The sequence below is a fragment of the Lynx canadensis genome, chromosome X, assembly GCF_007474595.2.
Source record: "Lynx canadensis isolate LIC74 chromosome X, mLynCan4.pri.v2, whole genome shotgun sequence".
NCBI classification, from domain to species: domain Eukaryota; kingdom Metazoa; phylum Chordata; class Mammalia; order Carnivora; family Felidae; genus Lynx; species Lynx canadensis.
In genome coordinates this window covers 56,554,221-56,676,116 of record NC_044321.2, presented here as the reverse complement: position 1 = coordinate 56,676,116, position 121,896 = coordinate 56,554,221, and the positions used below count along the sequence as shown (strand labels likewise).

General features: G+C 44.5%; 4 protein-coding genes across 15 annotated transcripts; 1 reads left to right on the top strand and 3 right to left on the bottom strand.

Annotated features, from left to right (window-relative positions):
* Nucleotides 1-838: 838 nt before the first annotated feature.
* ITGB1BP2 (integrin subunit beta 1 binding protein 2) lies at nucleotides 839-23,906 on the bottom strand. 8 transcript variants are annotated; one of them, XM_030305431.1, is made up of 12 exons: nucleotides 23,308-23,906; nucleotides 23,018-23,067; nucleotides 22,873-22,929; nucleotides 22,649-22,794; nucleotides 21,664-21,758; nucleotides 21,501-21,559; nucleotides 21,290-21,360; nucleotides 21,073-21,172; nucleotides 20,732-20,845; nucleotides 20,421-20,483; nucleotides 16,920-16,958; nucleotides 839-1,054 (listed from the first exon to the last, which is right to left on the bottom strand). In XM_030305431.1, exons 1-12 carry the CDS (start codon nucleotides 23,369-23,371, stop codon nucleotides 944-946), a joined length of 969 nt encoding a protein of 322 aa, XP_030161291.1. In that variant the 5' UTR covers nucleotides 23,372-23,906; the 3' UTR covers nucleotides 839-943. The 8 variants fall into 8 exon arrangements, with proteins under 8 accessions (XP_030161291.1, XP_030161293.1, XP_030161294.1 ...); XM_030305432.1 differs by lacking the exon at nucleotides 839-1,054 and adding an exon at nucleotides 12,569-15,545; XM_030305433.1 differs by lacking the exon at nucleotides 16,920-16,958.
* A 96-nt stretch (nucleotides 23,907-24,002) lies between these two features.
* NONO (non-POU domain containing octamer binding) lies at nucleotides 24,003-39,598 on the bottom strand. The gene is made up of 11 exons (XM_030305429.1): nucleotides 39,495-39,598; nucleotides 32,677-32,836; nucleotides 31,267-31,460; nucleotides 29,787-30,088; nucleotides 28,671-28,766; nucleotides 28,290-28,486; nucleotides 27,860-27,944; nucleotides 27,102-27,204; nucleotides 26,483-26,522; nucleotides 26,147-26,256; nucleotides 24,003-25,028 (listed from the first exon to the last, which is right to left on the bottom strand). Exons 2-11 carry the CDS (start codon nucleotides 32,825-32,827, stop codon nucleotides 24,894-24,896), a joined length of 1,413 nt encoding a protein of 470 aa, XP_030161289.1. The 5' UTR covers nucleotides 32,828-32,836; nucleotides 39,495-39,598; the 3' UTR covers nucleotides 24,003-24,893.
* A 15,579-nt stretch (nucleotides 39,599-55,177) lies between these two features.
* ZMYM3 (zinc finger MYM-type containing 3) lies at nucleotides 55,178-70,669 on the top strand. 3 transcript variants are annotated; one of them, XM_030305428.1, is made up of 25 exons: nucleotides 55,178-55,212; nucleotides 56,618-57,303; nucleotides 58,299-58,342; nucleotides 58,674-58,746; nucleotides 59,156-59,450; nucleotides 59,664-59,841; nucleotides 60,189-60,407; nucleotides 60,700-60,850; nucleotides 61,091-61,206; nucleotides 61,367-61,453; nucleotides 61,589-61,739; nucleotides 62,030-62,202; nucleotides 62,404-62,569; nucleotides 63,235-63,332; nucleotides 63,415-63,577; nucleotides 63,862-63,974; nucleotides 64,123-64,297; nucleotides 64,482-64,628; nucleotides 65,098-65,201; nucleotides 65,527-65,695; nucleotides 66,076-66,227; nucleotides 66,709-66,823; nucleotides 67,332-67,586; nucleotides 68,952-69,069; nucleotides 69,189-70,669. In XM_030305428.1, the coding sequence occupies exons 2-25, from the start codon at nucleotides 56,637-56,639 to the stop codon at nucleotides 69,379-69,381; spliced, it is 4,122 nt and encodes a 1,373-aa protein (XP_030161288.1). In that variant the 5' UTR covers nucleotides 55,178-55,212; nucleotides 56,618-56,636; the 3' UTR covers nucleotides 69,382-70,669. The 3 variants fall into 3 exon arrangements, with proteins under 3 accessions (XP_030161288.1, XP_032448015.1, XP_030161287.1); XM_032592124.1 differs by lacking the exon at nucleotides 55,178-55,212 and adding an exon at nucleotides 55,441-55,860 and having other exon boundaries at nucleotides 58,680-58,746; XM_030305427.2 differs by lacking the exon at nucleotides 55,178-55,212 and adding an exon at nucleotides 55,442-55,860.
* A 14,291-nt stretch (nucleotides 70,670-84,960) lies between these two features.
* On the bottom strand, nucleotides 84,961-92,594 carry GJB1 (gap junction protein beta 1). 3 transcript variants are annotated; one of them, XM_030306045.1, is made up of 2 exons: nucleotides 92,516-92,594; nucleotides 84,961-86,473 (listed from the first exon to the last, which is right to left on the bottom strand). In XM_030306045.1, the coding sequence occupies exon 2, from the start codon at nucleotides 86,455-86,457 to the stop codon at nucleotides 85,606-85,608; it is 852 nt and encodes a 283-aa protein (XP_030161905.1). In that variant the 5' UTR covers nucleotides 86,458-86,473; nucleotides 92,516-92,594; the 3' UTR covers nucleotides 84,961-85,605. The 3 variants fall into 3 exon arrangements, with proteins under 3 accessions (XP_030161905.1, XP_030161907.1, XP_030161906.1); XM_030306047.1 differs by lacking the exon at nucleotides 92,516-92,594 and adding an exon at nucleotides 90,204-92,455; XM_030306046.1 differs by lacking the exon at nucleotides 92,516-92,594 and adding an exon at nucleotides 86,867-87,170.
* Nucleotides 92,595-121,896: the final 29,302 nt, after the last annotated feature.

Sequence of the window (121,896 nt, the reverse complement as noted above, 5' to 3'; positions counted from 1 at the left end):
AAGGCCTGATTTTCTTAGTATACAAAAAGCTTTCCAAAGCAATAAGAAAAAGCAAAATGGAAAACTAGGCAAAGGACATGAGCAGCATACACACACACATTCACACACACACAAAGGAAAGACATGTGACTCTGAAGCATATTAGAAAGAAACTTAACCTTACTCCTGATAAAAAGATTGTGTTAAAAATACAATGAGATAACACTCTTTTCCTATAAAAATGGCGACACCAGAAATTTTGAGAATACATTGTTTTGGCAAGGGTGTAAAGATATAGACACTCTTGTATTTTGTTGTTGGAATTGTAAATTGGTGTAACTTTTGTAAGCCAACTTATCAAAAACTTTTAAAAGTACATTTGATTTTTTAAAATGTTTATTTTTTATTATTTATTTTTTAATGTTTATTATTTATTTATAGAGAATGAGCCGGGCAGGGAGCAGAGAAAGGGAGACAGAGGATCTGAAGCAAGCTCCATGCTGACAGGAGAGAGCTCAATGTGGGGCTCAAACTCACAAAATGTGAGATCATGACCTAAGCCAAAGTCCAACAATTAATGGACTGAGCCACCCGGGTGCACCAACATTTGACTTTTTAAAAACATGTTTGCTTATTTATTTATTTATTTTGAGAGAGAGAGAGAGAGAGAGAGAGAGAGAGCAGGAGAGGGGCAGAGAGAATCCCAAGCAGGCTCTGCACTATCAGCACGGAGTCCAATGCAGGTCTTGAACCCGTGACCCTAGCCGAAACCAAGACTCTGGCGCTTAACCAACTGAGCCACCCAGGCGCACCACATATGACTTTTTTATAGGTAACAGAAAACCCAACTACAATAGGCTCAAACAATAAAGCAGATTTATTGGTTCATATAAATGCAAATTCCAGGGGATCAGAGATCTTTGCAGTTGATTTAATTCCATGGATCAACAATATTACCAAGGACCTAATTTCTGTCAGATCTGTCTTCCAAAGTGTGAGCTTCATCATAAATTTCACTTCCTTCTTGGTAGCAAAAGGAATGCAGCATTTGCAGCTTCCCATCAGCCACACCACACTGTCCAAAAGAAGAGACAAAGCTGGCTTCTGTTCTCTCTCTCAGAAGATCAAAGAACAAAACCAAAACCAAAAACCTTCCACCAAATACTTCAACAAACATCCTCTAATATTTCATTAACTTGAATTGGGTCAGTGGCCCATTCCAGAACAATCCCCTTGACAGGACAAGGGTATGCATTCATTGGCTATAGCCTGGTTGCCTGAACCAATCACTGAGGCATGGGGGATGGGCTCACCCTGATTGGGTTACAAGAGTGGTACACCCCAGCCAGAAGCTGGGGGTGAGTTCAATACCACCCCTTCAAACTTTACCACTGGTAAACAATGGGGAAGATACAGAATGGATGTTGGGCAGGGAATCACATCAACCACTAACTAGTTTGATCCAGCAACCATACTTCTAGGAATTTATCCTATAAATGTACTGGCACATGTGTGCAAATAAGTATGTTCAAGGAGATTATAATAACAGGATATTGGAAATGACAAAAACGCCTGGGACTGGTCAGATCAATGATGAGGTAGCCACCAAAAAGAAAAGACAGCTATAAATGTTTTAATGACACAATCTCAAAGATATGTTAAGTGAAAAAAGCAGAGTGAATAGCCTGCTGCCATTTGTGAAAAAAAGGGAGAAGAGATGCATATATATATAGATACATTTTTTAAGGGGAAGAGGAAAGTAAACTTCCATTTTCATCAGTAAACCAGGCCAGATAGACAGAGATATCCAAACACATGTGCACGTGTGTGTGTGCGTGCACACACACACACACACCCATTTATACTTGCATATGCATGATTTGCATAGAATATATCTGAAAGATTCATGAGAAACTGACAATAGCAGTAATCTCTGGAAAGGGAACCAGGGGAACTAGGGACTAGAAGTAGGGGTAATGTGTAACTTTCATTGGGGTGCCTGGGTAGCTCAGTGGGTTAAGAGACCGACTCTTGATTTCCACTCAGGTCATGATCTTCTGGTTGTGAGATCAAGCCCTGTGCTGGGACCCGTGCTGTGAGCACAGAGCCTGCTTGGGATTCTCTCTCTCCCCCTTCTCTGCCCAACCCCCACTTGCATGCATGCTCTACCAAAGATAAATGTTAAAATATATATATAACTTTCATTGTATATCCTTTAATTATTTTATTTCTTTTTTTTAATGTTAATTTTTGAGGGGGGAGGGGCAGAAAGCGAGGGAGACACAGAATCAGAAGTAGGCTCCAGGCTCTGAGCTGTCAGCACAAAGCCCAACGCAGGGCTTGAATTCACAAACTGTGAGATCATGACCTGAGCCAAAGTCAGATGCTTAACTGACTGAGACACCCAGGTGCCCCTGTATATCCTTTCATATTGCTTGAATTTTCTTACCATGTGCATGTATTAATTACAGGTTTCTAATTTAATTTTAATTAATTAAAAACATGTATTAATTACAGGTTTCTATGTGTTACTTGTCATGTTGGCAAAGGTAAAAGTATTTAATAGTTGGCAAAGATGGGATGCCTAGGTGGTTCAGTCGGTGGCTCAGGTCTCACAGTTGATGGGTTCAAGACTTGCATCAGGCTCTGAGCTAACAGCTCAGAGCCTGGAGCCTGCTTCCGATTCTGTTTCTCCCTCTCTCTCTGCTCCTCCCCTGCTAACACTGTCTCTCTCTCTCTTTCTCAAAAATAAATAAAGATTTTAAAAAATTTAAAAAAAGAAGGCAGAATTCTACACAGCAATGAAAAAGAACTACTGATATATTCAACAAACATAGATGAAACTCACAGAAAATGAATAAAAGATGTCAGAGGCAAAAGAGTACATACCATTTATATGAAATTCAAGTACAGGCAAAACTAATCTATGACCATAGAAGTCAGAACTATTCTTGGGAATGGGTAATAACAAATAGGGAGCACAAGGAGCCAGCCTTCTGTGGTGCTGGAAATGTTTTGTATTTAGACTTGGGGGGAGATTACATAGATGTATACACATATAGAAAGATCTACTTAAGATTCATGCATTTTACTAGACAAGTTATACCTTATTACATGATAAAAAGGAACGAGGTAGATTATATAGTGATATGGAACAAATTTCAAGATATATTTTTAAGGGTGTGTGATTATATATATATATATATATATATATATATCATATCCATTCCATATACACATATATGGTGCACTGACAGTAAAGTAAACAATAAATAACCACAACTCTGCTGGGTAAGTGCTAGAAAAAACTTTTGTTCTAAAGTCCTCTGATTCCTGGTAGCCTACAGCCTACATTTAAAAGGCCTCATGCTGGTGCAGCAGCATGGCTCAGTCAGTTAAGCAGCTGACTCTTGATTTTGGCTCAGGTCATGATCTCTTGGTTCTTGGGATCGAGCCCCAAGTCCAGCTCTATGCTGACAGTGTGGAGCCTGCTTGGGATTCATTCTCGCTCTCTCTCTCTCTCTCCCTCTGTCTCTCTCTCTTTGTCTCTGCCCCTCTCCTCTCACATGCTCTCTCTCTCTCTCTCTCTCTTAATAAAGATGAAAAATAAATAAGTAAAAAATAAAATGCCCCATGCTTACAAGTGTCCAATTGGAGTTCAGATGAAGAACAGAGAAAACAGCGGAACGGCAGTATTTGAAGAAAAAAATAGCTGAGAATTGATGAATCAATCCAAGATTCACGAATTCCAAACAGGAAAAACACACAAACAAACAAAAAAACAAAGAAAAAAAATCCCCACTCAAACACATTGTAGTGAAACTTCAGAACATCAAAGAGAATATTTTAAAAGAAGCAAGAGGCTTGGTGTCTACCTATAAAAGTATACAACACTATACCTATGACATATTATTGTCCCCCAAAAGAGGAAAAAGTAAAACCTGAATCTAAATCTAATCAAGGCTTAGATCTAATCAATATTCAGGAAATAAAAAGAACAGGGAATAACACCACAGGGATGCAATCACTAAAATCCATTCTATGGGAAGCACTACAGGACGAACAACCCAGTTTCTTCCACAAATAAATCCCATGGGGGTAAAAAAAGGAGGGAAAGAAGGAAGGGGCATCTATAGATTAAGAAATTTAAGAAACAGGGGTACCTAGGTGGCTCAGGTGGTTGAGTGTCCAACTCTTTTTGTTTTAATTTTTTTTAATGTTTATTTATTTTTGAGAGAGATGTTTATTTTATTTTGAGAGAGAGAGTGCGAGCAGGGGAGGGACAAAGAGAGAGGGAGACACAGAATCTGAAGCAGGCTCCGGTCTCGGGGCTGTCAGCACAGAGCCCAACGCAAGGCTCGAACCCACAAACTGTGAGATCATGACCTGAGCTGAAGTCAGACGCTTAACTGACTGAGCCACACAGGTGCCCTGAGTGTCCAACTCTTGATTTCAGCACAGGTCATGATCCCAGGGTTGTGAGATAGAGCCCTGCATTGGACTCCATGCTCAGCATGGAGCCTGCTTAAGATTCTCTCCCTCTCCCTTTGCCCCTCTCCCCAACTTGCTCTCTCAAATTAAAAAAAAAAAAGAGCACCTGGGTAGCTCAGTAGGTTAAGCATTCCACTTCAGCTCAGGTCATGATCTTGCAGCCCATGAGTTCAAGCCCCATATCAGCTCTGCTGACAGCTTGGAGCCTGGAGCCTGCTTTGGATTCTGTCTCCCTCTCTCTCTGCCCCTCCCATCTTTCTCTCTCTCAAAAAATAAACAAACATCAAAAAATTTTTAAAAAGAGAGATTTAAGAAACATATCAACCGGGGCACCTGGGTGGCTCGGTCAGTTAGGCCTCCAACTTCGGCTCAGGTCATGATCTCGTGGTTTGTGAATTCAAGCTCCATATTGGGTTCACTGCTGTCAACACAGAGTCCGCTTCGGATCCTCTGTCTCCCTCTCTCTCTGTCCCACTCGCACTCTGTCTCCCTCAAAAATAAATAAAATATGGGCTCCTGGGTGGCTCAGTTGGCTAAGCGTCTGATTTTGGCTCAGGTCATGATATCGTAGTTCATGGGTTCAAACCCTGTGCGGGCTCTGTGCTGACACCTTAGGGCCTGAAGCCTGCTTCAGATTCTGTGTCTCCCTCTCTCTCTGCCAAAAAGAAATAAAACATTAAAAAATAAATAAATACAAGGGTGACTAGGTGGCCCAGTCAGTTAAGCCTCTGACTTTGGCTCAGGTCACGATCTCACGATTCATGGGTTTGAGTCCCATGTCGGGCTCTGTGCTGACAGCTTGGAGCCTGGGGCCTGCTTGGATTCTGTATCTCCCTCTCTCTGCTCCTCCCCAACTCATACTATGTCTCTGTCCCTCAAAAATACATAAACATTAAAAAAAATTTAAAAGAAAAGAAACATCAACCAATTGCAGTGTATAGTCCTTATTTGGATCCTGACAATCCTTGACAACAAACTAAACATATAAACGTTCATGAGACAACAAGGAAAATGTGAATAGTGACTGCACATGTGATGATATTAAAAGAATTGTTAATTTTCGTTATCAACAATAGCCAAACAATGGAAAGAGCCCAAATTTCCATACACTGATGAATGGATAAAGAAGATGTGGTATATATACACAATGGAGTATTACTCAGGCATCAAAAAGAATGAAGCTTGCCATTTGCAACAATGTGGATGGAACTAGAGTATATTGCGCTAAGTAAAATTAAGTCAGTCAGAGAAAGACAAATACTGTATGATTTCACTCATATGTGGAATTTAAGAAACAAAACAGATGAACATATGGGGGGGGGAGAAAAGAGAGAGGGAAATAAACCATAAGAGACTCAAAGATAGAGAAAAAACTGAGGGTTGATAGAGGGAGGTGGGTGAGGGATGGCCTAGATGGGTGATGGGTATTGAGGAGGGCACTTGTTATGATGAGCAATGTGTGTTATATGTAAGTGAGGAATCACTGAATTCTACTCCTGAAGCTAATATTGCACTGTGTGTTAACTATCTGGAATTTAAATAAAAATTTGAAAAGACAAAAACAAGAATTGTTAATTTTTTAGAGGTGGTGGTTTTATTGTAACGTTTAAGAAAGTCCTTATATTTTAGAGATACATATCAAAATATTTATGGATAAAATGAAATAATATGATGTATGATATTTGTTTCAGAATAATCTTGGTGGTGCAGATAGGAGAGCAAGGGTTAGGGGAATATAGATGAAACAAGACTGGCCATGAATCTGGGTGACAGGTACATGGGGATTTAGTATACTATTCTCTTTTACTCTTGTATGTTTGAAATATTCCATAATTAAAGTAGGAAAAAACAGAGCTAGAAAGATAGATTACCTACAATGAAACGACTGACAGCTGATTTACCAACAAAAAAGAAATCCGTGTTTAGAAAGTGTTTATAGTATGACACTCTTTGTGTAAAAAAATAACATCAACTTATATATTTTTTTGCATATATTCTTGTATTTGCATTGATTTATCTCTGGTAGTTCACATAAAAATTGTTAATAGGAATTACTTCTCAGTAAGGGAACTGGGAAACTGGGGAACAGAGATGGCAACTCTTCACATACCCTTTTGTACTATTTGAATTTTTTCGCTTGTGTTTGTAATACCTTAAAAATATTTTCTCAGTAGGCTAGGAACAGGAGAATTTATAACTTGATACAGACTATAGGTGACAACTAAAATCATCATACTCAATGGTGAGATATAAGGGGCATTCACCTTTAAGTCAGAACATATCAAGAATATTTTTTAATGTTTATTTATATATTTATAGAGAGAGTGCATGCGTGCACATGCAAGCAGGGGATGGGCAGAGAGGGAGAGAGAGAATCTTAAGCAGGTTCCACGCTGTCAGGGCAGAGCCTGACACAGGGTTCCATCTTGTGACTGTGAGATCATGACCTGACCTGAAATCAAGAATCAGATGTTTAATTGACTGAGGCACTCAGGTGCTTCCAAATCAGAACTATTCACTTGTTTTTACAAATACCATGCAACACTGCTCTGCAGGTTCTAGTGAAAACATTAAGACAAAAGAAGGTAAAAGTTATAAATATTGTAAAGGAAGAGTCATAAAATGTCCTTGCTTACATAGGATATATAATCTAAGAAAATCAACTGAGAATTAAAATTAAACAGGAAAAGAGTTTATTTTAAATCAATAACTTCTCTATATAAAACTGGTGTCTATAAAAATATCCAATTAGAAAATATAATGGGAAAGAAGATTCTATTCATAGTAGTGGGAAAAAATGACGGAAATAAATCCAACAAGAAGTGTGTAAAAGGGAGTGCCTGGCTGGCTCAGTTAGTAGAGCATGTGACTTCTAAAAAAAATTTTTTTTACGGGGCGCCTGGGTGGCTCAGTCGGTTGAGCACCCGACTTCGGCTTAGGTCATGATCTCACGGCTCATGAGGTTCAAGCCCCGCATCAGGCTCTGTGCTGACGGCTTGGAGCCTGCTTCAGATTCTGTGTCTCCCTCTCTCTCTGCCCCTACGCTGCTCGTGCTCTGTCTCTGTCTCTCAAAATAATTAAAAACATTAAATAAATTTAAAAAATTTTAACGTTTATTTGTTTTTGAGACAGAGAGAGACAGAGCACAAGCAGGGGAAGGACAGAAAGGGAGACACAGAATCCAAGGCAGGCTCCAGGCACTGAGCTGTCGCCACAGAGCTCGACGCGGGGCTCGGGCTCATAGACTGCAAGACCATGACCTGAGCCGAAGTCAGATGCTTAACCTACTGAGCCACCCAGGCACCCCAAGCATGTGACTCTTGATCTCGGGGTTATAAGTTCAAACCCCATGTTGGGTGCAGAGATTACTTAAAAATAAAATCATAAAACAAAGAAATGTACAAAACATTTACATGAGTAAAACTACAAAATATTGCTGAAGGCTATATGTATGAAGATATGAAAAATAGATAGACGTACAATATTCCTGAAAGACGTTTCAGAAGTGAAAAAAATTTCAAATAACTATCACTTTCTATAACAATCTCATTGGGGTTTGGGGGGATAGGGTGGGAATACCAGACAAGTTGGTTGTGAAGTTTATCTGGAAGAATAAAGTCAAAAACTTGTTAAAGATGGAAATAAGGGGGGGGGGAGGGGAAATAAGGGAAGGCTTGCCTACCAAATATCAAATTACTGTATAAAGTTGTGATATGCTTCAAGAATAGACAAACAGACTGAGGCGCCTGGGTGGCGCAGTCGGTTAAGCGTCCGACTTCAGCCAGGTCACGATCTCGCGGTCCGTGAGTTCGAGCCCCGCATCGGGCTCTGGGCTGATGGCTCAGAGCCTGGAGCCTGTTTCCGATTCTGTGTCTCCCTCTCTCTCTGCCCCTCGCCTGTTCATGCTCTGTCTCTCTCTGTCCCAAAAATAAAAAAAAAAAAACAAAAAACATTGAAAAAAAAAAAGAATAGACAAACAGATAAGTGGAACTGAATAGAGAGGCAGTTACGTGTGGGAATTTATTTATTTATTTTATTTTTTTAAGTAATCTCTACATCCAACGTGGGGCTCAAACTTAAAACCATGAGAGCAGGTCTCATGCTCCACTGACTGAACCAGCCAGGCACCCCTTATCTGGGAATTTAGTGTATGACAAAAATTGCATTTCAAAACCCTTCTGAGACACCACTATAAAAGTGGTACATAAAATATGTACAACCCAAAAGGACAAAAAGTTTCAGGTATTCTCTAGAGGCAGGAAAGCCATTTGAGAAATGGTACCCGAAACAGTAGCTAGGAAGAAATTCTGGTCTAGTGCAAAAAAGGATACAGATGAGAAGGGGCCATTTTGCCAGTAAAACTATGGAAAGGCTCCAGAATCTGAGACAACAAGGTACAGCAGAGGGTGAGCATGACATACAGGACTGAGAACTAAGTGTAATTAAAAGCCTGTACATGAATATTCAGTAAGACAAAAATGTTCACCCTTTCTTGTAATCAGAGGAAATGCAAAATAAAAATGAGATACCATCATTTGCACATCTGGTCGGTAAAAATGTTTTAATTGACAACAAAGTGTTGATGAAGGTACTGGGGAAACTAGTACCTCATAAACTGTTGGATGGCCATGTAAATTGGTACAGTCTTTGTGGAGGGAAATTTGAGCAGTATCTATTTACATACATACATACGTACATTTTCAGTAATCTCTATACCATTGCGGAGCTCGAACTCACAACCCTGAGATCAAGAGTAAAATGCTCTTCCGACCGAGCCAGCCAAGCATCCCTCTCTCTATTAACATTTTAGATGTATATGCCTTCTTTCCAGCAATCCCACTTCTAGGAATCTATCTTCAAGAAATATTAGCACAAATAATCAAATATACATGTAAAATGATTTTCATTGCTGCTTAATTTGTAATAACAAAAAATTGGAAACAACCTAAGTGTCCATCAGTAGTGGAACAGATAGATAAATTATGGCATATATGTAGAATCAAGTACTTTGCAACACAAAAAAGAATGTCAGCTATGTATACATATTGATATGAAAATATCTTCAAGGACTATAAAGTGGTATGTTTAATGATTAAGCAAGCTACAGAAAAATATTATAGAAGGATTCCAAATTGACCAAAAAGAAAAAAACAAGTTTCTCCATATGTATATAGATAGCTACTCATACTTTTACTATGTTCCTACATGTTATATGCCAATATGCTTGCAAATGCATTGAAAATATTTGAAAGGATATACACCAAACTAACACTGACTTCCTCTGAAGAATAAATTTAAGGATTCAAATATTTTATTCTCCATTTTATTCACTTTTGCTTTTTTTTAACGATGAAGGAAGCTCATTACCAGAAAGTTGAATATTTAATTGTCACATTGAAGATGGTTCTCAAATCTATTTTCAATGCTTTTTTCATGAATTCCAATTTTGCATTTACAATTAACTTTCTGCTAGCAATTCCACTCATGTTTTGCCATCATTTCAAATTCATATCTAAAATAAAGTTCATTATCAGGGCGTGTGGGTGGCTCAGCCAGTTAAGCAACCAACTTCAGCTCAGGTCATGATCTCACGGTTCGTGAGTTCAGGTTCATGAGTTCGGGACCCGCATCAGGTTCTGTGCTGACAGCTCAGAGCCTGGAGCCTGCTTCGTTTTCTATGTCTCCCTCTCTCTAAAATGAATAAAGAATTAAAAAAATAAAATAAAATTCATTATCAGACTATTTAACTATTAGTTCTAGTTCCTGCCTCTATTTTTGTTAAAAGCACTAGCTTCTACCTATTAATATTGAAGTATGCATCTTTTCCATTCCATCCCTTATCAGAAAAAAAAAATCACTAAGTCCAAGGTTTATTTCTTCATTTTTAAGAATATCTCATATGTCTTTTTCCTGTCTATTCTTTACCATTCTAATTCAGACCTTTCATTCAACAAATATTTATTGAGCATGTATTATATATGTGCTAGGCAGTTTTACGTTCGGGGAATAGTGAATAAATACAGAATTATATTCTGGTGAAAGAGAGAAATAATGTACAAATAAAAAGCCAATTATTCATTAACAGTGTTAACCTTTTTATAATGCTTATCCTATACCAGGCACTATACTAAGCTCTTTAGACATGTTAACTCATTTAATACTACTAATGACCTTATGATATAGGCACTGTTATTAATCCCATTTTATAGCTGGGGAAACTGAGGCACATAGCTCTTAAGTAGTCTAAGGTCATATAGCCAGTAAGTGGAGGAGTCAAGATTTGAACCCAGGCAGCCTGACCTTGGGTTCATCTCTTTGGTATGACTATAGGATAGACACGATGTCTGCGGTCTCTTTATGACCTTAGAAGCTGTTGATCCTTACTATTTATATCTATTTATCCAGGATTGCCAAAGTAATGTTCTGATTTTATTATTTCTTTTTATTCATTGGAATAGTTTTGTAAAAAGATACATCCCCCCATCTACTATTTTGTTAGTTCAGATTGGAAAGGCAGGATAAATGTTTGATTCTCTCTTTTTATTGATGAATTCTCTTTTTAAAAAAATGTTTTAAGTTTATTTGTTTATTTGAGAGACAGACAGACAGAAAATCCCAAGCAGGCTCCACGCTGTCAGCACTGAGCCCGATGCAGGGCTCAAACTCAAAACCGTGAGATCATGACCTGAGCCGAGATCAAGAGTCAGATGCTTAACCAACTGAGCCACCCAGGGGCCCCTATTGATGAATTTTCAAGATAATGAATTGGTTACCTATCATGAACTGAGACATGAATGACAGGAAGGAGCCAGTTATTCAAAAACCTGGAAGGAGACTATTCCAGGCAGGGGAATCAGATATTACAGAGGCACTGAAGAAGGAGTGAGCTATTTAAGTTCAAGTAACACATTACTTTCACTCCTACCTGTGGAACTATTTTGTTACAGACTGAATATGTCCCCCTAAAATTCATATGTTGAAATCTTATTCCCCAGTATGATGGTATTAGGAGATAGGGCCTTTGGAAGGTAATTAGGATTAGATGAGGTCATGAATAAGGTAAGATTAGTACCCTTATAAGAGTCATGGGAGAGCTTGCTTCCTCTCTCTGCTCTCCACCTGGTAAAGGGCCCTCATCAGAATTCAACTGTTTTGGCACCCTGATCTCAGATTTCCAGCCTCCACAACTGTGAGAAATGAATTTCCGTTGTTTATAAACTACCTGGTCTATAATACTTTGTTACAGCAGCCTGAACTAAGACATATCTCTTAAATCTATGACTCTCTCCTCCATTCTTATGACCACACCCACTTAAGTCTGGGGTCTTATCTTTCTCCCCTGGACCACTGCCAATGATCTTCAATTAGTTTCACGGTCTCCAAATATCTCTTCTACCCTACTCAACTCTTTACTCATCAAAAGTTTTCAATTCAGTGTATCATTATTTTTAGTGATAATGCATCTATAATTTTATAACAGATTTCACTGGCAGATAGGATTCATTTAGTGGAGGGAAGTGTTTGCTGGAAAATACTACTTGGACACCAACGAATACAGGCTTTGTAGTCAAGACCTAGATTTGAGTCCCAGGCTCTGACTCTTGATAGCTGTGTGACCTAGGGAAATTTATGTAACCTCCCTGAACCACAATTTCTTCATGTATTATGAAAATGATAATTATCATGCTTTTAGGGGCACCATGCTTTTAGGTGGTTCAGTTGGTTAGCATGTGAGTCTTGATTTTGGCTCAGGTCATGATCCCTGGGTTGTGGGATGGAGCCATACATCAGTCTCCATGCTAAGCTTGGAGCCTACTTAAGATTCTCTCTCCCTCTCCCTCTGCCCTTCACCCCCACTCTGTCTCTCTCTAAAATAATAATAATAAGGGGCGCCTGGGTGGCTCAGTCAGTTAAGCATCCGACTTCGGCTCGGGTCATGATATTGTGGTTCGGGAGTTCAAGCCCTGCGTCAGGCTCTGTGCTGACAGCTTGGAGCCTGGAGCCTGCTTCGGATTCTGTGTCTCCCTCTCTCTCTGCTCCTCCCCTGCTCGTGCTCTGTCTCTCTCTCACTCAAAAATGAATAAACACTTAAAAATAATGATGATGCTTTGAATATACTGTTGTGAGAATTAAATAATATATATTATCATTTGAGATACATGTGTATAATATACAGAGAAACAAAAAAGATAAAAGAATAGACAGATTATTATTACAGTGCTTAGATCACAGTAAAGGCTCAATAAAGAGTAGTTTCTTTAATTTTTTGTTACCCCTTCCACCATGCCTCTTGCAGAAGCTCCAATTTCAGTGATGAATTCCACCTGCTTAAAAACCCAGTCATTTGCGAAGAGCTGTTCTAGAACCATTTGAGAATATCCAAAACTTAAGGACCCCACTGGAGTCCTAGAAGAGGAGCTTGATACCATGCCCCTCTAGCTTAAAACAGTCCCTTTGACAAGCCTATCTAGGAACCAGTGAGGCCCTTGGTTAATCAATGATATCTCACATTGATGTAACACTTTTCCAAACAACTTTTAGGTCTCTGATCTCTTCATCTCTAACCTCAGTGGGACCCTTACATACTTTACCTCTCACTTCATCCAGATCAGTAATTAATTATCTCCCAGTTACACCAGATTCAGTGTTTTGGTCTCTGGGATCCCTGCTTCCACTGTCCCCTCTCTCCCTTTCTGCTCTCCAAATCCCAGGATACTGCTACAGGGAGAACCAAGCAGACCAATATAACTTCATGCTGTCCAATTTCAACTTGGCCCTTGCAGCTCTTTTATTCGTTTCATACATTCCCTGGTACTCTCCCCACAGAGGCTGTTTCAGACCTTCCTCATTCTCCTCAATCTCCCTGCTTCTACTTCCACAGAATTCATAGTAGACAATTTCATCAGATTACCTGGCACACTTGCAACAGATCAGTAAATTCTTTCTCCCTTCCAGGCCTGTCCTCTAGCCATCCAGTTCTCCTTCTTGGAAAAGCAATCAATATTCTTGATCTCTTATTTAAACTTTCAGAGATATTTTATGACTCTACAAGCAAAAATATGGAAAACAGAGAACTTTCACTGTTCATTAAAGATAAATAGGATTTGGATACATGGAGAGAAAGGAGGTAATATTCTAAGCAGAGGAAACATCCAGGGCAAAAGCACAGAGGTGGGAATGAATGAATAAGTTATATTTAGAAAACAGGGTATATAGCAAGTAGAGTAATCCCCTGAGAAATAATCCCAACTGCTGCCTCAAGTACTACCTCTCCTTTCCTAGTTCTGACTTCAGCCTGATCACTGCTTCTTTGCCTGTTCTGCTCCACATACCAACAGAGTGGAAATCTGACACTCCATGGCCCCTCACTCATCCTCTCTTGCCTGGATCTCAGTTACTATTTATTGAGCTCTGACCCCAACCATCTGTTTCAGTGCTGCTAAAGAGTCCTAGCTCTTTTCTGAGTCACTTGCCAAGCCAAACACCTTCCGCTTCTTTGGTCACATGGACAATTTCCCCACCCTACTGAAAATAGGACAATGAATATAGAAGATGCATTGTATAGACATTGATTTTGCCAATATACACAACAGAGGTCAATGAAATATGTTAGACTATACAGCAGAGATGCAATCAGCAAAACTCAGACTGTGTGAAGCTCTACTGAAAAATGATCTGAGTTCCTCAATAAAAAATTGTAAGGAAAAAAAATAGATGAAAAGGAACCTTTAGTTTAAAAGTGACATACGGGGTGCCTGGCTGGCTCAGTGGCTGGAGCATGCAACTATTGATCTCTGGATCGTGAGTTCAAGCCCCATGTTGGGCATAGAGCTTACTTAAAAAATAAATAAAATAAAATAAGATAAAATAAAATGAACAAATAATACATATCCACCAATCACAATGTGTGGACTTTATTTGGATATTGAATCAAATAAAAAACCTGTAAAAATTCCTTAGATATTTATGAAACTATTGGAAATTTAAATACTGATTGGTAATAAATGATATTAAGGGAATATTGTGCTTATTTATGTGTGCTAATGTTATTACAACTATGGTTTTTTCTTTTAAAAAGGATCCTTACCTTTTAAAGAAACATACTGAAATCTTTAGGTATGGAATATCATGTCTGGGATATGCTTCAAAATGATGGGGAAAGGAGGAAATGATGAAACAAGTGCATGGAGTTGATACTAGTTGAAGCTGAGTGTTTGGTAAATTGGGATTCATTATAATATTCTGTCTACTTTTGTACATGTCATAAATTCTCTATAAAGAAGCTTTAAAACAATGTTATTGAATTGTCAAGCATCTTGTGAAAGTGTGTATATGAGTCTAAAGGAGTGGAACAGGAGGAGCTGGAATTTGAGAAGAGGAAGGTCTGTTAAGATCCTCTGTGGGATGAGTGCCAGGGAACGTAGGAGACAAATAAAAGGGTTGCTGAGCAGTTTCCAGGGCCAAGTTGAAATTGGACAGCATGAATTTATATTGGTCTGCTTGGTTCTCCCGCTAGCAATGTTGTGGAACTTTGTGAGCAGAAAGGGAGAAAGAGGACAGTGGAGGCAGGAATCCCCAAAATAGTAACACTGAATCTGGTAAATACATTGGAAAAGTGTTGCATCAACATGAGATAGCACTGATCAAAGGCCTCACTGCTTCCTCGATAGGCTTGTCAAAGGGACTCTGCCAGGCTAGAGGGGCATGGTGTCATGTTCCTCTTCTAAGGCTTCTTTTTTCAGACCCCAGTTGGTCCTTATGTTTTGGATGTTCTCAAATGGCTCTATGACAGCTCTTAGCAATGACTGAGGTTTTAATTAGTAGCTATGTTACTTCCAAAGCATGCAATTTCCTTCCCTGAGTGTTGCTTTCCTCATTTATAAAAATTTGGGATAATACCTACCTCACAAGGCAGGTGTGAAGATTAAGTAAAATAATGTGGGTAGAAGTGGTGAGCACCGTGGCATTCTATACATGAGACTTTATTCCATCAGCAGGTGAATACAATCTCCCTTAATCCTGGAGCTGATGCAATGGTATGTTAAATATGTTATCACTTTGTAGACCAGCAAGACCTGTCAAGAAAATCCTATTTTCTTATTGAAACGTTATAAAATTGGATATTGGAGATGTGTCCCTCCTCTCCAAGAGAAAAAAAAAAACACCCCAACTTTCCTAATAGTCTGAAGTGAAAGCTTTTAGTAGAGAGAGGAATAATAGTAGTACTAATAATAGCAAACAGTTATATAGTGCTTACTATATATGTCAGGCGCTATACTAAATATGTGTTAGCTATTATTTTTTCTAAGTTCATTAACTTATTTTGTGAGAGAGCACGCACGTGCACACACAGCAGGGGAGGGGCAGAGAGAGAGAGAGAGAGAATTGTGTCAGCTATTACTACTATAATATACAAATCTGGATCTCAAAGGAAAGATAAGGCCTAAAGATAAAAATGTGTGAGTCATCTACATGTGGGTGGTATTTGAAGTCATGGGCATAATTGAGAGTGTCTAGAAGAGTCATATATAAGAAGATAGGAAGATCAGGACTAAGTCCTGAGGAACTTCATCATTCAATAGCCAGGTAGAAAAGGAAGAACCCTGCAAAGGAGACTGAAAGGAATGGCCAGAGAAGTAGGAGGACAACCAAGAGGAGTGATGGGTCATAGAAGTCAATGTATTAAAAGTATTTTATGGAAGAAACCATCATGAGTGTCAATTTTGCTTGTGAGATCAAGTAAGACAAGGACTAAAAGCATCCATTAGATTTAGTGACTTGATGGCCAAAAGTGACCTTATCACCACAGACTGAGCGGGTTGAAAGTCAGATAGAGTGTGTTTTGATGGTATCAGGAAGGAGGAAATAGAAAATCAATAGTTATTTCAAGAAGTTTGCTTATAAAGGAGAGAATAGAGTTAAGTAGCAGTTGGAAAGGGTTGTGTAGTCAAGGAAAATTGTTTTTATAAAATTGGAGAGACCCGAGCATGTTTAGATGTCAATGAAAATATCCAATGAAAGGGAAAGCTTGAACAAACAGGAGAGAGAAAGGATAATTAATAGTGTAAAGTTTCTGGGAAGGCATGAGGGAATAGGATACAAAGCACAATGGGAAGAAATGAGAAAGTGTAAAGGAGGTAAGGAGAGGATTCGTGCTAATGTGAACGAATATGTACATCTGACGGTGAGAAGTGGGGGAGTAAATGAGGTAATGCAAGCAAAGCACTTAACACAGTGCCTGGCAGGTTAGTTTGTATGAGAAGAGGGATCTATGGTTATTGCTGTTGTTATTACCATTAATGTTATGTACCTGCTTTACTGTCTTACATTTTAGGCTTTGGACTGCATAAGATGAGGAAGTACACTACTTTATTAATTCTGTGAACTTGAAATTTTATATATCAAGTTTATATACAACAAAGGTTACTTGAACTTTTTCATTTCCTCACCTTCATCCTCTCGAGGAATTCTGGGTAGTTGCTGGTCTCCTGATTGTGATAAGATAGAAAAAAGTTGTACATTTAAGGTTAGTGCACTTTATGCACTTTTCTATATGCATTCTACACCTCTAAAAGCTTTAAACGTCCACCAAAGCCCCTATTGATGTCAACTCATCTGTAGAAAAATAACATTAAAAGTAAACTGCCGCCAGGGTTGGAAAGGATCTGAAGGGCTTGAGTCAAGGGGGAAACTTTATTTGCACCTCAAATCCATAGAATGAGAGCAGAGAAATGAGCCAGATTTGTTGAATATCCTGGAGGTCCAGGAAGCCCCTTGACCTCTGATCAAACTTCTCTGTGAGGCAGAGATGCATTCTTTGGATACATTCCCCAGGATCCCTTAATCTTGCCTCAATCTCCAAATCCTCAGCCATGCTATCCTGTGATCCCTTACCTTTGCTGCCCACGTCCATTCTCTCACTCCCATCTTACCTCTAGCTCCCGACAAGACCTTATATTCCTTGAATCGGAACTGAGAGAAAATTGTGCTATGAAAAGAACTTGAGATCATTTTGAGGTTTGGCGAAGCTTCCTACTGAGGTTTCTTAGACTTTGAATCTCCCAGATTCCTGGCCACTCTGTTGAGGGAGTAAATCTCACTCAAGAAAAGGGAGACCCAAGAAAGAGATGATCACTCCTCTGATTAAAAATCTACATTAAAAAAGGGCCTACACTGCCTTTCTAACTCTGTTTTAAATAATGTTCAAAATCCTTCACCTAGAATTTTAGGCTCCTCCCAATCTAGCTACACTCAGCTAATTTTTTTGTCCCCTCCCTTAAACATACCCCCTGATACGTTAGCAGTGGTTACAAACAGCAAAGGGACTAAGCTTGGAGAGAGTTTACATACTACATACTTCTGCACTGAGCATTTTACAATGACAATGTATTACTTCTGGAATTTAAAATAAAACACCTTCCTGCCTCAGCTTGGCTCTCCCTACTCTGCCATATCCATCCAATTCTCATTCCTACAAGTTTCCATTAAAAATTTATTTCTTACCCGTTACATTCATGGTCGGTTGATTTTAAACTAGGGTACCAAGACAAGCCAATGGGGACAGAATAGCCTTCTCAACAAATGTTGCTGGGACAACTAGATATCCATATGCAAAAACAAACTTGGACCCCTACCTCATGCAACATACAAAAAACAACTCAAAATGGATCAAAGACCTAAATATAAGAGCTGAAAGTATAAAACTCTCAGTAGAAAACAGGAACAAATCTTCACAACCTTGGATTAAACAGTGGTTTTTTTGCCTAGGACATCAAAAACATAAGCAACTAAAGGAAAGATAAATTAGACTTCATAAAAATTAAAAATTTTTGTGTATCAAAGGACACCATCAAGGAAGTAGAAAGGCGAAACAGAATAGGAGAAAATATTTCCAAATCATCTACCCGACGAGACTTGTCTCTGGAATATATTTAAAAAATTCTCACAACTCAATAAAAAGACAACCCAGTTAACAAATGGGCAGAGGTTTGAATAGACATTTTTCCAAATAAGAACACAAATGGCCAATAAGCATATGAAAAGATGCTCAACATTATTAGCTATCAAGGAAATGCAGTTAAAACCACAATGAAATTCCACTTCACACCCACTAGGGATGGCCATAATAAAAAGTACAAATAGCAAGTGTTACTGAAGATGTGGAGAAACTGAAATGGTTTTACACTGCTGATGGGAATGTAAAATGGTACAACCTCTTTGGAAAACGGTCTGGCAGTTTCTCAAAAGGTTAAAGTTACCATTTGACCCATAAATTATACTCCCAGTTATACATCCAAGAGAAGTGAAGACGTAAGTCCACATAAAAACTTGTACATGAATGTTCATAGAAGCATTATTCATAATAATGGAAACAACCCAAACTTTACCTCAATTGATGAAACAAACATAATGTGATATATCCATACAGTGGAATATTATTCAGCCATAAAAAGGAATGGAGTTCTGATACATTTTATAACATGGATGAACTGTGAAAACATTACGCTAAGCAAAAGAAGCCTTTTGCAGAAGACCACGTATTGTAGGATTCCATTCATATAAAACATCCAGAACAAGTAAATCCAGAGGCAGAAAGTAGATTAGTGGTTGCCCACAGCCATGAGTTTGGGGGCGGGGGGGAACTGGTAGTGACTGCTAACACGTACAGGATTTCTTTTTGGAGTGATGAAAATTGGTTGTGGTTGCACAACTCTGAGCATACTAAAAAAAACACTGCATTTTACACTTTAATGGGTGAACTGTATGAAATGTGAATTGTTTCCCAATAAAGCTGTTAAAAAATGTTCTTCCACGGAGCTCTCCCTTTCTAATGCAGTCCACATTAATCGCTCTACTCTCAACTCCTCCAGCTCTTAATAATTGTACCATACAAGTTAACACTCAGCTAAACTACTTGATGTTTTTTAATATTTCATATAGATTAGCCTGTCGGCCAGACTATAATTTTCCTGAGAGGAGTAAACAAGCTTTCTGTTTCTCAGATAGCTCTAAACCACCTAACACACAACTGGGCATACAGTAAGTACTCAGTAGATTACCCGGTGATTATAAAGAACAGGTTGACTGTGCATGTGCTTGTTTTCACACACGTGTGTTAAACACACACAGAAGTTGGGGGGGGGGGGATGAATAAAATCTCAGGTAGTGAGGTGAGAGAACGACACTATGTGAAACTGCAGAATACGAGATTTATTTAAGGGAAAAAACAGCACGGTTTGGACACTTTTGTTCTCCCCTCCTTCAGCCTGCTGCTGCTCAATAACAACAGGACATGGCCAACCATATCCTGGTCTCTGAGATTCTAAGGGAACCACTGAGGTCCTATCTAGATAGTTGACTGGTGTCACTATTCCCCCATCGCTTCCTCCTCCTCCTCCTCCTCTGTCCAGCTCAGATCATCATCTGAATCCTCAGATTCTTCCTCATCCATCTCTAACCCAGTCCCTGCCTTAGCCTTCTCAGCTAGTGCATCAGGGTGCTCCAGCTGGGCCCAGGATCCTGGGTCAGCCTTGACCAAGGAGATTTCAACCCGAGATGGCATCAAGGAGACAGAGCTCTGCTCCACGTTTATGACCTGAGGAGGAGGAAAAGATAGAGGAACACAGAAGAAAGAGAAAATGAGGGTTTGTGGTCAGGGTGGGGTGGTGATGAATGATGAAGAAAAATAAACAAATGTAAGGTGTGGAAAACAAGACGGGGAGGAATAAAACAATACAGTAAGAAAGAGAGAAAAAGGAAAGAAACGGGAGAAGGGGGGGAGAAAAAAGGGAGGGAGAGGGGGAGAGTGAGAGAATATCAAAGCAAATGAAGAGAAAACCTCCACTTTCCCACTATAATTCCTTCCCTCAAGACACCCTCTATTCATTCCAATCTGGTCCTTCTTTTTACCCCATCTTCCTCCCCCTCCTGTGCCCCTTATCTTCACTTACCCCCCAGAGCTTCATCTGTGCTTGGAACACACGGTTACCATCAAAGACAATGTGGACATGAAGCTGAGAGAGAAGAATTACAGGGGTAGTAACAGTCTCAGAAGGTCAGAACAAGTTACTACAACAGAGAACCACGCCAGAGGTGTGATCCCTACATCAACAGGTCAGCCAGACAGCCCTGATCTACCAGCTCTACCTTCCTCTCAGGGAACTACGGAGCCCACATGTTAACTGCACACAGCAACTCTGCCTGTAAAATTGTAATAGCACCCAATCCACCAGCCTCCCATCCAGCATCAGACAGTCCTCACCTCAGTTTGACTGGCCTTCACCCAATTGAACGCAGGAAGTGGAATCTGGCCATACACAGTCACCACTACTAAGGAATCTGTCTGGTGCCAATCATGACGGCAAGATGCTGGCAGCTAAAGAGAAGATGTGAAATGTGGGTGGTAAGAATGAAGTCTTAACCCAAGAGGAGGTCTCAAGTGTGTCTAGAGAAGAGACACGGAATCCAAAAAGATTAATACTACTTCATATTGCAAAGCCTCTGGGCTGTTGAGGATAAGGAGAAGAATTTTACCTGGTATAGGAGGGAAAGTTATTTCTGGAATTTGGTTCTAATCAAAAGTTCGGGAAAGTTGGGACTTACCTGCTTCCCCCAGTCATGCCTACCAACTCTGCATCCTGGCTGTGCCAGGAATGCCCCAAAATCCAGGGTCTGGATGCCACAGCAGCTCCAGGACTTCATCCTGAGGTGGGAAGATAATTCAACTGAATCTCCTCCCTCTGCCATGAGCCCTAACTCCCACCTTATGATCAACATTGGGAGAAACCTGTCTCATAGGCCACCCAGTCCCCTCTCTCACCCCTCATGGAATCGAGGTGCTCCTGGGTGGTAGGTACATGGAGTAGCATCACTCTCAGGGCTTTGGTAAACCTAAGATGGATAAAGGAGAATCAAGAAAATAATTAGGTCATTCTAAAGTATACCCCACACAGCCTCATATCTATACCCAGTCATCCCAGGTACAGGATTTCTCGGCCACATGCTTGTGCCCCCTATAAGCTCTCACTCACAGCATCACATCCTGGATTCTGGCAGCTGGAACCACTCCGGATCAGACTACTGTCAAGTCCTGGGCAAGGGAAACAGAGTCAGAACCTATCCATTCCCTCCACCTAATTGCCACTTTCACTACATCCCAGTCTGCACAGCCTGTCCTACTAATGACCCACTTACCTGCTCCAGGTTCTTGGTCTAATTCCTTCTGTTCCAATGCCATTTCCAGGGCTTGGGATATATTTAGCGGAAGCAGCTTTGGAGGTAACTCTGACCTAGGGGTTATAGGTGGAGTGATTTAGTTCTGACCCATTAACTATGATCAACAGGTCCAACACTCCCACCAATGGTAATGGTGTCAAAGTCTGGTGAAAGTGGGGCAGGATTGGAAAAGTTGGGTAGCAACTCCATCGCCAGTTTTTTTTTTCTTTGTGTACATCCCAAGTCCCTGAACCTTGGGGAAATCCCTAGGGCTTTTCTTGCCCATCTACTCAGTTGCTTTAAAAACTTAACATTTCTCTGCAGAACTGTATCATATCCTCATCCTTCTCTAATTGTGGACCTAACATGACTTTCTTCTGTTGCTCATACTTCTTCCAGAAAACTATTCTCTGAAGCCTCATAGCTGCCAACACTACATCTTTTTCTTGATGTAAAACTCATTTCAAAGCTTTTTTCCAAGGGGCACCCTGGTGGCCCCATTGGTTAAGCGTCCAACTCTTGATTTTGGCTCAGGTCATAATCTCATGGTTCGTGAATTCGAGCCCCATGCTGGGCTCTGCGCTGACGGCATGGAGCCTGCTTGGGATTCTCTCTTTCTCCTCTCTCAAAATAAATAAATTTTAATTAAAAAAAAAGCTTTTTTTCCAAAAATAAAAATAAATCAAGTCATTCTCAACAATCCCCCTTGTATTATAACTAAGTATGTATTTGTGAGGGGCTAGCTACCCTGTTGATTCTAACTACCTATCCCATCAACCCATACCAAACTTAAAGCAAAGGACAGTACTCTGGACACAAATTTCCCCTTAAGATCTAAAATATACACAAAGCCCTGACACTTGGCCCTCCTCACATCCCTAGTCCCCAAACCCCAGTGACCCGTTAATCACTTCTAGGAAGCTCCAGAAATGTAGGAAAAACCCAGGGACCTCCTCCTCTTTACTTGGGCCTCTCCCGACGCAAAGTCTCTGCTGACTTTGGAATCGTATTCAGAGGTTTTTGTTCCTGAAGTGAACTGCTTGTGGCAGGCCCCTCAGGTTGAGGGGCCTCAGGGAGCTTCTCAGCACAGTGTGGTCCCACAGTACAGCCCTAGTATAGATAAGGAGAGAAGGATTAGGTATAGAATCCTTCTATTAGGGGCAGAATCCAAGGAAGTAAATAATTTACCTTGATGTTTAAGAACTCAGAGAAATCTGCAGTTCGCTTCCGGCAGCAGGACCAACCCTGATAACGAAAGACCCAGCGCAGCTCAGATTCCCGGGTAGATTTCCCTTGGGAAATGTTCTTACTGTCCCCCCTTGCTACTCCTCACCTTAAGTGCATCATGGAAGATTGGGACCCCAGGGTGATGGCAACAGGAATCTGTGGATACCAGCAGAAGGATCAAAGAAGGGCAACTATACCAACTATCACTTCTTTATCTCTCCCCCAGATTTATATGCTCATGGGTTTTCTTTAGAATAAAAAGAAAGAAGATTGAAGATCAGCCACACCAATTAAACTAGGGTAGATACTCAAATTTCTCTACTCTCTTAATGGGCTGCCCACAGCTGACCACTCCCCCAGCACTCACAGAAACCCCTGGCAGTCAGGATTACTCACCAGGAAGGTTTGCATTGGGGTCAAAGTGCTGCCCACAGCCTTTGTTATGGCAGAATAGAGACATGGAGGACGTTGGTAGAATTACTCAAAGGGTATTTCAAGGAGTCTGGCTGCCGAGTGGGAAACACCTCTTAGTCTGGAGGCTTTTAGCTGCCTGGAAGGGCCAGCTGTTTCTATCTTTAGTTCAGGAGGCGTACACCTCCTAACATGGGCAAGGGAACTTCAATTGGTCTTCTCAACCAATCAGAAGGAGCTCAGGAGCATTTTAGCTCTGAGGCTCAAGAAAAAAGGATCAAGCAGAGTAAGGCTTGGAACTTGGGTGAGGTCAGCTAACCACTGCTGAGACAGTTTTAGATTTACCAGGCCGATTCCAAACCTCTGACATGCCAGCAGCTGCTCAGAAATGAATCCCAATTTTTAGACCCCTCTCAGCTCAATGAAGGTACCCCAGTTCCTCCAGCTCACTTTCTTCCTCTTTCAAAGCAGTAGCTTTCTTGTCATCCTCATTGCGTCTATGTACTGCCAATAGCACCAATCTTTGTCAACCACTTAAGCCATAGTATGCATCCAACCTCCCCAAGTTTGCCTAAATGGATTCATACTTTTGAGCAAAAGGTGATAAAGGCTTAGCCTTTGCTCAGCTCTTGAGTCAGAACGCCCCTCCCTCCATTCCCTTTCAAAAATAGCACAGAAAATTAAAAGGCTTAAAATGTATTTTAATAAGTTGATGCTGCATTACTGCTCCATTTCTCAGAAAAACTCCAAAGATATCAGGGACAAATCAAACATGGTACACCAATAAAAAAATGCACAGCGTAACTACCTAAGATAGGCAAGGCTAAGAGCTACTGTCCGACCTTCAGCATACAGCAACCCTGTTCCCAAGATTGTACTAGCCTATCAAGAAAAGCTGTGAACAGCAACATCATAGACACAAAAGGGCCATTCCTGGGTTACCCTTACCCAAGAAAAAAGATGGAGGCAACTTAACACAAGATTTTTCTTAAAGATACACTAAAATGAAAATCTCTAAGAGAAAATGTCTTCCTTAGGACACGAAGGGGTAATATATGGGATATAACAGAACCGTATGTATGTGGTCTGTGACCTCTGTGGACATTTGCCTGAATTCCCACCTGCCAAGTGGAGCAATGGGGCTAAGGTCATTGGGGGATGTTTGTTTTTGTGGTGTATGTGGCAGTGTCTCTGGGGTTGGAGGGTTTAAGAATGAGAAAGCAAATAGAACAGGATGGACAAAGAATGGAATGATCAAGACTAACAGGGGGTCTAACTGGATCCATTTTGTCATGGTCCCCCCCCCAGGCCCTCAACAATCACAGGAGACTTCAGGAATGCACCACACAGAATCAATTAGTTAGACGATATACCACACAGAACTGATTTGTTAAATTTTATCGCCCCTCCCTTGCCCTCAGCCTCCAGCATACTCCCTTAGAGTAGTACAGGCAAGGAAGACCTAACTATTGGGAGGAATCCCTAACACTTTTTCCAGGGCAGAATTCTGGCTAGTCCAAAAAGGGTCTTTCTTTTAAGGGTTTTTGGGAAACTAGACACTGAAATTTTTATTAGTATCGGCGACGTTTGTTTGGAGCAAATTCAGCTCCAGGAGCTGCACGGTTGAACGCAGGAGGGGTTCCACCAATGGCCCCAATTCCTTCCATGGTAGCAGCCTGGCCAAAGCGTTCAGTTGTTGGTGGGGTCTTTTAAGAGAAAAAGAGAGCAATGTTACAATAGAACCTATGCCCCAAGCTTCCCACTCATCTGTAATACCTCCCCTGAAGGCCATTTCCACTCAACTATTCAAAGCTCTTTTTTTAAATGTTTATTTTTGAGAGAGAGAGAGCACAAGTGGGGGAGGTACAGAGAGAGAAGGGGAGAGGATCCAAAGCAGGCTCTGCACTGACAGCAGCAAGCCTGATGTGGGGCTTGAACTCATGAACCGTGAGATTGTGACCTGAGCCGAAGTCGATGCTCAACCAACTGAGCCACCCAGGCACCCCAACTACTCAAAGCTCTTGATGTGCTAGGGGTGACTAAGCCTGTTTAAAATCCCAGTGGACATCCTTGGGGCACCTAGGTGGCTGAGCCGGTTAAGTTTCCAACTCTTGGTTTCACCTCAGGTCATAATCTCCCGGTTTGTGGGATGGAGCCCCATGTCTAGATCTGCGCCATGCAGAGCCTGCTTGGGATGCTCTCTCTCTCTCTCTTTGCCCTTCCCCTGCTCATGCACTCTCTCAAAATAAACATTAAAAAATAAAGAACTCAAGTGGATATCCCTGAAAAGAAGGCTGTCTGAATTACAGACCCACCCAACTATCCTACCCTTATCTTTTTATCCCTATTCCTATTGATTAAATATTACATCCTGAATTCCCAGGTTGAATAATTTCTAGTTAAGTCTTTTCTTCTGAACTAAGTATATGAACAAGGACATGCCATCACTCTTCGGCAACATTAAGCCATCCAGTTTTAAAATTCTGATGCTATGACTATTAATTCAGGATTGTATGAGCCATAAAGCCTTGTGGATTTACATCTATTTTATGTGATAATACCTAAGTTTCATTGCCTTCCCTCCAAAAAAAAAAAAAAAAACCCATTAACCCAAGGTAGCAACTAAACAGAAGGCATTTACTTAACTCCTAGACAAAGTATAGTTTGAGAATGGGTTTGTTCAAATCAAGACCTTGAGATTACATTTAATGGAAAACAGTGGTCTTAAAAACTATAGCAAAACTGTGGCAGACAGGGACTTTGAAAGCAAAGTCCTTTCTCCTATCATCATTTAGAATTACTGTAAGGCTCCACAGTTTATTACCAATCCCAAGGTTCCATCTGGCATCATAGTGGCAGGTCCTGGAGGAGCTGGGGTACCAGCTGGCACTGGAGCAGGGGGCATGGCGCCTCTGTTGTTTATGCCCATAGCACCTAAAGCAGAGCAGTGTGATCAGTACAGGAGACAGAGATTGTCAATCTCTGTGCGAGAGGAAACAATTCAACAAGACCTCTGAGCTAAGGACACGTTACCCCACCCAAAAACGATGCTCCCAGAAATCTCAGCCCCTTAAATCTGGACAATGTCCGAGAAGCTACACAGTTTACCAGAAATGAAACAAAAAAGGAAATCAGAACCATTAATCTTGTAAGTCCTTACCTCCCATGGCCATCTGGCCCATCCGTATCTCCTGTTCTCTCTGAAAAATAAGAAATACTCAAGACAGTCCAAGACAGCACTGCATTCTACCATTCACAATATACTGAAGACACACACTAAGGGAAGCAGATAGAGTGATCAACACGTTCCAAGTACACGGAGACCAAGCTGAGGAAAACCAACATCTCCTTGCTAGTTGTGCAGTGGGTTCAAGGTTAGACCTACAAGGACTCAAGTCAGAGTCTCCTATTAGGAACAAAAGGAGAGGTAAAAGCCAAGGGGAAAGACAGTTGATTTCTTCTAGGACCCCAGTATGTGCAACAACTCCAAGGACACCAGAGAGCTAGTCAAGGCTGCTATAGGACTGGACAGGTCTCACTGGGCAGTCACTGAGTCTAAACAGTATACACTGGCCCCAGCTCTTCATCCTAAATTGCCTATGAGACAAGAACTCCTCTTCAAACCTTATCTTTCCTTCCTATGAATTCTTCTAAAAGAGGAGTTTCATAGAATACAAAAACTGCTCATAACCTGTAATGTTTTAAAGTCCAAGTGGACATTTGGTGGTTCTGTCATATCAGGACTGCCCTGGCACATCATGGGCACACGGGAGATATACCGCATCAGGGAATGTTCCCTTGAATCCTTCCTGCTGTCGCCGCATCATTTCTTCCTGCTGCCGCCGCATCTCTTCTTCACGGCGCCTGCGCTCTTCCTCCTGCCTACAGAGAGTCACCAAGATATTTAGGCAGAGACATTCCAGAACTTGAGCAGATTATCTTAACAGGGACTCAGCCAAGGAAATTAAGAGCCTACTGAAAACTATCATAGCTTTCCAAAAAATTCACTGTAAATGTGTCCAGCCCTAAAGCAAGTTCTTCCACAAAGGAGCCTCATGAGATCAGCACTCAGCTGCTTTACCTTTAGTGCAGCTCTGGATAATTCCTAGAACCATGGGCAGCCAAAACATTTCCCATCCAAAGGGAGAACTTGAGAAGCAGCCAGGAAATATTTGCCAACACATTTACAAATGCATGAGGTAGCACGGTGGTAGGAATCAGTAATGAGACATTACCTTTTATTTTATTTATTTTTTATTTTTTTATTTTTTAATTTTTTTCAACGTTTATTTATTTTTGGGACAGAGAGAGAGACAGAGCATGAACGGGGGAGGGGCAGAGAGAGAGGGAGACACAGAATCGGAAACAGGCTCCAGGCTCTGAGCCATCAGCCCAGAGCCTGACGCGGGGCTCGAACTCCCGGACCGCGAGATCGTGACCTGGCTGAAGTCGGATGCTTAACCAACTGCGCCACCCAGGCGCCCCGAGACATTACCTTTTAGAGGGATCAGAAAAAAAGGGTTTGAGAGTTAGTTACCTGAGCTCCAGTTGCTTTCGTTTTTGCACCTCTTGGTTGTGCAGCTCTTCCATCCTCCGGAGTTCTTCTTGACGCCTCATCAAATCTAGAAAAACAATGGACTAATTTAGAGTATTCTTCATTCTCCTCATACAGACCCAATAATTTTCCATAAATAAAGATCCAGAAAGCAAAGGGGATATATAATCCCTGAGTGGTCATCTGAGCTATCCAGATTCCAAAAATGAAGTCAAACGTATGATTTCTTTCTCCATAGAATCCAGTATTCTCTGCCACATCTCCAAGCTCATTTGACTACCAAGATCAACAAAATATTTCAGAGAATAAAAGCAGAGGTTTAGGCCTTTTTCTACTGAATGATACAAAGACCCTTCTGAAAAAAGCCATTTTGTTCTTGTTCTAGGTTTAAGACTTACAGGCCTATACTCACCCTGTCTCATTAACATGACTTGGTGCTCATGGCGAGCAGCCTCCATCTCCATCTCCAGCTTCTCACGAGCTTCCTTGATGTTGCGGTCCACTTGGTCCTGCTGCTGCTTCTCCATCTCAATGAGTGCCTTCCAGCGCATGGCATACTCATACTCAAAGGAGCCAGGCTGTGCAAATCTGGGTGGCTGTTCTCGCTCCCTATAGACAAAGTTCCTGGGCTATTAAAACTCTGTCAAAGATTCCCCCAACTAAGCACTGCATTCCTCCTGAGGGCCATTGCCAGTGAATACATATAGCAAAGACCTGCCTCTTTTATACATCCCTTTACAAGCTTCCTTAAGAATAGACAAACACCTAACACGGAAGTGATGGGACCACATACTTATGAAATTGCTGGTTCTTTATAACCAGCTTCTCTGGAAGTCCCTCTTCATCATCCAACTGGTCCATGGGCTCCACAGTCACAGGCCGAGGAAATCTGGAAGCAAGCAGCTCAGCATTAATCAAATTATACCCTATACCAGGCTTCCTCTCTACACCGGTCACTGGTACAGCAAACCAGTCAGGGGTCAGGACTGAACAATTAAACATATTTCTGAAGAGGTTTTTACACCAAGCCCCAAGTAACCAAGGTCTTTTGATGGCATTATGTGGAATCTGGGGTTGAAAGGATGGGGTCAAGCTTTAGATCTCTGAATATAGCCTCAAAGATGTTCAAAGTAAATAGGATACTTAAGTACAGCCTAAATATCCAATATCTAGAGAATACCAGACAATCACTTGGAATAAATACACGCACATGTGTTTTGCATGGACAAAACAACTTTTCAGAATTCTTTTTATTACTTTTTAAATTTTATTTTTGAGAGACAGACAGAGACAGAGAGCAAGCAGGGGAAGTGCAGAAAGACGGAGACAGAATCTGAAGCCGGCTCCAGGGTCTGAGCTGTCAGCACAAAGCCTGACACGGGGCTCAAACCCACAAGCAGTGAGATCATGACCTGAGCCAAAGTTGGATGCTTAACCGACTGAGCCACCCAGGTGCCCCAACTTTTCAGAGTTCTAAGACTTCAAGGTAAAGGGAGATTTAACGCTGACTAAATGACAACCTACTAAAAGACTAAAAGGTTTTTTTAAATATTTATTTATTTTGAGAGACAAAGAGAATGTGTAGGGGGAAGGGGCAGAGAACGGGAGAAAGAATCCCAAGCAGGCTCTGCGTGGACATGGGACTTGATCTCATGAACCAGGAGATCATAACCTGAGCCAAAATCAAGAGTTGGGCACTTAACTGACTGAGCCACCCAGGCTTCCCTGAAAGGTTTCTTAATCCTCATACTATTTTCATTAATTTTACACTGAAAACCCTACTAGAGAGCTGAAGTAGTATCCAAAGTCTTTAAGTGAACATAAGAACATGGTTCCTAGGGGCTAACTCTCCATACCACTGAAAGAAGTAGCAATCTAAATTCTATTTCTAAAAGCAACCCCTACTTACGTGGTTAACAGGAAGGAGCCTTCACTGCACCTGTCCAGAGCTTTCCGAGCAGCTGGCTTCCCTGAGAATTCAACAATGCCTTTTCCTGAGGGCCTTCCTCTATCATCCACGATGACTACAGCCCTTTCCACTTGGCCAAACACAGAAAAAGCTTCCTCCAGCAGTTCGTTAGAAACATACTGAGGAAGGTTTCGGACCGTGAGCGATGCACTATGGCAGGCAAAGCGCACACGCAGCTGCTTTCCACGAAGTGGCATGTTGTCCAGCTCTACTTTGGCAATCTCTGCTAGGGTTCGTGTTTCCTAGGAAGCAGACAGAAATCAGAATAACTCAGTTTTGACAAAGACCACATCACAGCCATCGAGAGTCTAAAGTAGCATAGCTCAAAACAAAATGCCTCCCCCCCGCAAAAGCTTGACAACACACATATAAAGGAACCTTGATAGTACTGAAAGAATAGAGCTAGGTTTCAGATAAATCTTTGGATAATAAATAGATAAACCTAACTGTTCTGATAGCCTTGCAATAAATCGATTGGGAATTCTAGAAGTAAATACTACTTACATGGTCATCAGTATCATAGGTTATTCTCCCAAGTGGGAATAGATCAGTGACAATGATGAGCCTAAAACCTACCCTTAAAATTGTAGCCAGAATATTTTAATTTCAGCTAGCTACATACAAGTTTAATGAGAATCATGTATGACCTCTACAAGACCTTTTTAGAACCACAAACCCTAATAGGAACCCCCTCTTATATTACTAAAGAGGAACCTTGAGCCCCAGAGAAAATGACTTGCCCATATACTCTTGTTAGTGGTAGATCTGGAATGGAAATTAGTTCTAACCGCCACTTCTAATAACCTTGCTAGCATATCATGTTCCTTGTTTATGTAGATAATGTCTAGAAAAGATTCCCCCCTATACACTTAAACATGTTTCCTAATTAAATCAGATTTTATGAAAAAAGATCTACAGTTAAAATGGTTACGATAACCTTTTTTAGCACAACTTAAAAATTTTTTAAAAATAAGATACAAATAAAATTGTCCCCTCATGATTTTAAAAAGTCCTATGTAAGAACTTTTCAAATAAATTATATAAACCCTAATCATTACTAAGATAAAATAAACTATGAGTTGATAATTATTGAAGCTGGGCATTAAGTATGTATAGGTTCATATACTACTCTGTCTACTTCTATATGTTTGAAATTTACCAATTAAAAAGTTCCAACAGGCATACTTTAGTTTTAGCGTCCAAGGCAAATAAACCTATGTTGTCCTTGAAACAAAGCAAAAACCTGAGGAAAAATAAAAACAAAATCTGCATTTTCTGTCCTGTGCTACCAACTCCAACTATAAACATTTAACAAACAGACCATCTGAGAATTGTTTCCACTGTCTAATTTTCCAAGCCCATCATTCCCCAGTTTCCCCACCTTTTAGAGCACACATTCTAAAAACCCATGGTTGCTCACCAAGCGGATAAAGCCAAAGCCCTTATCCTTATGAATGAAGACTTCGCCTGCCTTCCCGTATTTCTCAAATAGTTTCCTCATCTCCTCCTCAGTGATGTCAGGAGGAAGATTGCCCACAAAGAGCCGGCTACGTTGGGTGAAGGTCTTCTCTCCTGGTTTCCTAAAATTCTTCAGGTCAATAGTCAAGCCTTCATCTGAGAGAAGACATACAGTCACTCAAAGGATTGGACAAAGAGATCTACAGTCACTTTCTCAGAGTTACAACTGCTCCCAGATTACTAAACCTAACTGCTGTAGAGAAGTCAAACACCATTTCCCAATGCAATGTATCCACTAACCACTCATCAGTAAATTGTACCTTAAAATGTGAAAGCAGTATGCAGACATCTGAGAGGACTCAATGGCACTACTATGGGCCAGGAGCCACCCAGATTAAGTCAGAGACAGAAAGACAATACAGGATCTATTGGTCAAAGGGAAAATTAAGCAAGTCAAGGAGACTTATGTCAGTAGGGATCAGCTTTTTATTTTTTTTATTTTTTTTTAATTTTTTAATGCTTTTTTAATTTATTTTTTAGACAGAGAGAACAGAGTATGAGCAGGGGAGGGGCAGAGAGAGAGGGAGACACAGAATCTGAAGCAGTCTCCAGGCTCTGAGCTGTCAGCACAGAGCCCGACGCGGGGCTCGAACTCACAGACTGTGAGATCATGACCTGAGCTGAAGTCAGACGCTTAACTGACTGAGCCACCGAGGCACCCCGGGATCAGCTTTTTAAATTTAAAACATAATTGCTCCATTTTCCCAATCTCTCACCAATCTTCATAACCTTTTTTTTTTTTTAACCAATCTTCATAACCTTAACAGCTCCCATTCTTTTATGCTTAGGTTAATGGAATGAAAGGAAATGAGTTAGGAAACAGTATTCTTTGTAGGGATCTCTGGAAATAAAAGACGGGTAGGTTGGTTTTAGTGTTAGAGGCACACAATAGGTGCTCAAAGTCGGCTAAATGAGTGGGGACGTGCCTTTAAAGAATGTTTACTCTGATTAAAAACAGGCTGGTACAGACCTCAGGCTAAAAGTATAACACTCAGTACCACCCTTCTTTTCCATTAAAGGCTTGCTCTATATTTTCTAACTACCAGTCATCTGATGATTACCTCTAAGAACCAAGCTCTGAGGTAAAATACAGACACATGTTTGGCAGTAGACTATGCCAACACAGCACAGCAACTTGTACTATCTGCTATCCAACACGTCTGCTCCTTGTTTCAGAGAATCACCCTTTTTCTATCCTAAGAAGTATTAGGAGATAAATAGGGAAAAGAAGAACAAAGGTGTGCCACAAAGGCTTATTCTTATAATCTCAAGACACTAATCTAAAACTACCCACTTACAAGTGTGAACTCACTTTGGCTGCTGGCTTGTTGCCCATTTGCAGGTATTGGTGGCGGTGGTGGCTGTTGCTGTTGCTGTTGGTGGTGCTGCTGGTGGTGATGCTGATGATGCTTCCTTGGAGTATGGTTTTGCTTCTCCAAGTTAAAGGTTTTATTGCTCTGCATTTTTGCACCCTAAAAGGAAAATGTGGACCGTCAAACATTATCAGGGCTTATCAGTCACCTTCCTGATGACATAATGTCACAAATCATCTCTGACGTCCTGGCTTTTGCCAGATTCAAACAACCGGGTATGTTGAACAAGTATGGCAAAGGAGTACCATTCAAAAATCTAAGAACAACCAGACATTAGCAGTTATGTTGCACACAGAAACTAGACAAGTACTGAATGAGAACAGGTTCACGAAGAGTAACTGGAGGAAACTTCCAGTTCACTAATTCTATACATTAATTGGAAGCTACTTTCCTCAAAGAAGCCATCCCCTAAAAAATGGCCCTATCATAATAGTAAAACACAATGAAATAGATTCTAGTTACCACAAGGACAAGAACTAGTAGTAAATCTTGTTCTCCAGCACACTGCACAGTCCTAGCCTATAGTAGATATTGTGGAATCAACAGCAGAAAAAGTATGAACTGTGGAGTTAGACTTAGATTTGAAGCATGGTCCTAATACTTAACAGCTATGTACTACTTAGTAAATTACTTCTTCACAAATTCCTTAAGCTGTTATAAAGGGGATAATAAAAATACCTACCTCTCAAGATGGCTAGGAGCTTTCATAAATATGTGAAAACACTAGTTCAGTACTGGAATTTGGTAAGCACTCAGTAATTACTGTTATTAATCACAATAGAAAGATAAAGGACTACTAAAGCAATAAAAGCAATACAAAAAGATGAATATACAATTGTAATTTTAAATCTCATCTAAAAAATCAATGTAAGATAAAAAAGAAAACAAAATGAAAATTCCTGGTACAATCCAGACTGAATTCACAAGTTGGTTTTAAAATGGAAATTTTCTAATTGATCTAGTTAACAAGCTGAGAACCATCTTCCTCATTCGAGGACAGTTCTCCAGTAATTAAAGGAAAAAGCCAATCCTCAATCCTTCCCCCTAAACACAAGACCTTCTAGTCAGAGTTTAGCTGAAGGAAAGATGTGGAGAAGGACCTTGTCATGAATACTTGTTGTTTCCATTATATGAATCCTTTAAAATAAAGAAAACTATTTCTCAAAGAAAATGTGACAATGTCTTGATAACTATTGATTTTGGATGATGGATACATGACAATACTTTATGTATATAAAAATTTTCCTGATACATTTCATCATATCCCGCCAAAACTAGAAACAACAATTATCAAATTCTATATCCACAAATTGTTTTGTAAGACAATTAATAAGAGCTATCAAGATGTTGGGGTGTCTGGGTGGCTCAGTCGGTTAAGCGTCCAACTTCAGCTCAGGTCATGATCTCTCAGTTTGTGAGTTCAAGCCCCCCATTGGGCCTTCTGTCGGTCAGCACAGAGCCATCTTTGGAAACTGTCTCCCTTTCTCTCTGCCCCTCCCATGCTCTCTCTCTCTTTCAAAAATGAATAAACATTAAAAAAAAGAGCTATCAAGATGTTAATATTCTGTAACTTAAGAAGTTGTACTCCTAGAAATTTATCCTAAGAATATAATTTTAAAATTTAAAAACCACATCCATGAAATAGTCACTCCAATGACCTTTACAGTAACAAAATGACTTAAAATACCCAAAATCAAAAAAAAAATTAGAGGTATGGTTTTTAATAAATTATGGTACATCTATTCAATGGAATGTTATACAGCATTAAAAATAATGAAGAGTATGTATGTAAACAAGAAAAATTTTGATGTTTTAAAAGGGAAAGGTTTAATAAAGAGGAAAAGGGTATTTTTTTTTCAAAAAGATATGAATGAGAAACCTGGGTAGCTCTTGATTTCAGCTCAGGTCATGATCCCAGGTTGTGGGATCGAGTCTCATGTTGGGCTCCATGCTTTGTGTGGAGCCTGCGTAGGATTCTCATTCTTTCTCTCTCCCTCCTTCCCCTGCCCCTCTCTCCTGCTCCCACTCTCTAAATTAAAAATAAATAAATAAATAAATACATGAATGTAGACAAGAACAGAAGGCAACCAAAAATGAAAACTGTCCTGTTTATACGTTATTGACCAGTTTTCACATATACATATATATATGTATACACACACACACAAGTTGAAATATATTTCACTAACTCACCCGACAAATATTCACTGAATGTTTACTATTTGCTAGGCACTATTATAGGTGCTTGGGACGCATCAATAAATAAAAGCAAAGATTCTTGACTTCAGTTGTGCTTACCTTCTAGTAAGACAAAATACACATAATTATATAGTACTTAATAAAAAATAAGTACTACTGGAAAATAAAGAAAAATGAGAGGGGGGAGTGGATAGGAAGTGAAAAGGATAAGACTGCAGGGTGCCTGGGTGGCTCGGTCAGTTAAGTGTCTGACTCTTGATTTCATCTGACTCCTGATCTTGGCTCAGGTCATGAACTCACAAATCCTGAGATTGAGCCCCTAGTTGGGCTCTGCCCAACAGGGTGGAGCCTGCTTGGGATTCTCTCTCCCGCTCTCTCCCCTCCCCTGCTTGCCTGCATGAGTGTGAACTCTCTCAAAGTAAACATTTTAAAAAGGAAGTAAGGCTGCAATTTTATTTACTTTTTTGAAAGTTTATTTACTTTGAAAGAGAAAGTGAACTGGGAAAGGGCAGAGAGAGAGAACCCAAGCAGGCTCCCCACTGCCAGCGTGGAGCCCAACTCACCAACCGTGAGATCATGACCTGAGCCAAAATCTTGAGTTGGACACTTAACCCGGTTAACTGAGCCACCCAGGCACTCCTAGACTGAAATTTTAAATACATCTGTGAGAGAAGTCTAACTGGAAAGTTGACATTTAAGCCAAGACTTGAATCTTATTTATATCATTTCATCAATCTTATGTTTCTCATTAATAAGGCATCTATTACAAAACATAACTTAGAAATAAAAAAAAAATCCAAAGACCCACCACTAGAAAATAGTCAACATTTACCCTTCCAGTCATTGTACATATACATATTTGTATATTATAGACTATTTTGCAACCTGCCTTTTCTACTTTATTACACGATAAACAACTTTTATATCACTAAATCTTCTACATTAATTAAAAAAAAGTTTTTAATGTTTATTTTTGAGACAGAGACAGAGTGCAAGCGGGGGAGGGGCAGAGAGAGAGGGAGACACAGAATCCAAAGCAGGTTCCAGGCTCCATGCTGTCGGCACAGAGCCCGACGTGTGTAAGATGATGACCTGAGCCGAAGTGGGACACTTAACCAACTGAGCCACCCAGGCACCCCCAAATCTTATACATTAATTTTTAATGGACATAGTATTTAGCCATCAACCAAGCACCTATTGTGTTGGACACTTGGGTTGTTCCTAGTTTTTTTTATTTTTTTTATTTTTTTTTAACGTTTATTTATTTTTGGGACAGAGAGAGACAGAGCATGAACGGGGGAGGGGCAGAGAGAGAGGGAGACACAGAATCGGAAACAGGCTCCAGGCTCTGAGCCATCAGCCCAGAGCCTGACACGGGGCTCGAACTCATGGACCGCGAGATCGTGACCCAAGCTGAAGTCGGACGCTTAACCGACTGCGCCACCCAGGGACCCCTGTTCCTAGTTTTTCAACATTACATATAAACCATGTTCATAGCTAAATCTTGGAACACATCCATGAGTAAATATTCCTCCTACAATTTCAATTTTTACTTATTTACCTTCCAAAACATACAGTATCATTTCAATATAATGCAGTTATAATTTACCATTGTATATTCAGTTTTTCTTCACTTTTAGTGTCAGTATAATTTTTAACAGCTATACAAAGTCCATGTGGATATACACTAATTTACTAAACTATGAGACATTTAGATTGTTTTCAGCTTTTTCCTATTATAATGCTGCAGTATCTTCTTGCTTATTGCCTTTCTAAATTATTTCCTTATAATAAATTCTTAAAATTAGAATTGAACCTATTTTTGTGACTCTTACCGCATAGTGCAGCACTGTTTCCTCTAAAAAAGGGACATCATGTTTGTAAAAATAGGAGATTATAACATAAAAATTTATAAAGTCTACTCGGGTTTGGGTTAGGTGGGCATTAGAATCAGATCTCTATTTGAGTCCCAGCTATTAAACACCTCCCTCTTCCCCGACTCCAAATTGGCCTATCGCAGAAACTTGAGTTATCTTCACAGCCGTTTCTCCAACTAGGTCCTCTTACCTTCTTACCCCTGGCTAGAATGCAAGGAAACTGTTTTTTTTTTTCCCCTTCCAGTCTTTAGTTTGGGAGTCAGTGGCCCCAACCTCAGTATCTTGCATCCCATTCAGAAATCCACTATATTGTGGATTAAATTACACATTACATTATATATATATAATATTACACAATTTACATTATGGATTTATATTACACATCAATAAAAATTCCCATAGAGATCTATTCAAAACAAATATTAAAAACTCTGTATTTGTATTTACATCCTAACCAAACCTCACCACTCCATTTCAGAAAAACCATTTTACAACTTCTAAGAAATGATCTGCTTCCTTGAGGATAAAATGCTAGCACGTTCTAAACCACTTAAGATTAAACTTCAAGGGAGATTATTTTTGGTTTTAGAAAGTGGAGCCTGGTAGTTGAGATGATAATACCAGATATTTACTAACCACTATATGCCAGGCACTGTGCTAAGTCTGCATTATCTCACTTAATGCTCAAAACTATTACTCTCCCGGATAAGAAAACTGATGCCCATCTAAGGTCACTCAAATGTGGAGCAAGGAGTGGAACTCACATCTATTTAACTCTAAAGCTCATACTCAGCACAATGATGCAAGCTTACTAATCAAAGCTTGATTTCAAAGTTTAGGGTCCAACAAACTGACTAGCCATGTCACCTAACTTCTGAGCCTCAGTTTACTCACCTATAAGAAGAAGGTAACAACAGCAACTTCACAGGGCTAGTTCCTTTAAGGACTAAAATGAGATCCTGACCACAGCAAGCATTTGTTCCTGCTGGGAACCACTATCCCTATTCCTACATTTGATTGGTGCTCTAGTTAGACAAATGTCATTAATTTACATGCTTCCTCCTCTCTTTTGGATTCTAGGAAAAATCATTTTTTACAACCAAAGTGCTTACCTTAGTGTTTTTGAATAAATGTCTCCACAATGCTAATCTTTATAATTTTCCCTCCAGTTTATTCTTTCCCAAGAAGGCATTCAATGGTGAAGACTAAATAATATCGTATAAATCACTTAAAACAGTGCCCGGAAAGTACCAAGTACTCAGTTAAGTACTGGCCCTGTCACTTATTTCTGATGATGACCACCAACAGAATTTGGAATTAACTGCAGAAATCTCTTGTGATCAATAAATTCACTGCCCCCTAACCATTGGGCCTCTGAGAACTAAGCACAAAGATCAGCATCAAGGATTTGTCTACTTACCTGTCCCGATGACTAACTCAGATAAGGACTTTTGAGAGAAAATATGTACTGCTGATTTAGAAAGACTGGGGCTATTGGACACAGTACAGTTGCACAAATGTGGTTTAGGTATAAGACCAAACACTACACCATACATATCTGAAATCCATTTTCAGGAAAAGGATCAACTTTGTAAGTGGAACCTGTGGGGGAAAACTGGTAAACATCTACTGACCTAGATGGCTGCATGGATATGAACTTGCCTGAAAGCTGTACAATGCACTGACAGGGTAAGGTACTTTTCTAAGTGTTTCTTAGGACCTTTCATTTATTAACAAGGAAGTTGGACAAACACACAGTATAAATCTAGCCAGATTTACAATATAAAGATACACAATATACAGTTAAATTTGAATTTCAGATAAAAAAATGATCTTTTAGTATAAAGCCCAAGCAACGCATGCTAAAAAGAATTTGTTTCCTATGTGAAATCCAAATTTAACGGGGCGTCCTGTGTTTTAGCTGGCAATCCTACCCCCTACACCTACCTCAACTTCGGCTGAAGATAAAGTGCCTCCCAAGTCCTCCCTAATCTCAATTTCTCTGTTAAGAACACAAAGAAAGGTTTCAGGGGACAACAAGTTCCCCCAAGGGGAAAATACCCAATAGGAAATCCATGAAATTAATTTTCATTTTTAAAAAGTGATGCTGTAAACGGGTCGAGTAGCTAGGAAACAAGACTTAAAAAGAAAAAAAAAAAAAGAAAAAAAAAAGAACCTGATTAGGAAAACCGCGGGGTCTGGACTAGCAGATGAATTTCCCAGCATAGAGTTTTGACAAAGAAACATCGCTGGGGGTGGGGGGGACGGCACTTCTCATTCTGAATTAATGGCCTCGCGAGGCTGAGAGGAGGAGCGCCGGCAAAGCGCCTCCTCCTCCAGCAGCGACTTCAGGGCTCTCGGATAATAGACCCCACACCCTCAGGCCCAGGGCGGGTAAAAGGCCGGGGAACTTACTGACAGAACTCGGATTCGAAGACGAGTCGCATAAAGAAACGGAGCGGGAAAGGCAACGGGAGCCAGTCAAACAAGAAAGCAAAGCGAGCTGAGAGCGATGGGCCCCCGCGGGTGGGCTGAGGACGCCGTGTGGCGGCGGGGACAAGGCCTCAAGGGGCCTTGGAACGAACGGCCAACCTCCCTCCAAACCTAGCCTCGCCCTAGCCTCTTGTCGCAGGAAATCCTACTCCCCACCCAAAGAAGAACTAAGTCGCCCCAAAACTCACCCTCTACCGACTGTTCTCTCCTCAGAGTAACGGCGACGCTACACGGCCTCTACCGTCCCGAGAAAAGAGCGCGCGACCGCCGGAAACGAGACGACGGAGCTCGGTGCCTCCCAAGGGGTACAAAATGGTGTTCTTCATTGGTTACCTGAGTTGCCAATCAAGGTTTATCTCCAAAGGCGGAATCGGTTTTCCGCCATTTCTTCAACCGTATTGGCTACTGAATGCGAAAGGTTTGAGTTCGTGTGAACGACAGATGGGGACAAAGAGCGGGGCTGTCCACTTAATTCGCATGCGCAAACTGCCGCCTGCTCCAGACGGAAAAGGAAGGGGGAGGGGGATAGGTAGGGAGGGGGATGGAGAGTCGGAAGGAGAGACATAAGCGGGCTGACGGAAAGACTGAAAGACCCAGTGATGGGAGCGGCAAAGGAAAGCGGAAAAAAGGGAGAGAGAGGAAAGTGGAAAGAGAAGGGGAGAAAACATGCGCGTAGGCGTGCTCTGAGAAATCTTGCACTGCGCCTGTGCAAAAAGCGGGAGTAACAATGTCATTGTATTCAGCCTGGTAGATCTAGCCTTTTCCTTCTGAAAAAATGCCCCGCCATGTTTCTTTTTTCACACTTCCTCATTAGGGCTTGCACTCTGACACTCCATACTTAATCAGGTTTCTAGTTGCTTCTGCTGCCAGGTCTACTCGTGAAGCCCAACTGAAACAGTCATCACTATGGTTATGGTTATGATTATGGTTATGGTTCTTGAAAGGGATGGGGGAGAGGACGGGGGGGGGGGCGGGTTGACACTTCAGTCTCTGTGATTGCACATAATTGTAACCAGCACCTATTTCCATGGTAACCAGGCAACCCAGCAATCCAAACACCACTATTGTCCCTGCAATTTACAGAGATTCAACAGGTGTCTTCATTGCCATGGATACATTGTATCCATGTACAGGTACAGACTGATTCTCTATTCTCTAGGATGCCAATCAGGTAGGCACTTTTCATTTTTCAGGATTCAAGTTAATCAAGAGAATAAGGCTCAACTGATCGGTGTTTGTAGTTAGTTCTCACTAGTTAACTATTTCACACTCAGGGTTTCAGGGTGCCCAAACTGGCGTCACCTTATGTGGGGTCAGTGATCTAGATCTGCACTGTCCAATGGGAACTAATGCAAGTATAGAAAGGTTATTTGCTCTGTTCAATGCAGTAACTACTGGCTATACATAATGTGGCCACTGAGGGCTTGAGATATGATTTGTGTGACTGAGGAACTGAATTGTGTCTTTTAAAATATTTTATTTTTTTAAAGAAAGATTCTCTTATTATTTTTTTAATGTTTATTTATTTTTGAGAGAGAGAGAGTGTGAGCGGGGGAGGGCAGAGAGAGAATCTGCAGAAGTCTACAGGCTCTGTGCTGTCAGCACAGAACCCAACACGTGGAGCACTTAACTCACAAACCGTGAGATCATTACCTGAGCTGAAGTGGGACACTTAACTGAGACACCCAGGCACCCCTTAAGATTTTATTTTTTAAGTTTATTTTTATTTGTTTTGAGAGGAAGAGAGAAAAAAAAGCATGAGTAGGGGAGGGGCATAGAGAGAGAGGGAGGGAGAGAATCCCAAGCAGGGTCTGCACTGCCTGCAAGGAGCCCAATGTGGGGCTTGAACCCTCGAACCGTGAGATCATGACCGGAACGGAAGTCAGATGCTTAACCAACTGAGTCATCCAGGCACTCAGGTACTGAATTGTTAGTTGTATTTAATTTTAATTAGCTAAAATTTAAATGCCTTCTTTTGAGAGAGAGAGTATGTGCACATGCAGGCAAGAGAGAGGGGCAGAGGGAGGGAGAGAGAGAGAGAGAGAGAGAGAATCTTAAGCAGGCGGAGCCCAACAAGGAACTCAATACCATGCCCTTGGTATCATGACCTAAGCCGAAACCGAAATCAAGACTCGGACACTCAACCCACTGAGCTACCCCAGGCGCCCCTATGTTTCTATTTTCTTTTTTTTTTTTTTTTAATTTTTTTTTTCAACGTTTATTTATTTTTGGGACAGAGAGAGACAGAGCATGAACGAGGGAGGGGCAGAGAGAGAGGGAGACACAGAATCGGAAACAGGCTCCAGGCTCCGAGCCATCAGCCCAGAGCCCGATGCGGGGCTCGAACTCACGGACCGCGAGATCGTGACCTGGCTGAAGTCGGACGCTTAACCGACTGCGCCACCCAGGCGCCCCTGTTTCTATTTTCTATATTTGTACTGACTTGGTCAACAAATGTTCATACTTTTTTATATACATAGGATTAAGCTAAACTATACATACTTTTCTGAGCCATGACTTTCTCACTTTAAAAAATAATTTAGCTTTCTTTGCATATAAGTGTATCAAGATCTATGAGGAATTTTTAATATCAAATATTTTACAGACACCCAAATGATGGTTTTTAGTGTCTCTTGAGTGAAAAATACAAATTATAAAAAAAGCTATGAATTCAGTAACACTTCAATGAATGTATGCTTTGTTAAAAATCACAACAGCTGTTTATATTGGAAAATATTTGGTAGCAAAGTAAAAGAAAAATTGTACATTTGTGTATCTCCTCAAGACAATCACAACATAAACAGAGAAATGTTGATGTAAACAAATAATTGCAATACTCTAGGCAAATAATAGCAGCATATTAGAGGTAGCCCATATTAGTGGTAACTCAAAGGTAGCAGGGCTCTGCATGAGTGGATCAGGAATGGTTTCACAGGAAAGAACACTTTTGAATTGGGTCTTAACCAAGAGGTTGAAGTCAGACCGATTTGCAATGGATCAGAGGCAGAATGACCTATGTTTTAGGTAATTTGGCATAGTTGAAGAAAAGTAGGGAAGCTAAGTCATAGGAAATTAGGCAAGAGAGAAAGGCATAGGCCAAATTAAGGGCCCATGCTGTGCTTAGAAGTTTGTACTTTACTTTGTAGGTGATGGGGAGACATTGAAAAGTTTTGTTTTGTTTTGTTTTTGAGAGAGAGAGAATAAGTGGGGGAGGGGCAGAGAGCGGAGAGGAGAGAGTATACGAAGCAGGCTTTGCCATAACAGGCTGACAGCAGTGAGCCCAATGTGGGGCTCGAAGTCACGAACTGCGAGATCATGACCTGCACAGAAGTTGGACGCTCAACCGACTGAGCCACCCAGGCACTCCTTGAAGAGTTTTTTTTTTAATAATTTATATTGTTTTTTTCTGATAATAAAAGTAATATATGCTTTTTAAGGGCAAAACTTGAAAAGAGAAGTACAAAAATCATCATAATCCCATTATGGAGAAATTGTTGTTAACATTTTGGTATATTTTCTTCCAGATTACCACAGATGTGAGCATGCGTGCCTCTGTGTGTGTGTGTATTTATTTGTTCATTTATTTTTTAATTTTTTAAAGCTTATTTATATATTTTGAGAGAGAGTGAGCAGGGGAGGGGCAGAGAGAGAGGGAATGAGAGAAAATCCAAGGCAGGCTCCACGCCAACAGCGAGGAGCCCCATGTCAGGCTCGAATCCATGATCTATGGGATCATGACCTGATCCAAAACCAAGAGTCAGACGCTTAACTGACTGAGCCACCCAGGTGCCCCTCATTTATTTATTTATTTATTTATTTATTTATTTATTTGAGAGTGAAAGAGACTGAGAGACAGAATAAATTTTTTCTATATCTGATAGGTTTGAACTTCAGAAAGATCACTGTATTACTGTCCTGAAGCTGTTGTAAAAAATTACCACAGATTAGGTGGCTTTAAAAAACAAGTTTATTCTCTCACAGTTCTGGAAGCCAGAAGTCTGAAATCACTATCACTGGGAAGAAATTAAGATGTGGGCAGGGCCGTGATTCTTCAGTATCTCTCAGGAAGCTCTAGGGGAGACTGTGTCTTGTCTCTTCCACTTCCAGTTCTTGGTGGCTGCTGGCATTCCTTGGCTTGTGGCTGCATCACTGCAATTTCTGCCTCCATGGTCACATTGCCTTTTCCTTTGTGTGTCAAATCTCTCTCTGCTTCTCTAAGAACTCTTGTCATTAAATTCAGGGCCCATCTGGATAATTTCCCCATCTTAAGAGCCTTAACTTAGTCACATCTGCAAAGTCCTACTTTTTTGCCATGTGAGGTAATATCCACAATGTCCAGGAATTAGGACATGTATATCTTTTGGGGGCCATTATCAAGCTTCCCACAATCACCCTTGCAACAGTGTGTAGAAAAGATTGGAGGAGATAACAAAGGAGATCAGGTCACCAGTTGGAATACAATAATAATTTCAGGTGAAAAATGAAAGCCTGAACTAAGTGGTTGTAGGCATAGAGAAGAGGAAACCGAATCCAAATATATAGAAGGCAGGATCAAAGGGGACTTAATAGTCAATTAAATGCAGGGGTAAGGAGTGGAAGATTAGAATGATTCCCAGGTTTCTGTTTGTGGTGCCTGGTCATCTGATTATGCCACTAACTAAGATAGGAAACAGTGGAGGCAGAGCACCATTGGGAGGGTGGGGCAAGGAGTCCATTGGCGCACTTTGGCCAAGTCAAGTTCAAGGTGAGAGGAGCCAGCCAAGCAACAGAGGAAAAGAGTTTGACCTCTGAGAGGTCAATATTTTATAATTATTATTATCAATCATAATATTTATTGAATACTTTCAAGGTATTGAACATAATAATATGGGATGTATCAGTACTAAGTATGATTTCTGTCCTCAGTAAGTTACCAAGTAACTAAATAAACAGAAAACATTAATCAAGAGAAAGTGGAAAAAGGGGGGCCTGGGTGGTGCAGTCAGTTATGTGTCTGACTCTTGATCTTGGCTTAAGTCACAATCTCATGGTTTGTGAGTTTGAGCCCCACATCCGGCTCTGTGCTGTGATGGTCTGGAGCCTGTTTGGCATCCTGTCTCTCCTCTTTGCCCCACCCCTGCTTGTGAACTCACTCTCTCTCTCTGTCTCTCTCTCAGAATGAATAAAAAAACTTAAAAAATTTTAAAAGAGAAAGTGAAAAAAAAGTGAACAGCTTGGTCTCCAATACTGTTTTAAGAACTATAAGTGATCATCACCTGCATTCAACATTGTACTAGAAGTTGTAGCCAGGGAAATTGGCAAGAAAAAAATAATAGGTGTCCAAAATAAAAAGGAAGAAGTAAAACTATCTCTGTTTGCAGATGACATGATCTTGTCTATAGAAAACCCTAAGGAATCTGCTAAAAAAATTATTAGAACTAGGAAAGAGCCCAAGTGTCCATTCATATATATAAATATATACACAATGGAATATTACTCAGCCATAAACAAGAATGACATCTTGCCATTTGCAACAGCATGGATGGAACTAGAGTGTATTATGCTAAGCAAAATAAGTCACTGAGAGAAAGACAAATACCATATGATTTCACTCATGTGGAATTTAGGAAACAAAAATTGGGAAGGGGAAAATAAGAGAGAGGGGGAAACAAACCATAAGAGGGTTAACAATAGAGAACAAACAGATAAAAACAAAAAAATTAAATAAAAAATTCATTTAAAAAAAGAGAACAAAGTGAGAGTTGGTGGAGGGAGGTGGAGGGAGGGCTAAATGGGTGATGGGTATTAAGGAGGGCACTTTTATATGAGCACTGGGTGTTATATGTAAGTGATGAATCACTAAAATCTACTGAAACCAATGTCACACGATATGTTAACTAACTAGAATGTAAATAAAAATTTGGAGACTTTGGAAGAAAAAAACTATTAGAACTAATAAATGAGTTCAGGGTTGCAGGATACAAGATCAATATGCAAATGTAAATTGTATTTCTATACACTTACAGTGAAGAATTTGAAAATGAAATTAAACAAATCCATTTACAAAAACATGAAAAGGAATAAAGTGCTTAGGAACAAATTTAACAAAAGCATGAAACTTACACTCTGAAAACTACAAAACATTGCAGGAAGAAATTCAAGAACATCTAAATAAATGGACTTTGATTAGCAGATAACAAGTGTTAGCAAGAATGTGAGAAACTAGGGGCGCCTGGGTGGCTCAGTCGGTTGAGTGTCCGACTTTGGCTCAGGTCATGATCTCGCGGTCTGGAGTTCGAGCCCCGCGTCGGGCTCTGTGCTGACAGCTCGGAGCCCGGAGCCTGCTTCGTATTCTGTATCTCCCTCTCTCTCTGCCCCTCCCCCACTCACACTCTGTCTCTCTCCTTCAAAAATAAATAAAGATTAAAAAAAATTAAAAAAAAAAAAAAAGAATGTGAGAAACTAGAAATCTTCTGATGGATATATAAAATAGTGCAGCTACTTTGGAAGATAGTGTAGCAGTTCCTCAATTAAACATAAATGTACCACATGATCCAGAAATTCTCCTAGTTATATACCCAAGAGAAATGAAAATGTGTGTTCACATAAAAACTTGTATATATGAATGTTTATAGCAGTATTATTCATAATAGCCCAAAGGTACATCAACTGATAAATGGATAATCGAAATATCCATACAATGGATATATACCATACAATGGTATATCCATACAATGGAATAATATTCAGGCATACAAGGAATAAATTCTGACACATGGTACAACATGGATGGACCTTAAAAACATTATGTCAATTGAAAAAAGCCAGTCACAAAAGACCACATATATGATTCCATTTATATGAGATGTCCAGAATAGGTGAATCTATGGAGACAGAAAGTAGAATGGTGGTTGCATAAGGCTATGGGGGATAGAGGGATGGGAGAATATAGCTAAAGCATACAGGTTTTCTATTTTTTTTTTAATGATAACAATGGGTGGAGATGCAAACTGGTACAGCCACTGTGGAAAACAGTATGGAGTTTCCTTAAAAAAATTAAAAATAGAACTACCCTGTGATCTGGTAATCACACTACTGGGTATTTACCCAAAGAAAACAAAAACACTAATTCAAAAGGAGACATGCACCCCTATATTTAAACAGCATTATTTACAATAGCCAAATTACAGAAGCAACCTAAATGTCCGTCGATAGATGAATGGATAAAAAAAATGTGAGATACATATATATGTATATATGTATACATATATAAACATACAATGGAATATCATTTGTCCATAAAAAATGAAATCTTACCATTTGCAACAACATGGATGGATCTAGAGAATATAATGATAAATAAAACAAGCCAGTCAGAGAAAGATAAATACCATATGATTTCACTCATATGTGGAATTTAAGAAACAAAACAAATGAACAAAGGGGGAAAAAAGAGACAAAAAACGGACTCTTAATTATGGAGAACTGATGGTTCCCAGAGGGGAGGTGCATGGGTGAAATAGGTGAAGGGGATTAAGAGTACACGTATCTTGGGGCGCCTGGGTGGCTCAGTCGGTTAAGCGTCCGACTTCGGCTCAGGTCGTGATCTCACAGTTTGTGAGTTTGAGCCCCGCGTCGGGCTCTGTGCTGACAGCTCAGAGCCTGGAGCCTGCTTCACATTATGTGTCTCCCTCTCTCTCTGCCCCTTCCCTGCTCGTGCTGTGTCTCTCTCTGTCTCAAAAATAAAATAAACATTAAAAAAAAATTTAAGAGTACACGTATCTTGATGAGCACTGAATAATATGTGAAATTGTTGAATCACCATATTGTACACCTGAAATTAATATAATATGGTGTGTTGATTACACTGGAATTAAAATAATAAAAAAATAAATGATGACGATGTAAAACTGAGGTAATCGTTGCACACATCCGTGAATATACTAAAATCCATTGAATTATACAGTTTAAATGGGCAAATTGTATAGTAAATGAATTCTATCTCAATAAAGCTCTCATTTAAAAAAAAGTGTAAATGGAACTCAGAGAAGTAATATTAATGTAAGTTGACTTCCCAAGGGATAGTGCCATAGCAGAAAGTCTGTAGAGACCTTGGGACCCACATATATCCTAGAGTGTGTCTTATAAAGTCAGTTGATCTTATGGGAGTAAATTGGGATATGTTGCCTCCAAAGTTGGGAGAGATGTTTGGACAGGACAGAGGGAATGTTAAAGAGGGGAGTATAGTCAGAAGCATACTAGGTCAGATTGCCACAAATGGACTTGCTACTAAGGAGGAATTTTTCACTGCATTTCACTAATCCTTCTGTTTTCTAATTTTAATTCCAGTTAGTTAACATATGGTGTTATATTAGTTTCAGGTATACAATATAGAGATTCAACAATTCCATACATCACCCAGTGCTCATCATGACAAATACCCCATCACCTATGTAACCCAACCCCTTCCCCTCCCCTCTGGTAACAATCAGTTTGCTTTCTATAATTAGAAATCTGTTTGGGGGCACCTGGGTGGCTCAGTAGGTTAAGCATCTGACTTTGGCTTAGGTCATGATCTTGCAGTCTGTGAGTTTGAGCCCCATGTCAGGCTCTGTGCTGACAGCTCAGAGCCTGGAGCCTGCTTCCAATTCTCCCTCTTTCTCTGCCTCTCCCCTACTCACACTCTGTCTCTCTTTCTCTCAGAAATAAATAAACATTAGGGGCACCTGGCTGGCTCAGTCGGTTAAGTCTAACTTTGGGTCAGGTCATGACCTCACAGTTCGAGCCCCCGATAGGACTCTGTGCTGACAGATTGGAGCCTGGAGCCTGCTTCAGATTCTGTGTGTCTCTCTTTGTCTCTCTCTCTCTCTGCCCCATCTGCTGCTCATGCTCTGTCTCTGTCTGTCTGTCTCTCTCTCCCAAATATAAATAAAAAATTAAATAAATATTTAAAAAATTTTTAAATCTCATGTATAAATTCTAAAAAAAAATCTGTTTCTTGGTCTCTTTTTCCCTTTGCTCATTCGTTTTGTTTCTTAAATTCCACATATGAGTGAAATCACATGATATTTGTCTTTCTCTGACTTATTTTGCTTAGCATTATACTTTCTGGCTCCATCCATGTCATTGCAACTGGCAAGATTTCATTCTTTTTTATGGCTAATATTCATATATATATGTATATATAACACATTTGTCTTTATCCTTTCATCAATCAATGGACACTAGGATGCTTCCATATCTTGGCTATTGTAAATAATGCTGCTATAAAAATAGGGTGCATGTATCGCTTGAATTAGCGTTTTTGTATTCTTTGAGTAAATACCCAGTAATGCAATTACTGGATCATAGGGTAGTTCTTTTTTTTTTTTTTTCTTAAAGTAAGCTCTATGCCCATCATAAGGCATGAATTTACAATCTCAAGATTGAGTCCCATGCTAGGATAGTTCTATTTTTTAACTTCTTGAGGAACCTCTATACTGTTTCTACACAGTGGCTGCACCAGTTTGCATTCCCACCAATAGTGCACGAGTGTTCTTTTTTCTCCACATCCTCGCCAACACCTGTTGTTTCTTGTGTTGTTGATTTTAGCCATTCTGACAGGTATGAGGTGTTATTTCATTGTTCTGATTTGCATTTCCCTGATAGTAAGTGATGTTAGACATTTTTTCATGTGTCTGTTGGCCAGCTGCATGTCTTCTTTAGAAAAATGTGTGTGTCTTCTGCCCATTTGTAATTGGATTATGTTTTGGGGGTGTTGAGTTTTGTAAGTTCTTTATATATTTTGGATACTAACCCTTTATCGGATATGTCATTTGCAAATATCTTCCCTCATTCTGTAGGCTTTTATTCTTCTGTGCAGAAGGTTTCTGTTTTGATGTAGTTCCAATAGTTTATTTTTGCTCTTGTTTCCTGTGCCTCAGGAGACACATCTAGAAAAAAGTTGCCTCAGCCTGTGTCAGAGATTACTGCCTGTGCTCTCTTCTAGGATTTTTACAGTTTCAGGTCTCATATTTAGGTCTTTAATCCATTTAGAATTTATTTTTGTGTATGGTGTAAGAAAGTGGCTAAGTTTCATTCTTTTGCATATAGCTGACCAGTTTTCTCAACACCATTTGTCCTTTTCTCATTGGATATTCTTTCCTGCTTTGTTGAAGATTAATTGACCATATAGTTGTGGGTTTATACTAATCCTTCTTTTTAAAGATGAAGATTCCTTATTTTTGCCTTCCTGCCTTTGCTCCTCTCTTATTTCACTCTTATCTTTTTCCTTGTTAAGCCTTACATTATAGAAATAGTACTACAATTTGAGTTCATTGGGGGCTTTTTTCCTCTCTCTGTCCTTAATTCACTCATCCACCAATTCATCCAATAAACATTTACTGAGTATCAGGGACTATGCTAGATGCTGGAGATAGAGATGAGTAAAAACTGGTCTCTATTATTGAGGAACTGACAGTCTAGCATTTCCCAATGTCTCCCTAAATACATATTTCCTTTTCTTCATTCCAGGGTATTTCAGAATGGTATAAGACATTAAGAATCCATGTGTTTCCATACTTGGTTCTAAAGGGTGAACTTCACTCTAATCAAATGATCGCCAAATAGCACTTCCATTTATTTGACCAGGTTATATGTAGGTTTGCCTGTGGTGAAAAAATAAAAGTTTGAGGGGCGCCTGGGTGGCTCAGTTGGTTGAACATCCGACTTCAGTTCAGGTCATGATCTCACAGTTCGTGAGTACAAGCCCCACATCGGGCTCTGTGCTGACAGTCAGAGCCTGGAGCCTGCTGCAGATTCTGTGTCTCTCTCTCACACCGCCCCTCCCCAGCTTGCATTCTGTCTCTCTCTCTCTCAAAAATAAACATTAAAATTTTTTTTAATTTTTTTTAATGTTTATTTTTGAGAGAGAGACAGAGACAGAATGCAAGTGGGTTAGGGGCAGAGACAGAGGGAGACACAGAAGCAGAAGCAGGCTCCAGGCTTTGAGCTGTCAGCACAGAGCCCGACGTGGGGCTCGAACTCACGAGCTGAGATCATGACCTGAGCCAAAGTTGGACGCTCAACCAAATGAGCCACCCAGGTGCCCCTAAAAAATTTTTTTAATAAAGTTTGACATCCAGGAGTAATTAATTAAAGCATGGTACATCCAAATGATGAAATAATACACAGCCATTACAAATATGTTCTAGAACATATTGTACAAGATAATTCCAATTTTGTAAAAAATATGTATGCAAAAAAAGGACCAGAAAGATATACATCAAATAGAGCAGTGGTTATCTCCGGGTATAATAGGTAGAATATAAGTGATTAGTGCTTTCCTCTTCAGGTTTTTCATGTTTTCCAAAATTTTTGCAGTGAACATTTGTATTTTTGTAATCAGAAAACATATATAAGTATATATATATATGTGCATATATACACATGTGTATATATTACATATATATGTAATATATATTATAATTATATATAATTATAATATATTTTATAATTATATAATTATATATAATTATAATATAATTATATAATTATATAATATATTAATATATTAATATATTATATATTATATATTATATATAATAATATATATAATATATATATTACATATATACACATGTGTATATATATTATATATAGACACATATACATAATTAAAATGAAAGAGCTCTCATGAGGACAGGGATAGAGATTTTACCTGCCTTATAGTGCTTGCAGCACTTCAGGAGTGCTTTGTAAATGATGACTAACAAGTAACACAATTGAGAACTGTGTGGTAACTAACAAAGCTGAAAATGACGGTGTTGAATTGCAGGCCACACTCTTACCCAACCCCCCACCCAGTTCTATATTACAGCCTTTTATCTGTGGCTGGTACATATTCAGATCTATCAACTGTGGGCATTCTTGGCTTAAAGACAAAAAAAAATATTTATATGATATGAAGGTTTCAGGATACAAAGTCCCAGACCATGCATGAGGTCAGATATATTTCCCTTTCTTTTTAAATTTTTTTAAGGTTTATTCATTTTTGAGAGACAGAGTGCAAGCGTGGGTGGGGCAGAGAGAGAGGGAGACACATAATCTGAAACAGGCTCCAGGCTCTGAGCTGTCAGCACAGAGCCCGATGCAGGGCTCAAACTCACAAGCTGTGAGATCATGACCTAAGCCGAAGGTGGACGTTTAACCGCTTAACCGACTGAGCCACCCAGGTGCCCCTATTTCTCTTAAAATGACAATAGTAACTGGGGCGCCTGGGTGCCTCAGTTGGTTGAGCTCCCGACTTCAGCTCAGGTCATGATCTCACAGTTTGTGAGTTCAAGCCCCACATTGGGCTCTCTGCTGTCAGCACAGAGCCCACTTTGGATCTTCTGTCCCCCTCTCTCTTAACCTCTCCCCCCCTCTCAAAAATGAATAAACATTAAAAAATAATAATAAAATTATAATAGTAACCTATTAATCAGTACCTATTAAATACCTACTATAAGTCAGACAGTTGTACACCCCACTTAAGTGCATCCCTATGAGGTATAATCTCCAGTATTTCCTTCCAGTGTTTTTCTGTGTATATATGTACAATTGACCCTTGAACAACATGGAGGTAGGGGCGGTGACCACCCTGTGTAGTTGAAAACCTAAGCAGGGGCTCCTGGGTGGCTCAGTCACTTAAGCGTCTGACTTTGGCTCAGGTCATGATCTCACAGTTCATGAGTTCAAGCCCTACATCAGGGTCTCTGCTGTCAGCTCAGAGCCTGCTTCAGAGCCTCTGTCCCCCTCTCTCTTTGCCCCTACCCCACTTGCACATGCACACATACTATCTCTCTCTCAAAAATAAACATTACAAAAAGAAAATCCAAGTATAACTTTTGACTCCCCCAAAACTTAACTACTACTGTTGACTGGAAGCCTTACTAATAACAGTTGATTAACACATATTTTGTATGCTATGTGTATTGTATAGCATACTCGTACAATAAGCTAGAGAAAAGAAAATGTTATTAAAAATCATAAATAGGGGCGCCTGGGTGGCGCAGTCGGTTAAGCGTCCGACTTCAGCCAGGTCACGATCTCGCGGTCCGTGAGTTCGAGCCCCGCGTCGGGCTCTGGGCTGATGGCTCGGAGCCTGGAGCCTGTTTCCGATTCTGTGTCTCCCTCTCTCTCTGCCCCTCCCCCGTTCATGCTCTGTCTCTCTCTGTCCCAAAAATAAATAAACGTTGAAAAAAAATTAAAAAAAAATCATAAATAAAATACATTTACAGTACTGTACTTATTTAAAAAAATCCACATAGGGGTGTACCCACACAGTTCAAACCCATGTTGTTCAAAGGTCAACTGTATATAGAATTTCTCTACAAAGTTAGCATCGTATTTTAACTCCTTTTAAAAAAATGTAACATGGTGGGGGGGGAGCCTGGCTGGTTTAGTCGGTAGAGCATGGGCCTCTTGATCGTGGGGTTGTAAGTTCAAGCCCCACACTGGGTGTACAGATTTAAAAAAAAAATGTAACATACAGGAGCATTTTTGTGTGTCATTAATTCTTTTAATAGATTAAAGTCTATGTTTTTAAAGATTCTTTTTAAAAAATGTTTACTTTATTTATTTTGAGAGAGAGCACAAACAAAGGAGGGGCAGAGAGAGACAGAGAGACTCCCAAGCAGGCTCCATACCATCAGTGCAGAGCCAGACGTGGGATTTGATCTCATGAACAGCAAGATCATGACCTGAGCTGAAACCAAGAGCCAGACGCTCACCAACTGAGCCAGCCAGGTGCCCCGACTAAAGTCTATTTTTAGAGCAGTTTTAGATTTACAGCAGGAGCAGGCTGAAAGTACAGAGAGTTCCCATATACTCCCTGCCCACCCCATACTCACCCCAGGGCACAGCCCCCCTTGACTATCAACATTCCTTACCAGAATTGTACATTAGTTACAATTGATGACGAATCATTATTATTCGAAGCCCATAGTTCACATAGGAGTTTGCTTTTGGGGTTGTACATTCTATGGGTTTTGATGATATAAATATGTCTCCATCATAATAGCATACAGAATAGTTTCAGTATCCTAAAAATGGTCTGTGCTATGCTGTCATTGGTTTTTTTAAATGTTTATTTATTTTTGAGAGAGAGAGAGCAGGGAAGGGGCAAGAGAGGGAGACAGAGAGGATCCAAAGCAGGTTCTGTGATGACAGCAGTGAGCCAGTGTGGGGCTTGATCATGACATGTGAGATCCTGACCTGAGCCGAAGTCACCCACCCAGGTGCCCCATTGTTTTTTTAAAATGTTAATGAGTATATCCATTGTATGAATATAGACAAAACTGATTTAACTAATACCCTATTATTGCGAATTTAGATTGCTTTCTTATCTCTGTTTTAAAGATGAGAAAATTAAGACCTGGTGACGACCTTGTGATTTGTCCAAAGTCAACTGACTAAAATGCAAGCAGAGTTGAGATTAGAATCCTGGTCTGTTTCTGTCTCCACAGCCCACACGCTTTTATGCCACCACTCTGACACCATTAATCCTTCCTTAAACTGTCTCCCTTCAATTTGAAACCGGGTGTTCTGCACAAACAGACCAGCCAAGGATCCAAGTATGGGTTGAGAAGGGCCAGCAACACAAAAGAATGAAGTGGACCAACTGAGAGGGAACAAATTGAAAATGAGAAGGGAGGTACAGGGACATAGAAATAAGCAGAATGTGGGAGGTAGGTACACAGAATACTGGTTACAGTATAAAGGACACTGGGTTTGGGAAACTGAAGGGGAAAACTCTTGCTTTTATCTCTGTATGTAGGAGAGAACAAAGATAATCTCAAGGCCATGTGGGGAGCCAGGAAGGATTAAGGTTTCTGGGAAAGTAAATGAGACAAGGGAGGATAAAACTCTCTGGGACTAGAAGGCTAGGAGAGGCTTAGTGTGGGAAGGAAGGCCCAGAGCAGAGGCAAGCTAGAGCAGGCACTGGACACCAAGCCTATACGTTCCTAAATCTGTGGCAGGACTCCCCTCCAGCCTAAGCCTCCTCCAGTATCTCAGACACTAGAAGCTCTCCAGCCCTTAGGGGTTGGAGGAGGAAAGTAGGGGGCAGAGACTGCAAAGTGCACTAACTATAATGGGGACTGAGGAAGGATCCTGGCACACATATATTTTTTTTAAACCAGTAGGCCTAACGCTAGTGCCCCCTCCCCCTCCCCCACTTCTCAAGCTTCACCCTCAGCCACACCCACACGCTAAGGACCATCCGGGAGTGGAGGGAGGGAGGGACAGGGAAAAGCGTGTGTGTGCGCGCGCGCGCGTGCGTGCTCGTGCAAACGAGAGGCAGAGGGACCGGAGACAGAGACTGAGACTGAGACAAAAAGAGACTGGCAGAGAGAGAGAGAGCGAGCGCCAGAGAGAAAGAGAGAGAAGGAGGAGGAGGAAAGAGACTGACAAGGACAGAAGGAGGGAGGGAGGAAGAGAGAGGCTGAGAGAGAGAGAGAGAGAGGAGGAAACACAGCTCTCGGCCTTGGTGAGGAAAACTACTGTAGAGATAAGGCAGGGAGCTCCTGGTGGAAGACTCTGGGAGAAGATCCCAGAACTTACCCTAAGACCGTTGAGGGAGTGGGGGAGTGTCTTTGCGGGGCCTGGTTTTGGGGTCATCAGGCAGTAACGGTTACTGCATAGGCGTTGTCACTGAGCCAGAGCCATTTAACCCGCCCTGGGTGGCTGGAAACCAAGCCTAAGACACCCCACAACTATGACATTCAGAATGGTTAGGGGAGCCCAAGGCTGCAGACAAGGGAAGGAGGGGCACGTGAGGGCTGGGTCCCTGCCTACCCCCCCTACTCCGCTGTCACTCATTACCCCAACAGTCTCCCAGGGGGCGGGCCCCGGAGAGGTGGGGTTGGGGGGAGGGTAATCTTGGCAGGCGCCTGCTGCATGGCGTAGGTAGGGACTGTCGGGGGGGGGGGCGGACGCTGGGGGGTTGAACACGAGTGGGAAGCGAGGAGAGACACGGGGAGGGGGAGGGGACCGGGAACCATTTGAATGAGAGGAGGGGATCACGGGTAGAGTGGGCTCCAGGAGGTAGGGCGGGCACGGGTGTGACGGGGTAGGGGGGGGGAAGGGGAGAAGACTCTTGAGCCAGGTAAGAGAAGCAGGTGCGTAGATGTATTTTTTGTGGGTTAGTGTACTCGGCCGTTCCGTGGAGAGGGGGTGCCGCCTTTCCCGAGGGCGGGCTTCAAAGCTCCAGAGGCTAGCTTTTCCTCCTCAACTAACGGGGCCCCGGGCGGGGGCTCAAGCTCCATCTCCAACGACTACGCTCCACTCCGCAATTTCCAGGCGGCCACTGGGCTGGGAGTCTCGCGCCGGGGGCCGGCGCTGTCTCGCGAGCCCCCTCCACGAGCCAGCCAATGGGGTTGGTTGCTGGCGCCGCCCGCCCGCCTGGTGCAGAGCGCTGGGCGCTGTGAGCGGCGCTGCCATTTAAAGGGGCCGCGACCCCTGTCCCGGCTGCTAGGGAGGGAGGTGGAGAAGGAGCGCGGGGCCGTCGCTGTCTGCAGTTCTAGGCTTGTAGCCGGTACACTAACCCTGCCGCAGGTAGGGGTCGGGCCTGATCAAGCCGAACCGAACCTGCAGGCGGGATTTCGCCGTAGCCAGGAAGGGGGGGGGGGGGTCTAAGGAGAGATCGTAGCTCCAAAATGTCTTCCTGTAAATGCCTGAGGTGGGGGGTGGGCAACAGGAGAAGGAGGACTGGGGGAGCAATAGGAAGGGGGAACGGGGCTGAGGAAGTGGGCGACCCTGAAAGGTAACTGGGGGGAGGGGTTAGGAAGGGCAGTTTGTGGGGGCGAGGGAAGGGCTGAGGGGAGGACCTTGCAACGCGGGGAGGGGGGGTGGGGCCAGACAGGGTGGGTAAAGACTGGGGAGCTGAGGGGCTCTGGGAGAGAGGGGAGGAGATAAGAACTGAGATCGCGGGGGTGGGAAAGGCTCTTGGTGGCAACAGCCCTAGGAGACTCTAAGGGGGGCGTTCAGCCCGAGTTGGGGGGGGAGTGAAAGGTAGAGGGGGAGGGGAACTGGGAGTTGCAGTGGGGTGGCGGGGGCAGGCGGGAGGGTGGAACGACCGACTGCCTGGCTAGTGTGGGCACGGGGCCAGGGCGGGGAACGCCTCTCCCCACAGGGGGCGCTGTATGGGGGGGAGTGGTCATTGGGACTAGAGCCAGTGGAAATGCTTGTCGGTGTGGTGGGGGCTGTTCATGAGAAATCCAAGTGGGTGATGGGGTGTGTCCCAGAACCTATATAAGAAGGAATTCTGGCGAAGACCACCTCTTTTGCCCCTTCTTCTACCCCTAATCTACAGCCCATATCCAGTCATCCTCATGGACCCCAGTGACTTTCCCAGTCCGTTTGACCCATTGACCCTGCCAGAGAAGCCCCTGGCTGGAGACCTTCCAGTAGACATGGAATTTGGAGAGGATCTACTGGAATCCCAGACTGCCCCAACTCGAGGATGGGCGCCCCCTGGCCCTTCTCCATCCTCAGGAGCCCTGGACCTGCTTGATGCCCCTGCTGGCCTGGAAAAAGACCCTGGAGTCCTGGATGGAGCCACTGAGCTGCTGGGGCTGGGGGGACTGCTCTATAAAGCCCCCTCTCCCCCAGAGGTGGACCATGGTCCTGAGGGGACCCTTGCTTGGGATGCAGGAGATCAGACCCTAGAGCCTGGACCAGGGGGCCAGACCCCTGAGGTGGTACCACCTGAGCCAGAGGCTGGGGCAAATCCCTCTTCACCACAGGGGTTACTAGAGCCTTTGGCTCCAGATTCGCCGATAACACTGCAGCCCCCCCATATTGAAGAGGAGGAGACCACCAACATAGCTACAGGGAGAAGGGGCTCCCCTGGGCAGGAGGAGGAGCTTCCCCAAGGGCAGCCACAGAGCCCAAATGGTCCCCCCAGCCCTTCAGTGGGAGAGACTCTGGGGGATGGAATCAACAGTTCTCAGACCAAACCTGGGGGCCCTAGCCCTCCTGCACACCCATCCTTGCCAGGTAGGTCACCTAATCAGCTGGAGAATCCAGGCTGGGGAGAGGGTAGGGGTAAGTAGGGGTGGTTGTGTGTCTGGGGAAAGCGTAAGGGAGGGGGAAGAGGGTGGACAGACAAGAGTAGGGATATGTATGGAGAAGGAGTTGGGAGCTTGGAAGGGAGGACGAGGGGCTGTGATGAAGATTAAGGAAAGTAGGGGTAAGGAGGCAGCTCAGTGGCTATGGGAGGGTAATAGGGGGGAGGTTTCAGGGGGTGGGTTGGGAAGAGTGGATTTGTTGGGAGAGGTTCCCTTTTTCTTACCCCCAGGGGGCTGTTGTGCCAGGGTCCTTTCTTTACAATTTGGAGAGGACACCAGGCTTCTTGGTGCTAAGATCTTTCCAGCTGTTTTGTTCTAGAAGAGAGTGGGGTTTCTGGGTTGGATGAATGATAACTAGGTTCTGGAGCCACCAACAGCATAGTGATTTCAGGGGAATGGTAGAAATGCAGGGCCTGGAATTGTGTCTCTGATAGGGGAGGAAGAGCCTGGGCTTGAGAGGCTCTCATTTCCCCCCTCTTTCTGCCTAGTGGTGTGCCTCTCCCAGGTTGTGACCAGGGTCTTGGGGCTTATATAACCACCTGAGTCCAGGGGAACCTCTCCATACATAATGCTTCCTTTTCCCTTTGCTACCTTTGGGTGCTTGCATTTGTTGTCAGTGAACTATATAAGTTCTCTGATGAAAGACCTGTTATCTGTGTTTCCTTAACTCCCAATGATTGGGACAGAGGCTGGGGGGAAGGCTAAGATTTTTTTTTTTTTAATGGAGAATAGCTGCCCCCTCCCCTCCCTTAGAACAGAGCTTGAGGTAACCCTGAGAGGGGCCCCAAGAAGCCACAGGCACTTGAGTTTTCCCTTTCAGTTTTGAGTATGTTCTTCCCCAGGAATGGAGGCACGGAGGTTGGGCCAGGGAGGGGATGGTGAGGGCAAGCTCAAGATTTAGGCTGTTTTCTGCTTCCTTTGCAGGAGATGGCCTGACTGGGAAGGCGAGTGAGAAGCCGCCTGAGAGGGTGAGGGGGGGAGGGGATTGGAAGGAGTCTGGTTCCCCCTATAGCTCTGGGAAGGACAGACCCTTCATTTTCCCTCCCAGATGTTGTTCTGGGGAGGGCTTGTGCAAGGAGAGTTAGGAGGAAGCAGGCGGGGGGGTGGGGAGCTCTTGTGTCTCCTGCTTCTTAAGGAGAAAGTCCAGCCTCCTTTTCTCCCCTCCTCTCAGTCCTGGGCTGAGGGTCCCTACTCTCCCTTCCCCCTCCCATCTCTGTACCCCCCCACACCCTGCACCAGTGCAGCAGGCCCTTTAGCCTGCCCCTGGTGTCAGCTTTCCTCCCCTCCCATGTTTCCAAGGTGCAGAAGAGAAGCGAGCGCGTTAGAAGAGTAGAGCCTCCAAAACCCGAGGTTGTGGATTCCACTGAGAGCAGTGAGTAGGACTTGAGGAAGTGTGACCGAGTGGGATGTGGCGGGCCACAGATCTCCTGGCTCCCATAGTGCTGCGCCCTGCAGAGTGTGAAGTGCCTATCTCTGCTGTGGGTTGGCATGGGAACCAGGGGCAGTGGGGGAAATTGAAAACAACAGCAGCGAGAATGGAGTTTCCTGTTTCAGCCATGCCATCCCTGTCCTGAATCTTCTCACTCAGAGCCCTCCTGGGCCCTCCCAGGGAGAGTGCCACCAGTGGCTTAAGATGCCAGCATGATGCGGGTGGGGGCGCAGAGGAAATAACTAGGGGGATGGGGCTCATCCGAGGAGCCAGTATCTGCTGAGCTGCCCGTTGGTCAGAGGAGAGCTGGTCCAGTAGCTTTTGCTCATGGTCCGTGCCCCCACTTCCACAGTTCCAGTGTCAGATGAGGATTCTGATGCCATGGTAGATGACCCCAATGATGAGGACTTTGTGCCATTCCGGCCCCGGCGCTCCCCTCGCATGTCCCTACGCTCAAGCGTGGCACAAAGGGCCGGGCGCTCTGCAGTAGGCACCAAGATGACCTGTGCTCACTGCCGGACGCCACTGCAGAAGGGGCAGACCGCCTACCAGCGCAAGGGGCTGCCTCAGCTCTTCTGCTCTTCATCCTGTCTCACCACTTTCTCTAAGAAGCCTTCGGGCAAAAAGACCTGTACCTTCTGCAAGAAGTACGTGAAGGTCCCCAGGGTGCAGGGAGGGCAGAGATCAGGCCGGGAGTAACTAGTGAGCCGGGGACTGTGGGCAAGAAGCTAGCAGAGTGGAACTGGGAGGGGGGTCCGAGATTACTCGGCCCTGTGGTCATCGATCCCTGCAGAGGGGTGGGAGCCGATGAAACAAGAGGATGGTACTGAGTGAACATTCCAACCTGCTTCCACCTGCAGGGAGATCTGGAACACCAAGGACTCGGTTGTGGCACAGACTGGTTCAGGAGGCTCCTTCCATGAGTTCTGCACGTCCGTCTGTCTCTCCCTGTACGAGGCCCAGCAGCAGCGCCCAATCCCACAGTCTGGGGATCCTGCCGACGCCACTCGCTGCAGCATATGCCAGAAGACTGGAGAGGTGAGGAAGCTCGATGGGGGCTGATTTGCAGAGCCTGGCTAGCCCTGACCTGCCCCTGCCATCCTGGGGCTGCAGGGGCCAGGCCCTGTGGAAGAGGGGAGTGGGGAGGAAGGGCAGCCATCGTGAGGGAGCATATTCAAGGATAGAGCTTCTCCAGGATGTATGCAGCCGGCCTTCCTTGCCTCCCGGGACCTCACCATCAAGTCGGCAGCCCGATGTGCAGGTTGGGGGGTCCCTGGGCCCACTGTGTGCTGTGAAGGTCTAGGGTGAGGTGGGGCGGGCCGTCCTTGCTTCAGGGTGGGTGGTGGTGCCCAGGCCCTGGCTCAGGGTGTGTGTGTGTACGGCAGGTCCTGCACGAGGTCAGCAACGGCAGCGTGGTGCACCGGCTCTGCAGCGATTCTTGCTTCTCCAAATTCCGGGCCAACAAGGGACTGAAAACCAACTGTTGTGACCAGTGCGGGGCTTACATCTACACCAAGACCGGGAGCCCTGGCCCTGAGCTCCTCTTCCACGAGGGCCAACAAAAGCGGTTCTGCAACACAACCTGCTTGGGGGCGTACAAGAAGGTGGGGCCGAGGGAGTAGTGCATTAGAGGGCTGTGGACGGGGGTGCGGTTCCTGGGTGACAAATAAAGGTGCCTGACGGGTCGAGGGTTGGGAAGAATAAAACAAATAAAGGGGGTTTCAATTGTATCTGTTATGTTTTATTTTTGAAGCTGGCTGGTGGATACACAGGTCTTTGTTATATCATCATCTACCCTTTTTTTGTATGCCTGAAATATCTCATGTTTTAAAAAATTTAACAAATAAAAGCGAAGGGACAAATCCAGCCTCAGCCTCTCCTTCCCCATCCTCACAGAAAAACACACGTGTGTACCCATGTGTCTGGTGCAAGACCCTGTGTAAGAACTTTGAGATGCTATCACATGTGGATCGTAATGGCAAGACCAGCTTGTTCTGTACCCTGTGCTGTACCACCTCTTACAAAGTGAAGCAGGCAGGGCTCACTGGTAGGTGCAAAGCCCTCTTCTCTGAGACCCCTGCTGGCCTTCCTTCTACCTCCCGTACTCCCTTCTAAAGTGATCCCTGCTGCCCAACCTCAGCCCCGGCCACATCTTCCCATGGATTTCCTGTTTCATCTCTGCACTGCCTTACACCTTCTGTGTGCTCTCTCTCTCTCTCTCCTTCTCTCTCTCTATCTCTCTCTCTCTTTCTCTCTCTCTCTTTCTCCTTTTCTCTCTGTGCCCCAGGCCCTCCCCGACCCTGCAGCTTCTGCCGCCGCAGCCTCTCTGACCCCTGTTACTACAACAAGGTTGATCGCACAGTCTACCAGTTCTGCAGCCCCAGCTGCTGGACCAAGTTCCAGGTACTCCAAACCCTGGACCAGGGATGAAAGAAGGGTGTGGTGACACAGAGAGGGTATGAGAGTTGGGGCAGGTAGGCCCGGGCAGAACTAAGAACGAGCCTGACCCCCCCCCTCCCCACCACCCCCACACACCTCCCTTACTTGTCTTCCTTCCCTCCAGCGCACAAGCCCTGAGGGGGGCATTCACCTGAGCTGTCACTACTGCCACAGCCTCTTCAGTGGCAAGCCTGAGGTCTTGGACTGGCAGGTAAGATCCCCACCCCCGCCGACATCCTGCCATATAGACCGGACAGCTGTCTGAAGGGGGCCTTCCCTCCACTTGGCTCTCGCCAGATCGGGATGTCACAGCTCTGTCCTCCCCGCCCTGTGCCCCTCATCTCAGGACCAGGTGTTCCAGTTCTGCTGCCGCGATTGCTGCGAGGACTTCAAGCGGCTCCGAGGTGTGGTGTCCCAGTGTGAGCATTGCCGGCAGGAGAAACTCCTGCATGAGAAACTCCGGTTCAGTGGGGTGGAGAAGAGCTTCTGCAGCGAAGGTAAGGAGGTGGGGAAAGGTGCAGAAGGGCCTGAAACTTCCAGCCAGAGAGGGTGGTGGGGGAAGGAGGAGGGCTTGCAATGTGGCGCTTGGGGGGTGGCCGGGGGTCCTCTGCTCACTGTGTTGTCCTCCTCCCATCCCCTCCCCCTCCGTCCGTCTCTCTGTCCATCCGGAGGCTTCAAGGTACGAGAGGCTGGTGGAGGTTTTAGGTGGACCACCTTGGAAAGGTTGGGCCTCCCGGCCATGGTGATCTCTGGGTCTCTGGACTCTCTCCTCTTGCCCTCTTCCCAGGCTGTGTGCTGCTGTACAAACAGGACTTCACCAAGAAGCTGGGGCTGTGCTGTATCACTTGTACCTACTGCTCCCAGACCTGCCAGCGTGGAGTCACCGAGCAGCTGGATGGCAGCACTTGGGACTTCTGCAGTGAGGACTGTAAGAGCAAGTACCTGCTGTGGTACTGCAAGGTAAGGGGGGCAGGGCACTGGAAAGGAAGGAAGGGCGCCAAGGGGCACAGGCTGTTACACTGGCTTCAGGGTGCGGGCCGATCTCCAGGGAGGGGGCTCTGGTTGGCCCGGCTTCTGAAGGGAGCAGCACGGCCTCTCCCAGGGCAAAGGGCCCAGCCCACTTTAGGGAGGCAGGTCTGACTGTCCTGTTGATGCCCCCAGGCCGCCCGGTGCCACGCCTGTAAGCGCCAGGGGAAGCTGCTGGAGACCATCCACTGGCGTGGGCAGATCCGTCATTTCTGCAACCAACAGTGTCTGCTGCGCTTCTACAGCCAGCAGAACCAACCCAACTTGGATACCCAGAGCGGGCCTGAGAGCCTCCTGAACAGTGAGTGCTGGGCAGGGGGCACGCTCTGTTAGCACTGGCCTGGACCCTTTTCACCCTAGGCCCAGCCCCTCTCTCCCTTCTCTCTTGCTTTCACCTCATCCTTGGCCAGACAGAGCTCCTTGTACTATATTCTTTTTCAGCTTCTGGACCATGCGGGTACTAGGGGGAGCCTTGTTTCAAGGTCCTTAGAGTTCGAGTCTACTCGAACTGTATAAAGGATGTGTTTTGAGGGGATGGACACTGACCCAGGTGGGATGGGGCATGTGGGGGGCTGTGGTTAATTTTCAGAGAGCTGGAAGTGTCGGCATAAGCTCTACCTTTGAGGAGATCGAAGACTATTGTCTCTAGAATGTCACCTCAATCTCTCCACTGCTTCAGGGGTACCAAACTTCCGAGAGTCATCTGAGTGGAAGGTCTCCAATTGTGCGTCATTGGGGGAACTGTCTTTTGATCTTCTTGGCAGCCAGGAGCAAAGAACCTTCTTGGCCGGTGTTGCTGGGGCCTAGAGAAGACTACATCTAAGGATGGGGGGTGGTGAGGAGGGGATATTCTAGATCTCCCATTTGCATCTAGTGTGCCTTTCAATGGAGCTCTTGTGGAACGGGGATGAGGAGAGCGGAGAGCAAGTTCCTCAGATAAGAGCATTCATTTGTTTTGATCTATAGGTCATTCTCCCGAGTCGAAGCCCCAGGCACCATCTCAAACCAAAGTGGAGAACAGCAGTACAGTGAAGACCCCAGAGGAAAATGGGAATCTGGGCAAGGTCAGGGCAGAAGCCAAGGGGGTGGATGGCCTCAGAGGAGGGTATGCTGGTTGGCAGCTCTAACATTCCTTAGTCTCTGCAGATCCCTGCCAAGACCCGATCGGCTCCCGCTGCTTCCACCCCTCCTCCACCCCCGCCACCCCCAGCAACACCCCGCAAAAACAAAGCGGCCATGTGTAAACCACTGATGCAGAATCGGGGGGTCTCCTGCAAGGTGGAGATGAAGTCCAAAGGGAGTCAAACAGGTGAGCCAGGGTACCTAGACATCCCAGGCTACATTCCATAGTCCTAGGCCTCCAGCCCCGTGCCTGGGAGCTGGACAGGGGGTTTATGAGATGGCTGAAGCATTGTGCACATGGTTATCCCGGAATCCTCGAGTTGTCTCTCAACCTCTTGTTCTAGGGCAGTTTTGTGACACTGAGCACGTGTTAGAGCTTTTGGGGTAGAGGGGGACAGGCAAGCGTCAGGCTCTGGGCCAGATGTGGTACATCTAGCAGAGGCTCTGAGAAGACCCCTTTCTTGTCAACAGAAGAGTGGAAGCCACAGGTGATAGTGCTGCCCATCCCAGTGCCCATCTTTGTGCCAGTGCCTATGCATCTGTACTGCCAGAAAGTCCCGGTGCCTTTCTCCATGCCCATCCCGGTAAGTTTCCCTGCCCTTCCTGGTGTGGTCTCCTTTACCCTTTCAGGATTGAGACCCATGCTCCCCGCCTCCCCCCCTTACTCTCATCAGCTGTCCCTCTCATTAGCTGGGGTGGTTGTTGGTGTTCAGTTGGGATTCCTGCCTCCAGGTGCCTGTGCCCATGTTCCTGCCCACCACCTTGGAGAGCACAGACAAGATTGTGGAGACCATTGAGGAGCTGAAGGTGAAGATCCCTTCCAACCCCTTGGAGGCCGACATCCTGGCTATGGCAGAAATGATTGCAGAGGCTGAGGAGTTAGACAAGGCCTCATCTGACCTTTGTGGTACGCCATGGGGGGTGGTGATGAGGGAGACAGGGTGCTACTGGCCTGTGTCAGCCTAAGGGGGAGGAGTGTGGTAATCTTGGTGCCTTAGAAGGACTGGGGAGTAGTTGGGATTAGCCCCTGAAGGCCTGTGAGGGTGCTAGGCAGGAGCTGCAGTGACCAAGCCACCTTCCCTGTCCCCCAGATCTCGTGAGCAACCAGAGTGCAGAGGGGCTTCTGGAAGACTGTGACCTGTTTGGGCCAGCTAGAGATGATGTCCTGGCCATGGCCGTCAAGATGGCCAATGTCTTGGATGAGCCTGGGCAAGACTTGGAGGCGGACTTCCCCAAGAGTGAGTGGGACTTGAAGTGTGTCCACTGGGTGCAGTAGCATTTGTGCCGAGAGGCATGAAGTGTCCCTTGTGATCTGAGCATGACCCCAAAACAGTGTTCCTTGTGACCCTGTGACAGAAGGTTCTCACAGGGACTAGTGCCAGATATACCGGGACAGGCGCACTGTTTTGCAGTTGTGTCTAGTTTTTGTTTAATCGCGGCAGAACACATAACATAAAATTTATCATCTTAACCGTGTTTAAGCATGCAGTTCGGTAGCGTTACGAACATTCCCATCATTGTGAATTTTTGCATTTATGTGCCTCGGAGCGTGTTCTTGGTACAGCTTTGCTGCTTCCTACCGAGTACAGTAAGGCTATATAGGAGTCTCATCTCCAGTCAAGTGGCCAAGTGGCAGGGGTAGGGTGTGAGGACCATAGGGTTGAGATCTTAAAAAAATTGATTTCTTCCTCCTTTCCTCTCTAACAGACCCTCTGGACATTAACCCAAGTGTAGACTTCCTCTTTGATTGTGGCCTGGTAGGGCCCGAGGATGTGTCTACTGAACAAGACCTTCCCCGCACCATGAGGAAGGTGAGGGCCAGGGCTGCTAAATCCACAGAAGGAGGAGGCTCAAAGAGTTTTTTTTGGGGGGGTGGGGGCGGCTCTTGTAGTCAAGCCGGCGGCCTTAGTTTGACTTTCCTAACCTCCGTTGTCTGCCACTGTGAGTACCAAGAAATAGCCACACTTTCTCTCTTCACGAGGTCACCAGGGCCATTTCTGGGGCTCTGTGCTGTGGAAGCTCGCTGCGTTCTTACATCAGGCCCTTGCTTCCCCAGTGGTCAATACTATCCTGACTGGCTTCCGTGGTGCCCCTGGCCCTGCTTCTGCCAACCCTTTCCTTTCTCTTCCCCTCCAGGGTCAAAAGCGGCTGGTGCTTTCGGAGAGCTGTTCTCGGGATTCCATGAGCAGCCAGCCTAGCTGTACTGGACTCAACTATTCATATGGTGTCAATGCTTGGAAGTGCTGGGTGCAGTCAAAATATGCCAATGGAGAAACCAGCAAGGGGGATGAACTGCGCTTTGGCCGTAAGTATGGGGTGGGGGTGGGGAGGAAGGTACCCGGTGCTCAGGGGAGGGGCCCCCGCCCATTTACCTAAAACACAGGGCCCCCTCGATGTGGGGAGAGGAGGAGGGCCAGGGCTGCAGTTCAGCTGAGGATGTGAGGATGTCTAGGGGTGATAAGGCCGTGATCACCGAAGGGTGTCCTGTGAAGATGGGGAGGAGTTGCAAAATAAGGGGAGAGGCTGTCTAGGTTTAAAGGCTGAGGGCTTTTTTTTTTTTGTAATGGGTGGGTTTGTTCTGGAGCTGGATGCACTAAGGGATGAAGGGATTAATGATGGAGCTAAATGGAATTCTCCATGTGGAGTTCTCTTAATCCCATCTACCTCCACTGTGTATCACTACAGCCAAACCTATGCGTATCAAAGAGGATATTCTGGCCTGCTCAGCTGCTGAACTCAACTACGGTCTGGCCCAGTTTGTGAGAGAAATCACTCGACCCAACGGTGAACGATACGAACCTGACAGTATCTACTATCTGTGTCTCGGCATCCAGCAGGTATCCCTGGCACGCCGCCTCGCTTGCCGTCACTCTCAACATAGCAGGCAGGATCCCACCGGAAATGACTCTGTCCCGGCCCCTGTTCCTCACCCTGCCTCCTACCCTGAGCAGGTCCCCTTGGTAATCCTCCAGAACCATTCTAGGAAGGGAAAGATGGGTAGAGCTGAACTCTTTGGGTGGCGGGGTGATGTGTAGTTTCCCCTGCAAGAGGTCGGCCGCATGTTGTCTGACGAAGGAGGCTGGGCTTGTGAAGAACCAGCGACAACACAGCTCCCCAAACTTTCTCCTCTTCCAGCAGGGCCCCGGTATCTCAGAGTGGGGGGGTATCCCTGGAGAAAAGCACTCTGGGTCACCTAATCAAGCAGCGCTTTCCCATTGCCTCCTCATTATCGAGGTTGCCGTGCTCAGGGCCTTTGGCATCACGTCTTTCCTCCAGAACCTAGAGTCTAGCTTTCTGTGCATGTTTTTCTTTCTTCAGTACTTGCTGGAAAACAATCGAATGGTGAACATTTTCACAGACCTTTACTACCTGACTTTCGTTCAAGAACTCAACAAGTCTCTGAGTACCTGGCAGCCCACACTCCTCCCCAACAGTAAGGGACAGGGACCTTGCAACCCCTCTGCCCTCTTCTCCATGCTTTCAGTACACCGTTCCAAGAGTCCTGGGCTGTTTGGTCTGCCACTCTCCACAAAGTGTCTGAGGGCAGGAGTTACGTCCCCTGGGGGGGCCTCAGGGTTGAGAGCTAGAGGGGCCAGAGCCCCCATCCTTGAACACGACCTAGGTCTAGGTCTGAAAAAGGTGGCTTGGGTTTTGGTGGTGAGTGAAGAAAGAAGAGAAGGCACTGTGGGACTCCTTGGGGTTTACATCTCCCTGCCTGTAACTCGAGGGTGGTAAGAGAAGCTCCAAGTGCAAGTGGAAACCATTTAAAAAGCCCAGTTCACTGTCTACTGTAGCAGGGTGTCTGTGTTCTCTGTGCAGTTGTCACTTACTGGCCAGGGATGGGGTGGGAAATGCTCGTGAGTGGGGCGTCTGGGATCGGAAGTGGCTGGGTGGGGGTGTTTGATTGCTCCTGACTGGCGTCTCCCCCTTGACCATTGCAGATACGGTGTTCTCCCGCGTGGAGGAAGAGCACCTGTGGGAGTGTAAGCAGCTCGGGGTCTACTCACCCTTTGTCCTCCTCAACACCCTCATGTTCTTCAACACTAAGTTTTTTGGGCTCCAGACAGCCGAGGAACACATGCAGCTCTCCTTCACCAACGTGGTGCGGCAGTCCCGCAAGTGTACCACCCCTCGGGGCACCACCAAGGTGGTGAGCATCCGCTACTATGCCCCCGTCCGCCAGAGGAAAGGGCGAGGTACGAGGCTATCCCCCGACCCCTTTATCTTTCCCTCTCCCTGCTTTCCCCTCTCAGGCCCCTCCATGACTGCTGGCTTGGCCCTCTCCTTGTCTTCCCTACCCCTTCCATTCCTGTGTTTGCCAAAAAGGTGAAAATAGCCAGTCCTGCAATCTGCTAGGCAGTGGCTCTTGCAGAAATAGGAGGTCATTCAGCTGCCTGTATCCTGCTCCCCTCCTTTTTCTTTTTCTTTTTCTTTTTCTTTTTTCTCTTTCTCTTTCTCTTTCTTTTATTTACTTATTTTTAAAGAAATATTTCTTTGTGACCTTTTTTTAAGTTTATTTGTTTATTTTTGAGAAAGACAGAGACAATGTGAGTGGGAGAGGGGCAGAGAGAGGGGGAGAGAGAGAATCCCAAGCAGGCTCTGCACTGTCAGCGCAGAGGCCAATGTGGGGCTCGAACTCATGAACCATGAGATCATGAGTTGAGCCAAAACCAAGAGTCGGATGCTTAACTGACTGAGCCACCCAGGTGCCCCTCTTTTTTTTTTTTTTTAAGCTCAGTCCTTTTTTTTAGAGGTTTATTTATTTTTGAGACAGAAAGAGAGTGAGCAGTCAAGGGGTGAAAAGAGGGAGACAGAGGATCCGAAGTAAGCTCTGGGCTGACAGCAGAAAGCCCAACGTGGGGCACCAGCTCCTGAACTGTGAGATCATGACCTGAGCTGAAGTTGGATGCTTAACTGACTGAGCCACCCAGGCGCCTGGTGACTTTCCTCCTTTCAAGGCAATGTACTTTCTTGGGGTGGATGGTAGACAAGTAGGAAGCTGCTGGGTGTGTTCAACTGTGGGGGAGAGTTGACAGGGTGAATAAGAGGCTTTCCCTGGTTCTGTGCTGCTGGGTGTGACAAACTGCACCTTGGTTTCCATTCTGGCCCTGGAGTCCCGTGCCATCTGAGTGCAGTTCCCAAAGTCTCTTCTCTGGACCTGAGCCTCTGCCTGGGCTGAGGTACTGGGGGCTGGGACCATTGCTGTTTCCCTGTCCCGGAAGGCTAGCCCAGCCTTGCCATAGGGTCTGTTTTGTCAGTATGCATGCAAAGCTTCTGAGATGACTTCTTCAGGAAATCATTTTGGGGAGATTATAAAGGGAGACCTTGGCAGTGAGAACCAGGGAGGCCCACAGAACAGCTCCCCGCCCCCCCCCCCCCGCTGTCACAGGACCTGTTTGCTTGACGTGAGGAGACTGACCGACCCTTCTTCTGCCTTTATTTCTCTGTGAGACTGTATTTGGTGTCCTGAGGCCTTCCCCCTGTGCCCTGGACTGTGCTCTTGGAGGTGGTTCATTGAGGCTGTGCTTGTAATGACTCTGGGTCATTTGCCTCATCTGCAGACACAGGCCCTGGGAAACGGAAGAGAGAAGAAGAAGCTCCTATCTTAGAGCAGCGTGAGAACCGCATGAATCCCCTCCGTTGCCCCGTCAAGTTCTACGAATTCTATCTCTCAAAATGGTGAGTTGGAAGCTTTGCAGGCATGGCATTAGCATGGGGACCCAGGGAATCTACTTTGCCCTGGTAATTGATCTCTGTCCTCCCACCCCCTCCCCCCACCCACCTCGCCACTATTATAGCCCTGAAAGCCTCCGGACTCGCAACGATGTGTTCTACCTGCAACCCGAGCGGTCCTGCATCGCCGAGTCACCTCTCTGGTATTCCGTGATCCCCATGGACCGCAGCATGTTGGAGAGTATGCTCAATCGCATTCTGGCTGTGCGTGAGATTTACGAGGAGCTGGGTCGTCCTGGGGAGGAAGACCTGGACTGAGCCCATGTGCTATCTGTGTCTGTCTTTCACACCAACATCTGGCCTGGGGCCATGTCCCACAGGGCGACTGGCCCAGGAACCAATGCTACTCATCCTGAAGGGCCCTGACTGCCCTTCTCTACTCATCCATTCCCTGCCTTCCCTAGGAACCCCAGGCTCTTACCTTCTTCCACACCACTTGACAACCACAGGGCCCCAGTCCTCTGCACCCAGGGGCTGGTCTCCCAGTGATGGGCAAAACCCAGCTTGGCCATTTCCTTTATGCTTCAGAGTGAACCCCTTCTCCTGGGGGCCCAACTCTGGGTGAAGTGTTGAGAGCTCTGGTGATCCTGTTGGCTTTGGGTTTCCTGACCCATCCCATGTAGGTAAAGCTCCCTGTTCCTAGGTTTGGCCAAGGGAAGAACCCAGCTGCCTTCTCTGCCCTGTGCCCATCCCCTCCTTTTGCTCTTCCCCGGTACCACGCTAGAGGGTCTTGTATGGAAGACGGGAAAGAAAGTATGGCAGTAATGAGGGGACCATTTACCTAAACCACAGAGCTTAGATGCTCTTCCCCTCCCATGAGATAACTAGTTGTTGGAATCTGGCGCCACCTCACTCCCCCTCCCCACCCCTGCAAGCACCAGCCCTTGGTGCCTCCATTTAAAAAACTTCCAAATGCTTTCTTTCCCTCAAAGGCAGAAGATGACTCTAAGTGTGGGGAACTGACTCCTGTCCCCTTGGTTTATGTGTTTGTCACTCTCTGCCGTCTTAGGTTGGCATGAGCCATGGTGTCAACATGCTTAGCCCCCTTCTGTAACTGCCTCCCTTTAGTTCAATGGACAGAGTTTCCCAAGGCAAAAACTACCTTCTGACTTGGATTGGGGCTGGGTTTCCCCACTCGTGTTCTCCCCCCATCATAAGAGCCAGGCCAAGCCTGTGGGGGCCCTGGGTCATACAGGATGGGATGTGTGGTTAAAGGATAGGTGAAGAACTGTGGGCATGGGTCCTGTGCCCACTGCCTGCATCTCTCTTCCCCATCTTGCCTTCATAGTTTCAGAAAACTATTAGCGTCCAGCAAAGGGGGTACCCAGTTCTTTCCCTGTTGGCTTTGCTGTTCCCCAGCCTCCTTTTTGTGTTTTTATAACTGTTACCAGTTTAGCCACTGTTTAAATTGTATATATTGTTCTGAGGCGCCTGGCCTGTCCCTTCAGTGAGCCATGCCCACCCTTGTGTTGTAGTGAGAAGCTGTTGTCACAACTAACCTTCTGTCTCTGGAATTGTTTGTTTCAAATAAAGAGTTAAAATTGTCCTTTGCCTTCTCTGGGGGAGGGAGAGCAGTATCAGGAGAGGTGGGGGCCTTAGTGGACCAGTGCTAGACCACTTCAAACTCTCAAGGGGGTAAAGAAGTGAGATGTCCCACCTCAGTTTCAAGAATCATTTTTACCTGCCTCGCTGAATGAATCCACTAGGAAATATGGTCTTTTTATTTTTCTTTCATTTTTTCAAAATTTACTTATTTTGAGAGAGAGAGAGAGACAGCGCAAGTGGGGGAGGGGCAGAGAGAGAGGAGAGAGAATCTCAAGTAGGCGCAGAGCCCGATGCGGGGCTTAGAGTCACAAACCATGAGATCATGACCTGAGCTGTAACCAAGAGTTGGACGCCCAACCAACTGAGCCACCCAGGTGCCCCACGGTCCTTTTTAATAACAAGTTTCCAAATACTTAGAGGGGGAAAAATCAATTTCACAGCCATCTGTTGAGGACCTACTATGTGAAGGGCCTAAGATTCCATGCTTCAGAGAAGACAAAGATTCATGAGACCAGGGTCCTATCCCCAGCAGGCTCCCAGGCTACAGGGGAGACAGACCACTGCACAGTTAGTTGTGAGACAGGCAGAATGAAATATCTAGTGCTGTGGGAGAACAGGGAGAGAATTCATTTCAAGTTTACAGGGATGTATGTGCAACTGAGTGAGCTCGCTGGGGGCGATGGCATATAACCGGGGCCTCAGAATAAGTGGGAGGGGTTGGGGGGACCAGTACAACCAAAGCCATAGGTAAGCCAAGTGTGAGGCTGAAGTTTTCCAGCCAGGCAATCTGCAGCTTTAGGGAGGAGATCCTCACAACAGTATAAAGGATGGGGGGGGGGCAGGTAAGCAGTGTGGCTGATAGATTCTGTGGGCCTTGATGGGGGCTGCAGGGATAAAGAAGGAAAAGGGAAGATGGATTCAGATATTTCAAAGGTCAAGGCTATAGGATCTGGAGGAGAGGGAAGCGCTGAGCATGAATCCCAGGTTTCTAGCCTTGATAACTGGGAGGGAGAGTGAGATGCCTTTCACCAAGTTGGGAAACAAGAGCAGGTTGTTCTGTTTTATTTTTGTTGATGTTTTTTGCCAGGGAGTAGGGGTAACAGGGGGTTGGTAACAAGTTGAGGTTTGGGTCATGTTGGGTTTCTATTGAAACACTCAAGTGGTGGGCTGTGCAACATAGCAAAAAGAACACCCAAACTGAAGTTTCTAATCCTAGCTGTGCCACTGAGAGTTGGGCAAGCCTACCTTTTTGAGCCTCACCTTAAAAATGCGTTCATGAGGCACCTGGGTGGCTCAGTCTGTTAAGCCTCCAACTTCGGCTCAGGTCATGATCTCATGGCTCGTGGGTTTGAGTACCGCGTCGGGCTCCCTGCTGACAGCTCAGAGCCTGGAGCCTGCTTCGGATTCTGTCTCCCTCTCTCTCTCTGCCTCCCACTCTCAAAAATAAATAAACATTAAAAAAATGCATTCATATTCTGCCCTGACTTTCTCACAGAACTGCTGCAAAGGCCAGGTGAGAAAATGGATATGAAAGAGCAGAATCGATGCTAGATGTTACCGTATATACTAGGCAGTTGGGAATGTGGGTCTGAGGCTTGGAAAAGAGATGAGGTGTTTATTCTTTTTTAGGCTTTATTGAGGTACACTTGACATATAACATAGTATAGGTTTAAGGTGTAGAGCTGTGCCGATTTGATACGCTTATATATTGCAAATGATTACCACCATAGTGTTACCTAACACCTCCATCCCGTGGCAAAGTACCATCTCTTTTTGGGGGGGTGAGAACGTTTAAGATCTACTCTCTTAGCAACCTTCAAGTATATAATATTGTTAACCATAGTAACCATGCTGTACATTAGATCCCCAGAACTTGGGGTGCCTGGGTGACTCAGTCAGTTGGGCCTCTGACTTTGGCCCAGGTAATGATCTCATGGTTCATGAGTTCAAGCCCTGCAATGGGGCTCTCTGCTATCAGCACAGAGCCCGCTTTGGATCCTCTGTCTCCCTCTCTCTACCCCTCCCCTGCTCTCTGTCTCTCAAAAGTAAACATTAAAAATATTTTTTAAAAATCCCCAGAATTTATTCATCCTATAATTGGAAATTTAGAGCCTTTGACCAATGTCTCCTCATCTCCCCCGCCTCCAAGCCCCTGGAAACCACCATTTTACTCTCTGTTCCTAGGAGTTCAGCTTTTTTAGATTCCACATATAAGTGAGATCATACAGTATTTGTCTTTCTCTCTGACTTATTTTACTTAGCATAATGCATGAGATGTCAATTTAAAAGTCACCTGCCAAGAACTAGCTAACTGAAGCTCTGGGATCGGACAGGGTCGCTAAAGGAGAAACTGAATAAGAAGAGAACCAAAAGAAAAAAAAAAGGTACCTTGGGGAGTATCTCCAGTTAACCAGCGAAAGGAACAGAGAGGGAGGGACCAGAGAAATAGGAGGAGCCCAAATCTGCCAGATGCCACCTGATGAAAAGTTGTCCTCATCCCCAGGCTGAGATGAGGTCCATTAAATTTCCCTTCTCCTCCCAGCCGCAACACGGCCTAAAACCTTCTGGCTCTCTTCCTTCCTTTCCCTACTGGAACAGAGCAGAGTCTGATGTCATTAGTTCAACTAGATTTCTATCGTGTGCCTAGCCTTGTGCTAGTCATTAGGGATACAGAGCTGAGTAAAAACTTGGAGTCTGCTCTTGCGAAGCCCCTAGTCTAAAAGGGAAGACCGGGGCTTGGACTAGGGTGAGGCAATCAAGTGCAAAATATAAGAAGGCCCTCACTGTCAGGGTCATACTAGTACAGGGAAGGTATTTGCACAAACCCGAGAGTGACTGCCTCCTTAAACTTTGCCTTTTAGGTGCCTCAATTGGCTTACTCTAGTCATGACCCTGGAGAAGACTCACGTGTCAATAAAATAACCAAGGTGGAATGTAATGGTTACTTATTCTCTCCCAAGAAATAGAGAGAGCCCACTGAGGTGACCTGGGAGCTCACTTCCCATGAAGAGTGAGCATAGTTTTTTAGGCAGAGTAGATGTGTAGGGATCAGTGTGCACCAAAGGCACGGAGGTATGAGAGAACACACAGTGTCTTTAGGGAGGGGTGGTTGGGCTGCAGAAGAGGTAGAGAGGGCACAGTAAAAAGGGTGAGTAGTGGTGGGAGGTGTTGCTGGGAAAATGGGGATCAGGGTGTGAAAGGCATTGAATGCCATGCCATGCCCTGCTAAGGTAACCAACCATCTTAATTTGCCAGGGAATCCTCAGTTTGTTTGCTTTTTTTTCTAATTTTTTAAAAGTAATCTCAGGGCGCCTGGGTGGCTCAGTCAGTTAAGCGGCCGACTTCGGCTCAGGTCATGATCTCACGGTTCGTGAGTTCGAGCCCCGCGTCGGGCTCTGTGCTGACAGCTCAGAGCCTGGAGCCTGTTTCAGATTCTGTGTCTCCCTCTCTCTCTCTGACCCTCCCCCATTCATGCTCTGTCTCTCTCTGTCTCAAAAGTAAATAAACGTTAAAAAAAAATAAAAAATAAAATAAAATAAAAATAAAAAAATAAAAGTAATCTCTAAGCCCAACATGGGCTTGAACTCATGACCCTGAGATCAAGAGTCGTATGCTCTACTGACTGAGCCAGCCAGGGGCCCCAGGACATTCCCAGTCTTGGCAATGAAAAGCCAGCATCCTGGGAAACCCTCTGGTGCTGGCAAAGCAGACCAGTCATTTCTCCTCCAAGTCGTGGAAAGCCATTAAGATATTTTCACAAAGAATCAGCAAGATTCAAGCTTTAAGGGGACTCCAGCGTCTCGGCATGACGTGGAGGAGGACTGGGTACTGAGGAAACCTGGGAAGCCAGTTGCAGGGAGGCAGTGGTACAGAAGTCGTTATGTGCTTCACCTTTGACATCTGGCAGATGTGAGTTCCAGTTCCCTGGCTCAGCCCCTTATTTCCTAGCTGTGGGGCCTGGGCAAGTTACTTAACCTATGTAGGCCTCAGTTTCCTCTCTGTAAAATGGGGACAATAATGGTATTTAAGGGCACCTGGGTGGCTCAGCCAATTGAGTGTCCAGCTCTTGATTTCAGCTCAGGTCATGGTCTCAGGGTCATGGGATGGAGCCCCACATTGGGATCCACACTGGGCATGGAGCCTGCTTAAGATTCTCTCTCTAGGCAGGGTGCCCGGGTGGCTCAGTCAGTTAAGTGCCCGACTTTGGCTCAGGTCATGATCTCACGCTTTGTGAGTTCAAACCCCAAGTCGGGCTGTCCGTTCTCAGCAGAGAGCCCACTTCAGATCCACTGTCCCCCTCCCTATGCCCCTCTGCCCTGCCCTTTGTCACTCAAAAAAAAAAAATAATAATAATGGTATTTACCTCAACAAGTGATGGGGATTAAAGGAGACACTTAAAAAAATTTTTTTTAATGTTTATTTTTGAGAGACAGAGTGTGAATGGGTCAAAAGGCAGAGAGAGAGGGAGACACAGAAGCCAAGGCAGGCTCCAGGCTCTGGGCTGTTAGCACACAGCCCAACATGGGGCTTGAACCCATGAACCGTGAGATCATGACATGAGCCAAAGTCGGACGCTTAACCAACTGAGCCGCCCAGGCACCCCAAGGAGATACTGTTTACCACAGTGCCCAGCACACACTAAGCACTTAATAAATGTTAGCTTTTATTGTCCAAATGATCAGTTAGGAGATAATTGCAAGGCCTGAAGGAAGGCAAGAGCACAATGGGAGTGCTGAGGAGGAGAGGGGCTTGGGAAAGTTTTGGGAAACACAATCACCGAGACCTTGTTTGTTGGCTAGCTGATTATATTTTAGCATGAATGATTTTTAGTTGGCATGAATTCTCTAGGGAATCTGCATTTTCAGACTAACTTTGGAATGAAGGGCTTTGTCTCTTGAAGGGAAGCTGGAGGAGAAACAGAAAGGGGCAAGGGGAGACTGGTGAAAAACAAAGTGTGACTTTGAGATCCCTAAGGTTAAGGCAGAGAAACAGTGGAAGTTTGAAAAGTTTATCTTGATTTAGGGGTTGGGCAGGTAGGGCTTTTTTGCTTTCGTTTTGTTTTAAATTTATTTTATTTTATTTTAAAATATTTATTTATTTATTTATTTATTTATTTATTTATTTATTTATTGAAGAGCACAGCAGGGGAGGGGCAGAGAGAGGGGGGGACAGAGGATCTGAAGTGGTTTCTGCACTGACAGGCTGACAGCAGTGAGTGAGCCTGACGTGGGGCTCGAACTCACAAACCGAGAGATCATGACCTGAGCCAAAGTCGGATGCTCAAACAACTGAGACACCCAAGTGCCCCTTAAATTTATTTTAGTGACAGACAGTACGAGCTAGGGAGAGGGGCAGAGAGAGAGGGAGAGAATCTTAAGCAGGCTGCATGTTTAGCTCATAGCCCAATGTGGGGCTCAATCTCATGACCCTGGGATCATGACCTGAGCCAAAATCAATAATCGGATGCTCAAATAACTGAGCCACCCAGGCTCCCCTTGTTTTGTTTTTGTTTTGTTTTGTTTTGTTTTTTAAGTAATTCCCTATGCTCGATGTGGGCTGCAAACTCACGACCCTGAGATCAAGAGTCACATGCTCTACTGACTGAACCAACCAGGCGCTCCTTTTAAATTTTTTATTTTATTTTTTTAGGCAGTGGTTGTGAATTACTGTTTCTCCCCATCTTCCCTGCACTCTTCAGATTACCTTGCTTCCTGGGGAGAGAATTTCTGAATCCTGTTCCAGGCAGAGATCCCTGGAGAAGCCTTCTCCCTCCAGACTGCCCTTCCCTGTCTGAGCACAGGACAGCCTCCTCCTCAACTTTTACCATTTCTCTCTCAACCTTAGGGATTCCCAAACGCACATTGTTTTCAAGCAGGCTACCATTTAGGGGTATTTTTATATCATACTGAGGCCCTCCCACCCACCCCTGTATCCTGAAACTTTTCCTAAGGCAGTATAGAGTGGTTACATTGGTATAGAGGAGACAGCTAGATTTTGGATTAGGATAGGTCTAAGTTTTAATTCTAGTTCTGCAGTTTTAGGTTGTGCAAACTTTATTTTTTAAGTTTATTTGTGTATTTTGAGAGAGAGGGAGAAAGAGAAAGAGAGCATGGGGAAGAGGCAGAGAGATGGAGACAGAATCCCAAGCAGGCTCTGCATTGCTAGGGCAGAGCCCATCTCAGGGCTCAATCTCATGAACCATGAGATCATGACCTGAGCCAAAGTCTGACGCTCAACCGATCAAGCCACTCAGGTGCGCCCCTTTCTTTTCTTTCTTCTTTTTTTTAATAGACTCCCTTCCCAACGTGGACTTTGAACCCACAACCCTGAGATCAAGAGTCACATGCTCTACCAACAGAGCTAGCCAGGTGCCCCTACTTACATTATTTCTTGGTCTGGTAATAAAGCTTAAAGTTTCAGATTATGATCGAGGATTGAGACACATCCTTTTCATTAAGTGACATTAAGAATTAAGACACTCCCGGGGCACCTGGCTGGCTCAGTTGGTTAAACATCCGGCTCTTGATTTCAGCTCAGGTCTTGATCTCAGGGTCCTGAGTTTAGGCCCCACATTGGGTTCCACGTTGGGCGTGGAGCCTACTTAAATATATATATATATATATATATATATATATGTACATATACGTACAGTCCCCTCACAGCCATTCTCCCACATATCTGTAAATATGATCATACATACTGACATATATGTAAATATGGTCATATGTACTATGACATATGTATGCAAACATACAGACTTGCTTACTTACAAATACTCACCTGGCAATTGCCAGTCAAGAAAGCATGTTATTGTTTTCTCTGGGTATATACCCCAGTAGTGGAATTACTGTATCATAGGGTAGTTCTATTTTTTTCTTTTTTTTTTAACACATTTTTTTAAATGTTTGTTTATTTTTGACAGAGATAGACAGACAGAGCATGAGTTGGGGAGGGGCAGAGAGAGAGGGAGACACAGAATCTGAAGCAGGCTCCAGGCTCTGAGCTGTCCGCACAGAGCTCCATGCGGGGCTCGAACTCACAGACAGCAAGATCGTGACCTGAGCTGAAGTCGAACGCTCAACAGACTGAGCCACCCAGGCACCCCAGGGTAGTTCTATTTTTATTTTCTAAGGAACCACCGTAGTGTTTTCCACAGTGGCTGCACCAATTTGTATCCCCACCAACAGTGCACGAGGGTTCCTTTTTCTCTACATCCTCACCCAAGACACATTATTTCTTGTGTTTTTTATTTTAGCCATTCTGACAGGTGTAAGGTGATATCTCATTGTGGTTTTGATTTGTATTTCCCTGATGATGAGCAATGTTGAGCATATTTTCATGTGTCTGTTGACCATCTGGACATCTTCTTTGGAAAAATGTCTATTCAGGTCCTTTGCCTATTTTTACTCAGAACGTTTGGGGGTTTCCTGGTGTTGAGTTTTATAAGTTCTTTATATATTTTGGATATTAACCCCTTATTGGATATATCATTTCCAAAAATATATGCACTCCTATGTTCATTGCAGCATTATTTGTAATAGTCAAGACACGGAAGCAGCCCAAATGTTCACCCACAGATGAATGGATAAAGAAGATGTGTTTAACACACATACTGGAATATTACTCAGCCACAAAAAAGAATGGGATCTTGCCAGTTGCAATAGCATGGACAGACCTAGAAGGTATAATGCTAAGCGAAATAAGTCAGTCAGAGAAAGACGAATACCATGTGATTTCACTCATATGTGGAATTTAAGGAACAAAATGGATGAAAAAATAAAAAAAAGAGACAGAAAAACAGACTCTTAAATACAGAGCACAAACTAGTGGGTACCAGAAGGGAGGTAGAGGGGGAGAAATAGATAAAGGGGATTAACAATACATTTATCTTTATGAGAATTGAAAAATGTGTATAGAATTATTGAATCACTATATTGTATACCTGAAACTAATATAACACGATGTTAATTATGCTTCAAAAAATACACACACACACACACACACACACAACCCCAGGGGAAAAAAATAAAGTTTAATGTAAAAGTCAAAAAAAGAAAGAAAGAAAGAAGCAAGCAAGCAAGCAAGCAAGCATGTTACTTTGGTGAAACAGAATTTAGCTCAATATCTGAGAGAGTCAGTGAATACAGTTGACCCTTGAACAACACCGGTTTGAACTGCATACACAGGTCCACTTCTATGTGGATTTTTTCCCCAATAAACACAGCACAGTACTGTAATGTATTTTCTCTTCCTTATGTTTTTCTTAATAGTATTCTCTTTTCTGGGGCACCTGGGTGGCTCAGTCGGTTGGACAGCCGACTTCAGTGCAAGTCATGATCTCACAGCTTGTGAGTTTGAGCCCCGCATCGGGCTCTGTGCTGACAGCTCAGAGCCTGAAGCCTGCTTCAGATTCTGTATCTCTCTCTCTGTCTTGTCCTTCCCTGCTCACACACACTCTCTCTCTCTCTTAAAAATACATAACATTAAAATAATAACATTCTCTCTTTTTTAGCTGACTTTATTAAAAGAATACAGTACATGATACATATCACATCTAAAATATGTGTTATTCAATTATGTTATTGGTGAGGCCTCCAGTTAACAGTAGGCTCTTGGTAGTGAACTTTTTGGGAAGTCAAAAGTTATACATGGATTTTCAACAGTGCAGGGGGTCAGTGCCCCCACTCCCACATTGTTCGAGGGTCAATAGTAGTTGAAGGATGGCACAGGTAGTGAGAGAAAATAATGATAGCACATACTAGTATAGGGCTTACTACCGACTAGGCACTGTTCTAAGTGCTTTATGTATAATCATTACATCTAATCCCCACTACGACCCTGAGATACAGGTGCAATTATTATCACTGTTTTACTGATGAGGAAACTGAGATCCAGAGAGGCCAAGCAACTTGGCTAAAGTCACACAGCTAAGGAAGTGGAGCACACTCTTAATCACTATGCTATACTGACTTTCCAGAGGGGTTTCAGTTGAAATGGCAAACCATCCTGACATGCCTGGCTGACTCAGTCAGAGGAACATGTGACTCTTCATCTTGGGGTCATGAGTTCAAGCCCCACATTGGGTGTAGAGATTACTTAAATAAATAAACTTAAAGAGAAAGAAATGGAGAACCATCCTGTGTAAATTACCCCTTTCTCTGTGAGGTCCACTATCAGACCACTCTGCTCTTTTTTTTTTTTAATTACACTCTTTTTAAAAAAGTTTATTTATTTTTAGAGAGAGAGAGAGAGAATGAGTGGGGGAGGGTCAGAAAGAGAGGGAAAGAGAGAAAATCCCACGCAGGCTCTGTGCTGTCAGCACGGAGTCCAACTTGGGGCTCGATTTCACAAACTTTGAGATCATGACCTGAGTCAAAATCAAGAGTTGGATGCTTAAATGACCGAGCCACTCAGGCACCCTCAGGTCACTCTGCTCTTTCTTCCATAGTTCATCATCACCCTTAAGGCATCTATTTGTGCCAAGATCTGCCCTGACGTGGATCTCCTCAAGATCTTCACAGTCTGTCTATGGCAGCAGTGAATTGCCTGTAAGTCTAGTAGGGGCTAACTTTAAGACTCCTACACGTGATAGTTCAGAGCCTAGGGTCCTGCACACTTTTAGCTATGGCATATGAGACCCCTCACAGACTGGCCTAAACCTACTTTGCCAGTTCCACTTCCTACTATGACCTACAACCCCATCCCACACATTCTCTGCTCTAGTCACACTGAACACACCCTACTCTTTCAAGACTCTGAACCTTTGCCCCCGCCTATATCCACTTCCCCACTGCCCTTAATTCAACAGGCTAAGCACCTACTATGTGTTAAGGCTAGGCATGCAATTTCCACACAATTTGATAAGCACTACAATGTACTGCAGTTCAGAATGAGGGGAGGACTCATTCTTTCGGAGGGACTTGGCAGGGGACGGGGAGGGAAGAGAGGTGAATCGTTCACACAGGAAATGACATTTGAACTGAGTCTTGATGATTAGGAGTCTGCCAGTCAAGGAAGGGGAAGGAAATCTAAGTCCTATGATATTCTGCATCCAAAGTGTCTCTCACGTGTGTCTCCTCTTATTCCTTCTGCCACCGTCCTGATCCTACAGGCACCATGTGGGCTGTTGCAATAGCCCCGCAACTGGCCATTCTGCCTCTCACCCTTCCCATCCCCAGTCTGCTCTCCATGTGGCTGCCAGAGCCAGCTCCCAAACCACAAATCTGAAGGTGGCATTCCTCTACTCAAAGCCCTTAGTGGGGGGTGCCTGGGTGGCTCAGTTGGTGAAGTGTTCAACTTCAGCTCAGGTCACCATCTCGCGGTTTGTGCGTTCAAGCCCCTTGTCAGGTTCTGTGCTGACAGTGGGGACCCCTGCTTGGGACACACACTCTCTCTCTCTCTGTCCCTCCCACCTCTCTCTCTCTCTCTCTCAAAAAAATATTTTTTTAAAAAACAAGAAAGAGTTAAAAAAAAAAAAACCTTTAGTGGTTTCCATCACTGGTGGGACAGTCTTAACCTCTTATAGTGACACACAAGGTCCATCATAAGCTGGTCATACTGTCTCTTTCCCATCTCCCCTTTAGCCAATCCTCACTTCTCCAACTCTCCACAGTAGACTATTTGTCTGACTCGAGACACCATCACACCCATACCCTTTCAGTGTTGCTTTTTAAAAAATGTTTATTTGTTTTTGAGAGAGAGAGAGAGGGAGAGAGAGAGAGAGAGAGAGAGAGACAAAGAGAGACAGAGCGTGAGCAGGGGAGGGGCAGAGAGAGAGACACACACACACAGAATCCAAAGCAGGGTCCTCTGAGCTGTCAGCACAGAGCGCGATGTGGGGCTTGAACCCACGAACTGTAAGATAATGACCTGAGTCTAAGTCAGATGCTTAACCGACTGAGCCACCCAGCCACCCCCCTTTCAGTGTTTTTTGCCCACCTTTTCCCCCCTCCCTAGAATAACACAATCCTTTCCCCACCTGATGGGTTCAGCCTTGCCTAATCCAAGAATCCAATGGAGCCCAGCTTGGTGGACCTTTATGGCCCCTTCTGTACCATAGGTCATGTCTGCGTTTGCATATTGTAGAACCAGTAAATGGAACAAGCGTTCTCCTCTAGCTACCACTGTGTGCACCCAGGCTATCTGATTGGGTATCTGAATCAGTTCGTGGTTGCCATGCCAATTCTCTGTGGATACTGCAGCCTGCTTTGAAATCCCAACCCAGCTGGCTGGGGCCTTGACTATTCTCCTAGTGCAGCCGGCCACTCCCCTCATGCAAGAGCTGACTCTTGTCCTTGCCCCCAACTCCTAGGACCTCCACACACGGATGCCTCTAAAAGACCATAAATGTCCCTAAAAGCACCAGGACCGTGAGAAAGAGTGGGTAAGAAGCTCCTGTAACTTGGCTTTTTCTGTTCCCAGATTAGATCCCTTGACTTTGCAACATGTCTTGGACTCTGCTGTTTGGACTGCTGTCCACTCTGTGGGGGAGCCAACCCTGTTATCGCCAAGTTCTTCCCACTAGCCCTGGTCCAGCTGAAGCACCCTCACTCCCTCCTGGCTCACTGCAAGTTCTAGCATGCCTTCAGGCTGTGGTCTCTGAGCTTCTGACATATTATCTTCCCTCCCTTTACAGTTTATAACCAGCTTCTGAACACATCTTATTTGATTCTCACCAAAGCTCTGTGAAAGAAGAGATAGAGAAGTTATTATCAACCCTATATCGCAGATGAGGAAACAGAGACTCAGAGAGGGTAGGCCTAATGTGTCCAAGGGGATAGAGCTAATAAATGGCAAACCAGGTCTCTCTCTCTTTTAAATTTTTTTTTGTTATTTATTTTTGAGAGAGAGACAGAGACAGAGACAGAGCGTGAGTGGGAGGGCAGAGAGAGAGGGAGACACAGAATCCAAAGCAGGCTCCAGGCTCTGAGCTGTCAGCACAGAGCCCGATGTGGGGCTCAAACCCAGGAACCATGAGATCGTGACCTGAGCTGAAGTCGGACGCTTAACGAACTGAGCCACCCAGGTGCCCCCAAATCAGGTCTCTTCATTGCAAAGCCCTCTTCACTACTGCGGTCACTTAGTACTTTGTGTGGCAGGTACTACGCCCACTTGCCTCCTGTTTCTCCCTTACAGACACTCTGGGAACAAGCCTCAAATAAAAAGTCAATCCTGGGTTAGCCCTACCTACCCTCTCCTCTCCCTGAAACACTGTGTATTCCAGCTTCCCTCAGGGTCCTTTGGCCCTGCTCCCATCTGGTTCACAGGACACAAGGCTAAGTGTCCTCCCTTGGGCTGTAGAGCCTGCTCATAGCTTTGTTGTCCCACCACTGCCCCCTGGAGAGGAAAGCCTCGATCTGGAGTTGGAGCCTCTTTCCAAGGGAGATTTGTAGAACCTCCTGAAGAGAAACTAGATATCTGAGGTGATGATGGATGTAGCGTTTCTTCATGTGTGTAGGGCAGGAGGTTCCTTTGTGGAACCAGGAGGAAATTTTTAAAAAGGATATCTTTTTCTTTTTTTAAAGCTTATTTATTTTTGAGAGAGAGAGAGAGAGAGAGCAGGAGAAAGGGGCAGAGAGAGAGGAAGAGAGAGAATCCCAGGCAGGCTCTGTACCATCAGCACGGAGCCCAGTGTGGGGCTTGAACCCATGAACCTCAAGAGTCGGACACTTACCTACTGAGCCACCCAGGTGCCCCATGGGAATCTTTTTCTTGATGGCCTTTCGGATAGAGAAGAAATGCTCTGTGTTTGTTGTGCTCTGTTCTGGGGGTGGGGGCGGGGAACAGGGGGTGGATTTTGATAAGAAAAGGAATCTCTCCCACCTTGGGGGACCTAGGGGTGGGGGCTTGTCTTCTCACAGGATATGATGTCAGTTTCTAAAAAGAAAGGAAATTTCTTGCAAGAAAGGAAATTTCTTGTTTCTAGAGAACAATTCTGATACGATTATGCCTGATTTCCTCTTCCTTCCTTTTTTTTAAATTTTCTTAAAAATTTTAAATGTTTATTTTGAGACAGAGTGAAGGCAAAGAGAGAGAGGGAGACACAGAATCCGAAGCAGGCTCCAGCCTCTGAGCTGTCAGCACACGGGGCTCAAACTCACAGACTGGGAAATCATGACCTGAGCCGAAGTCGATGCTTAACTGATCGAGCCACTCAGGTGCCCCTTCTTCCTTTCTGATGTACTTCTCACACAGAGTCAATGTACTCTGACAGGGAGGGGCAGATCATTTTTTTTTTTTCTGTCAAGAGGTAGGGGAGCTGAGGTGAGAAACTTGCTGAGGGGGCAACTTTTACTCTGAAAAATCAGTGGTGAGGACAGTGACTCTGACATGGGGAAAATCCTGTGAGCCCGGGGAAGCCTTTTAGGGATCCCAGAAGTCCAGAGTGCTACAGGGAGCTTAGAGATGTGCTAGGCCAGCCCTTTGCTCACAAGGAAACTGAGGCTTGGGGAAAGGAATGGGTTACTCGTAAGTGACAGAACTAGAATTCGAAGCCAGCTGTGTCAAGTCCCAGGTTGGGGCTTTTCCCCTCACAGTTGATACAAGGCAGGGAGGCTACCTGCTGCTTGGGAGAGTGATGTGAGTGAGGAGACCTGGCTAGGAAATGTCTGACCTGTGTTGGAGACATCTCTGGGGTGGGAGGCATTGATTCCTGGTGTAGGGAAACAGAGGAAGAGGATAAAATTAGGGGCTATGTCTAAAGGAGAGGGGTCAAAGTCACTGTGCAATCTAACGGGTGGCTTGTGGGGCATCAGTTTGCAGTGAGTGCTGAGGTTCACGGGAGGACTGGGGTGGGGGGGGTGAATATTTCTCCTAGGAGTTGGGGGGAGGGGGATGTGTGCTCCCCTCTCCGACTTGCGAAATTTCTCTATCATTTCCTGTCTCTCTAGATGGAGTTGTCATTTTAATGTTTTTCTGATCAGAGGAAGGGGCCCAAGGAAACTTCTTGAGGTAATGTAAATGTTTTATAATATATTGTGGTCACGTTTACAAAACTGCACGCAACTCTGAAACTGCCATAAACTATACTTAGAATGGACAAGAAAAAATAAAATTAAAGGAAGGGCATAAGGGAATTTGATCCCAATGAAGCTGCTATAAAAAAAATGGTCCCCCCCAAAAGCCAAAACAACAACAACAACAGGAACAACAAGGCAAGAATGGCTTGGGGTCTTGCTATTTCTGTTGCCTGTTGCTTTCTAGATCAGCAAAAAAACAAGGCCAGCTCATCTGAGGGTGGGGGGAGGTCAGAGGTTGCAGGAGAAAGAACTTGACAAACACGCAAGCCACCTCTTCATTTACTGTAAAATCCTGTTTAATGTGTAACATTTCAGGCAGAGAGAGGCCTTGAGAACCAGAGGCAAAGGTGGCCCTGACCAACCCCCACTCCAACTTATCTGCCTGCGTCTCCCTCCCCTAATTCCTCCACCCCAGATGTGTCCTGCTTTTCCTTGTGGCCGGCAAGTGCTGTTCCTCCTTCCCTCGTGGGCACTACCCTCCCTTCTCCACCCACATGTCCACGGCACCCTCCTTCCATTCCACTTTGCCCACGTCCCTCCCCACTGATGTGACTCCAGAAATAGGGTATCTGACAACACGGGGTTAAGATTAGTTTCACAATTGGAGATGCTGTCAGAGCATCCTATCTCTTGTCCCCAGCGGCCCCAGGGAGAGGGAGAGGGAAGGGAAAAGGGGGACGGACAAGAAGAGCTGCCCACACCCCCACAACTTTGAGCACTGGCCGTGGGTGGCCTCCAGCTCCCAGCCTGTTCGGCCCCTCAGACGGAAGGCCCTGGGAGGAAAGGAGATGGCAGGGCAGGAAGATGTTGATGGAGCAGTCCCTAGCAGGTAGAGGCCTGCACGCCGGCAGGGGAGAAGGAGGGGTAGGCTCAGGGCAGGGTTGGGGGGGCGGGATGGGCGGTTGCCTGGTGCGTGGCATCAGCAGGCCGAGCAGCGGTCGCTCTTCTCAGCCAGCCCAGCCCCGGTGCCCGGGCTGCGGCGCAGTATGTCTTTCAGGGAGCCGTCCTGCTCACTCAGCAGCTTGTTGATCTCGTTCTGCTTGTACTCAGGTGACAGGCGGTGGCCGAAGCCTGAGCCCTTGCGGGAGGGTGGATTGGAGCGGCGCTGGGCTCGGCGGGCGCAGGCCCGGATGATGAGGTACACCACCTCGGCCACGTTGAGGATGATGCAGATGCCAGAGGCGGCCAGCATAAAGACAGTGAAGACGGTTTTCTCAGTGGGGCGGGACACGAAGCAGTCCACAGTGTTGGGGCAGGGGTAGGCCTCACACTTGACAAGCCGCACCATGGCGTAGCCCGGGTAGAGCAGATAAAAGACATACATGAAGGCGGCCTCGAACAGCAGCCGGAAGACCACGCTGATGACATAGGTCCACCACAGTGTCCCTGAGATGTGGACCTTGTGCCTCTTCACCTCCTCCAGGTGGAGGGGGTCCCCGTGACCCTCGAGTCGCAGCATTTTCTTTTCTATGTGCTGCTGGTGAGCCACGTGCATGGCTACGAGAAGAGCCGGGGTGGAGACCAGGATCAGCTGCAGAGACCACAGCCGCACATGGGAGATGGGGAAAAAGTGGTCGTAGCAGACGCTGTTGCAGCCGGGCTGAAGGGTGTTGCAGATGAAGGAGGACTTCTCATCACCCCACACACTCTCTGCAGCCACCACCAGCACCATGATCCTGAAGATGAAGATGACCGAGAGCCATACCCGACCAATGGCAGTCGAATGCCGGTTCACGCCACTGAGCAAGGTGTACAAACCTGTCCAGTTCATCCTGCCTCATTCACACCTGCAAAACAGGAGCCACAGAGCAAGCTGGCAGAAAGCTGGGGCAGAAAAGCTGGGCATCATCACACTGCCTGACACACACCCCCCACCCTGTCACCCCTTCCAAGAGCCAGTGACAGGAAGGGAACAAGGATGGTCATCGCTTTCCTCATCACCCCATGTCCCTTGCCAGCCTCTACTCCCCCTCCTCCTCCTCCCCTTCCTCCTCCTCCTCCTCACTTGACTTAACCTCCCTGAGCCCCATCTCCCTTCTTCGCTTTCATCCAACATTCTTTCTTATCCAGCCCCTTTCTTCGCCAGGCCCATCTTGTTCTGTCATCAGCCATCCTCTTTAGCTCCCCACCCCCCAGCTCCTTAGCTCTGGACCTGGGGCAAACCCAACAAAGCCCGTTACCTTGGGGAGCGCCTATCCCTGAGGCCACCCAGACAGGTCCCCTATGGTCTCATGTCTGTGCAGGGGGAGTGGTCCCTGGGTCCGCGCCTGCGTCCCAATTCATCGCCGCCCGGTGCTGGGGAGTCATATGCTGCTTTATACCCAGTGTCTGCACAATGGGACCTTTGTGGGGCTCTGAACAACGCCCTTTAGAATTCAGATCAAACGCCCTGACTTCCGCCCACCCTACACACAGAGCACTTGTGTCCCAGCGCCGGACACCCAGCCTGCACCCACCTGTTCTGTGCCCGCCCGGTCCATCGCCGCACCCGCCCCACAGCCCCACCAGAAGAATGGCTACGGCGGGGGGTGGGAAGAGATGGAACAAAGACAGGTGCATGTAAGAGGGGACCCAAGGGGACCAGGAGGCTCTAGGCTGAGGCCCTCCCCTGTGACTCTAGTAGAAACCGAGGGTCAGCAAGATTTGTCCTAGGTTGAGATCCCCTCCAGGGTATGGGTGAGCTCTCTTAGCTCTTGAGGGGGAAAGGGAGCTCATATTTCTCAAGCCAGGGACTGTGTTAAGCTTTCTCCCCCCCCATACGTGCTCTCTTTGGACCCACTGGGCAAACCTCTAAGGACTTTCCCCCAGTCTTTCCAGATGAGGAAGCTGAAGCTCAGATGAGTTAAGTAACTTACTCAAGGTCACACAGCTAAGAAGTGTTAGAATAGAATAAAACACAACAGTATCTGAAGAGGAAGTTTAGGCTCTTTCCACGGTATACTCTTTATGCTTTTATAGATGGTGTTGGCAAAAGCAAAAGCCAGCCATTAAGAATGACAACAGGGGCACCGGGTGACTCAGTTGACTTCAGCTCAGGTCATGATCTTATGGTTCATGAGTTTGAGCCCTGCATTGGGTTCTGCATTGACAGTGTGGAGCCTGCTTGGGATTCTCTCTCCCCACTTGCTCACTCTCTCCCTTTCTCTCTCTCTCTCAAAATAAATAAACTTTTCTTTCTTTCTTTCTTTCTTTCTTTCTTTCTTTCTTTCTTTTTAAAGAACGACAACAGGGGTGCCTGGGTGGCTCAGTCTGTTAAGCATCTGACTTCAGCTCACGTCATGATCTTATGGTTTGTGAGTTTGAGCCCCATGTCCACTTCAGGCTCTATGCTATGCTGACAGCTTGGAGCCTGGAGCCTGCTTCAGATTCTGTGTGTGTGTCTCTCTCTCTCTGCCTTTCCCCTGCTTGTGTTGTGTCTCTCTCTCAAAAATAAATAACCATTAAAAAAAATTTTTTTTTAAAAGAACGACAACAAAAGCAAGGACTAATGTGACCCATAAGATCACGAGAAGAGTGGAAGCTGTTGACCTGTGAGTACTTTCCAAGTCCAGTGTCATGGAGCAAACCCTGACCATCCCTCCTGGAGCTTCCGGGAAAGGAGCCCCTGGTGGACAGGTTGGCACATGGTGAGTACAAACCAGAGGGAGAAAGCAAAAGTTAACCAAGCAAACAGAAGGTTAGAAGATGGAATAGGTAGGAGTCATACACCTTTGGGTTTGAATCCTGGTTCTTCGCCTAATACCACTGTGGGCTACTTACTGAACTTCTCTGAGCCTGCTTGCTCATCTATAAATAGGGTTAATACCCAGGGTTATTGTGAGGATCAATGAAGCAACCTTCAAAAGGTTCTCAGCTCAGCTCCAGTTTTTCATAGCTGATAATCAAGGGAAGTAAGCATCTTATCAGAAAGAGAAAGCAATGTTGTTTTGAGAGAGTGGGTGGTCTGCCAGACCCATTATCCCCTTTTTCTTCCCAAGGCTGATGTTGACCTGTAGTATCTGTCCTGAGATAGAACACGCTGTTCCGTGGCTGTCCTACCCCAACATCAAGTGTACATTGTAAACTCCTGGTTTCCTGAGCTTGCCAGTTGCTCTAGGGAAGAAATTCCCCTCTAGGCTTTAGGCAGGCAAAGAAGGCCTCCCTGTACCTCCTACCAGCACTTCTGCCATTAAGTTGAAAGTAGATCATGCTGGGAGCAGGGAACTGGATGTGAGAAGAGAGCACACAGGCCTGGATCTGTAGGAGATGCAGGGGGTTTCCTGCCCCCGAATGCAGGGGCAGTGGTTGTGACAGAAGGCCTGCATCCAGGTCTAGGTGCTCTTCTCTGTTGTAGGAAGGAGGGGGGAAGATATTAGCCACAGAAAAGTTGGGGAAGGTGGTGAAAGAAACTAGGGGATGGAGGGATGGTCCATGGGACAGAGATTACTTCTCTGAACAAGGTTGTCTTTTTTTTCATTTAACTTTAAAAAAATGCGTTAGTAAAGAAATGCTTCATCTGGTGAGACACAGTAGGTTCACAAACAGGTGGTCATTCTTGAAAAAAATTTTTTTTTAACATTTATTTATTTTTGAGAGACAGAGCACAAGTGGGGGAGGGGCAGAGAGAGGGAGGGTGGGAGACACAGAACCTGAAACAGGCCCCAACACGGGCTCGAACTCACAAACCGTGAGATCATGACCTGAGCCGAAGTCAGATGCTTAACCGACAGAGTCATCCAGGCACCCCAACAGGTGGTCATTCTTAAGAATAACCATTTACTGGGGCGCCTGGGTGGCTTAGTCAGTTGAGCTTGATTTTGGCTCAGGTCATGATCCCAGGGTCAGGGGATCGAGCCCCATGTCAGGCTCCACACTGGGTGTGCTTCAGATTCTCTTTCTTTCTTCCTCTGCCCCTTTCCCCTGCTCATGCGCTCTCTCTCTCTCTCTCTCTCTCAAAAAAAAAAAAAGAATAACCATTTACTGAGCACCTGTTACACCAGGCCTTGCATGTGAACTACCTTATATAAACCTCACTACAACTCTGTGAGGTAGGTATTCTTTTTAATCTTCATGTCACACATGAGGAAACTGAGGTAAGGAAAGGTGAAGGGATTTGTCCAAGGGTCACATGGGTCCATGCAGTTATTATGTGACAGAACTCGGATTTTGAGCCAGGCCAAGCTGACTCCAGAGCCCATACTTTTCCCATAAGTTCTACTACCTTGGCTAGAATTATAATTTTTCTTTCTTTTTATTATTATTATTTTTTTTTAATTTTAAGTAAGCTCCACGCCCAACGTGGGGCTGGAACTCATGACCCTGAGATCTAGAGTCATGTGCCCTACTGTTTGAGCCAGCTGGGCACCCCTATAATTTTTCTTTCTGTGAGTGTTTTTAGAACCAGGGGGATTAAAAATGGGTCTGGCTTTTATTTTCCTGTAGCTCCTTCCTTTTCCTATCAGCTGGGAACTCTTTTCCTCTCCTGCCTTCCCAGGGCTTTCCACTGCCTCCTGATCTGTTCTGTTTTCCCTTCCTTACCTTTCTTGAGCTGCCTCCTCCAACTCCAAAGCAAATGCCAGCTGTTCTCTCCTCTCTGCTCCTCAGTCAGCCTGGCCTCTCCTGGGTTTCTAGGTTCTTGTAGCTCTCCACCTCTCCTCTTCTTGCACTCTCTGGGGCATAACCAGGAGCTCCATTTGGGGGCCCCTAAGCACCCTTGTGTGGGCACTGGGATCTCAATTTTGCTCTCCCTTTTGGATGGAGAGCTTATCCCTTATCTCAAGGGTTTCATTTTAAAACATCCAAGGGAGTGACCCGGTTTTGAAATCCAAACCGTTTTTGTGACTTTGGGTTAAAGTCCAGGTATTGATAAGCTCTGTGTGGCTCCAGGCGTGTTTTGCTCTCATGTTTAACTGGACAAGACTTCTCCGGCTATGTCAGGCCCTGGCCTTGTCCTCGGATTCAGATTTGCCCAGGCATTCGAGCACAGTTCAAAATCAGGAGATCACACTCGGTCCCTACAACAGTCCTGTAATATTATCCCCATTTTTCAGACAAGGAAGTTGAGGTTCAGAGAGGTTAAACAACTTGCCTCAAAGGCAGCTCTGCTCAATGGTAGAGTCAAGTTTCAAATTTATTTTCTCCTGACCTCAAAGCCTTTGTACATCGCACCGCCTTTGATGGCCAGCATTCTGACTGAGACCAGGCCCACAACTCAAAACTTTCACTCCTTCCCACATGTGTTTGCATGCATGGGCATGCGCGCACACACGCACATGCAAGTGTGCACAGCACACACGTTCATCGAGTGTGTCTCTCTCTCTTTCTGCCCCCACCTCTTCCCTGTCCCTCTTTCCAACTACAGGAAATCCTGGTGGTTTTTTTTTTGTTTTTTTTTTTTTTGTTGTTCTGGAGGAGGGCCCCGGCTGGACTGGAGGAGGTTATATTCAGCCCCAGACTCCACACTTCCTCCCCCAGTTCACAAGCAGTCTGTGGCTGGGAAAGGACGAGGGGCTTTCTTTGGGAATTCTTTCTGAATCTCAGGCTGCCTTCATCAGTTTGGTGTGGTTTAGGCCAGACCTCTGTAGCCTTCTCCCTCTTCTGTTTCTCTCCCCTGCCTCCACCCTGTGGCCCCACAGCACCCGTCACTTCCCTGTCTTCTCCGCCCTGCCATATGTATTGTGTGGCCACACTTGGGTCAAGGCCACTCCAGCTCATTCCAGTTTTCTCCTTCTCTCTCTGCCATTGTCTTTTCATAGAACTGTTAATGTCAGCTCCCTTACTCACTGTGTGGACTACACCCTCTTACTCCTCAGTCAACTATCTGACTTCCTGTTGCTCTCCACTTGGGCTTATTATAACAGCCACCATTTATGGAATGCCTATGGTGCTCTAGAAGCTGTATGTTCATTAACTCTCATCCTCATAACAAGCCTGTGAGCTGTGGCTTGCTGTCTGCAGTTCACAGATGGACCAAAGGAGGCTCAAAGAAACTGAGTAAATTATCACACAGCTGGTAAGCAAGTGCTGGAGCTCAACCTGGGACTCATGGTGACCCCTCACCAAAGTGTGGGTCCCTTCCCCATTGCTCTGTGGCATCCTCATCCATAAGTCTCTCCACTCACGCCCCTCTTGTCTGTATTCTCCTCTCCTCTCCTCCTTTTCTAAGTCTGTGCATACTGCCATGCCATTCCCAACAGCTGGAACAACTTTCAAACAGCTGGGAAGCCACCCCTCCTTTAGATCTCCAAATCATCAGTTATTCAAGCTCAGCTTGAGTCTGCCTACCCCCTCAAGAAAATGGAATCCCATGCCCCTGTATCCCAGCCCTGCTGGCTGTACCTCTGCACCTGCTAAGTGCACTGTATTCACCCAAGCGCAACCCCAGGTTGGTTGCACGCCTGGTGTACCTTCTAATCAGGGAAGGAAAATAGCACCTGGCAGTGCCCAATGGTCCCACCGAACCCTAACCCTCTGTGGCACGAAACATCTTCAAGAGACGAACTTGGCCACCTCGCACCGAGGGGACCCCTCAAGTCTTCCTGGGAATTCAGCCCTCCCTGTGAGGATGAATGAAATCCATGGCTGGGAATAAAGGGGGACAGGAGAAGCAGCTCTGAGCTTGGAAAGAGGATAAGAGTTGAAACTTAGAGAGAGAGGCTAAGCAAGCCTGGAACCTGGCAGGAAGGGCCTCACTCTGCCCAGAGGGAAGCACAGAAGGGGTCTAAGTGGCTTAGTGCTGAGGCCAAGAGAAGGCAAAGCCCAAGCCTCTCCCCAGCCCCCATTTCTGCCCTCCTGTGCCACACCAGCTCTCCCTCCCCAGCCCCACCTCCCCCAGTCCCCAGCTTCCTCACCTGGCTGCTGCTGTCCTTTCCTAGGGAATGTCTGCAGGCGTGTCTGCACTGTGCTACTAGATACTGTCAGCCCAGTCCAGGGGAGGGACAAAGAGCCCAGGGCCAGAGCCAGATTATGGCCCACAGCCCAAGAGGAACCAGACAAACATTAACCAGCCCCGCCTCCTCACGCACACAATCATTAAATAAGATTGATCCCCTGAGCTCCCAATGGGTTTGGCGAGACAGATCACATAGCCTGGAGTTACTGCCCTATCCCAAGGGGAAAGAGGCATCATTGTCACCCAGGTGTCCATGTTTAGTCTATCCGGGAGACTAAATGTGACCTAGGCTCATCAACAGCCCTCAGGCTTCCCCCATCCCCCAGCCATATGTAGACCAGTGTGTGGGTAAGTTGCAAGGAGGGCTCCTGCACTGGGTATCATCCCTTCCATCCCTTACAGATCCCAGCTTCTGAAATGATATGACCATAGGGAGAAAAAAAGACATGGGCAGTGCTTACTGACCCTTTGAGGTCAAGATGGGGGATGGTGGTGCTTCCTCCGTATGGCAGTACCATGGTGTTCTTTCACCTTTTGCTTATTGTCTGTGTCATGAGTGGCTGGAGGTGGACCAAAGGATTTCCAAACCCATTCTAGAACCCAAACACCTCTTCAAACATTGCCTTTTACCCTCAGGGCCAAGGCAATTGAACTGCAAAGTATATCATGTGCAGAACAGATCTTGGCAATCATTAAAGTAAACAGAGAGTGTCAACCATTAACTGAATGGTCAGTACAGTTTGAAAGACGATTTACCTGAAGACCCTGCTAATTTTGTGTCCTGAGAGGCTGCGCAGAAATGGGTAAGGTCAACAGAAACCGGCCCCCTGGCTTCTGCTCCTCAACATAGCCTGAGCTCACTGCCAGAAAGAGTGCCAGAACCTCAGCTTCCCTTGGGCAAACCCAGGCACATGGATACACCAACCAATAAATCTTTACTGGACACCTATTGTGCACTCAGCCTGAGAAAAGTAAGGAAGGGGTAGGTGGCAGAAAAGGGGAAAACATCCCAGCTGTTTTTTCAATGTGTTTTAAAATTTAGTTTTGAGAGAGAGAGAGAGAGAGGAGCAGAGAGAGAGGGGGACAGAGGATCAGAAGTGGGCTTCTTGCTGACAGCAACAAGCCCCATGCAGGGCTCGAACTCACAGTGAGATCATGACCCGAGCCAAAGTCAGACGATCAACCGACTGAACCACCCAGGCGCCCCATGTCCCAGCTGTTTTTAAGGAAGTTATCAACTTCCTGAGGAGACAAGACCAAGACTCAAGAAGTCACCGTGAAAACTATCCATGTATGTTCAGTTATGTGGTTCTGACTTTCACTGCTGAGGAAGTTTGAAGAGGAAGAAGATGAGAGTCGACTGAAGGAATCGGGGAAGGCTTTCTAGAGGAGGTGAGGCTTGAGCACAAAAATAAAGGACGTGTGGGAGTTTGAAAGGGGAAGGGCAAGATTAGCATTGCAGGGAGGAGGAGGAGTGTGAGTAAAGGCACAGTGGAAGGAATGAGAAGGAATGAGTAGGGCACGTCTGGGGACAGAAAGGAGGCAAGGCTTCGTAGGGTGGCTGTGGAAGATAAGATCAGTCAGCTAAGGGGATCAGAGTAGGAAGGACAGTTAAAGTCAAGTAGGGAATTCCTTTAGTGAGTGTCTGGCAAACTTGGTATAAGGCAAAACTGAGCTACACACCATGGGGGTGAGGCTGACTGCCATTCTTCGGCACCTGGCAGCTCCTGCTGAATGAGTCTACAGTGGTGCTGAGTGGATGGAGAGGAGTAGCACTTCTTGAGTACATAATGTGTGAAAGGCAGCGTTCAAAGTACTCTGCAAGTATTGCTTTGTTTGATCCTCAAAATAGCCCTGTGCACTAGGCATTACTAACATTCCCATGTTACAGGGGATTGAGGTACACTGACGTTAAGTAACATAACTGAGGTCATCCAGTTAGTAACAGAGCTGGATTTGAACTCAGGCGGTGTAGCTCCAGAACTTGTTCATCTCAACCACTAACTACCTCACACAGCTTGATGAGTTCTACAGGTCCCATTGAGAATCAGAGTGAGGACCAGTTCCTGATGCTAGAAAGTTCTCAGCTAGCAGGAGAGATGAGTACCTATAACAATGCAGTATGTCCTAAATGTCATATGTAGATATGAGGTGCCCGAAGGTGTTCCGATGTAGGAGAAAACGATAGGTTTCATGGAAGAGGCAGAGTTGAACTTGGGTCATAAAGGAGATGGAGAGTCCAGGCATTCCTGGTGACAGCAAGCAGTGAGATGTGTTTAGGGAATGGTGGGCAGACCTGTTTGACCAGAAGAGAGAGAGCTCCTACGAAGGGAAACTACGGGCCAATATCAGTGTGTACTCACCATTCCTTGGAGTTCTGGCAAGGTTTCTCTGGGGCCAGTGTAGTTCAGCATGTAGTTCTAGGCTTCTGGAAATCTATTTGAATAGTTTACTTATTTTATTTTATTTATTTTATTTTTAAGTGTTTTTTAAAAATTTGTCTTTGAGAGACATAGAGAGAGTAGGGGAGGGGCAGAGAGAGAGGGAGACACAGAATCTGAAGTAGGCTCCAGGTTTCAAGCTGTCAGCACAGATCCTGACGTGGGGCTCGAACCCACAAACCATGAGATCCTGACCTTGGCTGAAGTCAAACGTTCAACTGACTGAGCCACCCAGGTGCCTCTGAATAGTTTATAGCTGTATTAAAAAATTGTTGGGGCGCCTGGGTGGCTCAGTCAGTTGAGCGTCCAGCTTCAGCTCAGGTCATGATCTCATGGTCTATGAGTTCGAGCCCCGTGTCGGGCTCTGTGCTGGCAGCTCAGAGCCTGGAGCCTGCTTCAGAGTCTGTGTCTCCCTCTCTCTCTGCCCCTCCCCCACTCATGCTCTGTCTCTCTCTGTCTCAGAAATAAATAAACATTAAAAAAAATTGTTGCTAGAATTGACTTGTCCTCTTCCTATTTACTGCTACTTGAACACATCTTCTGAATAGGATCCTGCTGCTGCAGGAGAGCAAAAGAGAGAGGAAAGGCAAGGAGAGAGAAGGGACTGGCATGGGCAGCATGGGCGGGGGAAGAAGAGAGGAAAATGAGGAGAGGAGACGAGGAAAAGTGTACTAGAGTGAGCAATGTAAATCTATTTGCTCCTGGGAAGCAGCTAAAATCAGCTTCTGCCTTGAATCCTAAACACACTTTCTTCTTACAATGGGTGTTTGGGGAGAATATTTTAAAATTTTACATCAGCCTATTTATTTCCGCAGAGTCACTCAGGGAGATCTTCTTTCGGTGTTGAAACACAAAAGAGGCCCTAAACATCAGCCTGCTGCCTCTGGCATGGCTCAGACATCAGCCCAAACAAGGGCTTTCCCCATTCTCATTCCACCAAGGACCGGGACAGTAGATGGAGGAAACCGATCACACGATTGAAGAGCACATCTCACCAGCCACATCGTCCAAGTTCAGGGCTTCGGACCTCCTCAGCAGAATCCGCAGGCTGGTGGGAGCTCTGATCATTACATCACGGAGAAGTGTGGTTGCCTCAGCACAGCAATCGTGAGGCTTCCTCACATAGCATGCAGCACGCCTGCCTCGCATGTGGAGTCCATCATCTAGCCAATCCCTGGGCCTCATTACCAAACAAAATGTGGTATTTCCTATGGCTTTGATCAATGAGACAGCATTGCTGTATGGCTCAGAAATCAAAGGGGACAACTTCCAATATAAATGTTGCTTAAGACACACAGGCAAAAAACTCTTCCTAAATGGGTCCATAGGATTAAGGAAATGGCTAACCCTGAACATTTGCAAAATATTTCACAAGTCCCCACCCCTACAGCTCAGGCTGTGGAGGGTTATGCAAACTGTTTCCAGTAAGGGCTGCTAGGGAAAGATGGAAGTGGTCCTGTACTCATAATTGGTATTGTTTTTCACAAATCCTTTTCAAAAAGACACATAATTATAGGAATGGGTCTGTGCCCCCAGGGATTCATATCCTAAAAGAGGTCAACTAGAGGGAGTTATCAATATTGTTTCAAGGGGACCTCTGAAGACCTATACCCAGATAGTGCACCAATTCACTTGACAGGAGTATCCCTTTTGATATAAGGACAGTTTGGAGGGGGGAACAAAAGCAAAGTTGTTTCAGACCCTCCCCCCACCGAAAAACTAATCATATGAAATACCCTGAAGCCAGCTTCACATAGGACAACACACTCATTCCACCAACAGTAAAGCCTAAAGGTGAGGTGGTGCTTGTTGGAGCTAATAGATTTCCTGGAAATAGAGCCTTAAGCAACACCATATCCACTCCCTGCAATTTGGAATTCATTTTGCTTCTGTTTTTGTGTTTTATGAAGACCCTGATTCCTGGGGTTTGAAGAATGGTACTATGGTTCGCCGATATCTGATCAGTGCACCAACAGAGGGTGTGCTTGCCAAAGATCTCAGAAAGTTCCACATCCTTTCATTAGACTAGGCAGCCAAGTGAAGAAAGTGAAATGGAAAATTGGAACTTTTGGTCTCCTGTCTTTTTTTTTTCTTTACGAGAAAGAGAGAGAGAGCACACACAAACAGGGGAGAGGGGCAGAGGGAGAGGGAGAATCTTAAGCAGGCTCCATGCTCAGCACAGAGCCTAACATAGGGCTCTATCTCACATCCGTGAGATCATGATCTAAGCCAAAATCAAGAGTCAGATGCTTAACTGACTGAGCCACCCAGGCGCCCCTTGGTCTCCCATCTTAATGTTGCTTGTTTCAGCCAATACATCTTCATGCCCATTTCCTGATCTTTCTGCTCTTGGGGATAGAGTGTGCAATGTAGGACCTAGAGAGTTCTGCAGGGGTAGCAAGTTCCCAGGTTAAATCCAGTCCTGGATTTTTACCCAAGGGGACTAGAGGTAGCGTGGTAGGGGTGAAGAATCAGAGAGAAGTCCAGGTCACAGCCAGAAAAATAGGGCCAAGTGTCAAGTTTGAAGGGTGAAGTGAAAAGGACACAGAAGAATTTAGCTCCTTCTGCTTATCCAAGTTTGGGGAGTCAACTTGATGGGCTGATAGCATGCCCATTAAGCTGTTAGTAGTTTAGTACTTTCCTTCTACTTTTCTTTTTCTTTATTTTTTAAGTTTATTTATTTATTTTGAGAGAGAGAGAGAGCACGTGTGGGAGGGGCAGAGAGAAAGAGAGAGAGAGAGAGAGAGAGAGAGAGAGAGAATACCAAGCAGGCTCCACACTGTCAGTGCAGAGCTTGATGAGGGGCTCACACTCACGAACCATGAGATCATGACCTCTGCTGAAATCAAGAGCTGGACGTTGAACTGACCGAGCCACCCAGGCACCTCAACCCAGTTTTCTTTCTTTATATGCACATACCCATCATTGAAATTATATTGTATATGCAAGAGATTTTGTTTTCTCATAGGAACCATTTTCAGGTCTTCCAAATAAGACTCTACTGGTCTATCACCCACCCCCTCAAACTAATGACCCAATAGGAACATGTAAATGGGCCCCAAATAGAAGCCCTGGTATTCACCCTTTCTGTTTACTCTTTGGACTCCTTGGCCCTTCCGTCCTTGGACCTCAGCCAAGTTTGCCAACAATAGCACCACGAATGCCTCATCTAGAATCTGCCCCCTGCCTCAGAGATCACAACCTCTATTCTTACTACTTCCCTGAACCACCCAGCACTACGAGGTCAATAGCTAGGGAAGTGCCAGGCTACTGACAACACCCTGAAGGCCCAGGCTTCTGCTGATAAGCACTGCTCATAGGAGATGCGGTGAGCTGGCCAGGTAGGTTTTGTTCCTACCCTACCTGCCCCCACCAACCCTGCTACAAATTAGAGGACTGATTTGTAGGCTCATTCAGATCTGTGAAACCATTAACTCCACTGCCTTCTGCCTGAAGCTGTCCCACCTCCCTGCCCAAGAACATCCACTCAGTCTGGGGCAGAGAGGGAGCCAGAACGTGTGTTACAGGGATTCCTAGACAGCCCCACCAGTGTGAATTACAGCACCTGGTCCAGGGAGACAACTGCAGGCCAGGGGGGCATCAATAAGAGCTTGAGTTCAACACTAACTCCCATCCGTGATGCTTTGTGCCTTCCATGGAGCCAACTCAGCTCCAGCCTCAGTCAATTCAGTGTGTGTGTGTGCGTGTGTGTGTCTCAAAGGGAAGACAGGATCTAGTCCTGTATACCTTCTTTTTTAAATTTTTTAAAAAATTTATTTTATTTAAAAATTTTTTAATGTTTATTTATTTTTGAAAGAGAGAGAGAGAGCATGAGTGGGGGAGGGACAGAGAGAGAGGAAGACACAGAATGTGAAGCAGAATCTGGCCTCCGAGCTGTCAGCACAGAGCCCAATGAACCGTGGGGCTCGAACCCACGAACTGGGAGACCATGACCTGAACCCAAGTTGGACGCTGAACCAACTGAGCCACCCAGGCGCTCCTCCTGTATACCTTCTTTAGGCTGCCAAAGCAGTCCCTGCAACAGCTTCTGAGCACCATACAAAAGGGTAAGTTTTGGGGGACGCCTGGGTGGCTCAGTTGGTTGAGCATACAACTCTTGATTTTGGCTCAGGTCATGATTCCAGGGTTATGGGATTGAGCTCCATGCTCTTAGGGATTCTCTCTCTCTCTCTCTCTCTCTTTCTCTCTCTCTCTCCCCCTCTGCCCTTCTCCCCTCCTCTCTCTCTCTGTCTCAAAAAAAAAAGAGAGTAAGCTTTAATACATCGTCATCTTTTACAGCCTTCATTCTTTTTTTTTTAATGTTTTTATTTATTTTTGAGACAGAGAGAGACAGAGCATGAGCAGGGGAGGGGGAGAGAGAGAGGGAGACACAGAATCAGAAGCAGGCCTCAGGCTCTGAGCTGTCAGCACAGAGTCCGATGTGGGGCTCGAACTCACGGAGTGTGAGATCATGACCTGAGCTGAAGTCGGATGCTCAACCGACTGAGCCACCCAGACGCCCCATTATAGCCTTCATTCTAACTAACCTACTTTCCTTTACCTGTTCCTTGCACCTGAACAGGACAATCCTGGTCCCAAGCTTCCCAAGCAAAGATTTTGTCTTCTATGTCCATCCTCATCTTGCCTTTTGTTTAAAGATTATGGTTCTCCTGCATGGCTTTGCTGCCCTGGGCCTCCTCCAGGGAAACCCTCTTCTAGTTGGGTGTCCCCAGGATTCTCTTCCCTCTGCTTCAAAAGCAGACGCATCCAGAATAGGGATTCTATAATTTGCACGGATGTGCTTCAGATGTAAAGGAAGAGTTTCAGATCCTTTGAACAGGCCTCCATTTTGGCTGTTTTTGTTCCTACGAAAGACAAGGATGATTGAGCTACGTCATTGCCTCCCAGGAAATCGGTGCTCAGTGGCGTTGGATTTGCCAGCACGAGGGTGCTTTTCAGAATGTCAAGCAGTTATTGATTTCTGAATCTGAGCTGCTGCTTTACAATAAACACAAACTGCTCTTTCTCACCGCTGATGTCTCACCTCACGGAGCTGGGGCTGGGTTGAGCCGTAGAATGCACTGAGGCTTGGCATTATTCCTAGAGAACAATACTGTCTATAGAACTGAGCTACACACCTTGATAAAGAAGCCGTGACTGTTATCACATGAGTCACAAGAACCTCCACAATTATTTCAGACTTATCACAAGCTTTTTTTTTGGGGGGGGGGCTCTTTTCCAAAAATTCACCAGCTTTCTAAATTATGTAGCCATGTAGGTAGCATTGGAGTGTTTCACTCAGTCTTAGTGATGCTACGTTTGCCTCTGAGACTTGAAGAGCAATTTCTGATGTTGATTCCCTGAGCTGGCCGCTGCTCCCAATTCCATACTACACTGTACCACTTACCCTGCAAATATGAATGTCAAAAGGCCTTCACAACCTACCTCTCTTCAGGGCAGTCCAAGCTCCCAGTGCAGCATTCTCAAACTGGATGGTATGTATATATTATATATATATTATTACATTAATATATATATTATATATTTAATATATATTAATATATTATATATAGAGAGAGAATGTGCAAGCTGGGGAGAGGGGCAGAGGGAGAGAGAGAGAATCCTAAGCAAGTTCCATGCTCAGCACAGAGTTCCCCAGCGCAGGGCTCCATCCCATGACCTCGGAATCATGACCTGAGCCAAAATCAACATTCGGATGCTCAACTGACTGAGCCATCCAGGCGCCCCATCAAACTGGATGGCATCTTAAACTGGGCTTTTGCCCTATCTCTTTGCTTTCTTAACCAAGTTTTTTGAAAGACACTTCTATACTTGCTGTCTCCACTTCATCATCTCCCGTTCGCTGTTCATTTTCACTCCCATCTGTCTTCTGCCCCCAGTCCCTACACCATTGAAATAGTCTTCACCACAATCATTTTGTTGCTAAGTCCATGGACACCCCTCAGACAAGTCTTACTGACTCTGACGCGTTTCATTCAGTTGACTATTCCCACCTTGAAACTTTCTTCTCCTTTGTTTTTTCCCTGTCATATTAGTTTTCATGTTTGCTGAATACACAAGTAACACATGTTCTTTGTGGAAAAACTGGAAAAGACACATGCAAAATCATAAGAATGAAAATTATAAGTCTGTAATACCACCACCCAAAGATAACCTTTACTAACAGGTGTGAAACCTTACATTCATTTTTCAGTGAAAAAAATACACATATATATTTGTAAAATACAATTGTCATCATATGATACATACCTTTTATTGAGGTGTAATGGACATATAACATTATATTAGTCGCAGGTATACAAGATAATGATTTGATATTTGCATATACTGAGAAATGACCACCACAATAAGGATAGTTAACATCTGTCACCATATATAGTTTTTTAAAAATTGTTTTTAAATCTTTATTTATTTTTGAGAAAGAGAGAGTGTGAGCGGGGGAGGAATAGAGAGAGAGGAGGACACAGAATCTGAAGCAGGCTCCAGGCTCCAAGCTGTCAGCACAGAGCTTGACACGGGTCTCGAACTCACGAACCTCAAGATCATGACCTGAGCCAAAGTCGGATGCCCAACCGATTGAGGTACCCAGGCACCCCTGTCACCATATATAGTTAAAGACATGCTTTTCTTGGGGCTCCTGGGTGGCTCAGTCAGTTAGGCATCCGACTTCGGCTCAGGTCATGATCTGGCAGTACATGAGTTCAAACCCCGCGTTGGGCTCTGTGCTGACGGCTCAGGGCCTGGACACTGCTTCAGATTCTGTGTCCCCCACTCTCTCTCTGCACTCCCCTGCTCTCTCTCTCTCTCTCTCAAATAAATAAACATTTAAAAAAGAGACATGTTTTGGGGCACCTGGGTGGCTCAGTTGGTTAAGCATCCAACTTCAGCTCAGGTCATGATCTCACATCTCGTGGTTTCGAGCCCCTCCCTGGGCTCTGTGCTGACAACTCAGGGCCTGGAGCCTGCTTCAGATTCTGTGTCCCCCTCTATCTCTGCCCCTCCCCTGATCATGCTCTGTTTCTCTCTATCCCTCAAAAATAAAGATTTTTTAAAAATGTAAAAAAGACGTGTTTTTCTTGTGATGAGAATTTTTAACATCTACTCTTTCAACAACATTCAAATACGTAATTGGCTACAGTTTTGATGCTGTCCACTACATCCCCATGACTTACTGATTTTATAACTGGAAGTTGGTACCTTTTAATCCCCTTCACCTTTTCATCCACCCTCCATCCACTTCTGGCAACCACCAATCTGATTTCTGCAATACATATTATCTTAGATCATCCTTCACTTGCCATTATATCAGGACCATTTAAAAATGTAATTAAAGGGGTGTCAGGAGTGCCTGGGTGGCTCAGTCAGTTAAGCGTCTGACTTCAGCTCCGAAGAGCCTACTTCGGATTCTGTGTCTCCCTCTCTCTCTGCCCCTCCCCTGCTCACGCTCTGTCTCTATCTCAAAAATAAATTAAAAAATTAAAAAAAATTTTAAAAACCGGGTGTCTGACTGGCTGAGTCAACGGAGCATGTGACTCTTGATCTTGGGGTTGTGACTTTGAGTCCTGTGTTGGGTGTAGAGACAACTTAAAAATAAAATCTGAAAAATAAAAAAATGTCTTTACATATTTCTCTAAAACATGGTTTATGAGTACATAATCTCCTTCAAATTTTGTTACACTTTTCTCTATTAGTCTCTTTCTTCCTTCTGACTGTTCCATGCTTGTCTCTCTCTCTGCCCCTTAAAAAATTTTGCATTAAGTGGAATTTGAGAAACACAACAGATTAACATAGGGGAAGGGAAGGAAAAATAAGATAAAAAGAGAGATGGAGGCAAACCATAAGAGACTCTTAAATACGGAGAACAAACTGAGGGTTGTTGGAGGGGAGGTGGGGAGATGGGCTAAATGGTGATGGGCAATAAGGAGGGCACTTTTCAGGATGAGCACTAGGTGTCATATGTAAGAGATGAATCACTGGGTTCTACTCCTGAAGCCAAGACTAACTGCACTGTATGTTAACTAACATGAATGTAAAAAAATGTATTAAGTAGACTCTACACCTAATGTGGGGCTTGAACTCACGACCCCAAGATCAAGAGCCACATGCTGTACCAGGGGAGCCAGCCAGGCACCCCTTACTCCACCCCTTAATTGTTGATGTTCCTCAGAGTTCCATTCTCTCTCTTCTCATCACTCTTCAAACACTCCCTGAGCAGTCTCGTCCACTTCCATGGCTTCAATTACTGACAAATCTGTATCTTCAGGCCACACTGACTCCTGATCTCCAAATACATATATATCGAATGCTAATCTCATCTCTCTTGCTCTCAAACCTGCTGCTCCTCTAGTGTTCCTTAATCCCATTGAACAGCATCACATCCACTGAATTGCCAAAGCCAAGAATCTGGGGCGTCAACATGAACTTCCCTCTCCTGTTCACTCTCCTATACTCCATATTCAATAAATAGCTAAGCCCTGTAGGGTTTACGCCCTCATATCTTTTGACTCCTTCTCTTCTCTCTTTTTTTTTTTCTCAAGTAGGCTTCATGCCCAGTGCATAGCTGAACACAGGGCCTGAACTCGAGACCCTGGGATGAAGAGCCAGACACTTAGCCTGCTGAGCCACCCAGGCACCCTTCTTGCTCTTTCTTTTAATTTCACCTCCACTTCCCTGGTACAGACTCTGATAATTTTACAATTGGATTGATAAACCAATTTCCTGTCTCCCTATCTCCATTCATGGCCTGTCCCAAGCCATTGTCCATTCTTCAGAGTGGTCTTTCTGAAATGTAGATCTAATCATGTCTCTCCCCTGCTTAAAATTCTCCACTGGCTCCTCACTGCCTTTGGAATAAAATCTGTCTATAACAACTTTTCCCTGTTTCTTTATGACCTCTTCTTCATTCTTTGGAACTCAGCTTAGATAGTCTAGTCTTCACATACAAAGGCGCAGGAGTGGTGAGAGGTAGCCAGAGCCTTTTGTGCTAAATTCAGGAGTTTGGGTTTTATTCCCTCCACTTTCTTGATCTCCTTGTTTCTCCACTGCACTGTATTTTTCTGTGATAGTACTTACGATAGCCCACCATATTGTCTGTTTACCTGTGTGTCTCCTCCATTAGAATAATACTATTTTTTTAAGTTTATTTATTTTGAGAGAGGGAGAGAGAGCATAAGCTGGGGAGGAACAGAGAGAGAGGGAGAGAAAGACAATCCCAAGCAGGCTCTGCACCATCAGTGCAGAGCCAGATGCAGGGCTTAAACTCAGGAACCGTGAGATCATGACCTGAGCCAAAATCAAGAGTCAGACACTTAACCGACTGAGCCACTCAGGTGCCCCTAGAATAATACTTTTTAAGGGCAGGGGCCATTCATCTAGGTATCAGAACCTATGTTCCTGGCACATAGTAGATATCTGATAAATGACAATTGAATGAATGAATGGAGGTGGCCAACAAAGGAGAGAACTTGAAGCCTTTCTTTAAGGTGTCATATGAATGCAGTCATCTTTTATCTTGGCCATACCCCAAGCATCACTTCCAGAATTGGAATGATCTGCATAGCAGCCTTAGCTAAAAGCTGTGTCCAGAATGGTCTGGAACAGATCCTGCCACTGAGAAACCATAAAGGCGTGCCACACATGCCAAGCTACTTGACCTGCATCACCCATTGCAGTTACCCACTCTTCCAAGGGAAATGATCCAAGGACCTCAGTCAAGATTCCCCTTGCAGGGAAAGATTAATTTCTGGATTAATAACCTCTTTTTACAAATGACTCCAAAGAGCTTCTGCTTCCACCTCCTCACCTCCTCAGCACCAATCACTTCTTTTCAGTTATTTGTAACCCAGGGACTGGGGGGCAATGGGCCTGCATAACTTCAGCTTACTTTAAAGAATGTGCGGATAAGAATTTTACCTGCCGGGTTAAAAGCTACCGAGGCTGTTTCAAAGCACATTGTTGGAGATTTACCAACAAGGTTTCCCAGATTTCTCTTCTTTCGACATGTCACTCCATGTTGAACAACAGGAATTGGTCTTGCTGAATTACTAATGAGGTTGTATCTCAAGACTTGGCTCCATAGTTTTCAATTCATTTCATTAAATATTTGCTAAGTGCCTATTGTGTGCCGGGAACTCTGTCAGGGGCCACGGAAGATGCATAGATGGAGACAGGTCTCACTAGTTGTTTAAATAACCAGCTCTAGGGGGCGCTTGGGTGGCTCAGTTGGTTAAGCATCTGACGCTTGATTTCAGCTCAGGTCAGGATCTCACAGTTCATGGGATCAAGCCCCACATGGAGTTCTGCATTAACAACGCTCTCCCTCTTTGCCCCCACCCCCAACTCGTGCTCTTTCTCTCAAAATAAATAAATAACCAGCTCGAATATAAGATAGTGACATAAGTGTTAAATAGAGGTATAAGCAATATGTTGTGGGAACACAGGTGAAAAAAAGGAAGGGAGATGGGAACTCATGTTTTCTACACACCTATCTATGATGGCAACTCTTGTCACAGATATTTTCATGGAGAGTATTTATCACTAGGGAAATCTGAAAAGCCTTCATGCCCTAGGACATTTGAGTTGGGCCTTGAGTAAGAATTTGACAGGAGGGCAGTGCCTGGGTGGCTCATTTGGTTAAACATCCAACTTTGGCTCAGGTCATGAGGTCACGGTTCATGGGTTCGAGCCCCGCATCAGGGTCTGTGCTGACAGCTCAGAGCCTGGAGCCTACTTCAGATTCTGTGTCTTCCTCTCTCTCTTCCTCTCCCTGGCTCATGCTCTGTCTCTCTTTCTCTCAAAAATAAATAAGCATTTAAAAAAATTTTTAAAAAAGAATTCAACAGGAGGAAAATCAAAGCGAGGACACTCAAAGTTCAGAGAACAGTATGTAAAAAGACAACAGGGCATGAAAGTACATGAGCTGTTCAAGGATCATAGAGTATTGGCATGGCCGGGCCATTTGGTATAAGATAGTGTGGGTCAATGAAGCATGACAAGGTTGGCTGAGACCAGATTTTGGAAGAGTTTTGATGTGTAGCTTGGACATTTGAATTTTATTTAGTAGGCAACAAAGAATCACTAAAAGCTTTTTAATGAGGGGAATGACAAGATGGAAATGATGCTTTAGGAAATGGTGGAAATGATGCCAATTAACTTGGCAGAAGGAACTGGGGATGGGGTAGACAAGAGGTTGCAAGAGTAGGTAGAGATGACTATGTCAATGATCCAGGCATGAAGTAATAAATACCTTATCTAGGGAGGTGGCAGTAGTGACGGATCCAGTAGGGTTACAAGAGGCAATATGGTGTAGTACAAAGTGCACTGGACTGGGGCTTCATTCGCCCTGGGTTCCAGTCCTGACTCCTCTTTGCAGACTATGGGGATTTATTTTTCAGGGATTCAAATTTCTTTTCTGAAAAAGGTGAAATTTGGGGAAATCAGTATCATTGAGGTCTCTTCCGGTTCTAATGGCCTCTGGTACAGACTAAGTCACTTAACCAAGATCACAGAGCCGGGATTTGGTCCCAGGTAGTTTTGTCCCTAATGGCAGTGTGCTTAACCAGTGGACTACATGGACATTTATAGAGGACTAACCATTCAGATTTAGTAAGTGGTTAGCTGACTAGGAGAATGAAGGTGCCATTAATAGGATAGTGGAGTCAAAGAAAGACTCCTTGTCTCCTTGTGGAGAACGATTATGCTTCAGATATGCTGAGTGTGAAGTATTAATGGAACCTCTAGTTAACTGTTGTAAGGGTGGAATAGCAGCTCTGGAGAGAGGCAGGGTAGAAGATTTCAGTTTGGCAATCAAAAACCTGAAGGCAATCCTGAAAGCTAGACAAACAGACGAGTTTATAGAAAGAGAAAGTGAGTATCGGAGAGTAGAGAGCAAAGAACTGTGGGAAGTGAGAAAAGGGGGGAGAAGACAAGGAAGGAACAAGTGAGTGTGAATCTTGAATAAGCTACTTCCATTATCTGTCTCTTTAGTGTCCTCATTTGTAAAGTGAAGGGGTTGGAGCCAGTAAGCTACAAGGCTTTTGGCTGAGGCACCCCATGCATAATCAGAGAAGATAGAAAAGAACAGAATGCCATGGAAACTGAAGACAGTTTCTTTAAATTAAAAAAAAAAGTTTATTTATTTTGAGAGAGAGAGAGTGCATGAGCAGGGGAGGGGCAGAGAAAGAGGGGGGCAGAAGATCCAAAGTGGGTTCTGCACTGACAGCAGAGAGCACGATGTGTGGCTTGAACTCACGAACTGTAAGATCATGACCTGAGCTGAAGTTGGAAGTTTAGCTGACTGAGCCACCCAGGTGCCCCCCGAAGAAGAGAGTTTCTGAAAGAAAGCTTTAAGAGGTCACTTGCGAATTACTGGGACCTTATGAAGATAAAAAGCTTCTGCACAGCAAAGGAAACAACCAACAAAACTAAAAGGCAACCAACGGAATGGGAAAAGATATTTGCAAATGACATATCGGACAAAGGGCTAGTATCTAAAATCTATAAAGAGCTCACCAAACTCCACACCCGAAAAACAAATAACCCAGTGAAGAAATGGGCAGAAAACATGAATAGACACTTCTCTAAAGAAGACATCCAGATGGCCAACAGGCACATGAAAAGATGTTCAGCGTCGCTCCTTATCAGGGAAATACAAATCAAAACCACACTCAGGTATCACCTCACGCCAGTCAGAGTGGCCAAAATGAACAAATCAGGAGACTATAGATGCTGGAGAGGATGTGGAGAAACGGGAACCCTCTTGCACTGTTGGTGGGAATGCAAATTGGTGCAGCCGCTCTGGAAAGCAGTGTGGAGGTTCCTCAGAAAATTAAAAATAGACCTACCCTATGACCCAGCAATAGCACTGCTAGGAATTTATCCAAGGGATACAGGAGTACTGATGCATAGGGGCACTTGTACCCCAATGTTCATAGCAGCACTCTCAACAATAGCCAAATTATGGAAAGAGCCTAAATGTCCATCAACTGATGAATGGATAAAGAAATTGTGGTATATATACACAATGGAGTACTATGTGGCAATGAGAAAAAATGAAATATGGCCCTTTGTAGCAACGTGGATGGAACTGGAGAGTGTAATGCTAAGTGAAATAAGCCATACAGAGAAAGACAGATACCATATGGTTTCACTCTTATGTGGATCCTGAGAAACTTAACAGGAACCCATGGGGGAGGGGAAGGAAAAAAAAAAAAAAAAAGAGGTTAGAGTGGGAGAGAGCCAAAGCATAAGAGACTGTTAAAAACTGAGAACAAACTGAGGGTTGATGGGGGGTGGGAGGGAGGGGAGGGTGGGTGATGGGTATTGAGGAGGGCACCTTTTGGGATGAGCACTGGGTGTTGTATGGAAACCAATTTGTCAATAAATTTCATAAAAAAAAAAAAATCAAAAAAAAAAAAAAAAAGAGGTCACTTGCATCCAATGCTACAGCAGTGTCAGGGACTGAGGACTTAGATGAAGCCACTTTTTTGGCGATTTGAAGATCCTCTCCAAGGTAAGGCCCTCTCCCTCCCTCTAGTGCTACGGATTTTCTGGACCCTTTCTTCTACCTCTTCTAAATGTGACTATTCTGCAAAATTCCATTCTCTGCCCTTCACAGAGGCTCAGTCACTCTCTGAGATCAACTGTTATCTCTACAAGATGAGTCGGAAACCTCTGGCTTAATTTTCCTTTTGCACTTCAGTTCACATTTCCCACTGCCTATTGGATATTTCCATCAGTTACTGAAATTTAGCTTGCCATAAAAATAATAATACTAAAAATAATAGCTAACACTTATTGAGCATTTACTCTGTTTTGTCCTATATGGTAGGTAGTTTATCATCCCCATTTTGCAGATGAAAAGGCTGAGGCTCAGTGATGTTAAATAACGTGTTTAAGGTCACACAACTGGAATATTGCAGAGCCAGGATTCCTCCTGATTCCAGAACACAAGAGCTTAACAATGTCACCATGATCAGCCTAAAATCAAGTCACCATTTTTATTTCCTAAATGAGCTCAACTGCCTTACTTCCCTATTTCTGCTTCATTCTCGTCCAACATCTTGACTCTCTTTTAGAATGGGTTCTCATCCTCTTGTGCTTAATTATGGAACTTTCTCAGTTGGTCTCCCCACTTGCAGTTTTACCCTTCCAATTCTGGACACGTGACTGATCTAGCTTTAAGAAATTCGGAAGACTTCCCATATCTACGTTAAAGTCCAAACTTGCTAACATGGCCAAAAGACCCCCTTTACAGTCCAACCCTGCACTTTATCTGAACTGAACCCCTAGGCATCACCAAACATGACAGAGGCATTTATATCTGCAAGCCTTTGCTTACGTGTCCCTCCACCTGGAATGCCCTCCCTACCCTTCACCAGGAGAACTTCCACTAGTCTTTCTTTCTTGTTTTTAAAAACCTGTGTATTATGTATTTATTTATTTATTTTTGAGAGAGAGACAGAGTGTGAGAGGGGGGAAGGGCAGAGAGAGAGGGGGAGACACAGAATCCGAAGCAGGCTCCAGGCTCCGAGCTGTCAGCCCAGAGTCTGACCTGGGGCTCGAACCCGCAAACCGTCAGATCAAGACCCGAGCCAAAGTCAGATGCTGAGTCACCCAGGCGCCCCCTATGTTTTTTTTTTCAAGTGTATTTATTTATTTTGAGAGAGAGATCAAAAGAGCACACGAACTGCGGGTGGGGGTAGGATGATGAGAGGGAGAGAGAGAATTCCAAGCAGGTTCTGCACTATCAGTGTAGAGCCCCATGTGGGGCTTGATCTCAGGAACTGTGAGATCATGACCTGAGCCAAACCAAGAGTTGGACACTTAACCAACTGAGCCACCCAGGTGCCCCTCCATTACTCTTTCAAATCCCAACTTTAATATCATTTCCTTGTCAAGACTTCTCAGATTCCCAACCCTTTCTTCTGAGAGAAATTATGCCCCCTCCTCTGTGCTCCCAGACAGTGATCATTTCTGGATATAATGATGTCCATCATAAGCACATTAAGCTGAGGTGAATGAATTCACCTGAAGATAGATATATATATATATATATATATATATATATATATATATATATATAGTGAGAGAGAAAAAAATATTTAAACAGTCCAGATCCCACCTCTGTTCCCCACACCAACTATTCCCAATTAATAAATATGTACCCTCTGGGTGCCTGGCAGGCTCAGTCGCTAGAGCATCTGATGCTGGATCTGTAGGTCACAAGTTCAAGCTTCACGTTGGGTATAGAGATTACTTAAAAAAAAAAATAAACATGCACCCTGTAGCAAGGTACATAGGAAATGTGGATCTACTGTTTTTTCCTAATTGATCTCCAGCCCCATGGGAATTTCATGACACCAGTTGGGGCTCAAATTTATGGATTTTTTTCAACAACATGGGTCCTAACTGCATTTCCATGACTCAACTAGGACTCAACTCATGAAATAGCAATCTATCACAACTTGATTGTGTGGAATTTCTTGAGAGATATGTTGGTATCCAGAATGACATCTTCTTCACAGGTTTTTTGGGGGTGAGGAGGGTGAGTTAAACTGTTGTTTCTTGGGAATTTAAACTGTTAAATTCCTTAAAGGCAATTTAAAGGAAAATGTTGATTAAATAATAGTACAAGTGGTCACATGGATATGACAAAAATTGTGAAGGTCATTCTTGAATGACTATAGTTTGGGAAATATTGCCAGTCATGTGAGAACTGGGCTATTTTATGTCCTTGGAGGGTCTAGAAAGACACTCTTGCACTGACTGGCAGAAATGATTACATTATAATTTAATGGGTTTATGGAGGTTGGATTCCTGGTCCTGACTTGCTGGTCTCTAGTAGAGGGCTGAGGTAGCCTATACCAAGAGGCAGGTACGTGGGCAGGCCCATCAGGAAAAGCTGGGTTGGGGCAAGGACTGAGGCAAGGACAGAGCAGCCCTGACCTTTGTAGCTCTAGATCTGTTTCTAATGGCTTTTTAAACATCTCATGGATGTTCCTCAGCACCTCTATTGTTATGTTGGAGTCAGCTTGTACTGACAACTGATCGTTATTAGTCAGTTAGCAGGCTTTGCGCCCAGCATGGCGCCCAATGAGGGGCTTGAACTCACCACCCTGAGATCAAAACCTGAGTTGAGATCAAGAGTTGGACACTTAACTGACTGAGCCACCCAGGAGCCCCTGTTAATTTTTTTTAAAGACTTAGGTTTTTTTAGAGGTGTTTTAGGTTCAAGTAAAATTGAGAGGAAGGCACAGAGATTTCTCATGTACCCCTGCCTCCATGCATGATGGCCTACTCCATTATCAATATCCCCTACCAGAGTGGTACCTTTGCTATAATTAATTAACTTACACTAACACATCATAATCACTCAAAATCCATAGTTTACCTTAGGATTCACTCTTGGCTTGGTACATTCTATGGGTTTAGACAAATGTATAATGACATATATCCACGATTATAGTGTCATCCTGAGTATTTTCACTGTCCTCCAAATCCTTTGTGTTCTGCCTCTTCATCGCTCCCCTAACCCCCAACTCCTGGCAACCACTGATCTTTTTACTGTCTCCATAGTTTTGCCTTTTCCAGAATGTTAGAATCATACAGTATGTAGCCTTTTCAGGTTGGCTTCTTTCACTTAGTAATATGCATTAACGTTTCCTCCATGTCTTTTCTTGTCTTGATAGCTCATTTCTTTTTAGCAATGAATAATATTCCATTATTTGGATGTACCATAGCTTATCCATTTACCTACTGAAGGATATCTTGGTTGCTTCCAAGTTTTGGCAATTATGAATAAAGCTGCTGTAAACATCTTTGTGCAGGTTTTTTAGTGGACGTAAGTTTTTACCTTTTTTGGGTTGAAAGGAGTGCAATTTCTGGATCATATGGTAAGAATATGTGCAGTTTTATAAGCAATCACCAGACTGTCTTCCAAAGTGTCTTGCATTTTGCATGCCCACCAGCAATGTATAACAGTTCCCGTTGCTCGATATTCTCCCCACCATTTGGTGTTGTCAGTGCTCTGGATTTGGGGCATTCTACTAAGTGTGTGGTGATATCCCATTGCTACTCTATTTTGCATTTCCCTGATGGCCTATGATGTGGAGCATACTTTCACGTGCTTATTTGCCATTTATATATCTTCTTTAATGAGGTATCTGTTAAGGTCTTTGGCCCATCTTAAAATCAGGTTGTTTGTTTTCTTCTTATTCAGTTTTAAGAATTCTTTGTATACTTTGGATAATAGTTCTTTATCAGATGTGTCTTTTGCAAATATTTTCTCCCAGTCTGTGGCTTCTGTTCTCATTCTTTTGGCATTGTCTTTCACTGAGTGGTTTTTAAAATTTAAGCTTATCAACTCTTACTTTCATGGATCGTGCCTTTGCTGTTGTATCTAAAAAGTCATTGCCATGCCCAAGGTCATCTGGTTTTCTTCTATGTTATCTCCTAAGAGCTTTATACTTTTGTGTTATACATTTAGTTCTATGATCCGTTATGAGTTAATTTTTGTGAAGGGTGTAACGTCTGTTTCTAGATTTTTTTTTTTTTGCATAAAGATATTCAGTTGTTCCAGCACCATTCATTGAAAACACTATCTTTGCTCCATTGTATTGCCTTTGTTCCTGTGTCAAAGGTCAGTTGACTGTATTTATGTGGGTCTATTTCTGGGCTTTCTATTCTGTTCCATTGATCTCTTTGTCTATCTTTTGCCAATGCAACAAGTCTTGATTACTGTAGCTTTATAGTAAGTCTTGATGTTGGGTAGTGTCAGTCCTCCAAATTTGTTATTCTTCAATATTGTGTTAGCTATTCTAGAACTTTTGCCTCTCCATATAAACTCCATTAAAATCAGTTTGCTGATATCCACAAAATAACTTGCAGGGATTTTGAGTGACATTGCTTTGAATCTCTAGATCAAGTGGGAAAGAACTGACACCTTTATGGTATTGAGTCTTCCAGTCCATGAGCATGGAGTATCTATTTAATTCTTCTATGCTTTTGTTTATCAGAGTTTTGTAGTTTTCCGCATATAGATCTTACACATATTTTGTTAGATTTATATCTAAGTATTTCAGTGGGGGGAGTGCTAATGTAAATTAGTATTGTGTTTCTAATTTCAAGTATCTCTTGTTTGTTATTTGTATTTAGGAAAGCGATTGACTTTTGTATATTAACCTCATATCATGCAACCTTGCTATTAGTTCCAGGAGTTTTTTTGTCAATTCTTTCAGATTTCATGGACAATCATGTCATTTGCAAACAAAGACACTTTTATTTATTCCTCTTCAATCTGTACTTTTGTTTTCCTTTCTTGTCTCATGTGCATTAGTTAGATCTTCCACTACAATGTTGAAAGGAGCGGTGTGAGGGGAACATTCTTGCCTTATTCCTGATCTTAATGGGAAAATTTTGGGTTTCTCACCATTAAGTATGATGTTGGCTGTAGTTTTTATTTTTAGATATTATTTGTCAAGTAGAGGAAATTTCATTCTATTTCTAGTTTATGGAGAGTTTTTTTTATCATGAATGAGTGTTCGTTCTTATCAAATGCTTTTTCTGCATCAATTGATATGATCATGTGATTTTTCTTTGTTAACCTATTGATGTGATTGATTACATTAATTGATTTTTGAATGTTGTACCAGCCTTGCATGCCTGGAATAAACCCCACTTGATCATGGCATATAATTCTCTTTATACATTGTTGGAGTTGATTTGCTAATATTCTGTTGAGGATTTTTGGATCTATGTTTATGAGAGATCTTGGTCTGTAGTTTTCTTGTAATGTCTTTGTCTGGTTTGGGTATTAGGGTAATGCTAGCCTCATAGAATGAGTGAGGAAGTATTCCTTTTGCTTCTATACTCTCAAAGAGATTATAGAGAATTGATATAATTTTGTCCTTAAATGTTTGGTAGAATTCACCAAACTAGTGAGTCCTTCTAGGTCTTGTGCTTTCTGTTTTGGAAAGGTTATTGATTCAATTTCATTAATAGATATAGGCCTATTCAGTTTTCTATTTCTTCTTGTGTGAGTTTCAGCTATTTGTGTGTTTCAAGGAATTGGTCCATTTCATCTATGTTATCAAATTTGTGGGCATAGAGTTGTCCGTGGTATTCCATTATTCATTACCCTTTTAATGTTCATGGATCTGTAGTGATTACCCCTCTTTTCATTTATGATATTAGTAATTTGTGCCTTTATCCTTTTTTTCCCCTTCTGTTAGCCTGGCTAGAGGCTTATCAATTGTATTGATCATTTCAAAGACAGCTTTTGTGTCACTGATTTTTTTCCATTGATTTCCTGTTTGCAATGTCTTTGATTTCTGCTCTAATTCTTCTTATTTTTCTTCTGCATACTTTGGATTCAATTTACTCTTTTTTTTTCTAGTTTCCTAAGGTGGAAACTTAGATTATTGATTGTAGATCTTCCTTCTTTTGTAACATGGGCATTGAATGCTATAAATTTTTCTCTAGGTACTGCTTTTGTTGCATCTTACATATTTCAATGAGGTTTTATATTAATTTTAATTTAGTTCAAAATATTTAAAATTTTGTCTTGAAGTTTCTTCTTTGCCCATGTGTTATTTAATACTATGTTATTTAATCTCCATGTATTTTGGATTTTTCAATTATTTTTCTGTTATTGATTTCTATTTTATTTTATTTTTTAAGTTTATTTATTTATTTTGAGAGAAAGAGAGAGCACGAGCAGGGGAAGGGCAGAGAGAGAGAGAGAATCCCAAGCAGGCACAGGCTCTGCACTGTTGGTGCAGAGCCCGATGTGGGGCTCAAACTCACGAGCCATGAGATCATGACATGAGCTGAAGTTGGATGCTTAACCAACTGAGCCACCCAGGTGCCCACTGATTTCTATAATTCCATTGTGGTTTGAGAGCAGCCACTGTGTGATTTCTATTCTTTTGAATTTGTTAGTGTGTGTGTGGTTTTTTTTTTTTTTTTTTGCCCTGAATGTGAATGTCCCAGTGAATATTCCATACGAGCTTGAGAAGAATGTATATTCTGCTGTTGTTGGACAAGTAGTCTATGGATGTCGATTGTATCCAGTTGATTGATGGTGCTGGTGAATTCAACTATGTCCTTATTGATTTTCTGCCTACTGGATCTGTCCACTTCTGATAGAGGGGTGTTGAAGTCTCCAACTGTAATAGTGGATACATCTATTTCTCCTTGAAGTTTTATCAAATCTTGACTCACATAATGATAAGGAAGACTTTTTCAAGATAGGAGAGAAAGATTGGACTTAACCCTGAATACAAAAATGACAAGTGGGGATTTATAGCCAATGAGAAGAAAGAAGGGGTCAGTGGGTGGAAAATTACCAAGAGGAGATGTCAAGGATGGAGGGTTCTTGTTAAATTCACCTAACAGTCTTGCTAGAGGCAAGCCAAAGACTTGCACGTCAAGCGTAGGCACTGAAGAACTTGTTCAGATATCAAGGGTGGGAGAATGACGTAACAGGAGTCTTTGCTAAGACTGGGTTGCAAAGGCCAAAGACAGAATGAGGGCCATGGTTGAGGTCTAGTGAAGAGAGGACTCACAGGAGCCTAAAGTGTGGTCAAGGAGAGAGTCTTTGTCAATCCTACTGTTCAAAGAAAGAAGAAATATTCTTCTTTCCTGTAAACAGTTTAAGTCCAGGGGCGTCTGGCTGGCTCAGTTGGTAGAGCCTGTGACTTCTGATCTCAGGGTCATGAGTTTGAGCCCCACATTGGGCGTGGAGTCTACTTTAAAAAAAATTTAAGTCCATTTAAATTTATTATTCATTAAGGACCAGTTGAGATTTGGTAGTAGAAGATACTTGTTGGATGATGTGAACCGTCAGGCATTTAATAAGGGGAATTTCTACAAAAACAAAAGGAAAACAAAGATTAATGGTTACAGAAGATTATAAATCCAGTTCCTGAGTCTGGAGGGCAGCTAATCAAGAAAATTTGTAGGCACTGGGCTCAGAGCATCTTTCAATGGTGGAATGAGGACAACAGTGGCAATCCGACAGATTTCCTGGTTTACAGTTTGCAGGATTATTTCCTGGAGGAGAGCATGGAAGATGCAGATCTTCCAGTGAACGTCCTGCATGGCCCACACAGCAGCAGGCACAAAGGTTGCCCATATGTGATCTGCTGTCTGCTGATGCCTCCTTTGAAGTTTATATCAAGTTGTCCAGCTTCAGCTTATAGGGCTTCTTTAGATCCAGGGAGTAGGCCAGCTACAAGACAACCTGGAGTCCCAATAACATTCTGGGCAGTCAGGTTTCAGTTCTCACTGGCACCAAGTCAGGAGAGTGGGAGAAAAATTGGAAATGCCAGCTTGGAGAGTTATAGCCATATATTGAAGGAAACTAAAAGAATTAAGACTTGGTAAGGACTGGGGTGCCTGGGTGGCTTAGTTAAAACATCAGACTCTTGACTTCGGCTCAGGTCATGATCTCACGGTTGGTGAGATCAAGCCCCTTGTAGGCATGTCCTCAGGGTGTGCGCTGACAGTGCAGATACTGCTTGAGATTCTCTCACCCTCTCTCTGCACCCCCCCCCACAGGCTCATATGCACAGACTCTCTTCTCTCTCTCAATATAAATAAATAAACATTAAAAAAAAGAATTAGTAAGGACTGACATACAGTGTATAAGACAATAAGATCCAGTCCAATTCACAGATAGATAACAAAGTAGTAAGTAAAATGAGTTACCAAGAGTGGAAAAACAGCTCAAAGACAATAAATGGGAGTAGAATCTAATAAGCCACAAAGGTATGCTATAGTTTTTGATTGAGACATAAAATTTCTCTCTATAGTCACCCCACCTTTTTTATTCTTGCTTTCATAATGAATCTGATCTCGTTAGACTTGGCCTGATTATTAGCATAATGAAGCAAGAAATAGGCCTTTTTAAGTTTTCTTTGCTGGAGCATCTCATAAGGAATCTCACATTAGACCTTTAAAAGCCTTCTGGAGGCTCGGAAGCCAAGCCAAGAACTTGCCACCAGATCTCACCTGCAATACCTATAGATTTGGGCAAAATCATCTCTTCTTGAGACTCCTCCTCCCAAATAGCCTAAGATTCCTGGGTCTGCCAGAAAGTGCCCCCCCCCACTCACCTGTAAGGCTGGCAACCCTGTTAGCCAGGTACCAGGCAGTTTTCCCAAGACGACTTTGTAAGCTTTGGTTCCATAAAGTGAACCTTAGTTCCTTAAAACTGGCCATATCTGATTCTATGCACATCATTCTCAAATATGACATTCCAATAAAAGTTTTGGTTATATAGGCAATGTTTCCAATTATGTCTTATTACGAGGAGTACAGAGTCTTATTGAACTTATGCAAATAATTATATTGCCACGGAAAATAAAAATACTTAGTAAGAGCAGCGCCTCGGTGGCTAAGCATCAGCTAAGCATCCGACTCTTGATTTTAGCTCAGGTCATGATCTCATGGTCTGTGAGTTGAGCCCTGCGTCGTGCTCTGTGCTGACAGTGAGGAGCCTGCTTGGGATTCTGTCTCCCTCTCTCTCTGCCCCTCCCCCTGCTCTCACGTGCACACTTGCTCCCTCAAAAATCAATAAACATTAAAAAAATAGTGACAGATTTCAAATTCTGGAGAGATTAGTTAGGGAGAAAAGATAAGTGTTTCATTGCTGTTCACAAAAGAATAATCTACTAGTTGTTACAACTATAGATACATTAAAAGAAAAGAGAAAAGCGTTCTTAAAACCAGCAGCAATATTCCAAACCAAAGCCATAATTATCCTTCAGCAGTTCCCTCAGTCCCATGGAATTCATTCTTGCTCTGCTTGATCTTGGGTTGGCAGTTTTATGAACCCATTAGCTTCTCCACTGGCGTACTAAAAATCTTGACTCAGTCCAGTGGTGTGGTCTCCAAATCATTTAAGCAATGCCATCAGAAGCCTGTGCCCCAGTCTACCTGGCACAGTCCTTTCCATGGGTCTCTGAGACTGCTAAATTTTCAGGAGTTTTGTGAATGGGTGACCATCACATTGGTAAACTTGAAGTTGACCAGGGTGGTCATATTTACACCACAGTAACCAATAAATAAAGTCTCTCTCCACCAGCCAGACCTGGTACTTAAAACATTTACCAGAACACCACTGACCACTTCCAACTCAACATGTCCCAAACTGAACTTCCTACCTCTTCCCATAAAACCTGCTTCTCATCCTAAATTCCCAATCTCTTTGTGAATGATGTCGCCATAGACCTAGTTGTCAAACAAGAAATCTCGAGTTGTCCCTGGTTCCTTTATCCTGGTCACTCACCCTGTCAATCACTTCTGACTCTTGTCAACTCTCCCTCGGGAATGTTTTCCTGAACTAATCCTCTCTGTCATTATCTTAGTTCACACCCCCATCATCTCTTGCCTTCACAATGGCAATAACCTTTTGAGTGATCTTCTTACCCCCAGTGTATCTGGATGTTATTTTCCCTGTAATCTTCCGAAAACACCCCAGTGCAAGCCAGTCACTTGCCGACATAAAGACTATAGGTGGTGGGGCACCTGGGTGGCTCAGTCGGTTAAGTGTCAGACTCATGGTTTCGGGTCAGGTCATGATCTCACAGTTCGTGGGATTGAGCTACGCATCGGGCTCTGTGCTGACAGTACGGGGCCTGCTTGGGATTCTCTCTCTCTCTCTCTCTCTCTCTCTCTGCCCTTCCCCTCCTCCTGCTCTCTCACAATAAATAAATAAACTTCAAAAAAAGACTATAGGTGGCTCTCCTTTACCTGTGGGAGCATGTCCAGGACCTTCAGCAGCACCCACAAAAGCCTGTATAATGTGGCCACAAGTCTTCTTCAGACTCATATTCCCACCTCTCCCTACCATATACCCCATGGTCCAGTATGAATTGCTTATTGCTCCCTAAATGTGGTCTACTCTTTCAAAACTTTGTTTTGGTCTGTGTTATTCCTTCTGTGTGAATTCTTCCCCACCACTCAGAGCCTGGGAAATTTCTCCTCTTCTTTAAAGATCCAGCTCAGAGCTAATATCATTTGGGAACTCTCCCAAGAAAAGTTAGTCTCCTCCCCCCACCACATACACTGTCTGTGCCTCTAATATAGAACTAATCACACAGTGTTGTCACTACCTGTTTTAAAGGCACATAAAGACACTATACTGTGTCTTACCCCAGAGACTAGCACAGCACTTGCAACATGGTGAGAGCACCAAAAATGTTGAAAAAAGAGACGGGAAGGTGAATGAATGGAGTTGATTCCTATCTCTGATAACTGGGATGTTTCCTGATCTGTTGTATAAAAGCCCCTACCTTAAGCCCCTACTCTGGTGCCCCAGCTTCTTATTGCTACCTTGGTGCCCTGCGTGGCACCTTAGTCTTCACAAAAGTACTTCTTTATCTAGCTCTTGCCAGACCTTTTGATGGCTGGCCTCCTGCTCTGGAAGCCCAGGCTCCACGGCATAGCCTCCTGGCTGTCAACCACCTGCCTGCCTGGGCTTCCTTCTAGTGTGTGCTGCATCCCAGATGCTTGCTCTACCTGCCTGTCTAAATGGCTGGCTGGGGTCCCTGCTGCTGCTCCTGGAAACTTCTGCTTTTCCCTAATCTGCTCTCAAAGTTCTGGTCATGTCTGTTCTCCCTTCCCCTGCCACCAAAGGAGTCCCATTTTTACTCGCCGATTAAGTAGAGCACGCCAATTAATTCATGGGCTCCAGACAGTAACTGCCTAGATTCAAATCTCACCTCCTCCGCTTATAGCCAGTTGTGTGATCTCGGGGCAAGTCACTTCAGCTCTTGGAACCACAGTTGGCTCATCTGCAAAATGGGCATGATAATGATAGCTACACCATCAGGTCAATGTGAGATTTAAAAAGGATGATGTGGTCAACACAGTACCTGGCATATAGTAAATACTCAATAGCAGCTTGCTGTCATTATTATTTTTATGTTTCCAGTATCTAGGACAGAGTTGGCACTCAGAAATGTGTGTTGAGAGGGGAGGAGGAGAAAGAATAACAATCACTGGCTATTCAAGTTTTCCTGATTAAAGTCGCCTCCATCTGCAAATTTCACTCCTACCTCAGGATGTAAATACATTACGACCATTTGGTTCTGTCACTCAGCTGAAGTCCCACCTCCTCTAGGAATCCTTTGCAGTTGAGAGCCAATAGCTTCGTTCATTCCAATCTGCCTGGACCTAAAACTCTCACAATTGCTCACTCTTACTTTTCCCTGCAATCACACACATTTATCCTGATTCCTTAGCCCCCAGTTGCGATGACCCCAGGTGCATCCGTGGGGTGTATCTCTGGACTATACATATTATACCACATCTTAGCCCACTTCTCACTCCCCCACGTGTATGTGCTTTCTGCATTTTCGGTGTCAGTCAGCCCTTGTTGCCACTGATTGTCAGGGCAGGGACTCTGTGTAAACCATGGAGAACAGACAGAGCATTGGACAGCGAAATGCACCAGAATTGCTCTGTGATGGAGAGAAGGTGGAAGCAGAAGGTGGGGAGGGGACAAGATTTGCGTCTCCACTTACTTTTCACCCCAGCAGGGGCAGAAAGCAAGCCGCCTCTTTCCTGCTCTGTTGGCTACATTCCTCTCAGAGGCCAGAGGGGCAAGCCTGGACAATGCAAATGAGCTGTGGATGAGACTTAGCCAAGGGGCCTCCAAAGGGAGAGCAGAGGGGCTGGCTAGGAGGGAGTAGAAAAGGAAGGTGACTGCCTATTTCTCAGCACCTTCTTTGTTTCCTCAAGCGGAGAGCTACTTCTTTTCTCCTGAAGACACAATACCAAAGTGCAAAAGCTCCCTCTCAATAGATGCCCGAGTCCGAGGGCACTCTGCACACTGGGTGGTCCCTGAGTCTCTAGCCTTTGGTCTGATACTCAGACTCCCAGGAGTTTGTTGTGCACCCACTATGCACAGAACCCTATACAAGGCAGTGTAAAGCCTAGGCGGAACTGAAAGCTTTCACTCACAGGCTTTAGCTGTGGCATAAGAGACACACAGCAGAGAAGTGGTGATGACTGTGTGAGCATGAAAGAACAATTGAGCCTACAAGCGCCCAAAGGGGACCCATTTAGCCAGTTCCTTGCCAGCTTCCTGCTATAGATCTACTGGCTTCACTGGGCCTTACCCAGGAAAGTGTGCTGTGAAGACGTGCACGGGCACAGCGTGGCTAAGGACCCCTTGCCCAGGTTAAAGTCCATTCATTCACCTGTTCAAGTGGACTGGGTCCGGGACAGCTTCTTGGTTCAGTCTCAGCCCCTACTTGTCCTTGCGTCCCCGCTTCCCTCTCCCCACTCATGAAGGACTCATGGTCTGTCCCCTCTTTAGGGCGGTGGTCTCCAGCAAAGTTGCCATAGGTGCCCAGTACAGATGCCCAAGACCCACAGAAATGTCTGAAAACTCCCAATCCCAATTGTGCCTCCCGAAGTGAGGCCCGCCGTTGGAGCGGAGCAGCTTGACCTTTGCTGGGAACTCAGAGCTGCCCGGGGCTCGGAATTGAATGAGAACAGAGGCAGAAGCCCTGCTGGCGTTTCTCTCTCACCTACCCCCGGCGTGTGAAAGAAAAAGCTGAAGGAGCAGTGACGGGTTAAGCTCCTTATAAGGAAATGAACCTCCTCTTTCCTGTACGGCGATCGTTTTTGTGCTCGTATATGTTTCAAGGACCCTGCAAAAACTATGCCCGATAGGATTCGCCAAAACCATTCCCCCGGGGTTTGGGGGCCAACTAGGAGCCGAGGGAGCAGGGACGGGCGGGGCGGGGCGGGGCTAAGGAAGGCAACTGAGCGAAGATTTTGAGGGATGAGTCATCAAAAAGAAGCTGGGAAAGAGAGCGGAACTAGTAATCTGAGCTGGGAAGGAGACGAGCGTTCATTAGTCGCA

What these genes read in the sequence shown, in the direction of transcription:
- ITGB1BP2 (XM_030305430.1), bottom strand. Translation starts at nt 23,371, where the DNA reads ATGTCTCTATTCTGCCATAACAAAGGCTGTGGGCAGCACTTTGACCCC. An exon ending in AGAATCCAGGATGTGATGCT is followed by an intron (nt 21,361 to 21,500) that starts GTGAGTGAGAGC and finishes TATCCATCTTAG; the next exon opens with GTTTACCAAAGCCCTGAGAG. An exon ending in GGCATGACTGGGGGAAGCAG is followed by an intron (nt 20,846 to 21,072) that starts GTAAGTCCCAAC and finishes TCTTCTCTTTAG; the next exon opens with CTGCCAGCATCTTGCCGTCA.
- NONO (XM_030305429.1), bottom strand. Translation starts at nt 32,827, where the DNA reads ATGCAGAGCAATAAAACCTTTAACTTGGAGAAGCAAAACCATACTCCA. An exon ending in AAGAACCAGCAATTTCATAA is followed by an intron (nt 28,487 to 28,670) that starts GTATGTGGTCCC and finishes CTTTGTCTATAG; the next exon opens with GGAGCGAGAACAGCCACCCA. An exon ending in CGAAAGCAACTGGAGCTCAG is followed by an intron (nt 27,205 to 27,859) that starts GTAACTAACTCT and finishes GACTCTCTGTAG; the next exon opens with GCAGGAGGAAGAGCGCAGGC.
- ZMYM3 (XM_030305428.1), top strand. Translation starts at nt 56,637, where the DNA reads ATGGACCCCAGTGACTTTCCCAGTCCGTTTGACCCATTGACCCTGCCA. An exon ending in TGCACACCCATCCTTGCCAG is followed by an intron (nt 57,304 to 58,298) that starts GTAGGTCACCTA and finishes CTTCCTTTGCAG; the next exon opens with GAGATGGCCTGACTGGGAAG. An exon ending in TTCCCCGCACCATGAGGAAG is followed by an intron (nt 65,202 to 65,526) that starts GTGAGGGCCAGG and finishes CTTCCCCTCCAG; the next exon opens with GGTCAAAAGCGGCTGGTGCT.
- GJB1 (XM_030306045.1), bottom strand. Translation starts at nt 86,457, where the DNA reads ATGAACTGGACAGGTTTGTACACCTTGCTCAGTGGCGTGAACCGGCAT.